The 144,179-nt window shown below is 37.9% G+C and overlaps 2 protein-coding genes and 5 long non-coding RNA genes across 15 annotated transcripts in view; 4 read left to right on the forward strand and 3 right to left on the reverse strand.

The window, feature by feature from the left end:
* Positions 1–19,853: 19,853 nt before the first annotated feature.
* On the reverse strand, positions 19,854–73,044 carry LOC124161170 (RISC-loading complex subunit tarbp2-like). 2 transcript variants are annotated; one of them, XM_046537398.1, is made up of 8 exons: positions 72,960–73,044; positions 72,697–72,880; positions 72,496–72,625; positions 63,010–63,212; positions 42,877–43,004; positions 37,238–37,402; positions 20,794–20,884; positions 19,854–20,159 (listed from the first exon to the last, which is right to left on the reverse strand). In XM_046537398.1, exons 2-8 carry the CDS (start codon positions 72,836–72,838, stop codon positions 20,008–20,010), a joined length of 1,011 nt encoding a protein of 336 aa, XP_046393354.1. In that variant the 5' UTR covers positions 72,839–72,880; positions 72,960–73,044; the 3' UTR covers positions 19,854–20,007. The 2 variants fall into 2 exon arrangements, with proteins under 2 accessions (XP_046393354.1, XP_046393355.1); XM_046537399.1 differs by lacking the exon at positions 37,238–37,402.
* On the reverse strand, positions 43,917–47,385 carry LOC124161171. The gene is made up of 3 exons (XR_006865335.1): positions 47,338–47,385; positions 44,922–45,202; positions 43,917–44,002 (listed from the first exon to the last, which is right to left on the reverse strand). It is a non-coding gene; the product is annotated as an uncharacterized LOC124161171 (long non-coding RNA).
* Positions 73,045–89,217: 16,173 nt separating the features above from the next.
* Positions 89,218–91,609, forward strand: LOC124160721. The gene is made up of 3 exons (XR_006865230.1): positions 89,218–89,258; positions 89,929–90,000; positions 91,562–91,609. It is a non-coding gene; the product is annotated as an uncharacterized LOC124160721 (long non-coding RNA).
* A 5,512-nt stretch (positions 91,610–97,121) lies between these two features.
* LOC124161172 lies at positions 97,122–101,768 on the forward strand. Of its 4 annotated transcripts, none has more exons than XR_006865336.1 (4): positions 97,122–99,313; positions 99,399–99,571; positions 100,226–100,357; positions 100,514–101,768. It is a non-coding gene; the product is annotated as an uncharacterized LOC124161172 (long non-coding RNA). The 4 variants fall into 4 exon arrangements; XR_006865337.1 differs by lacking the exon at positions 100,226–100,357 and having other exon boundaries at positions 100,514–101,186; positions 101,629–101,768; XR_006865338.1 differs by lacking the exon at positions 100,226–100,357 and having other exon boundaries at positions 100,514–100,968; positions 101,060–101,768.
* Positions 101,769–108,759: 6,991 nt separating this feature from the next.
* LOC124160359 lies at positions 108,760–109,577 on the forward strand. The gene is made up of 2 exons (XR_006865147.1): positions 108,760–108,968; positions 109,114–109,577. It is a non-coding gene; the product is annotated as an uncharacterized LOC124160359 (long non-coding RNA).
* A 5,964-nt stretch (positions 109,578–115,541) lies between these two features.
* On the forward strand, positions 115,542–135,790 carry LOC124161173. Of its 4 annotated transcripts, none has more exons than XM_046537404.1 (7): positions 115,542–115,966; positions 122,884–123,088; positions 129,290–129,412; positions 131,794–131,915; positions 132,584–132,713; positions 133,691–133,777; positions 135,418–135,790. In XM_046537404.1, exons 1-6 carry the CDS (start codon positions 115,806–115,808, stop codon positions 133,736–133,738), a joined length of 789 nt encoding a protein of 262 aa, XP_046393360.1. In that variant the 5' UTR covers positions 115,542–115,805; the 3' UTR covers positions 133,739–133,777; positions 135,418–135,790. The 4 variants fall into 4 exon arrangements, with proteins under 4 accessions (XP_046393360.1, XP_046393359.1, XP_046393358.1 ...); XM_046537403.1 differs by lacking the exon at positions 135,418–135,790 and adding an exon at positions 134,642–135,053 and having other exon boundaries at positions 115,550–115,966; positions 132,584–132,731; XM_046537402.1 differs by lacking the exon at positions 135,418–135,790 and adding an exon at positions 134,539–134,635 and having other exon boundaries at positions 115,550–115,966; positions 132,584–132,731.
* LOC124161174 overlaps positions 115,840–144,179 on the reverse strand; it is a 34,772-nt gene continuing 6,432 nt past the window's right edge. Inside the window, exons 2-3 of one of the 2 annotated variants that reach the window (XR_006865341.1) lie at positions 126,948–127,068; positions 115,840–115,941 (exon numbers count right to left, since the gene is read on the reverse strand). This is a non-coding gene — a long non-coding RNA (uncharacterized LOC124161174). The remainder of the gene's footprint in view (positions 115,942–126,947; positions 127,069–144,179) is intronic. The other variant, XR_006865340.1, reaches the window with a different exon arrangement.

Consider the following 144,179-nt stretch of genomic DNA (forward strand, 5'->3'; position numbering starts at 1 on the left):
ATGAAATGTATTTGGTGATGAAAATGTGAGTAAATCTGTTTCCTTCATTATTCCATTTTGATTTCAACCTGTGATTAGCTAACCTTTTCTCATGTTTTCAAAATTTTATGGTGTCTTGTATTCCTTATATTTCAATATGTTTTTCATTGTACTTGCAGTTTTTCTAGTGTTCAAACTACTCATTTATCGCTAGTGCTATGCTTTCGTTTGTTTAATGCTAATCATTTTGTTGGTTATGTATGTAATTTGCTATTTCAACTCTGTCCTTTCAACTGTTTAATTGTCATTAATTGAGCATTATTCATTAAGTGTTCTACGATGTTTACATTTCTTAAAACTTTAATCTCTTTCATTTTGAAGTAAGAACTTAATTTCTACTACATTGGTATAAAATATTCTTCACTTTTCTCGTTTTCTACTTTTGGAATACTTTCTTTCGTATAAGTGATTGCTATTAACTTATAAGAACCTTTCATTTTAAGACTCCTCTGCCAAGATATGTTGCATATCTTAATGGGCACTCATCATGAACAACTTCCTACGAAATAATGTCCTCCTTTCATAATTAAATAATTATCTTCCATGAAATGATATCCAAACTTGCATGCTTATTTCTAGTGAAGTATTGTTATGGTCTATGGTTTCAGGATTGGCATTGTTTTCCCTGTACCAGAGCTATTGCAAGATACATCTACCTCAAGGAAAATTGGGTCACCCTCTTTGTCTATAACTGTGGAGTGTTTACTTAAGTAATGGAATCTTTCTCCTATTACGCAAAGGCTGCTCATCTCATGTTGTCATTGATATTTGTTGCTTGTGCATCTCATGTGCTTGTAGAATGGTTAACTTTCTCAGATTTCATCTCTAGTATGTCATATTGAAATAGGGTTGTTCAAGCCTATCAGAACGGTCTAAAAAAACGAATGTATATCGCTTCTGATGTAATTTAATTTTGATTGGGATGAATGACAGATGCGTTGAAAAAGTAATGATGGAATTATTAGCAATCAAAATTCGAACAATTTTAAACGCCGCCAAAAACGGTCGGCCATCTTGAAATAGAGGTAATGACGAAACAAGCCTGTACGGCTGGCCTGTACCCTCGATCGCTCGATGCCAAGCTGAGCACTCTGCATGCCGACTGGACATTTGCCAAGGTTATTCCTTATTTTGAAATGGCCTTTGTTGTGCATGAAGCTTCCGGATGGATCAAGGCGACGTATGTAGTGTAATTGTTGACAGGAATTGAAAGTTTTGTATAGCTGCATTTGCAAGGAAACTACCTACGTGCAGTGAACTTTCATTTTGCCGCTAGTGCAAGTGAACAAAATTTGTGCCCTTAATGTACCCCTGAGTGAATTGATTGCATATAGACGATGAAGTAAAGAGTGAAGCGACAAGTGAAGTGATTTGTGAATGTAACATCTTCGACGAAATTATTTATTATTTCCATGCTGGTTCAATCAACCCTATATATTTCGATCTAAGGTATCTAACTATTGCGAAGGATATGTTTCATATTTGAGCTAGTTGTACTTAGAGGATACATCGAACGTATATTAATTTTCATTCGTTTGTTCGCCTCCAAGTTCTGTTTGATTTTATTACCTAATGCCAATTCATTTGGAGCATTCGTCAGTGTTTACATTTCACGAAATTCGTTGCGCTGTTGTTTGTTTTGGTCATATTTTGGTTACGGTAATAGCGAAAGTGAAATTCGAAGTTTTTTGATTTTACAATAACTGGTTTAGCTAGTTTAATAATTTGTTTCAGCCTATTCATTTCATTGTCTTCGTAATGTCAATGTAAAATAACATAAACTGATTCTAAGTCGTTAGTGATGAGTGGTAAGTGAGGTGTGGAGAATCCTTTCGAACTTCAAGGAGTGCAAATTCTTTTGTGTGTGCAGAGTGATTGGAAAACCGATTGTCATGTTTTATTAGTGTTACATAATTGTGTTTTATATTTGTTGTGAGCCAAGTTTTTTAATGAATCAGTTGATTTGAAATATACTGATTATACGTATCAAAAAGACAGCTCGTGAAATGTGTGAGTTGTAGTGCTATTTGTGATATGATGAGCAATAAATATGTACTAGTAAGGGTAATTTTGCTTATTATTACTCTTATTAAAGGATAAATTTGGATTTTCTTTAAACATTGGTCTAGCGGCAGACGCTGGAGATCTTTTAAAAAAAAGTGGAATAACCCTGCTGAGCCACTTCAAACACTGCAGTAGGGCATCTACAGGCTTGTGACGTCACACATCAATTCAAGATGGAAGTAGGGCTTTTTGGCGTAACGTAAAATTTGTCACTGTTTAAAGCCTTCTCTAAACATGTACAATTAAGAAAGTAGCGTAATATAACTGTCATTGCTCCTTCTGAAGCACGATCTTACAATTTCTTTAATAAAAAAAATATGGTGAACAACCCTATTGTTATTGTTGTATTTCTTTTGCCAGTTATTGTATCATCAATAAATACTAATGTCCACTGAAGTAAGTTTCCGAGATCATTATTCTTACCAACCACCAGATCGCCAGTTGACTTTGTACATTAATCTTGTATTATGGTTACTGCTTTAGTAACCTGGGGAAGTTCTTCAGGAAGATTTTCCTACATTCACTGCTTTTAAGTTTCTCGCAATAGGGAACTTGCATATATTTCAGATTTAATCAATAGCCCCAAAATTATATAAAAATATATGTTTATATACCTCGGTGAAAGTTTTTTTATTATTTTATGACGTGGTTTACGTTATTTAATGCATCAAAGTTCACGAGAATTTTCAAATGCAAGTGAGAAGCGAAAACGCCCGATGATTGGCTGGTAGAAAAGTGACGTCATAGTTCAGTACGAGGAGAGACGGCGGCACGGCCATAGTAGAGGTTGCATACTTATACATGCGACGGCGTGGTTATGATTCATTTATTGAAGTGCAGACGTATCGCAGTTGTTCATTGTGACTTCAGGGCTATTATTTGATCTATTTCTCATCCATTGAAAGCGATAGATTGCGTAAAGATGAAGGCATATGGTTATATTCTTAGGCTGATCCTAGCAAGCTTCCTGTTACTGATTCCATCACGATAACAGGGTATTTTAGTGAAACTGTAGACTTCGTCGGCTCGGAAAGTCGATGCCGAGAAATGGAAAGATAGCTGATGAGCATCTGTAATGTTTTATAGTTCATAACAAAGTGAGACTTGCGTATAATATTGGCGAAAGCGTATACTCATGTGAAATGTGTATTCTTTTGGCAGTCCGGTAGAGTCTTATGGTGAACTTATTTCCACCTCGAAGCTGTCGATGATACTTTCAACTTAAAAATACCTTGTCTGGAGGGCGACAGGAAGCTCTGAGGAGGCCAGACTATTAATTTTTCAATTTAGTAGCGATAATATAGACGAACTTCCAACACAATCTACCATCTTGTGACTAAAAACCCCGAAGCCACTTCCTATTCTGCAGAAAGAATCGGTCAATCGCACTTCGATCAATATAATAAATACAACGTCTTCAGGTGTTCATAAGTTACTTTTGAAATGAAATACTTCCTAAATTAGCATTAAAATGTGCATGTTTTCCAAACAGAGTCTTTAATACATTTTGGGAGCTTTTCTCACGATATATCTGAAACCTTCTCTAAAGGCGAGCTCATCGTCATTGCAATCGGTTGTCACTTAAAAATTCCGTATCGGAAATCCTAGAGGGATGACTTTCGACGATGACCGTGATCACCTGCACTCTCACTATCACTGGAACCCGTGGTGAAAATATCATCCCAATCCAATTTCTATTTGGTTTTAACTGGGGAAAGAGCAACATAGAACTGCACATTCTTTGGGCAACTTTGGGTTTGACTTTCCCTCAAACACACCATTTCCCCTGTGGTGCACATCAGTCCTATCTTTATACGATGGCCTGACAACCTTTAAATGGATCCTTGGTTTATCCTGACAACCAACTAAATGGAAATTGCTGATCCACACATGTCCATTCTTATCTCCATAGTTTCCAAATCAAAGGCCGCGGAACATATGTTAAAAAAAAAGTTGAGTCACAAGAGGTATATTCCTCTTGTGACTCAACTTTTTTTTGAAAAGCAAGCAACGGCGTAGAATAAAATCAAAGAATGCTGCGATTCATTTTTTGTGACCACCTCTGGATTCCATTCTTTTTCCATCTACAACTTTCTTTATTTTTCGGGGTAAACTATGGGACAAGATAATGTTTAAATATTTTCATTAATTTATAACAAAATATAAGTTCGAAAAATACCCAAAAGCCATTTTATTAATCCGCACTGATGAGTGTAAATTAATGTGGAAGATGAATGCTGTATACGTAGTAGTTTTCCTTAGGTTGAGTTGCAAAGTTCATGAAGTTGACAAAACGGCTAATTTTTCGGTGCGCGGAGTCATTTATTGCACTGACCGTGTCTACATTTTTCAATTTTTTTGTAATAAAATAAATCAGAATTTAGGATAAATTTCCTTTAAAATGACGTATAGTTCATTATTATAGCATGTAGTGAAGCCAGGATATAAATTTGCAAAGTACAGCGGCGCATCATTTTGACGCCGACAGTAGAAGAAAACGCTGTCTTCTTGGCTGGCACTCGAATGCATGAGGATCAACGTTGCTCTATATTTTCATATTTCCTCCCTTGATTTTAAACATCATGGAATTTTCTATGTCCTTCCGTAACTGAAATTGAACAAGTGCCTTAATAATTTGAGTCCATCGTAACCATCGATAAACACCTATCTCGATTTTTGTTCGGAAGTTGAGTTTTTATTCTACGGCGGCCGAATTATCGAAAAATCTCAGTTTCAAGTTATTCAGTGAATGAAATATGGAAATATTATTTATATTAAAGTTATCTTCGCTCACATAGCACACGGGTTTATCATTCCGTTTATTATACTCTTATTTTTCCGTAACGCTCATCCCGACAGACGGCATGCATCGAGGCTTTTCTTCTAATTTCCTCCGTGGGAATGCAGACGAAAATTTTTTTCTGGGGTGTTATTGCACAGAGAAATAATGCACCACTTGTAATTTTTCCTTATTTCACCCATGTTCTCCTTTAAACGCAACGTGGCTCTTCCAAACCTGCAGTTACTGGGCTTGGATCTTGGACTCGTACTGAACTATGACGTCACAGCCAAAGATTAGTGGGGGCGGTATTTTTTAGCCCGCGAAACTCGGGCGACTTTTGGGAGTCATTTTCTAGGGTATAAACTGAATTTTAAGCGGAAAAAAGTATATTGCTGTACCAAGTGTTTACTGTAGTATATCAGCATACTGTTTATAAAAAGTATGCAATTTCCCTATTGCAGTATCATTATTAGGCCTGAATAGCACGCTCTATCGTGACGCGTAAAAAAAATTGAAACACGCGCCGAGATGTGCATTCAAACTTCGCGGCAGCATTAGACCACTGGCATAGATGGCACTGGTGTATCAAAACCTATACGCATTATCCTTATGGGTATGTCGCCCCCTTGGTACGGGGGCACGGGGGCCTTCACAGTTCGGCGGTTCGGCGTTGCGCAGAGTCCTCTGGATGGCAGTTCTCTACACTACTCCCTCATAGGGTCGAGTCGTTCCATACACTTCCACTATGGGAATTGAGACGTCCGCCATTTTAGTTCTTCCGAGTCTTATGGGGGAAAGTGATATAATGCCAGTTTTTTCATAAATACGCGATTCCGGTCGCATTTTCGGTAATTATATTATATTCAGTCTTGAGGTACTAGGAACACTTTACTATCAATTTGTAAATTTTAAATCGTGAAAAATAACAAATATTCGCGCTTCAGTTAAGTTTTGATTCTTTTCACAGGATGTTTTTCTAGATATGAAACTCTCATATTTATGTCTGAAACAGGGTAAATTGTTTCCAAAAGTACAATTACTGCTCCCAGGGCTACTATATAGCGTTTTGTTCTCGTCAAAGGAATAATTTCAGATTTTGAAAAGTACAATATCAGCTGAGAGAGAATTGTTATCTTCAGATCGGAAGAGATTTCGCATGTACTATCTGAGTTAACTTCCATGAAAACAGCGCAATGGATATTATACGAGGAATTTAAGGACAAGTCTGGTCAATTCTTAGTGCCGAAAAATCGGAAATATTATCCTACCTCAAAATTAGACAAGAAAAACTAAATAAGTCACAAGCTGTCATGCAGTTTATGTACTTTTCACGAGAGTTGCAGATCATAAAAGATATCATCAAAGGAGGTATATAAAAGAAAAAAATCACATTTTTCCAAAGTCTATAATGTACACACACCACAAATGTTACATTTTAAGATTTCCAGAATGATTTAACAATTCCATTGAAACTAAGATTATTTACATAATGCAAAATAAAAAATAAATGTTAAGTGCACAAGATGTAACATTTCTATTAAAATGGATTCAAATTAGTTGGAGAGAATGATGAATAGGTGATGACAGCTGCCACACATCTTGCATTCTTCTCAATGTTGCTATGTTCCTTTACCACCAATGACATTGACTACTCGAGTATATGAACCTGTAATTAAAAATATAAATAAAATTTCGTTAACTAAACCAAAAGCATTAATTCACAAGTAATTTTAATGAACAGCATCTCAGTGATACATCAAATTCTCACAATCAACAGTCATGATAAAGTTCTATAATGTGTTAATGTTTATTAAACTTGCAATCACTTAAGTTTCTATATCATATTTCATGGTTTGAGCAATAGGAAATTAATAAATTAAATTTCAATTGGCAGACAACTTTCGGGAAATTAATTCTATTACCAAGATGGCAATCTTCCTGTCAGCATACAAAATTATAAAAAGGAATAATATGACATTAACATTCCACAACACTGTTACTCAGTGGCATAACTACGGGGGGAGGAAGGGAAAGATCCCTCCCCAAAGCCTCAGAGAAATAAAAAAATTATTTATAATTATTTTATATATTGAACTGCATCGACTAAAAGTTAAATCTTTAGTGCCAAAATGATTTCAAATGTATTTCCAGGAATGTTATTCTTCAAAAATTTTCTTGGACTGATTCGTTGTCTGATGGGGGGAGGGGGGGTGCCACCCCAGGCCATTCTATCCTTCCCAAAGCATATTCCTAGTTAATTTCATGAACATAATAACATTTCATACATACTAATTTCCTCTGCAAAAATAAGGGGGTACTTCGTAACTGGAACTTTAAAACTTGACTGAAGGATAAAAAGCAGTGGCTTCATAGTATGTGGTTTACAATATCATTGATTAAAAGATTCAACCATGTTGCAATGACCTATTGCAAAATTATTTTAACCATATGCTGAAGTAGAAAATTGAAAGTAAGAATTACAACTCTACAGCATGCTTAAAACACTCTGTTGTACTTCAACCATACAGTATAGTAGGCCCTTATAATGTATTCTACTGAAGACAAAATGATTCTTTGGTGTTCTATACAACAAATACGAGAACTAAACAAGAAACCCAAAAATTACATTTAAATATGAATTATCTTCTGCATGTTTATCGATGAAATCTTTGGAAAAGAATGACGCCAATCTTAAAATGATAAAAATTCAGCCAATCAGTGATGTATAAAAAAAGTAAAGCTTATGCTACAATTAAAGTTAAGTTCGAACTCAAAGAGAACCAATGCGTCTAATATTTATATGCCACTTTCATTATGAGGTGTTTGGCTTTTACTTTGCAGTGCACCATTTTCCTGTAGGAACTCTAATGAATTACCTTCAACAAATATATTCAAAGCTACAGACACTAACCTCAACCCTTAAGAAACAAATAAATGGCAATGTGGTACCCTATTCATACATACTGGTGAGAAAGGGTAGTTGAACGTTCAATGTCAGGGTATTTCGTGTAAAATGTAGAACTTGCCCAATCAGTAATTTTAGCATCGTGCACTAGTTCTTCCTATGTTGCTCCCTCGCCACATGACACCCTTGGAACCTGCTTGAACAGCAGCAGCAACATGCAAGTGATAATGCAAATCAAATTTATTAATTTATTCCAATGGTAAACATTACTAATCACTAGAATATAGAATCAACGCAAAAGGAAATGGCAGAAAGTCCCCCTACGGCTTAGGATAAACACCATAAATGGATTTAGGAGTACAATATCCTAGGTTTATCGCAACATATCACTAAGAAATGCATTTAAAGAAGTTTTTATTGCAACAGAAATCATGATATCTCCAAGATATCATTAAAACCGTATTATTTTCACACAATACCGCATCAGGTCTTGAATAAGTTATATCTACACATTAACAATAAGCTTCCACTCCACTCTTAATAATCACTATTTTTATAAGATTTATAAAAGCACAATTAAACGCACAGGATTAATAAAAGTAAATATAAAAGTAAAACAATAAGTTCTAGAGAAATGTACATGAATAATATAGACACTGACAATAACGCATTGAAATTGAAATGGTGTACGAAGAATAAATCAAAAACTCCTAGTTATCCATAGCCATATTTTTTTAATAACTCTCAATAATTAGGCATGAATGGTACCGTCCTCTTTGATAATCACTGAAGCCATTTCAGAAAAACCTAATTAATTATATATTTCCATATTTTACAATTAGTTACTAAGCTCGAATACGTACCACAAGTAAATATTCGGCCAAAGATGTTGAAACTTCAAGTACACAGGAGCAGACAGCAGTATAAGCACTGGGCCACGACAAAAGTTCGGTGTTGATGTATTTTTCCGTTTTAACCAGCCCTAGGAATGTAATCCTCTTCAAACAAAACTGGAATTAAAAATTCGGAATGAGTCAAGGAAAAGATCAGTCGCAATAGCGACTCGTCGAGATTTTAATTGCATCCTAAAATTAAGCATTCACACTACTTCGAAATATAATAGTCATTCTTCTCATGAACAACACACAAATAAAGCAATGAAAAGCGGAGTTTCGTCCACTAATATGTATCCGGATATGCAGATTCTAGTCAAAAACGTAATTGTCTTTATTGTTGTAAATGACCGTAAGATTACTTCATACCGGCATTGACAAAAACAAATATTTTTTTTTAATACAAAACTAGCAGCACTAATAGTTATTGTTACACTTTGGTACGTAGTAAAGAACTAAGTCAATCATCTCTGCAACCCAGACTTAATATTATATTTTTGTCACAAAATTTCACATATTCCATTGATGAATAGAAAACACACAAGCACAAAAACACTCGTCAAGAACCTGGCCGGATTATCTTAAGAATTTGTTCTTGTTGTAAAATAGATTTTTTGTGGGTATAGTTAAATGCGGAGTTATAATACAAAAGCAAACATTCTTGTAATAAACTCGATTTTAATGTGTAGTCATAAATATGCGATATAACTTACATTAGTGATAATTCTTGTTTAAAAATAGATTTTGTTGCGCTGCAGAAGTGAAAAATCTTGTAATAAACTACATTTTGGTACGCAGGTAGGAAAATGAGAAATGATGATACAAAAGTGAAAATACCATTCATAAACTCAACTTCAGTGCTCAAGTAAAAAAATGCAAAATTGTTATGCAGAAGTTAATATTCCTGTTATAAATTTGAAATATTCCAATATGACGGAAGACAAATTTGAAATAACAATTATAAATAATAAAAGCGAATTATTTCTCAAACTGGATATTAGAGTGAATGAAAAAAATGCATAATGAGAGTATAGAAGTGGAAATTTTTGCCAGGACATTTAAGTGAAAATTGTTATATTCTCAATTTCAATGCACAGAGAGAAAAATTCGAAATAATAAGTATTGACATTTAGCATTTTATTTGCTTTCGCATTCAAATGAGTTTATATCAGAAATTTTACCTTCTTTATTTGCATTCTGCATTTTTCTACTTCCGCAAATACATCGATCCCATAACAAAAGAAAATTCATTCTGTATTTTCATTTTGCATTCATCTTCCTTTGCACAAAAATCGAATTTTTAACAAGAATATTCATTTTTGTCTTATGTTTCAGCTTTATTCTTCCTATACGTACGTACAGCGTACGTATAGGAAGTACGTACGCATTACGCATACTTACGTACGCATACATTACGTATACGTACGTACGCATTACGCATACTTCTTTCTGTGCACTAAAATCAAGATTTAACAAAAAATAGATCGCTTCTGTATCATCATTTTGCATTTCCTTCGTGCGTCCTGAAATCACGTTTATAACAAGAATTTTCACTTCAGTATCAAACTTTAGTATACTTCCCTACTGCGCACAAGAATCTTGTTTCTAACAAGATTTTTCATTAATTCCTTTTAATCGTTTTGCACTTTCCAGTCCTCGAGATGATTGTAAGAATTTCCACTTTCGTATCATCATTTCGCATTGTCCTCTCGTGCACTGGAATTTTTTTTGAAAGACATGAATTTTCACTTCTCTATCAGTGTTTTCACCCCATCGCACTGAAATCACGAGATCATAAGATGAAGATTTGGTGCTATGTGGACATTCATTGTGTGAAATATTTGGTGAAAAATTTGGTGCTTTGAGGACATGTATTGTGAGTGTGAAAAATGGTATTTTGAGGGCTTTTTAAAATTTGTTTTCTACTTTGTATTTTGGGTTATGTATATTATTGTGTCTTAATGCACTACCTAAATCTATGTTACCACCCGACTTCATGGTCGACTTGTAACTAAATATTTTAATAATAATAATAATAACTATCACCTCGGATTCCAATGTGAAGACTGAATGATGATGACAATAAAGTATGAATTACTACTGTGCACACCACGTACAATAACGATGATTCATTTTTTAAATATGATTTTAATGTGAAGGAAGATTAGTGTGAAATAATGACCAAAGGTTAAAATTGCCTTTCTAAACGCGAATTTAGTGTGCCGAAAGAAATATGGGACACGACATTACAGAAGTGATAATTCTTTTTTTGAACTCGATTAACTGCCTCGGTATAAAATACAAAATGAAATTATAATACTATAATGTAATATTAGCTGACTAAATAATATAATATTAGAAGTTAATATTCCTGCTACAAATTTTATTTCATTGCAAAAGAAGAAAAATGCAAAATGACTTTACAGAAGTGAATATCCTTTTCATTGCTAAATTTCAATGCGAAGGTACATAAATGTGAAATAATAATATAGAAATGATTTTTTTGTAAACTGGATTTTAGTCGGAATCCAAAAAAATGCGAATTATTATCACAAAAATCATTATCCATTTTAAGAACTTAATTTTCCTCTCTTTAAATTTAGAAAAATGCTGGTTTCTACTCAATTTTAAAAGTGCGCAGCAGGCAGAAAAATGTTAAATAAAAAGTTATCATTTTTTTTACATTTCCTTCAATTTTTGTTGTAAACTCCATTTTAGTCCTTGGGTAGAAAAAAGCGAAGAAGCATCACAGAAGTAAATTTAATTTGGCTCGATTTTTAGGGGTAGGACGTAAAATGGGAAATGACAAAAAAGAAGTAAAAGTTATTTTTATAAATTCGATTTTAGTCATGGGCAGAAAAATGCAAAGAGACATTCCAGAAGTGAAGATTCTTGTCATAAACTCGATTTACGTGCACATGAAGGAAAATGCAATATGGAAATATTTTTTATTTAATGAACTCTATTTCTGTGCAAAAATAGAAGAAAGGATCGTGTAGACAATACCCAAGTTTTAATATCTTGAATTTAAGAAGGAGGAATAAAAATGGGGAATTAGAATAAAGAAAGGAAAATTCTTGCTATAAACTCAATTTTAGTGAGAATGAAGAAAAATGCTAAGTGAAAAGTCAGAAGCCAAAATTCTAATTATAAACTCGATTTCGTTGCTCAGGAAGAAGGTTGCTAAATGGTGATTCAGAAGTGATACAAAAGGCATTGAATTATATCTACGGTTTCGTTTGAAACTACACAAGTGTTCATTGACCTTATCTCTCCCAAAAAGATGTATTAACGTTATATAACGTATAAAGGTTCATGGGCGTACCCAGCGAGGGCCAGGAGGGGGAAGCTGCCTCCCTAGAAGCAAAAATCACAAATGTCTTTAAGGAGAATAATATTTTTTCAAGCAAACAATTTTAAAAACTAATAAAGAGCTGTTCGAGTTTCCTTAAATGGTTGGTTAGCTTGTCCCCCACCTACCCAGTTTTGATCCTGTGTATGCCTTGTATGGGTTTGGGTGAAACTTTCGACAAGGTCATTGACCTCTCTACCCCTAAAGGAGGCCCAGTGACCTCTCTACTACCAAGAAGGTCATTCACCTCATCATTCCCAAAAACGTCATCAAACCTTACAGGGTAGTGAAAAACGGCGGACAGGGTCATTGACCTCTTCACTCACAAAACAGTCATTGAACCTTATGAGTTAGACTTAAACTACAGACAATGTCATTGACTTACACCAACTTAAAAATTTCGTTGACACTAGAATTATGAAGTTGTTTCCGAAACAGAGTCCACTACAAAAAAGATCATTGAACCTTACGAATTTGAGAGTGAAGCTATGAACAGGGTCCTTGACCTCAGAACGACCCAAAAAGGCCATCAACCTTCCTGCTAGTTCACATGATCACCACCGGCAGAGCTCCTGTATTCTTTCTGTGAAAGACAAAAAATACAGTGTGCTTTAAGTAGAGGCGCGCAAAAGCCGTTCCGCTCGAGTCTTGCTCTCGGGAGTCAAACTGGTAGTCTCACTCCCGGGAGCGAACAATCCCGGATTGCGGTCTCGGGAGCGAGCGGGATATATTGAGCTCTCGTCGCTCCCGGCAATTTGGCGGATAGCACATACGCAGTGGGCTACTTGCTTTCATGCAGGGAATGCATATTTATCTCTCTCACAGTGGGTTCTTGGTCTCATTCTGGGGTGCGAATCCACCACTGGTGAACAGTAAAATAAATGCATAGCAAGTATAATTAATTATAATTGTATAATCTAGGGCAGCGGTTCCCAAAGTGGAGGTCGCGACCCCCAGGGGGGTCGCGGGCCGTTCGGAAAGGGGTCGCGAGATGTATACGAATAATAAAGTGAACTATGTTCTTAAACTTAGACAACCATTTTTAGGGGGTCGCGGCTAAAACGTATGGGCTAAAATGGGTCGCAGAAAGAAAAGTTTGGGAACCGCTGATCTAGGGTATAAGAAGAGAGATTTATTCCAGAATTTCATCCATAACATGGAGTGCTAATATTCTTTTCGCTCAGAGAATTGTAAGACGGAAATTTTCAACTGCAATTGATGTATAACATAAGTTCGTATTAGTGGAATTTATAAGAATAGTACGCGAAATAAAAGAACAATAACTTGATGTGGTTTTCATTTACCATCATTACGTTGTATTTCAATTTCTTTTTGCATTATAATTAATAAACAAAATGTCATTCACATGGTCTGGGTCAATACGTGATCGACGGTCAGTTATTACAAGGCCTGCACGAGAGAAGCATCTTTCGCTGGTTGCACTACTGGCAGGAATATTCATTATCCGCCGAGCGACCTTCGATAGCCGCGGAAAAGAATGCCGATGGATACTCCACCAATGCAAAACCTTCTGCACATATTCCGGAACGCTTCGCTCAATGTAACGCGTCACTTCGTCAGTGGTTTGTGGTATTTCAGGCCTTTGCAACCATTCTGAAAACCTCTTTTTCATAGGTGGACTATGACAAGTTTGAGATAAATCACTTTCTTCTGTGATTTCTGTCACTATAAGGATAAATGTTAAATTAAATCATCGTGCTACTACTATAAATTGCAGCCAGTAATTAAGAAAAAATCTTTATTTTTTGTAGTGATACATTACCATTTACTTCCTGGCACATTATTCGAGCGTTGTCATACACGCATTGTCGCTCTTCAGATGTTAAACGGAGGAGGTCTTTATAATTTGGATTTAAAAATAGTGCCATATAATGTCGCCTTTCCAGCTGAGACATAACTTTCTCATCGAGAAATGAGGCTGCCCCTATCTTGATTTTCTTAAGTGTCTATTGAAAGAAAAACAAAAAGTCAAATACATGTTTAGGAAACAAGAAGTATTAACATTCGCCATCCACACGGCTAGATGACTCGATCGTGTGCTTCAGTCGACATAGCGGCTAAACTTGCATTATTCATTGGAATTGAGTCTTAAATAAATAGTCGAATGAACGAAAGGGGAGAATTGAACTCCTACCTCACTTTCGTCAACAGAGACGCCACAATGGCTTCTTAGACGAAAAATCCAGGGTACTGCCAGCGGTAGCGTAGGTTCAGCCTCTCCTTCAAGATCATCTGTAGCTTCCTTAAAAGGCTTAAGAAAGGCTACCATCTCAGCTACCAGGTCGGAATTGTAATTGTTTGCGAGGTGTACTCTTTCACTGTCACGGAGCAACTGTAACCCAGACGGCACAGGAAGTTTTCGTACCTGAATACGAGGGTGGACCATCAAGATACAAAAATCGCGCTTAGGAAGTTACTAAAAAGGTTTTGTTTCTTTATTTCCTTTAATGACGAAAAAAGATGCAAGAGGACTGGCAAATTCATATGCATCGATAAAATTGTATCTCATCGATAAAACTGTATTCGGTCTGGGACTATTTTCTTTCGCGGGTGGTGCCATCGTGCCATATCATCCTAGAAAGATCACATGCCTTCACAAGCTGGCACAAGCCAGCACAAGCCGTTGGAGATCGCATCTTTTACGTCACGTCTCACCACATTTCAGGGATTTTTGTGGTTAAGTTTGTGAAAAATAGAGTGTCTGGTAATGGTGAAGTTTCCCTTATTCTTTAATTTCATTCACTGGGCTTCAGAAACGTGTTAGTGAGATATTTTTGTTAAAAATGCCTTTCGTGTGTGTATTGTCGGGATGTAATGGAAACTCCGGGACATGGTTCAAGTTTTTAGCTTTCCAAAAGATCCTGAGTTGAAGAAGAAGTGCATTTGGGCGATAAGAAGAAAACATTTCACCCCTACGAAAAACTGTGAGGTATGTACTCTTTCTCGCTGTAATTATTTGGATGTAATTTTAAGTTAGAATTGGCTTCGGGATGTTGATGCTGGACTAAGTGTTTGGCTCCGCTGTTGAGGCACAATACCCGTTTCCTGATTCACGCCAGGGGATAGTGAATTATCCACCTGCTCCCTTCTTATCTCCGTCATGCTATCATGTGCGGGTCTAGTCACTCCTCTCCACTGACTGTTTCCCTGCCACTCTCTACGATTTGCGTTCGCCCCTGCTGACCTTTGTGTGGTAGGTATTTACACACGGTGGCCTTTCCCTTGGCGGCGGCCTAACGTTTTGCCCCTCCTCTACACTCTCGTCATAATATTCCAATAGAATGACCAACTTCTCTAAATCCAAAGGCTCCGCACTTTTTAAGAGATTCCTTACCCAGGGAGGGAATTGGCGTATGAGAAAAAATTTAAGTTCCTCATCACATATTGGAGGTTCACGAGACCTGGCTGATGCAATTTTCCTCATCGCATGTTCACTCATTTTCCCATCTTTCGCACGTGAATAATATCCTGTCATTACTCTAGCTCGATATTCATACCGCGCGTTTTCACTCCAATATTTTCGCAAAAAATTCTGTTTAATTTCCTCGTACGTTTCTGGTACAGGAAATAAGGTATTTCTCCACAAACGAGCGTTTCCTTCCATCATATTTAAAAATACATATGGCCATTTAGCCAGTGGGACAGCAAGCAACTTTAAATACTCCTCTGCCTCATTCAAAAACACTCGAGGGTTCTGATCAATTTTACCTTTGAATACAGGTTTATGAAGGCCAATATTTGGTGGAGCTATTGAGGCGGCCAACACCGGTCCGGAGCCAACTTGCTCCATATGCCTCATTCTATCACTTAGCTGATTCAACCTTTGTTCATTTGTCTCATCATGCTGGGCTATCTCTTTGATTTGAGCCTTCAAACCGTTCTCCCTCGTTATGGCTTCCTGTTCCTTAATTTCTATAACTTCGCGGACAACGTCAACCTCCCGTTTAATTTCTACTTTTACACATTCTATTTTACCATTCAACATTTGTAACAGCTCTCGGTACTCCCTCCGTTTCTTTTCCTCCTTCTCCTCTTTCTCCCTCCGCCTCTTTTCCTCCTTTTCCTCTTCCTCCCTCCGTCTCTCCTCCCTTTCTGAAAACAAATATTTTTTAAATACTAAAATCGGATCGTTTGAATCCGGTGAGGCCGGTATGGAATGAAAGGTGGGAGTTGACCAAACGGTCGATTCAACTCCAACTGCGCTTTCCTCTACCGCCTCGTCCTCCTCGCTGTTCTCCATAACCTCTACTTCATCGATATCACGTCCTTCCATATATTTCAGATCCTTCTTACGAGTAACCATTGTATTAAATATCTAAATTTCCAAAAATGTGCCAAAATTTTGCCCCTATGATTACCCTCAGTCATTCGTTTCCAAAAGCTAAAGCGCCACTTACTCGAACATTTACACCACACAAAGAATAATCGGGTCCTACTGTTCGGGCGCCACTTGTGGCGTCCCACCCCCGACTCGCCCGGATACCACGATAGAACCGGGGGGAGACGTCGCACAAAAAATAAGAAAAAATACAAATCCGCGAAGATCCCTCCCGCATGGGACCTACGGGACAAAACTATGCCACTCACTTCTCGTAATTCAAATAAATAAAGAAAATATTCCCCTTCTGTGAAGATGATTGCGGGTGGGGGAGTTCCCGATTCAAACTTATGGGTGACGTTCGGGCGCTGATGCACTCGTCCAACACGCATTTACGGGAAGGAAATCAGACGGGGCGAAAGGAAGGATGAAGGATATTTTCAATGGGGTGACCCGTGGAGGAATCAGAACAAAAAACACTCTCTCAAAACACTTTCAATTAAACAAAATATAATTCACACAAATAAGGTTGCATATGACAAAAAAAGCAAAAGGAACCCTCTTATACGCTAATGAAATATGAATTGGTGAAAGCCACTTATGAAACATCGATGATAAAAAATAAAAAAACAATATAACTTGGTTTCTGGATGAAAATCAATATAGAAAATGATGATAACAAAGTAAAGTTCGGTGGTGAACACGTAAATATGATACAAATTCAATGATTTCTTGACTGGGGAGGTAAATGATAGTCCATCCCGTCGAATGTAAATTTGGGGTGCGAACGTTAATTGTACTTGGTGACTGATTTCACATTCACTTATGTAACGGGTGCGTTCCGTGACTGTTTGTCTTAACTTGGCTTGGCAGGAGACACAAGGGGGCTTTGGGGGGGGAATAGCTGCAATCTTACTTTATCGTAGTCCGAGTCTCGACCAGGTTGGATCCAACACTCTCTCTTTCCATTTACTGCACTCCTTTCTCCCTTGTTGGAGGAAGCTGCATCCGGAACGGAGATAATGCGTCCTCTTCAGCTGGTCCTTTGCTCCTTCGGATGGGGGGGGGGGGGATTCTTCTTCCAGATCAGTCTTTCTGAAAATACTTGGGCCCCTTAGTCTCCTCCTGCCGTGCGTCGCACTGATTTTGGGCATAGGCTCCGCCCGACAGTCACTTAGGAATTCTCTCGTTCTCTTTCGTGCACCACCTTTTTATCATACCTCAACTAGGGGTGGGGTAATGCACAATGAAGGGAGGGAGGAGTAATACGCCACTCATTCAGGGAAAACCCGAGCTCCCCTCCTCCCACACACACACACTCACACACAACCATACAAAAATCGGCGAAAACACATTCATCCCCTCTTACTCATCCACGCCTTCCTCCACGGGCCCTGGTTTGGGGGTGGGGGTTTTGGGAAAGGTCGTGGAACGAGCGGGTAAACTGGTAGGGAAGAAAATGCGCCGAGTGGAAATGCACTGTAATGGGGCTTGAACCATTACAGTACATATCTACAAAATCGGCGTCGCAGCGCCATCTCTGCATTAAACAATAAACTTAGGAATTCAACTTGATTTTAACATAATTACTTCAACAAGGAAGGTTCGTGTAAGTCTGCTAGAAAGCCAGCTAGTAGATTTGACGGATAGCACATACTATGTGCTATCCGCCAAATTGCCGGGAGCGACGAGAGCTCAATCCCGCTCGCTCCCGAGACCGCAATCCGGGATTGTTCGCTCCCGGGAGTGAGACTACCAGTTTGACTCCCGAGAGCGAGACTCGAGCGGGAGCGGAACGGCTTTTGCGCGCCTCTAGCTTTAAGTAGTACCCTACTATTGCTTAAGTCATCTGCTTACTGATTTTCCGTCATAATACTAGATTTAATGAACCTATTTTACAGGAGGAGACAAAAATGAGCGAAACAATGCAAAGCAGATTATTGATGACATTGAAAGTGTAATGCTGAACAGCAAAATCGATATACTATTGGGATAATTTTTTGGTAGCACTGTTTTGTGGGAAGGAAAGGACAGCTGTGCAAAACACATTTTCAAAGATTAACAAAGCTCTAATGCTGATTATGATCTGCTAATGGACGTGGAACTTCACAAGCGTCTACACCAAAACCTCTATAAGCAACCAGGAAGAAATATGCTCTCATGCATTTTCAATGGAAACACCAGAGGCCTTCATTAAACATTCCACTTTACAAGGTAGATGATGCAAACATTAGACAATGGTTAATCTAATATGTTGAAGCTTCTTTTTTAAATTATGTAATTTAGAAGCTGCATTAGACCATTAGTAAGCAAAATATTTACTTGTTTTTATGTGCTTTTGAAATAAAAACTATGCTATGGAAGAAGATATGATTCCTTAGCAGTTCATGTCGTAGAATATCCAGAGAGGATTCTGGACATGTAGGTAAGAATTCAGAACAAGACAAATGATTTTTCTTGTGGAATTTTCATACTTAACTTGCACTTGCAGGTGACCGTAAAGGATTGCCAGTGGCTAGTCTGGTGTTATTTTCTTGAATACTGAAATATTAATGCTTTCCATTTGATGTTAATTATGTACCATTCTCATTTTAGGCCCTCCTACGAGCACTAAGTTTGTCATAGCATTGACTAGGGTCAATTTATCCAACTAATCTACTGTCTACACTGACAGCTGTTCTGTTCAACTGACTACAGCTGTTCCATAATGCATAAGAACACATTTGTATTTCATGAATAGCGATCAAATGAATAGGAAATGCTGTGATTTCTTTAGATGATGCATTAGGATTCATTCCACTTCACGTTTTTTACTTCTCCAAAACTCAACAGTTACCACCTTATCCATGTTTTTTCCTTGAAAATATCTAACTTGCACATATGTGCATTCAGTCTAGACAGCAGATTTGTTGCATAAATTTACCCAGTCAATGCAATGATAAATGAAATTAGGTGGGCCTAAAATGAGAATGGCACGTAATTAGGATCAATTGTATTGCCATTAAAATAAAATTTATTTCAGGGGAAAATAACTCCACTTTTGGTGATGAAACAACAATGTCACCCTTTGCATGTGTCTATTCATTGGTAATCTCCAATACTTAATGATTAATTTTTTCCCTTTGCATTCCAAGAAATCCAAAATTAATGAATCTAAACCTCAAAGCAGATAAAGTTTTGCGGAAGGAAAGAGTTTCCGACCACAGGCTTACATGAAATAAAAATCCCAAAGAGATGAAGAGGAAGTTTCCTAGTGCATGACTTGGGTGCTGAGCACTGGACCACCATTGTCCGCATGTTTAAGTCTTTCAAAACGGTATTTTATTACAGCCGCAATTGTTTTAACTATTGGTTATATATGGAGGATGATCCCTGGACAAGGTACCATGGACTGCAAGTCCATAAAGGTTGGATTGGATTCCGAGTCCCGGTTGAGGGACAATCCTAGCTAAAGTCGTTAATAATCACTCTTTAGTGTTATATAAAACATAGATAAATTTAATTCGTCAGCAAGAGAACAAAAGATATATGTAAATGCATTTCAAGCACAGCCAGAAAAAATAAAGGCTCTCCACATGGTGGTCGACTGCACCACCGTTATTTGAAAAAGCGCAGAGCTGCTGCGCTTTATGGTCACCTCTCCTCGCAGCGCCCGATCATCATCATCAGAGCGTGAAGAAGATTGACCGACGCCATCTCTTCAGCTGCACTCTTGTCAGGACCTTCACCAAATTTCACCAACTCCGGAGTGGTACCCAGACTAGCAGCGCACAATGCATTCCCAACTGTACAAGGGAGAGCAGAATTAGGTCAACGCGTACATCAACCCACGACTTGTTCTTTCAAAAACACCATTGAACAACAACTGAGATTACCCGGCTAATTTTTGCAGTTTCTTGAGTAAGCTAAAGGTTTCTCAGGCATCAAATCAAATTTATCCTTTCAACAAAAATTCAAAGTTTCACCTTCATTCTTCACTCAACATGGAATCTTCTAAAAATAGGTTGAATATAATGTAGATTTGAAAAAAATGGAAAAATCTCGCGTTAATGAAAAAATTTAAGTTAGGAAAATAGTTTTAGCTTCTAATTAAATTGTTATCGATAAAAGCAGAAGATTCCGCAACAGTAAGAGGTTTATGATAGGATACAACCCAACTAGAGGCCACACCCCACCCAAGGGAGAAAAAAAATACCTGACCAGAAACCAAAAATTCTGCAGTGCAATTAGGAGTGGCAATTAAGAGACTTTGGTTTGAATCCAAACTGAGCCACCAGAGTTTTTCACAGCCAGCATCAGCCTTGATTGAAACCCACTTTGCCTAACTGTGTGGGAAGTCACTTTTCAGAAGCAGTGTTTGGAAATAATGTTAAAGAGCTGCTCGAGTCAGCCACACAGCATACACAAGAGTGCACTTACGATTAGATTTCATGAACATGTAATCAAGAGGAAGGTCATTCCCTTCTGCAAACTTCTCCAAAGTCTCCTTGGGTGTGTGGCTCAACGCAAACTGAAAGCAAAGACAAGCAGAGTGTTACAAGAGTGGTTTCCAAAAATAAATGCATCATTCTCTCTGCTGGCTACTTATTGACTTGCCAGCCATCTAACCAATGGAAACACTTGGACCCAAAATCACAATTCCCCAAAAGAACTCAGTACACGTAAGGAGGAAAATACAAGTTACGTCAGAGAAAAATCTTCGCATTGAAATTTAGCAATGAAAAGGATATTCACATCTGTATAGTCATTTTGCATTTTTCTTCCTTTTCTTACGTGAAGATGCCAACAAATCCTTCACTTTCACCATTTCTTCTCACTCTATCTTAATTAAAACAAGACATCAAAGTGCCAAAAGCAAGGAATTTGGATGATTGAAAACATTTTACACCATAGCAGTCATTGAGGCATCGAAGATCCTGCCAGTATCTAGCAGGTGCATTCCCTGAGATATTCAGCTGTAGTTCGTACATCCTTTCATTCAGAATTAATATCATCTCCACTATACACCATTGACTGGCTTGTCGTAATAAAGACATAAATAGAGGAAAAACATTGATTGCATTGATGAAACACTGACATTCTTTACAGTATATGGTGCTCGGGGGTAACTGGGGCATAGTTTTTCAATGTGATAGTACCATTTCATTTTCAAATATGTATTTATTGTACAGATAACTCCAGTGAATGGGTGAAAATAAACACGTAGATTTGACAATAATATGACTAGCACATCATGTGACTTGAATTTAATTACTACCATTAAACAATATTTTATATTAATATTATTTTCACATCTCAGTTGACCCCACTTACCCCACTACTTGAGGGTAACTGGATCACCCCATGGCAAATCCCATTTGAGCACTGCCACAATTATTTTGGATAACTGGATCTATCAAAGTACTTTAAATTATCAGAAAAAATATTGGTTAACACAGCTATTTTGATTATTATGAATGTAAAGGCCGTTGTATCAGAACGGTTACGGAGACCTCACGGATTTCCCTTTCAAAACACAAACACCAGAGGCGGACTCTGCCAAGTCGAACATTCTGAGTTAGTGCTTCAGAGATTTCAATCGGTGGGGTGAATTCTCAGCTGAAAAATGCGCAGTAAATTCTCGGTGAAGCTTCATTCAATTCACTGCAATATTCATGAACTCTTCCGCGCATTCTTACATTATTAGATATAAAATCAATAAACATTAATATAGTCTAAGAGTTGCATCTCGAGCATTGCCAATCAAAATGCGTAATATTATTCCCCGAATTGACCGATCGCATGGATTCAGGAAAGTATGGTATCTCAGCGCTACATTACTAAACTGAATACTTAAATTGATTCATTATGTTATACTGCGATCAGGGTTCCCACTCTACCTGAACAATGAAATTCACGGCTTTTTCCAGGTTTTCACGGTTATTTTTCACGTTTTCACGGTTTTTTTAAGGTTTTCACGGTCTCAATTTTGCTAAATTCACGGTCCGTTAATAAGCCAACAATAAGAAAATCACTGGCCGTATATCAACAGAAAATTAACGTACGCGAAAAACGCCGTGAATGTTAACGCCGCAATGAAAAGTGATATCTGTTATGACGTGATCTATCGTTTGTAAAATTCAAGGCCGACTAAAGGACCAGCCCAACCGCGCTCTTGCCCGGACGCCGAATACCCTTCGGACCTTCTTCCGTCCGGACACTCGAGGTCCTTTTTTAATTCCTCGCTGAGAGATTGTTTTTTGCGCACGTTGTTATTACTGCACAGTAACCGAATTTCCCCCACCCCAATATTTCTTATTTAACGGAAAATATTTTATTTAAATTGTTTATAGAATATAATAAATTGATTCTTTCTTATTCAGCGGAAAATATTTTATGAAAATTGTTAATAGAACATAATAAATCGAAAAACAATTTCATACACCGTATTAGCACGAATCTAAGACAAACACGATTCTAAGACTACCCTCCTTTTTTGGAACTCCACTAGGAGACAATTTTTCTTTATTAATAACGATACGATTATAAAATGAATGCGGAAAAACGATCAATGCTTAATTTTTTTGCTAGATTGCCTATGTCCCAGGAAACGCAGGATTTTGGCGAGTAATTAAGAAATTCATTAAAGGTTTCAAAACAATATTTTAGATAATAACAGGAATAGTAGTACTTTATCAAGATACATACGTCATATTGTTGATTCGACCCATGTCTCTTTCAAAATTCTGAATGTTTGCTCTCCACTCGGCATTTACACTGCTATTATGGATTTCAGTCAGATGTAAAAATTCTTATCCATCAAACACCATTTCCAGTACACGTATTCACGAGAGCAATGTGCATGTTGTGCCTAAAACAACCGCATTCGCCGGTGCAGTGACTGGTTGTGAGATGGATCACGAAGGCCAAAAATAGTCAATTACTTGAATTGTTCCTGTCTAATGAATATATTTTTAATACAATTGAGGTAGTGTGTAAAGCGTGAACAATGTTGCGTTAATCGTCAGCGGCACGCCCACCTGGATCTTCGCCTTCATATCTCTACTTGTTTTCTCCAGGTAGCTCACTCTACCCCCACCCCTACCGTCATGTGCTAGCGGACAACCCAAGGCGCTCTGCAATATTCACGCGCATCTAGCCCGGATTCTTTTCTTCATGTTCAATTATTTTCAGTCCATCTCTTAAAGTTCTCAATAGTTTCTTCGGAGGGGCCATGGTCGGAAGACGACTAAAATTAAACTAGTGAAAATGACTTTATTAAACCCACATGGAAAACACTCGGTGGTTCGAAGTCCAGCCACCCCGGAAAGTAGGGAACCACTCGTACGAGGTGAAGTTCGGAACTCACGTATCGCCAGAGCACACTGCAGAGGGCGAAGCGTGACCATATGACTGCGCCATGAAATTTTTTACCCTAAAGATGCCCATTCTTTTCTAATTAGCGTAGAGCAAGATGATCAGATGAATTCGGATTGTTAGTAGGGAGAAACAAAAATCCTGAGAAGATATCCCTTCGTCAGTAACTCTGACAAGTGAGACTACTAGTAGTAGTATAGCTCGTAAATTGATAACTGATAACAACCTGGTATCATGTTTTCGGAACAAAATGCCGAATTAACTGCCGTAAGCTCAGCTACGAGGATATCGCGTTTCGCCAAAAATCACCATCGTATTTTTCCATCTATTTCCTTGCTTAAAATACGTCATGTGTGGTCTCGTTTTTTTTTAACGTGCAAATTACTAACATTTCAATCTAATAAAAGCATAATAGCAATTACTGAATATCATTGTTAGATACCTTTTGGGCTAATAGGTGATTCATGCAGCAGTTGACCTCCATAAACTGGGAACTTTAGGCTGAAAAAGGTCAGTTGGTGAGAAGAGGGGGGAGTGCGAAACACGTTTCTATTGTTCTCGTGTAACTCGATATTTTTTTCGAAGCTAAGGTCTTCGTAATAAGATCCCTGCGCGAGATGGGACCTGTTTTTATTTTGAAGAAGAGGAAAGCGTCAGAAGGGGGGAGGCGAATGGTGAATGGAGGGGGATAAGGGTTCTTGGGAAATGCGCTAATGTTACTTTCCCACGGCACTGAGCTTCTCCCAATGGTAGTTCCATCTCTTGGAGAGGATTCCAACTACGTGCTTGTCGTTATTAGCCATAAATGACACATTGTATTTATTTCGTCTCATTTTCGTCAAACGATGGATGCGGGAAAATTCTGCGTCGGAACCGCGATCTTCAAACGATCAATGCGAGAAACGATACTTCAGGGAACGATAGATGCGGTAAAAAATTAAATTGTCTATAAGGAACTTTATTTGGGACTAGAAACGGCGAACGATCAATGCGGGAACGATAGATCGAGGTTCCACCGTATAACTTTCTTTTGAAAGCGGCAGTGTAATGACTTCTTTTCTCTGCTATTGTAATACTCTGAAACCAAAACTGAATCGATCTCTCTAATCAGAGGCAAATCATGTTCCCTTCTTACCGTTGCTCTGGGAAAAATGGAACGACTATGTAGCATAATTAATCGTAGAGGGCGTAACTTGGTGGAAATCCATAATATCACGAATACAAGGATCAAGGAAATAGCAAAGTTCTTGATCCTTGTATTCGTGAGACTATGTAGCAGTTTATATCGCGACGGCATTGAGGCTTTAACGTCACAAACAAACAGCATTACCTTAGATAGCACAAAGCGGAGGAACTGGATCCCCACCGACAGTAAATAACTCCACACAAACTTTCCGGTTGCGACGTAAAACTGGCAAGTTCCAGGTCGACGCATGCGACAATCGTGTAATGCTGTGTTGCCATAAGCGGAAATCTTATCTCGTTTTCAGGGCCGCAATGCGCGAGAATTAGTAACGTCACGCCGAAAGCTCGCTGTCACCCGGTTCAAACGCAGGGAGCGTAGTGTCCACAGCGCATGGCAGGTTGTCAAGGCTAGCGGTCTTCCAGTCATAGGATTGAGGGTGTTGAATAAACGTTCAAATTTTTCGACACAATGACCATCTAGATTTAGTTTCGAAAGTGGTCGCTGCAGCCAGTGGGAAGGCTAATTGGGTGGAAGGGGGACTAAGCAGTGACCGAGGGAGGGGAAACCAAGCCATTTGAGGAAAGTAAGCAAGCTGATGAGAAGTGGTGTCATATTTCAGGAGGGGGAGAGAAAAGGCCTGCGCTGGGGAAAGATGTTTTTTTCTTCAGGCAACATTCGTTCCCACGCTTTTCTGACCCATACGACCGCATGCGACGATGCTCGCCACAATGAATAGAAGTGCGCTAGCCACGAACGAAGATGAAAATTTCTGGGAAGGTATTATTATCAAGATTGAGATATTTTTCAGGTTTTAAGACGAAATTCACGGCTATTTCCCGGTTTTTTCACGGTAGAGGAAATTCACGGCTAATTCACGGTTTTAAGGTTTTCACGGTTGAGTGGGAACCCTGGCGATCTAAGGGCCCATAGTTTGCATTGTCTACTTGCCTTTAATCATTATATCTTCTGCCTTTTATATATTACGTACATTGACGAATCCGGTGGTTTCACTGTCACAGTTAATACATGCACGAGGGGTTTCAAGGATTACGAGCAAATAACACAAAAAAATACCAGTAAATCACTATATTCTTAGACACATCCACACGCACATACACTCAATCTTTCACGCACACAAACATACTTTCATTCTCTCATATCTCAATAAAATTATGTGAAAATATAATCATTTGAATAATTACTTCGCTGGAAACATCGAAGAGTATTTCAAATGCACGAAGCTAATAAAAAGTGAGCTTTAATTCAGCCAACTCCGTCATTAACTTGCAACAAAGTTAGTGGGGAAAAGCTTTCAATAACGCAGTATTCATTTACATTGGCACACAATATGAGAGAAAGAGAAAAATCAGCTTAATAAAATCTTTGCAAAATACAACACGGTAAATCAGTCGTCAGAAACATGTAAACAAGTACGCAATTAATATCGTGTGTCAACTTTTTCTTCACTTTTTCGCAGCGTTCATTGCTAACACTCAAAATTTCAATGCCTTCACGTGGGTGTCAACTAATTCTTTTCCGCAATAAAGATTTCTGCTCGTACTTCATTATCTTTTAATTCCACAGATGGAAATGTCCAAACTTAAGGATACAATTTCTAATGTTTGAAAGTCGGAGTTGGGGTGCGTATGCTGTGTAACAAGCTGTATCCTACAGGAGTGAGCGCAACCACTTCCATTGCTCGAACTGCAAATTTTCACGTTGATTGGTGAACTGGGATTTATAAGCGATTTTTCTACAGAAATAAATGAAAATTCCTTCGAGGAATGATAAAAAAAATGGGTCACTTTATTTTGTTTAGCACGTAAAAAACTCGATAACTATTCGATATTTTTTCTGCCATTGGGTATAAGAGCGAATATCTACTTCATCGCGCTCTTCATTCAAAAATTGATGTAATCACTTGAAATACGGTTATCACTTACGTAAGTACGGATTTACGTAAGTCGAGACATACGTAACTCGGGGGATGCCTGCAGTTAATTTAGATCATTAATTAAGCGTGTACCTAGTGGAAATACGGTTTGAGACGTAATTTTTGCCGTCATAGGTTATCGGGCGATTGACTTCCAGGCAGAGGGTCTACACTAAAGCCTTCAAGGTTTCGGTATTCATGGGGGAGAAATGGAGCGGTGGCTGAGTTGCGTATGAATAGCATAAACACATAAAAGGGTCCGCTACAGAGTCTCAAACACAATGACTTCATTCCCTCCCAGCAGTAGTAGGCACTCTGCATCTCAAGTATACAGTGCAGCAGTTGCCCAGCAGTTGTTTCGATAGAGCCATACAGTGTAAAAACCAAGAGAACAATGGCAAAAAATAGGAATGCGGATAGAAAAACCAAGAAGTTATCAAGAAAAACCATAAACCAAGAAGAGAAATTGAAAGAGGTCAATTTCTTTGAAAATTGAGAGTGTCAAAGCGATATTGCGTGGAAGTTTAAACTCACGATGCTTTATTCTGAATAAAGACAAAGTTAAACATCAGTGACCTCAGCCGTACCAACTTCAACCAAGCGGTCAACACTTACGGAAAGTTCATCGTGAATCTGTACAAAAAGACAGGGGTGGTAATCGCTCCGAGACATTTAGTGAAAGCTCCGGTTGGTTCCAGAGTTTTAAACGGCAGGTATTTTCAGTGCGGCAATATCAGGTGAATCTGAAAGTGTTGATAGTGCAGTCACCGCAACATTTTCTGATGAACTCCAAGCAGTGATTGAAATTGGTTCCTTTCCCCCTCAACTAGTGTTGACGAGACAATATTGTTTTGGGAAAGAATGCAATCTCGTTCATTCATTATCAGGGAAGGAAAACTGGGTCAGGTTTCAAGGCATTAAGACTGTTTCACATATCTGCTAATGCCGTGGAGGACTTCAAATTAAAATGATTTATCATTCACAAACTCTGCGAGCAATGAAATGGTATTCAAATTAGCACTAGCCTGTTATTTGGATGAGCGACAAAGGGGCCTGGGTGACACAATAATTGTTTTTAGGCTGAATTGAAAATTCGTCAACTGCCTACAATGCATTACGAACCCCTGAGATAGCAAATGGTAGACCACACGCACAACAGGAGGGAATTTCAAAAGCACGTGCAAATTTTTTTTTACGAGTATAAAAGTCTTTGAATGCGTGCCCACTATCTTTAAAGTAGAGATGTGCGAATAGTATCCGCGAATACTCGAATACCTCGAATATTAGAAAGTATTCGATAATCGAGGTTTCGAATAGTTATGCGAAAAGTACCGCCTCGAATACCTCGAATACTTTGAATTTCGCGTCATACACTGTCGCACGCACGTCGTTGGTAGTTGACTCGGAAAAATGTAGAGAACTAGTCATTTAGTGCTCGCAGCGCCGTTTTACGCAAGTTGACGAATTACATCAAATTCGTGGATTTTAGCGGTGAAAAGAGTTCGAAGAGGGGAACCGAAAATGGTCGGGTGAAAAAATCCGAAAATCCCCGATTCCCCCCACCAGGAGAACCTCAGTGCCGTGGGATAGCAACCTTAGAGCATTTCCCACGATCCGCTATCCCCCTCCATTCAGCACTCGCCTCACCCACTCTGACGCTTTCCTCTTCTCCGAAATCAAACAAAAGGTCCCAGCTCGCGCAGGGATCGCATTATGAAGACCCCTGCTTCGAAAAAAATATCGAGTTACGAGAACAATAAAAACGTGTTTCACGCCCTCCCTCCTTTTCTCACCTACTGACCTTTTTCTGGCTACCTGCTTCGAAGTTCCCCATTTCTGGAGGTCAACTGCTGTGCGAGTACCGTGGGATACTTACATTAGCGCATTTCCCAAGATCCGGTATCCCTCTCCATTCAGCACTAGCCCCCCCCCCCCTCTGAGGCTTTCCTCTTCTTCGAAATAAAAAAAAAAGTCACAGCTCGCGCAGGGATCATATTACGAAGACCTTAGCTTCGAAAAAATACCAAGTTACACGAGAACAATAGAAACGTGTTTCCGGCTCTCCCTTTTCTCCCCCACTGACCTTTTTTTTCCTACCAGCTTCGAAGTTCCCCATTTCTGTGGAGGTCAACCGCTGCATGAGTCATCTATTAGCACAAAAGGTGTCTAAGAATGACTTTCGTCAATTGATGTTACACCTTTATTGAATTGAAATATTAGTATTGTGCGCGTAATTTCAAAAAGAATAAGACCAAACACGACGTATTTCTGAGTTTATTTAAGCATTTTACGCAAAGAAATAAATGTCAAAATACGACGGAGACTTAGCATTCTGGCGAAACTCGATAAGAGCAGCAGAGCTTCTCGGAAGTTGATGCGGTATTTTTTTCCGAAAGCATATATCAAGTTACAATTAATGAGTGGTGCTATAAATCTTAATTGTTACAGTCCCAGACAAATTTTTTTATATTTTCTCAGAATATTTGGTTTCTCCCTGATAGCAATTCCAATTCATCTTCTTATCTCGTGAGAACTCCCAAAGATGGACTGAAAATAATTGAAGAAAATCCGGTAGAATAGAGCTTGTATTTTGCAAAATGCCTCAGATTGTCAGCTAGCACTTGGCAGCAGAAGTGGGGGTAAAGCGATGTTAGTTGAATTAATGATATGCCCAATTGTTTCCATAAAATTAAAATATTCATTAATCAGCTAAATTCCTGTTCGAATCATTTAAAGGAAATCAAAATTACTCCCCAAAATCTTGTGTTGCCTGCTGCATAGGCAACCGAGTCAAACATTCCAGCATTCATCATTTAGTATTCGAGGTATTCGAAATTCGAGGTATTCGAATATTCGAGCAATGATTTAATATTCGAATTCGATATTCGAATTCGAGAAATCTGCTATTCGACCCATCTCTACTTTAAAGACATTTTAAACTTTAAACAGTTTATATGAATAACGTTTTTTAAGGCTATTAACATGAATATATCTGGTTTAGAGGAAATTCAATACCCAACACCACTGCTACCAGGAACGCATCCTATCTTCCCTATGTTAAAACGCTCTCATATAACGCAAATTTGTATAGCGCAAAGACCCCAAGGAACGCATCCCTTGCGTTATACGAGGCATGGGTGTACATATTTCACACTTTTAGATGTTTAAATGACGATATCTATTTTTTGAGATTAAATGAAAAGTGAAAAATTTCAAGCGCACGAAAATGCGATGGTTAATTATGGCTGATGGGAAAAGCCTGTGCAACATCTAGCTGTTGCTGTGTGAGGCCACCTGGGTACGAGGCTATGACCGCTGCTACGATGCAGGCTGCTTGCTGCCAAGCATGGCGGTAGCGTAGAGTACCCTGCTAGCAAGTAGCGCTTGGTTTAAATAAGGATTATAAATTCCCTATCAAACGAAGGAAACTTTCCGACCTTACGCAGTTTTAATAGGTTATTATTAAGATGTTTCCCTGAGCTCTGTGCCTCATGCATGCATTGGTAATCTCAGATGACGTAAAACTCCTACCTACTCGTATAGCATCTAGTGATGTCATGTGGAGTGGCATCGCATGGCTGCCAATCTGGCCTTTTTCAAATGAGGTTAAAAGTGACCATTAACAGTGGTCTAAACTGGGATTTCTAAAACCAAATACAGTGGAACTTGGTTAGTACGTTCCTCCTTAGTACGTTTTCCTCCTTAGTACAGGGATTTCCCTCGGTCCCGGTACCATCCGAACAAAATACAGGTAAAAGCATTTGGTTAGTATGTTTGAAAAAATTGCGCTTTCCTGGTTAGTACGCTCAATTGCTTGCCGTGACGCAACCCGCAATTCGTTCTCTAGTATCTTCTTAAGGGTCGCAAAAGTCTAAATTCATGATTTAATTTATTATTATTAGCCATTAACATTCTTCCATTCATTCCACATCTCTTTCTTCGACCGTAATTTATCCAAATGCATTTCTGAATTCTTGTGATGTGCTGAATAATAAAATGCGGCCATTTTTCGGGAATGCCTGACTATGAAAAACTACAGCCAATACGAAGCCCCAACTTTCCCCACCCCAAGCTCCTCGCCTTCTGTTGCCTTTTGAGCGCTTGGGAGTGCCCACTTCTGCGCACAAAGTTCGTGAGTGGGCAATAGGGTAGTTTCCTTCATCAAAGAAAACAAAAGGCATTGATGGCGATTCGTTACCCACCATTAGTGTATTCATAATACACAAATTATTTGGTTTTTGAAATACCGGTTTAGACGAATGGCAAGGGTCAAATTTTATTCTCATTTGAAAAAGGCCAGATTGGCGCCCATGCGATTCCACTCCACGTGACGTCACAGGGACCTAGTTTCTACACGAGAGGATAGGAGTTATGCATCGTCAGAGGCTACCAATGCATGCATGAGTCACAGAGCTCAGGGAAACATGTCTTAATAATCACCTATTAAAACTGGCTAAGGTCGGAAAGTTTTCTTCGCTTGATAAGGTATTAATAAACCTTTTTTAAGCCATGCGCTACCAGACAGGAAGGTACTCAGCTACCCGTTAGCATCCTGCGTCCTATCAGTGCTCAGAGCCTCGATCAAGGTCACCTACCAGGCGGGAGGGGGAACCAGAAATGCGTCGTACGGACTTTTTCCCTTCATTCCTACTTACGCGTCGCGTTTTCGCGCGCTTGAAATTTTTCACTTTTCATTTGATCGCGAAAAATAGATATCGTCATTTAAAAATCTAAAAGCGTGAAATACGTACTCCAGGAGTAATAATCTTTCGATTTAGGCAATAAAAAAATAATAGGAAACCACCCTATTGTTGCTATTGCACGAGTTATCATGATGAAGAAATGAGTCTTAACGGTCTTAGACGATTCCCACATTATCTAAAGCAGTACTGCTCCATACACTCGACGTCGTGCGTATTTACTTGACTACTGTTGCGGGAGCAGACGATCCTCTGGATCTCCACGCGAAGCTCAGCTTAAAAACACTTGATTTCGGAAAGAAAGCAGACGACATTAGACAAATTTTGAAAGTAAATTTCTACTGTTTAATATAAAATTTTCTTGTAATTACGTCGCAATCTAATAATCTTGCGTGTCATCAATCGATATATCGATCGATTTTACTATCGATATGGTATCATTCCAGAAGCGAATGTCTACGGCTGTTGCCGTAATTTTAAAGTCAATATAAGTTTTCCCAATTTTTATGATGCTTAAAAAACCAGTTGACTTACTCCGGGTTGTTGTTATATTCTACGAGTATGCTGTGAGAAAGGAAATGACTTGTCTTCGCTTGTCTGAGCTTCACTCGTCCTCGTTCTGTTAATATACAGTAGAACCTCGCTTTTACGCCCCCACAATATACGTTTTCCCGCAATTTACGACATTTTCGTCAAGTCCCGATGATTTAAGTATCTCTACAATGTTAAGTCTTCCCCGCATTTACGCTAACGAAATTTCAAATGACCCGCTATTTACGCCAAAGGGAACATGGCGGATAGCGCACCGTAATCAAGAAGAAAGAGAGTTAGCGATTGGAGGTAGGGATAAACTTTTTGCAAGAAGGTTGTAAATATAGGAAAAGAAGTTGTATTTACAACCTCCTCGCCTTTTTTGGCATACCTGTCACTAGCGCCATTATCATTAATACGGCCTCTTTGAACTTCTAGAATAATTCCTTCATCATTTGTTTCTGACCACTCGCGGGATTTCCTAAGACAGGTTGTTTGCGAAGTTTTAATTTCATTCCATTTGTTGGTGGTAAGTATTGTAGGTTTTCCACTTCACTTGTAAGCATCGTAGTTACGAATATAGACGCTATGTTTATATTCGTGGTCGTTCTCGTGATGATCCACGCACTGGGTGTTCTCCTTCGCGTACATTATTACCAAGTTCTTCGATTAATTTTCATCATCATTAGTCAACAATCCTAAGATTAGTTTGACGCTTTTTGACGATAATATTGACGATTAATTTAAAAGTTGTTTTAATCGTAATCTCTTCTTCCCTGCTTCTTTTTGTGACAGCATCTATAAACGCGAATCAAATACGGAATGGCCCAGAAACGAGAGAGGAAAACTTTTTCAATAGAAGATAAAATAAGAATTTTGGGAGGAGTTGACTCGCATGTAGGTTCACGCGTTTCCCTTGCCAAAGAACTTGGGATTCCAGTGTCCACATTAAACACTGTTGTTAAAACTCGCAAAAACATAGAAACCAGTGCAGTGGAATGCGGACCCAGTGCAAAGAGGCGAAAATATGTGAAGTACTCGAAATATGATAGACTAGAAGAAATTTTAAAAGAATGGTTTCAGTGCACCAGGTCCTCTAACATACCCATCAGCGGAGTTATTCTGAAGGAAAAAGCGCAACATGTGGCAATGAGGCTGGGAATTGAAGACTTCAAGGCTTCAAACGGATGGTTAAGCAGGTTTAAGACTAGGCATAATGTTGTATACAAAACAATTTGTGGTGAGTCCAGTAGTGTTGATCCCCAAACAGTGGCACAGTGGAAGGAACATTGTTTAAGTGAGCATACAGAAGGGTATGCTCCAAAAGACATTTTCAATTTAGATGAGACAGGCCTTTTTTTCAATACACTTCCCCATAAGACTTTAGAGTTTAGAGGTGAATCTTGCCATGGTGGAAAGCATAGCAAAGCTCGTTTAACAGTATTGTTTGGCGCTAATGCTAATGGTAGTGAAAAGTTGAGGCCATTTGTCATTGGAAAATCCAAAAATCCCAGATGTTTTAAAAATATCAAGACATATCCCACAACTTATGCCGCTAATACCAAAGCTTGGATGACGTCACATTTATTTCAGGAACAAATGCAGGCTCTAGATGCCAAGATGGGTGGACAAAACCGAAAAATTGTAGTATTTTTAGACCAATGCCCAGCCCACCCAAAAAATATGAATTTGAGGAATATAAAACTGGTGTTCTTCCCACCAAATTGTACCAGCCAATTACAGCCATTAGATTTAGGGATAATCCATGTATTCAAATCCAACTACCGCAGGATTCTAGTGAGAAAAGCAATTAATCTTATAGATAGTGGGAGGGACCCTAAGAACTTCAAAGTATCTGTTTTAGATGCACTACACTACGTAGCACGAGCATGGAAAGAAGTTGATGAGGGCACAATTGCAAATTGTTTTAAAAAAGCAGGATTTAGTTTTTCAGAAGACTGCAACTTTGAACAGGACTATGAAGAATCATTAGAAGAAGGGAGAGGTGGTAATATAGCATTGGGAGCCGATGATCAGTTGTCATTATTTGGAGATGAAATAAGTTTTTCAGACTTTGTGGGAGTGGATGAGATGTTATCAACATGTAAGTCACTTACTATTGATGAAGCTATTGACGTGCATGACAGTGATGAGACAGCAAGTGAGGAGGATGATGATGATACAGAAATGCCAAAAGAAAGCACAATCAATGCTATGTCTGCTGTCAGTGCACTGAGGCAACATTTATCAACTGTTGCAGGAAATGAGAAAGAATTAGAGCTGTTGGACGTAATAGAAAAAAAGAGTAGAAATAATTTGCACTAATAAAATGACTAAGCAAACAAAGATAATGGAATATTTCCAGAAGAAGGCTAGTTAAAAGAACATATTGTAATGGTGCTTCTTTTTTCATCACTTAATTCACCCCAGAATGTTTAATAAATTCTGTGATATATATTTAATTGCTTTAAATTTTGAGAAGACTTAGGAGAGTTTAAGTTGATACATATTGTTTTTAATTAAATGTTAAATGGATTTTAAGTCAAATATTTTTGTTTAGTTTGTCCAAAGGTTAAAATATTTTTACTTTAGAAGATTCTTTTATGTTTATGGAGCTAATGGAAAATGTTTATCCGTATTTATCAGTATTTACTTATTTATCGTCCTGTGTTAAAGGATCTCTTTCAGAAGACTGATGTTTTGTATGATCTACCTCACTGAGAATTCAGTACTAATAAAGAATTTTTTGTTATCATAATTTAAGGTTTTGTACTTACTATTCATTTAGAACATGATTCATATGAAAAATAGAACATTTAACTATATATAAGGGGTTATTTTTCATTAAATTGTGCCTAACCTCGATTTTACACTTTCCCGCGATTTACACTTTTTTCCCTTGTCCCCCTCAAAAGTGTAAAAGAGGGGTTTTACTGTATATAGGATAAATCACGGGAGATAGACGCCGTAATCATGGAATCGTCTTCGGGAAATCTATGAAAAATTGCGATTTTTATTCACATGGTATAGTTTTTCAATGTAGCGCTCATTTTCTTGATTTTAAATGTGAAAAGAGTTCAGGAAGGCGATCCTATGAGAACTACCGATATTAATTGTAATTATGACGACTTTTTCAATGATTGCCATAACCCCGACAGCTATATTATATTACATTAAAATTCCACAGTAACCCAAATTCACTAAATGGCTCGAAATGAGGTAAGATGTTGCTCAAAGAACAAAAGAAGGAGAAGTACGATTGCCAACCAGATAAACTTAACATTCCCATAAATATGCAATTTATCGACCCATGCCCCAGTTACCCCGGAGCACGTTACCTTTTTAATTGCATGTAATTGTATTTCCTACAAAACCATCTCAAAAAATTCATGCTAATAGGATTTTTCTCTGGGATAGGTCGACATTTAGCATGAAAAAGAGCCAAAACATGTATTTCGGAAAAAGCAAGTAAAGTTCGCAAGACCAAGTAAACTCCACTCCATCTTGTTCTCGTGGTTTGCAAAAATTCACGCATACACAGTAGGGTGGGCCGAAAAAAGGTTTTTTTTCCTTTGTTGAAAGGTTGAATTTCTTGTTTTAAATAGCTCCACAGGTACGTAATTCGTCATTATGATTGATGATAATTTAAAATAATTCACCTTATTTTTACTTTTTGTGGGATTATTAACTACCATATGAAGACTTGCTAAAAACTTAAATTCAATCGAAATAAATATCATTTTAACTGCGATTTAGCCCCCAAAATGGAATTTTAGAAACGTATGCAAAAATGAGTTTTGTTGTGCGGGTGGTCTATACTACAATTTTGTTGTTAACTCATAGACATTGTTTGAACCGTATATTTTGTCAAATAAACTTCAAATTTCATTTTTATAAACTATAAACATGTATCCACTCTTTGATATTATCCATTATCCCATATTTTCATTAAATTCGTCTTCATAGCCGTTTTATTCTGAAATCAGCCTGATTTTTCACAAAATTTTAACCCTTTCGCGCCGGACCTTCGTTGAAGGAAATTCTTCCTCAATACGAGTCTCTTGAAAGTTTTCTTTACTCCTCTGTACGAAGCCTTTCCGCGTCGACTAAAGGCAGTGGGTACCTCCCTAACCTTTTTTGGACCCAACTCAGAGGGCACCGATCCCTTTCCTCTGCCTCTGTCCCAGACCCTAGAAGGATTAAAAGCCCCTTCCTAGCACGAGTTCGCGGTCAACTGGCTAAAATGTTAATGCAAAATATATGAAAATATTTGTTGCTCGCACCGATTTTTTTACATTCAAAATGAATTTTGTGTTTTGTTTCTGAGCGTGCAGAAATTTTAAACGAAGTTCTAACGTTGATTTAGACGGATTTAATGTAATTACTTGTAGTTCTATAACTCCGTTGAGATTAACGTTAGAATTTTGTTTGAAATTTCCATGTGGTCAGCAAAAAAAGATGAATTCATTTCTAGCATTGAATTTCAAAAGTACGCAACAAATATTTTTTTGGAAAACACACTGCAAATAACAGTAGTTGACCGCGTGGAGAGGATAGGAAAGGGTCGACCTGAGCGGCCGAAGAAGGGACTGGGCTCGCGCTAAGGCGGATCACAAGGGGCGACCGCGTCCGTGGGTCTATTGTGTCCGCCACGGTCACTTTTTTCGACCTGTGCCGCACAGGCGCGGCATTCGTTGGTTAGGGTAAGAACATTCAGGACGCACTGGTGTGGCATTCGTAGTTGAGGAAAAAAAATCCTCGCCGCACAGGTGCGGGATTCGGCGCGAAAGGGTTAAACTTTAGAGCTCGGGTGGCAGTGGTTAATATTATCCGATTTGAAAAAAAATTTGTTTGCGAGATCCTTATATCTTTTCGCAACTTTCCCGCATAGGGCAAATTTGATCAGGAAAAAAAACCTTTTTTCGGCCTACCCTAATGCACAGTCCTCATCAAGTATAGCTTACGGAGATGGAATGATTTATTGGGAGGTGTTTTTCAGGTTCTAATGCATCACTTCAAAGCATGTACAGTCCTCATCAAGAGTTTTTATTTATCACTATCCAAAACCAAACCATTAACCCAACTGCCCTGACCTGCAGAGCAACGCTCGACCGCAAAATATACCCCATCGAGCCAACTATGTACACACACACTTACACCTCTCAAAATTGACAGCTGAGGACCGTAGAGTTCTTGCAGCATCAGGTGAGACGTGCTGAGCGTTTGGCTCACATTCTTGCCAGCTGAACTCCTACCATCTTTATCCTTGATGGAGCAGTAGCCATCAATGGCAGCCTGATAATTTTTCTCCTCAAATTTCACCTGCCATAATAAAAATAAAAGTAATGATAACCAAGGAAAAGACCATCGTCCAGAAAGTCACTGAGGAATAAAACATCAGGTTCACACTCATTCCAACAGCACAACTGAATAAATAGCATAACAGAATAACATGACTTGAATAGAATAGCAAGAAAAATGTGGACAGATATGAAAGCACGTCACCCAAACTCTCCAATTGCAAGGTACATAACGTACATAAGAAACGTACATAAAACGAGGAAGAGGCAGGAGAGAATTAACATTAATCTTCACAATAACCACATTGAAAAACTTAGAAATTATGTCAGCAGACTCCCGATTATCCGGCTACGGTTTATCCGGGTTCCGGATTATCCGTACATGTTTTCACTCTCGCTCAATTCTTCTGCGATCTTTATAAAAAAATAAAACTGAACATAAAATCACCAGAATCACTCCATTATAATATGTACTAGGATACACTGCAGTCATTATTTCCCTTCGTAAAACGGAAGCAATCAGACTCAAGCTGCATTCACGGGAGCACCGTGTTCCTGTTTTCCAAGCCTCACAGAGTATGACCGCGCTCCATGATCACGGACACATGTCCCGCAGCAGTTGCAACGCGGGCAACTTGTGCGAGACGCGACTACGTGGCATGGAGCCTGACAGTGTAGTTTCCGACGTCACGCAATGGTTTTGAAGCATTTGTGCAAACCACTTTTCAGTATCCGTTATCACACAGCCACGGATGTGTGGTTTTCGAAACCAGGCCTTACATGGAGCATTAATTATACGAGTAAAAGCATATTGTCGCCGATAAAAAGACCGCGAACTGGCGAAGAAAGCTTTCAATGAGTCCGGGAAGCACTCTTAAATAACAGAATAACTGCATAAATAATAAAATATTGTTTGTTTTACGTAAATTATGAACATTGCAAGACATTTGAGAGAAAGTTTGGATAATCCGCGTTTTTCGATGATTCGTGTCGTATCTCCCCATCATTAGTCCGGATAATCGGGAGTGTATTGTACTTCTTCTATAATATGAAACAAGCACTCTCCATAAGTCCATAAAGAAATATAATGACAAATGCTCACCATTGCATGGTAAACAGCGAGTGTAAAAATAGCAGGAGAGGAGGAGAGTGGATGATGGAGGAAACAGCTGTATGGAATGTTTTCTACATCTTCCTTCATCAAAAATGTATGGACACCTTACAGTCAAATACCTGATTGAAACTGATGGTGCAATAGCAGCTATACAAGACAGGCTTATCAGCGCAAAAAATCATAGAAAATTTATAATGAAGGATATAATCGCATAACAAAATGTGAAACGCGTTATGCACACTGAAATTTTTTCAGGTACAAAAAGGTCACTCCTTCAAAATATTTTTCATTCTTTCCTACTCGTCAGCTTCATAATACGATCCTCTGAACATATGAAACCTCCCAAGATATTGCCGATGTGATCATCTTTTTTGACAATGAGTCAGTCAGTGTTTGCAGTTTTTTATACATCGATATACAAGGTGAGACTGAGCAATAGCCGTTTATCTGTAGATATTCCTTAAACTATCTTACTACTAATGCTAAAATTCAGGCAATTGGTGCATTTTTAATTGCTTATAAAGGTACCAAACGAGCCATACTAGGAAGGAATCTGAGTGAGCCCAGATGAGAGGTTGAGCTAACATGGATTGCCACAGTTATACCGTATAAGCGTGTGTAAGAGGCGCACCCCTATTTTGAGCATCAAAGCTATGAAGAAAAAAATTTTGCGGCATTTTTTTTATACTATCCCGCGGTGTTGCAGACGTATATTCGATAACTGTCGAAATTCCAGTACAGTACACCTGGAATTTCGACAGTTATCGAATTTTCCTCTTTCAATATTAATTGAAAGACGAAATTTTGATAACTGAGGCGGTAATAGCGGCATAAGAGAGAGTAGAAAGAGTTCCGATCCTCTCTTCGCATACGCCGTTGCTCTACAATGCTTGTCCTATTCACGAACAATTTTCTCACCTACTGACCTTTTTGAATATTAATTGAAAGACGAAATTTTGATAACTGAGGCGGTAATAGCGGCATAAGAGAGAGTAGAAAGAGTTCCGATCCTCTCTTCGCATACGCCGTTGCTCTACGATGCATGTCCTATTCACGAACAATTTAGTTTAAATGCTCTCGCAGGAGTACTGCAATAGAATTGCAGCCGTGAAAATTTTAAGGCAATACACGACAGGCACATAGCATGAACCTTCCCAAGAGCTTATACAACAATCGGGGCAATCTCAGCGCCGTAGGATAATAACCACGTCGTAGATTTAGTGGAGTCACATTCGGCCCCCCATCAGCCAATGCCTCTGCCGTTTTTCTTCCTTTCCGAGACCCCACAGGAAAATAGGTAAACATCAAGTTACAGGGGAACAATGGAAACGTGTTTCATCCCTACCCCATCTCACTAACTGACCTTGATCGATCTCCCAGTTTATGGAGGCCAAATGCTAGGTGAGTCATCTACTGAGCCCGAAGATATCTCGATAGCTTTCAATAATTGAATGACACTCACGAGGTTGAAAAAAAGAAAGAGATCTAACGCGATGCATATCTGACAGAATTTAAGTTTTTTAAGCTCTAATTGTTTGACACAAAGATTTATAGTTACAACAAGGCTACTAATATTCAAAATAGTCCCAACAGGACAATTTCGGAAGAAACAAGCGTAGCATAAGCGCATTCAAACAAGACGAGATGGACTGGAAACTTAAGGCAACGCAAACTGCGAATATCACATTGCTGCGCCTTCGCCCCTTTGCTTTGAATACAACGACGTCACATGCAAGATCGGACGTGTTCTTCCCGTGCTCCTTCGCTCATAGCCTCGTAGCTTGAAATACGGAGGGGAGGGAGCACGCGCGCTCCTTCCCCTCCGTATTTCGTTGCTTGCTTCGAAGACGGAGGGATCGCGCTCCTTCCCCTGGACCTCTCCTTCCGCGCTCCTCACTTATAAGCATTCCTGATTTCTTCCATCCACAATTTAGTCCAACAATGAACACACTCGTTTGAATTTTTTAAAGCGCAGGTTTTGATACCAATATAATTTTCAGTTGCAATAATCCTCATATTAGCGTCTGCAGATGATTTTTGAAAAATCATGAGCTCAGCGTAATGGTATGTCCTTCAACACTATGCATTTCTCTACGTTTGATAAGCGATTACTATGTGCAGTATAAATGCCGTGGGATGCCCACTCGTGGCAGTAAATTTTGCGAGCCCTCCGGAGGGAAAAACCCTGCGCGATCTTCCATGTTCACCTCTGGGGTACCGACGTGACGGCGCAATGCTTACAAGAAATTCAAACAGGAGCATTTTAAAAATACCTCACTAAGGGAGTAACTCCCCTACCTGCCGTTTGTTTTTGACCTAGGGTTTCAGATGACTGACTCACACTGAAAACCAAGGCCACTCAGTTCCCCTTGGACTTGCGACCGGTGAAGGGGAGGGGGGGAAGATAAGAAGTTTGTGTAAGAGGCGCACCCTCATTTTCGGCTGCAATTTCTGGGAAAAAAGGTGCGCCTCTTACACGCATTTATACGGTATTTCTTTTAATTTGACTGTACAGCAAAATATACTTCTAGTGCAACAATACACCCCCGCAATACGAAGTGGGGAATGGAAGTGAATAACCGTGAATAGCTATTGCACACAACTCAATCACACATACAGACATGATTTGGAGTGAAAGAATTAAAGAATGCCATTTCAAGCTCCCAAGTATGTTTGCAAAGGCAATGCTTAATTTCAATGTTCCCCTACTCGGGTAGTCATCCCGCCACAGGGATAGAATACATTCTCCATTTCTTTTTCATTTTTAGCAAGTGCCATAGCGAAGGAAACATTCATGAACAGGAAAGAGAGCATCATTACGTATGAGTAAAAAGAAAAGTCTAGCGAAGGGAGCACAGCACAATTCAGAGCCAAAGCATGGTCTACACTTGGGAAGGAGGAAAGGAAAAGACCTGAGGAATTTGGGTTCAGGGGAGAACTGAGACGATGATGCTGACGAAGATTGACCACAAAGTGCTGGACATGGGGGTGAGGAGAGAAAGCTTAAGATACGGAGGAGATGGAAGGGGTGGATGTAGGGAGTACTGAGTGGGGAGGGGATGTTGAAAACAGCGTTAGATTAGGGGAGAGTGTTAGACAAGCAAGAAAGGGGAAGAAAGAGATTAGGATTAATCGCTGGAATGAAATAAAGTAGGCCTCGTAGAGAAGCGGAGAGGGAAGTCGAACTTGGGATGGGACTTGCCACGCTATTCTCATATTGATCCATGTTGTACAGTAGACTCTCGTTAATATGAACATCGTTATTACAAAGTTCTTGTTATTACGAAGCAAGTCGTTGGTCCCGACGAAAAGGCCTACCCAATCTAATGTAAAATAAAAATTAATAAGAAATCTTCATTATTTTGAAAATACGAATCTGATCCGGTCCTGGCAATTACAAAATGAACTTTATTACGAAGTTCCACTAGTAGTAGGCAACGGCATTTAGGTGGAAATAGACTACGCTACTTTATCATCATTGCACTACATTTAAATTCTCCTTGTGCATTGTGCCCAAGAGCGTCAATTATGGTACTTCATTCAGTAGGAGATATGTACTTCAGTATGCACGCAACATCAGATACTAAGCTTCATTCCTGTGGAATTATGGTGACCCACTCATTAATGCTCGCAAATTGGACGTCCAGTTAGTCCTCTTCCTACGCACATTGGATTTACGAACTTTCAGAGATATGACGTTTAAAAAAATTCAAGAGTGCCCAAAATTTAAAATTTGGTGCCTATGGAGTTTGCCGATGCGACACGACATGATGTACAGGAACTCGCACTTTGGGCTGAACAAAGTATCATTTAATCTGGTTTGAAGTCAGGAACTGTTCAGCGCTTCGCCCGTTCTTTCTTCCCGCACAAAGCAAATTTTTTCGGCACCGGCTACATTGCAAGCTAGATCAGTTAGTCACAATCGTGAGTTAACGCACGATTGTGATGCAGTGTTGCATTCTGCAAGATCTCTCGATGCCTTGTATAGGTTTATCAACTTAAAGAGCAAGGTCTCGGAACGCATCTTCTTCGTATATCGAGGACTTGTGCATAATTTAATCGCGTACATTACACACTTGACTCTGAAGATTATAAGTTTAGGAGATTGAAGAGACAAGAAATTTTGACAAAGTATGTTTTTTTTTATTCGATGATTCCTAAAAGAAACATTCATACGAACTTCGTTATTACGAACCTCTGCTTTTTCAGTCCCGTGAATGTCGTAATAACGAGAGTCTTCTGTAGTCTACATAAAATGGAATAGCTAGAATACTTTACTAGATAACCGAGTATCAGATAAAAATTTAATAAATTTGAGTCATCTAAACTATTTAATTGAGTGGCACAATAGGTATGGAGACCAGTACAAAGGATGCACTAACCTTCTCAGCTTGCTTCACCGTTCTCGTCTCACTGATCAAAGGTGAGGCCATGGCCAGATGTTCCCTTATCTTGTCAATCATCAGCTTGGCAGAAATTTGTTTGGCTTGCTTTTTTGTGCGAGCCTTCCCTGGAAGCAAAATCATAATTCCATGACTTTTACACTCAAACATCATCATCATAACAAACATCCGTTCCACAAAACACCTCTGCACAGCAAATATACATCATGGCCCCAATCACCCTCTCATGAACCACACCTCTTCCCAAAAAGCATTTCTGTGCATAAAAATTAATTGGTGGCACACACAAGATTTTTCACCTGTTTAGAACAAAATACATAGCAAGATTTGGTCACTGACATTCCCAATTATGCCATCACAGAGCACAATGCCGAAGAGTAGCTAAAGAAATATGAAACGAACGATATGATACATTAATGCAAACAACCTTATTACCAAGTTTTCATTATTAGTACAGTCTGAACAAAGTATCAATTAATCCATCATGAATTTAAGAACTGTTCAGCATTTCACCCATTTTTCCTTCCCCACTGATGGCAAATTTTTTTCGGCTCCAGCCACGTCGCACGAGCAGCTAGATCAGTTTGTCACCATCATGAGTCTATGCAAAATTGTATTGCAGTGTTGCATTATGCAGGTTAACCAAACTTTTCAATGCCTTGCATAGGTTAATCCATTTATGAACAAGGTCTCGGAACAGACTTTGTGCGAAATTCAGTCGTCTAATTTTAAACACTTGGCTCTTAAGCTATTCCGCAGTGCAACTATAAGTACGGGATATTAAAGAGACGAGGAATTTTGGCACAGTATGTTTCTTTGAGATGATTCCTGAAAGAATCATAATTACAAACTCCATTATTACGCACCTATGGTTATCGGTCCCACGAACTTTGTAACAAAGAAAGTCTCCTATAATTCCTTTTTCATTCCTGTGATTTGAATGGTGTTGAAGGCCATTAAAAATGCACATATCCAGGAAAAAACATTTGAATTTTTTTCATGGAAATTTTGGAAAAATTCCTCACTTTAGCTGCTGCTTGTTGCAATGTAGCTTGATTTAACTCACTCCCAATAATTGGCCAGGACATATGAGCCAAAATATTTTCTGTACAGCAAACAATGAGTTTTTATTGCCTTAGAATTAGTAAGCTATACAGCAAACACTTCCATGCAAAAAGAAATTTTTAGTCCCAAAAAGTCTGTTTTAAAGATATACTACTGTATAAGCCTGTGTAAGAGGCACACCTTTGAGGCAAGTGATTTATGGCCTGTGGCATCTTGGAAAGGAAAAAATCAGAGGCATTGGCTGATGGAGGGCCGAGTGTGGTTCCATGAAATACGGCACTGAGATTCCCCCAATTGTCGCTCAATCTCTTGGGAAGATTCAAGCTATGTGCCTGCCGTGTTTTGCCTTAAAAATTTCCACCGCTGCAATACTCCTAAGAAGGTGTTTAAACAAAATTGTTCGTGAGTAGGACAAGCATCGTAGAGCAACGATGTATGCAAAGAGAAGATAGGAACTCTTTCTAATCCCTCTAATGGGACATTGCATTCATGAAAGCAATGATTTAAAATTTCGGATTCATATTGAATTTCCTCAACAAATTTGGATCCTAAGTATAATGTGAAGGGCATTATTAGTGGAAATTTGGATCCGAGGTATCCGATCCGACCATACCTAGTAAGCATCATAAGGTTAAGACTATAAGTGAATACCTACATATCACCGAGAGCCATACGTATCATGAAAATTAGGCTGAAAAAATGCCGCGTAAATTTTTAGTACTGAAAGAGGAAATTTTGATAACTGTCGAAAGTCCAGGCATACGTCTGCAACACAAACGATAACACAACAACGATAGGATAAAAAAATGCCGCAAATTTTTTTTTCTTCAGCTCCGACGCTCAAAATATGGGTGCGTCTCTTACATGCACTTATACAGTAACAGAATCATACTGAATAACTCAACACACTGCTGCATTTTAAGCATGCTGGAGAGCTATCAGATGTGCAAAAAATACACCTGCAGACTGCAGTTGATGACTTGACAGCTTGTCATGGCATTTTGTGCATTTGATCACAATTTTTCATTGTTTCTTGTACTCTAGGGATGCGTTCCAAATCACACATCATGTGCATCCATGTGGGCATGCATAGAGCATATTTTGAGGTTCCGGAAGCATCAACTCACATTGGCTAACATCAGAAATTCTTGATGCAGTTGATGCAAAGGCAAGAACGGGCACTGCCCATAAAATTGTGATGGTGTCTTTGGAGTTAGCATAGGATGTTTATATTGTGCTCCTAAAGTTATAGGAAAGAGTTATAGTTATTAGTTTTTGATATAATTAGTCCATCTATAATTGAAAATTTGGAATTCTATACCGATGCGTTGAAGTGAGCATGTAAGTAACTTGTTTACGCCCATTCTTAATTTCACAGGTAGCAAAGAATGCAATATACAATCTATAATTTGACTCATTGAGATGCAAGCGTGGTAGTTTTAACCAAAATTTTGCTTATATACACTAAATTGTGGAAATTTCCAACACTTAAATGTTGTATTGCAAAAATATTAGTTTACTAGGGAATGTTTAGAGGTGTGGTCAGAATTATAAATTGGCTCCAAGTTGTACGTATTAGGGAGTGGTTATAACATAATACATACAGTAAACTCTCGATTATACGAAGCAGGATTTTACGAAGTTTTCGATTATACGTAGTGATATTGCGGTCCCGGCGAAAAGCCTATGCTAAATACACGGTGCTATTCGATTATACGAAGTTTCGATTATACAAAATGTTTTGAATTTACGAACCCCGGATTGGTCCCCAGGAGCGAAAGGCATTCATTTATACGAGCTATGGCAAAATATTTGTCAACAAAACTAGTTACGCCGGCGTATGAAGCTAAAAAAATCAGCGCATCCAACTGTGGTTCATCAAAAGTGTGAAATCGTAAATGATAGTGCAACTTAGGAGAGAAAGGGTTCGCCTAAAACCTCATGGTGGAAATTTAGGGGAAGTAGGAGTTAAGTAAAATATCGCGACTGACATAATGCCCCTATTGACGTGCCTATTCGTAACCATCGCATCGACAATACTTCATAGTTTAACATGTCAGGAAGGTCGCACGGGGTATTTCGTACACTCCTAATTAACCCTTTGCACTGCTGTGAACATATCTGGTACGTTGCTACTGTTAAAGTACTTCGAAGACTACTTGACTACCTACTTTTCGCCGAAGCACTTCGAAGGGTCCCTAATCCGGGACCCTTTCCTCGACGAGCTCACCCTCGCTGGCCCCTCTCTTCTACCCTCCGAGCCTTTCTCCCCAAAAGTGACCGCTCTGACTACATTTTGAAAATCTATCAATCAATGCCATCATCAAAAAATAATTGTTTGCATCGCACTCCTGCCAATCAGGCATTCAAGTACGTCTCTGAACCGTGTTTCTGCGATGAGAAATAACGATTTTGTTAACTTTGCTAAAATGGCCAAGTTAATAAAACTGTCATTTTTCATCACAGAAACATGGTTCAAAGTCGTACTTTATTCCCTCCACTACAATCGCAAATTGCTGGAAATCGGCCAGATTCTCTTTGATAGCGCATCATGAGGATGTTCTCGAGGTTGGTAATTGATACAACTAGCCTACTAGTAATTCTACCGCTATAATATCACGGCTATGGTTGATTCGTTACGTTATACCTTCAGGAAGATGCAGCGGATAAAATTGCGGAGGAGATCAGAGGCTTAAAAGATGATTTTGAAAAATTCTTGGAAAAAGCAGGAAGAGCACAGCGCGCAACATCAAACGATTATATTTACAGCATCAAGTTATTTATATATGTATGCATTTTACACAGTGATCATGGATGTGAGCTTGATTTACAGAGATGTGTGCTTAAAGAATCCCATTGAGGTGATTGAGTATTAAGTGCAATTATTTTTTTTTCAAAGCACGTGATTTGGTAAGCCTTGATAAAAACTTGCGGTCAGAATTATAAATTGGCTCCAAATACTATTTGATACTATAAATACTGCATTGATGACACGGCAAACTCATTTTCAGTATCCTCCCAAATGCTATCTAACTATAGGCACACTCCTATCAATGATATCAAAATTAATGGGTTTCTAAAATGGTTCTCAGCTGCACTCGGGTATTTAATTTGTTTTAAGAAGCTGCATCATCAAACATTGAAGAGTACCGGTGATCACTATCTTAGTAGTGATTACTGATTTTCAATGTTTATATTGAATTTTCAAATATAATTGCTCCATGTAAAACTTTCTGATATCAGAAGGAAGTGCAAAATTCTGTCTCAAGACAGCCACTCTAAGTGTATGAACAATCTCCAATGATGCATTTCACAAAATGCTCAGTTTTGTTGTGATTTAGGTTTTCTATGGACTCGAAACAGTTCAACACGTACCTCTTTTTAAAAATGAGACTCAAAACATCCTTTTCATCTGAGAACAACAGTACATTATCGGTTGCCACAAAACATGTTGTTGCTATTTATTCCTTAACTTAGCAACTAGGTTAAAAGTACAACACCCTCCCTCCAACTACAGTAAAACCCCGTATTTGCGTTATCGGAATTTACGTTTTCCCGCAAATTGCAAGTTTTTTTCTGGGTCCCGTCATATTTCCTATCTCTCCAATGTAAATAGAACCCTGTATTTACGCCGTGTTTTTTTCGTTTTCCCGCCATGTGCATCACGACGTGCCGACTAAAAAAAAATTTTTTGCGCACTTAAACAATTAATCGCGCATATCAGCCCTTAAAAACTGTCTTTTGGCTTCCTTTCGCGCATTTTTATTTAGAAATCCAAGAGAGAGAGACGTAATGAGAACTATTTTCGGGAAGAATTTGAATGTGGCAGGACAGAACGCCACCAACGTCGGAAAGTTGAACTACGTCATCTCGTTTTCTGTCAGCGGCGAAAAGATTCACGATATGAAAGTAGGTGTTTTGAGCAATCAAGCTATGTATTAATTATAATGCAAGAACTCCTGAAGGAATGTTGACAATAATCATGTAGTCGATAATATGATACGAGAGTTTGAAAGGAAACCAGACGTGATAAACTATAAAACTTGGCCGACAACTGGGATCATTTGCGCTGACTTCATTCAACAGTTGCGTAGCAATTATAGGTTAATTAAATACTTAAAAAAAAACTTATTTAAACTTGAATTATCCCATTCAAATAGCAGTGTATCGCAAACTATTGTAACTTTCAAAAATTATGAAGTCCCATGACTGTTTGTACTATACGCATTTGATCGCCGAGGGGTAGTTCAGATACTCGTGTGTTGCCGAGTTACCCTCAATTCGAATGGGAAATAGAATTGATCCGGCTTGAAAATGGAAATTCGAGGTGAAAAACGGACATTTTTAATTGACGAGAAAATGAAAATTTTAGAGATACATAGTTGATTCCCACACCGGAACCCGCATCGATTCAAACGCTGGCGAAGCAACTCGAATGTTGAGACTGGCAATCCGATCGGATTTCCAGTCTCAACATTCAATACCGTGGTGAAAAATCGTGATGCCATTGTAAAATATGCAAACCAGTGCGGACATTTATCAAAAAAGAGAATATATGTGAAGAATTCCAGGTAAGAATAAATGGAACGAATTCTAAAAGAGTAGTTTTAGGTGCAAGATCATCAAATGTCCCTGCAAATGGTGTCATCTAAAGGCCTGTTTACATAGTACATTAACCCGTACAAGTTAATGTCTAAATTATGAACACGAAAATGCACCGTGCATTCACCCAACTTGTGCGTATGCATGAACAGAAAATAGAACCTGTTCAAATTTGGTTCATGCATTCATAGTCGGATTTAGGGGCAGGGGACGTGCCCCCCCAGATGCTTAAAAAAATAGACAAAATTTGAATACGGTTATCATAGGAGGATCTATGGGAGGGGGGGCACGTGCCCCCCCAGACACTTAAAAAATATGCAAGATTTTTAATACGGTCCGGTTATCATTGCGTTCGTTTTGTATAACGTGGTATCATTGCGCCTCCAGAACAAAATCACGGCATTGCTTGTGCCCCCCAGAAAGAAATCTTGGATCCGCCCCTGATGGTCATCATTACGTTCGCTTTGTTTTGTATATTACTCAAGGAGGCTCAATCATTTAATTCAATAAGAATAACTTTGATATAAAAATAAAGAGAATTTTGTAAAGTCATTGTTATATCTTGTTTTTAATCTCAATTAAGACAAGATCTTTTGCCTGTCAGGCCCTCTGTGCCCCTCCCAGAAAAAAATCCTGCATCTGCCCCTGCCTACATTCGTACATGTCCCGTTCCGGTCCACAAAAATCATTCATGCAAGCAGAAATTAACACGTACGTGCTAATGTATTGTGTAAACAGGCCCAAAGGCCCTTGAGAAAAGGTATTTCCCAACAAGATTGGGAATCAAAGATTCCACGGCATCTATAATGGTTGGTTGGATAGATTCAAAAATAGGTACAGTCTTGTATATAAGATGGTGAGTGGTGAAAGCAAAGATGTTAACATAGAGACAGCAACTCAGTGGAAAGAATCTGAATATATTAGAGTTCTGAAAGGTTACAGCCCAAAAGATGTTTTCAGTGCAGACAAAACAGGATTATTTTTTAATTTTTGCTGCCAGCAAAAACACTGTGCTTCAGAGGGAAACAATGTTATGGCATAATGCCTAGTGAACAATTAAAAAATTAACATTTCCAAAGCCAATATATGAATAAAAGTGAAAATTCTCTATTTCCCACTATTTGCATTTTCCCGCAATTTACACTTTTTTTCTTGGGTCCCTAGAAAAGTGTAAATAAGGGGTTTTACTGTAGTTGCTTCCATCAGCTACAAGATTCTGTTGATTAATGCAGTTCCCACGCTTGAAATTGTAAAGCCCCTTTGGTAAAACATATGCTACCATATATATTATGTTGACTTGTATTCAGCAATTATTTTTCCTACGGCAACAGTGCTTCTAACAAAATCGTGTCTAACCTCTAGGGTTTGACCTTTCCTTGATGTATCCAAAATTTGCATTTTTTACTCCAGACTTGTCATAATTTCATTAATGCACCACATCACTACCAAGTATTTTAATGCAGTTCTTTCCAACGATTCCTTGTATAACTCTGGAGACTGTAACACTATTTTTTGCTCCAGCTGCCAAACTTACATACCTACTCGCCTTCTATTGCATACATGGCTACACATCACTGCTCTTTGTTTTCCCAGGCTACTGCTCCATTAGCTAACTTAAGTTTATCCAGTGCAGGATACTCCATTCATAGTATGGCATTCCGTTAATAGTATGGCATTTTGCAATGTGGTAGGTTGCCATGATATTTTTTATTTATGTTTTTTCAAACAGTTTGTTTTGCTAATTTTTGTTGGAATTTGATATAAAGTGTATGGTGTGTTGTGTGTTTCTCCTAATTAAAACTGCTCACAATTTGGACTAAAGTGTAACGTTACGTCGTAAAATCTGGTTGATTTTTCACGTAAGTCCAGACAGGGGAAATACTCCAACCGTCGGTCACATGCTGGATCAGGGAAAAGACTCCACAAACAAGAAAAACAGCTCACAAGAAAAAGGCAGCCAAAAATAATTTACGAGTTATTACCGTACGATATCTATTCAAAGTAGAGTATTCAAAAAAATCAGAAGTATTACAGAAAACAATGATAGTAAATTCATGATCCCAAGGAAACATTACCAGCAGAAAATTGCTCTAAAAATCTCATGGCTCACAAGACATGTGACTCCCATGCAGGTCAGGAAGAAAAAGGGCTCGCCTAAGCAAGGCGAGACAGCATTTGAGGGGAGGGCTTCTTCCAGGGAGTGGAGGGGTAGCCAGGCGAATTCAACAACCGCCCACTGATGCGTCACTGCCCCTGCAGAAACGGCCGCTCCGCAAAACACCATTCCCTGGTTTTGAGACAAAGCCAGCACCCAGAATTTTCCCCTCAACATCTGGGTTGGAGACCTCAGAGGAATCGTTCATTGGAACACATGGAGGGGAAGGAGATACTGGGGTGAGGTGTTGGAGGGAGAGAGAGTTTGTGATAGGACAATGGTAAAACTTCTCACTCCAAGTGCAATACTAAGGCCTTAGCACCGATTTCCCCTTGCTTGCCAAGGAGAAGTATTTCTCCGCAGTAGTCCTATATAAGTCTTGCATTGCAGGTAGGCTGGTTCGGAGGCTGGTTCGGAGGCTGCTTCGGAGGCTGTTTCAGAGACTGTTTCCAGAGACAGGATTTTCCAGAGACAGGATTTTCCAGAGACAGGATTTTGCGAGACAGGGCACTTTGCTACAGGGACCCTTTGCGCAAAAAATCCTTTGCGCGAAAAAACCTTAGCGCGAAAAGTTCTTGGCGGGAGAAGTTCTGCGGATAAGTTCGGAGGAAGTTCGAGGAAGTTCGAGGAATTTCTGGGGGGGGGTACCAGAAATTTTGGGGGGGGGGGGACACTAAAAAATGCCACATCCTCTGTGGGAAAATGACCACAAAAATTGCTTGAACTTGGGGACCAAGACACGTCCACCAAGAACTGATTAATGCCTAGAAAACTTATCGAGGCATCACAGGTCCACTGGTTTTCACTGGATGAACCCCCACAGTTTAACCCCCATGAATTTCACAAAAACCATTATTCAGTGGTTAGAATTGAACTGAATATAAAAAGTTTATTGATTGAGACAATAGTATTCAAGAAATATCACTCAAAAATAGTTTTGACAAGAACATACATTTTTATCACTCTGTAAATAATAACCTCAGAAGTGATGTTTGGAATTCAACAGAATTCTTACGTGAGTAACATGACATAATTACAAGAGTGAGACAAGAAATAATTTCTGAATTGAAATAGAGTAGATTATTTAGTATTACATAGCAAGAAAATGAAATTAATAATCAATATGTCATAATGTGATGCTTGTTTCGGTGTACAGTGAATCAAAATTACAAATAATTATCATCAGCGACCAGAAGGAACTGGGAAGATTTTTATTGGTATAAAACCAGGATATCTTTACCAAACTCAAATGTTCCTTTTCTCATCAGAGATATTTTGTGGTTTTTTTTTTTAAAAACCAAGTAAAGCAATACAATAACCAACCACTTAGTAAATGGGCAAGATTGGGTTGGTGAAGCAGTTGGGTTCATCAGAACCCTGGGTTGTCCCATTAGTTGGGTTCAACCACCTTATCAAAAATCAACGATTGACAAAAAATGGGTTTTAACTTCTACCCAAAATTCATATTGCAACCCAAGAGAAAGTTAGGGTCGACCAACAAAATATATACCCCATATTATATAATCATTAAGTACAAGTTTATTCAAAAATACGGTTATTCACTAAATAATTATTAGTTATCAAAATACCAGCAAAATATTCAGCATAATATGTGTCTCACTTAATTAATATACATTGGCATTAGTATTTCTCCCATTTAAACCCTCCATGTTTGTAAATATTATCAGTCCATAATTAATTATCAATAAAGAATCCTCCAAAATTCAACAAGATTACGTAAATGACAATAGATTGCACTAAATTCCTCGATTTTCCAATAATTATTAACAATTTATAAGGCATATGGTATTCATGTCAGCTATTGAACAAGTACTGACTAAATTTAATCAAGATGTGTATATATATCTCTCAGTATTAATTAAACAAGTCAAAAAAGAATCATAGGCGATGCTAACAAAATGAGAACTGCATATTGCATCAACAAAAGAAATCACTCTAAATTTCACTCTTCAATTAACAATAGAAATGAGAGCTACATGCTGGTTGCGACAAGATGAAAGTTCATACTTGTCGGGCGATGAAGGTCGCAACTCAACGCCAAAGCCACACTAAAACACAGTAGGCAGTCTTAAGATCAGCTGATCAATTCAATCACTCAGCCATCGATAGAATATCGAACACTGCAAAATCACGACACTTATCACTGTCCAGAATTGTGAGAATGTCCATAAAGTCTTGGTGGAGAAAAGGTGACACAAAACACAATTGAATCTTAATAACTGGGGCCACCTCCACAGCTTATCTGGAAACGAGCCATCTCGGGGATTTCCCCCCAAGTTAATCTCCCGTCCTCTCCCTCCAAGCACCCATAATTCCTCCACCTTACCCCATCTCACAATCACAGTAGACCAACACTAAATTACATGAGTGAATTAAGCAGATGAGAATAAGCAAGTACAATACAATATTTCAGAACAATTTCAATTACAAGCATAGAAATAGACTTATTATTCATTATTCAAAACAATATTATTAGGAATCAAGACAAATTCAACACCGAAATCAAGCATCAAATAGTATTTGAGAAAGCAAACATTAGCATTCATTGAGAAAAAAAAAATAAAAAAAAAAATCAATGATATTTCTCTCCTTTTAATTAGTGGAATTAGCAATGCCACCATGATATGCCTTTAAATGAGAAACATGACAAATTTTCTCTTTCCCAGGAGAAACTTCCAGAATAACTGTTACAGGAGAGAGATACTTTTTAAGGACGAAAGGTCCTTTCCACAGAGGTTCCAGTTTTGCCATTTTCTGTTCACCTTTAGAACTGACAGGATGGTTTTTGCAGAGAACAAGATCTCCCACACAGAAAGTGATTTGGGAGTGAGATTTATTATAGGATTCTTTATACCTGTTTCTGGCCTTTTTTAAATTAGCAATAACATGATTCAGGCAGGCTTGCCTGTCATTTACTTTGAGATCATTCTCGAATAAAGATTTTGGAATGTCCCACTGATTAATTAAAGGATGCTTAAGTTCTCTGCCGAAAATTATTTTGGCAGGAGAATATCCACTGCTCTCATGAGAGGCAGTGTTCAGGGCAAAATTTAAGTCAGCCAGCATAGTGTCCCACATATGGTGAGCATTATTGCACAAAATAGCAAGTGCAGATTTTAGATTTCTATGCAATCTCTCTACCTGATTAGAACAGGGATAGTATGGAGAAACAAAAATTTGCTTAACCCCCAGTTGCAAACACATCTCCTTAACGGCATGAGATTTGAAAACTTGTGCATTATCAGAAACCAAATATTTTGGAAAACCGAATTTTGGAAACACTCTTTGAGTGAGTATTGAAACAACTGAACCAGCAGTAGCCTTACGAACTGGCTCAAGAAAACAGAATTTAGAAAAACCATCAATAAGAGAAAGTATATATTGGTGTCCACCTTTAGTCAAAGGTAAAGGACCCACAAAGTCAATATAAAGTCTTTCCCAAACCTCAGAAGGATTTTTCGATGATAGCATGCCAGGAGGTGGAGCATTTCTGGGTTTACAAGTTTGACACAGATGGCATTTTCTGACCATGTCATAAACCTCTCTTTTCATATCCTTCCACCAAAAGTGTCTGCTAATCTTATCATAAGTTTTAGCCATGCCCAAGTGAGCAGACATACTAGAGCAGTGAAAATATTGAAAAATCATAGGCCTCAAGACCGTAGGCAGAACAGCTCTTCCTCGCTTAATTTTAGAATTCCCATAACATAATAGCTGTCCCTTCAGAAAATAGTTTTTGTCGTTCAAGGAATTATTATTAATCTGATTGAAAATATCCTTTAGAACGAGATCAGTTTCTTGGTGTTTTCGAATGTCAACGAATGACAAAGGCAATTTATGTAACACACAAGAATAAGGAACAGCTGACTCCTTATGAGTGATTGATTCCACATCTAAATGACTATTTGTAGATGAGGATGGCTCAATGCGAGAAAGACAATCTGCGACAGAATTAGCTGATCCTCGAACATGATGCACAGTGAATTTATAAGAGGATAATTTAAGAACCATCCGGCCTAATTTGCCCAACTGCTTAGGATGAGAGAAAAGCCATGTCAAGGCACCATTATCAGTGTACAAGTGAAATGGTTTTACTTGTAAGTAAACACTGAATTTTTGAATTCCAAAATGAATTGCGTGACACTCCAATTCATAAGAAGAAAATTTACGTTCATGTTCCAAGAGTGCCTTACTAGCGAAAGCCACAGGGACAAAATCACCATTTACTTTGTGATTCAGAACGGCACCAACCGCCAAATTACTGGCATCGACAAATAAATGAAATTCCTCGTCAAATCGAGGGAAAGATAATACTGGTGGATTGGTGAGAGCTTTCTTCAACTGACAGAAAGCCTCATTTTCAAAAGCTGTCCATTGAAAAGGAACATTTTTACGTTTTAAGCGATTCAGTGGCATAGAAATTTCAGAATACCTTGGAATAAATTTGCAGTAAAACCCACAAAGTCCAATGAATCTGGCCACTTCCTTCACATTTCTGGGAACTGGGAATTGTTCAATTGGTCTCACTCTCTCAGGATCAACTTGCAAGGTTCCATTTGTGATGAGATGGCCCAGAAAAGTGAGTGATTCCACACCAAGCTTAACCTTGTCCTCGCACACCGTCAAACCGGCACTGCGTAGTTTGTTGAGGACAGCATTAACATGAGATACATGGTCTTCAGCAGACTTGGAATAGATACACAAGTCATCAATATATGGGTAGACACATGAATATTTCAAATCGCCCAATACTTCATTAATGAGACGAGTGAATATTTGAGGAGAATTTACAAAACCAAATGGCAATCTATTATATTGGTACACTCCGAACGGCGTCACAAAAGCAGTTAATTTCTTAGAATTCTCAGATAATGGTATTTGATGAAAGGCAGAATTGAGATCAAGAACAGTGAAATATTTTGCATCAGCAAGATATTGGAATGCATGTTCAACAGAAGGTGTTGGATAACCGTCTGATTTAACAACTTTGTTCAACTTACGGTAATCAACCACTAATCTTTCAGATCCATCCTTTTTAGGCACTAGAAAAGCTGGCGAACACCAGTTTGAATTGGAAACCTCAATCACTTTCTTATCAAGTAAAGATTGGATGTGCTTCTTCATTAAATTTGCCTTTGGAGGTGACAATGAATAAGGATGGGATCGAATCGGAGTAGAATCTAGCAGTTCAATTTCGTATGTCATAACAGATGTGACCCCCAATTCTTGAGAAATCACATCAGGAAATTTTGACAATAAGCCCTTCAACTTATCACACAACGTGATTTCAGTGGACGACAGAACATGAGATTCGGACGAGTTACTAACTGGCGCCGATTTAAACGCTTCGCAATTGTCCGTAAAAGAAAAAAGAGAATTCGGGGCAATTTCAAAACTGACGTTCGCCGGACGAATAATCATCTTTGAATTACAAATGAAATCCACACCCAGTAACACGGGAAACGGGATTTTAGCTAGATAAAACACGTGGTTCCAAGAAAACTTGCCTATTTGAACCTTGAGTGAGACAGAGGAATTAATATGAAAAGGCTGCCCCGACACAGTGATTAAATCGACGTCAACATTCTTACGAATAACCTTTCTCCGGCAACATTTCAGAGAAGCAAAGAAATCTTCATCACACAGTGAAACTGAACACCCAGTGTCAATTAAAGCCTGGCATGGCATAGAATGAAGATTAATAGATAATATTGGCAATCGAGTCGAACACTTGTCACGGACGCTCATCAAACTCACGGCAGGCTGAGTAAATCGTCGTCTTTTGCGACACTCGTTCACTTTGTGGCCAGGTTTATGACAGTAAGAACAATTAATAGGAAAAGAAACTTCCCTAGGCGCACTGGAAGAGGCAACAGAAGACGGATTCCTAGAGATACGATGGAAAGTGTTGGAATATTCAGCACAGTCCATTAAATGTTTAGAAGCCTGCGTGATAACAGAGTCCAATTCTACAAATGTGTTAGGCTGATTTGAGAACATAATTGCAGATTTTGTTAAAGGATTTAACCCTTGAATAATGAGTCGCACAATAGAAGACTCGGAATACTGCAAACCCAGCACCTGAGTGGCATTACGCACAGAACACACGAAATCGTGGGGCGTTTCGCGAGGGAACTGAAATCTCTTAACTTTCGTAGTGATCAAGCGATCAAACTCTCTGTCACTAACAATTCTAGCCCAAACTTTTTCTGTGATTTGAGACCATGCGAGATTCAAGTTTAACATAGACAACCAAAAATGACGAGAGCTGGCAGGTAGTTTAGATACTACAAGGTACAATAACGTTGACAGAGGAACCAAAGACAAAGAAACGATTTCATTAACTTTTAACATGAAATTAAACCAATTCTCACTGTTTGACACCTCAAATGGCGGAAAATCACTGAGTAATTGTTTGACAATTACTAACCCTTCAGAAACTGGCAATGTCTGAGAAGCAGACATTTCGTGAGAGACGTGAACATTACTACTTTCCTCGTGCGTTGGGCGAGGTGGAACCACCTCTAAAGAAGATTCCCGTTCATTATTAGAAACTTCACTTCCTACGGACACATTAGCCGTACCCCTGGCCTTACGATCAGTACCTCCAGGCATTTTGAAAAGTGAAGTGACGACAACGAGAAAAAGAGAGAGAAAAAGCGAGAAATAAAACTATCTCTCATTACTGGAAGAATCCAATAAGAAAAGAGGGGTGCGAGAATAACTAGCTGCTATCCAAATTATCAAGAACATTACGAGCATTACGAACATTAATGTCAAATGGCATAGGACCACGAGGAAAAGTCGGCAACACTAGTCACGTAATCCCACACGAACCAAAAAGCACTTAATGGAACATAAAATAACTCACTTTTAAGAGGAGAAACAACCAGAAACTGCAAAAAGTGGAGAAATAGTGGAGAATTGTCACCATTGTCCAGTACTCGGAGACCTCGACGAAAGGACAGGAAATCGAACCACGTTCTGCTACCAAAATGTAACGTTACGTCGTAAAATCTGGTTGATTTTTCACGTAAGTCCAGACAGGGGAAATACTCCAACCGTCGGTCACATGCTGGATCAGGGAAAAGACTCCACAAACAAGAAAAACAGCTCACAAGAAAAAGGCAGCCAAAAATAATTTACGAGTTATTACCGTACGATATCTATTCAAAGTAGAGTATTCAAAAAAATCAGAAGTATTACAGAAAACAATGATAGTAAATTCATGATCCCAAGGAAACATTACCAGCAGAAAATTGCTCTAAAAATCTCATGGCTCACAAGACATGTGACTCCCATGCAGGTCAGGAAGAAAAAGGGCTCGCCTAAGCAAGGCGAGACAGCATTTGAGGGGAGGGCTTCTTCCAGGGAGTGGAGGGGTAGCCAGGCGAATTCAACAACCGCCCACTGATGCGTCACTGCCCCTGCAGAAACGGCCGCTCCGCAAAACACCATTCCCTGGTTTTGAGACAAAGCCAGCACCCAGAATTTTCCCCTCAACATCTGGGTTGGAGACCTCAGAGGAATCGTTCATTGGAACACATGGAGGGGAAGGAGATACTGGGGTGAGGTGTTGGAGGGAGAGAGAGTTTGTGATAGGACAATGGTAAAACTTCTCACTCCAAGTGCAATACTAAGGCCTTAGCACCGATTTCCCCTTGCTTGCCAAGGAGAAGTATTTCTCCGCAGTAGTCCTATATAAGTCTTGCATTCCAGGTAGGCTGGTTCGGAGGCTGGTTCGGAGGCTGCTTCGGAGGCTGTTTCAGAGACTGTTTCCAGAGACAGGATTTTCCAGAGACAGGATTTTCCAGAGACAGGATTTTGCGAGACAGGGCACTTTGCTACAGGGACCCTTTGCGCAAAAAATCCTTTGCGCGAAAAAACCTTAGCGCGAAAAGTTCTTGGCGGGAGAAGTTCTGCGGATAAGTTCGGAGGAAGTTCGAGGAAGTTCGAGGAATTTCTGGGGGGGGGTACCAGAAATTTTGGGGGGGGGGGGGACACTAAAAAATGCCACAAAAGGACTGTAATAATACATATTTATCAGGTTATGGAAGCCCAGGAACCCTTTGGTCAACATTGGAAATTCTGAATTGGAAATTGTATCAGAAATTGAAGGCTGATGATGAATCATGACTACTCATATAGAAACTAGGTCCCTGTGACGTCACGTGAAGTGGCATCATATGGGCGCCAATCTGGCCTTTTTCAAATGAGGTTAAAATTGACAATTGCCATTCGTCAAAACTGGGATTTCTAAAACCAAATACTTTGTATATTACGAATACACTAATGGTGGGTAACGAATCGCAATCAATGCCTTTTGTTTTCTTTGACAAAGGAAACTACCCTATTTCATGATATACCGATAAAAATGTCTTTCATTGTGTAGAAACATTTTTATTGACAATAAGAGACCCATAAGCGTGCACAGTGACGTGAAACTGTCGTTAGGGAGTGCAAAATCCACCTCAACGCAACTGAAGCATTTGAGGGTGGAACACAAGTCAGTATGTGATGAGAAAGTGACAAAATTCAGGGGAAACTTATGTGAGGAATATCAAAATTAAGTCAAAGGTTTCTTTCAAAAGTTTCTGAAGATTGAACCTATTTTCATTTCCAAACGCAAGCATAACGGTTTACGTCCTGAGCGTGTAAAAATTTTATCATTTTTAAAAATGATCTGAAAGCTTATAAAAATGATTTTTTATCGGTAAAAATATTTAAATGTGTATGTAAATCTAAATAGCATTCCTTTGATTGTATGTACCCAGAAGAAACTTGAATAACTACTTCGTTTCATAGCAGACAATTGAAAATGCATTTGGATCCGAAAATATCCCGAGATCCGGGTCCTAAAAAAATCCTGGATTTCTCCAGCCTCAGAATCATGCGTGGCACATGAATGACAGTTGTTTATTTTCCTTCTTGAAAAATGATTAACCTACTTTTTCATTCATTGAGCTCCAACAATCATGAAGATGAATTCTCCTGACGTTGACATACACTCATTTTGCAGCAGTAAGAATCAGCATTTTCTTTCAAATACTGTTCTTCAGATGCCGTTTCTGCAAGTGAAAGCACTCTTTTCCAATCAAGGGTTCATATATTTTTTTGAAAATCCACGAGCGAAATAGCCAGTTGTTTCAAGTGCAGACAGTGCTAGTTTTTCCCAAATTACTCCCATTCTCCACACTTATAAGATTAGCTGCGACTACTAACACTAAATTAAACAGTTCAAATTCACAATCTGTTACTATTTACAGTAACTTGCCGTTGTGGGATAACTCCTTTCGGAGGATTTGATTATTACCAATAAGTTCATGTCCGTGGTCATGAAAATGATATGGAATTTGCGACAGGTGCTAATTGAAAAATATCGAGGTGCAAAATACTGATGTTCTAGTTTTATTGTAAAAATATTGTGCCATTTTTCTTCCATTTACAGGTAGTCTCATCCAGATTACTTTCACAACTTCTACCTTCACAATTTACAGAGGAAGAACTTTTTCAAATGTTCTGAATCTTTTTTAATAACTTTTAATCATACATGTTATGAATTTGAACGGGTTATTCTAATCACTTGTCCCTTCACACAACAATTCATCATTTCCACTGATGCCAACGTACGTTCCGAACAAAATACCGTATAAACGCGTGTAAGAGGCGCACCTTTTTTCCCAGACATTGCAGCCAAAAATGGGGGTGCGCCTCTTACACAAACTTCTTATCTTCCCCCCCTCCCCTTCCCCGGTCCCAAGTCCAAGGGGAACTGAGTGGCCTTGGTTTTTAGCATGAGTCAGTCATCCCAAACCCTGGGTCAAAAACAAGCAGCAGGTAGGGGAGTTTCTCCCATAGTGACGTATTTTTAAAATGCTCCTGTTTGAATTTCTAGTAAGCATCGCGCCGTCATGTCGGTATCCCAGAGGTGAACATTGAAAAGATCGCGCGGGGTGATTCGCTCCGGAGCGCACGCTAAATTTACTGCCACGAGTGGGCATACCGCGGCATTTATACCGCATATAGTAATCGCTTATCAAACGTAGAGAAACGCGTAGTTTTGAAGGACATACCTGGTTAATAGTCAACATCTGTCTTGCCGAGAAATTTCCATTGCGCTGAGCACCTGATTTTTCAAAAATTATCTTCAGACGCTAATATGAGGATTTTTGCAACTGAAAATTATATTGGTGTCAAAACCTGCGGTTTAAAAAATTCGAACGAGTGTGTTCATTGTTGGATTAGCGCTGAAGGAGAGGTTGAGGGGAAGGAGCGCGCACCCTCCCCTCCATATTTCAAGCTACGAGGCTACGAGCGAAGGAGCAAGGGAAGAACACGTTCGATCTTGCATGTGACGTCGTTGCCTTTAAAGCGAAGAGGCGAAGGCGCAGTAATGTGATATACGCAGTTTGCGTTGCCTGAAGTTTCCAGTCCGTCTCGTCTCGTTTGAATGCGCTTATGCTACGCTTGTTTCTTCCGAAATTGTGCTGTTAGGACTAAGTTGAATATTAGTAGCCTTGTTTTAACTATAAACCTTTGTGTCAATCAATTAGAGCTCAAAAAACTTAAATGCTGTCAAATATACGTCACGTTAGGTCTAATTCTTTTTAGAACCTCGTGCGTGTCATACAATTGCTGAAAGATATCGAGATATATTTTCGAGCTCAGTTGGTGACTCACCTAGCATTTGACCTCCAGAAACTCGGAGAATTGAACCTGGTAGACCGAAAAAGGTCAGTTGGTGAGATGGGGTAGGGATGAAATGCGTTTCCATTGACTGTAACTTGATAATTTCCTATTTTCCTGTGGAGTTCAGGAAAGGAAAAAAGTCCCCTTGCACACACACCGATTTTGGATGGCCGGTAAAAAATATCGGCCGATATTTTACCGGCGAAGCGATGCTTGCACACACGCCGGATTTTAACCGGTCAAACGATAAGTTGCTATGTTTTTGAGCCGGCGACGGCGATCCACAGTGACAATGGCCGGCAGCTAACCGGCATTTAGCCGGTGCCGGCGCGTGTTCGGTACGTGTGCAAGCTCCAATGCTCTCCCATTGTTCACTATTGGAATGTGGACGGCCGATATTTTACCGGCCGTCCAAAATCGGTCTGTGTGCAAGGGGCCTTAAATATATGAGGTGGTTATTATCCTAAGGCGCTGAGATTGCCCCGATTGTTGTCCAATCTCTTGGGAATGTTCATGCTATCTGCCTGTCGCGTTTTGCCTTAAAATTTTCCACGGCTGCAATTCTATTGCAATACTCCTGTGAGAGCTTTTAAACAAAATTGTTTATGAGTAGGACAAGCAACGTAGAGCGATGGCGTATGCGAAGAGAGGATCGGAACTTTTTCTACTCCCTCTTATGCCACTATTACCGCCGCAGTTATCAAAATTTCCTCTTTCAAACAGTACTGAAAGAGGAAATTTCGATAACTGTCGAAATTCCAGGCATACGTCTGCAACACCGCACGATAGGATAAAAAAATGCCGCAATTTTTTTCTTTATAGCTTTGATCCTCAAAATAGGGGTGCGCCTCTTACACGTGTGCGCCTCTTACACACGCTTATAAGGTAATATCATGAGTTGCAGTGTTTACAAATAGGTAACAGATTTATTCACCATTAATGTCATTCATCCAGAATGCATTCTGTCCCAAGCATTTGTAAGTTGCCGTGACTCTCTCATCATTGTCATCATCCATCAGAGAAGGATAGGAAGAGTTGCACAGAAAATAAGTCGGGAAATTTCGGGAAAACTAACGCTTTATTCTCACTTCATTAACAGACCCACGTCGACTGAATGCTGTGCCATTGTCTCCCTCTCGTCAGTGTCGTAGACATTTATTTCAATCATTTTACATCCATGCTACATGAACTCAATCACTGAATCATGAAAGAAGACATCTTGGAAAGAAAAATAACATAATGAATAAAATCAAAGGACCCAAAATAAAAAGAAAGACAAGCCATTAACAACTACTTGACTCCATTTCAACATAGTGTGCGGCAATTCGCTGCTAGTTCTTCTGAGGTATGATAGATAGCATCCAGTACGCACTAGTTTTTTTATACGTACACCATTTAGTAAAATTTTCATTGATCTTTCAAAATTTCATGAATCTTGTTTTTGCTAATTTTTTCTGTTATCCGGCCTTAAGACTCCCTGACATCCCTTATGTTCGATTCAAGTCAAGTTCATTTCAAATCCCTTGAAAATGCATCATAGATTGTCATCATGATGATGACAATAAACAATGGCTACTCACCCTGCTCCCTTAGCGTAAGCACCTGGCAGAGAATGACAAATGTTTTCGAATGCGCAGGACCAGACTCAGCCACCAGTTGGTACTCTGGTTCTTTGAGGTTCTGTTGCGCACACAGCTCTGCCAGCGCACCAACAGAATTCTCCGTCACCTGCTCAGCATACGGGGAGACAGCCACAGACGCAGCGTCATCCTTATCAAGTGCCCTGCAACACATGCACACCCATCACCACAAAGAACATATCAAAACAGTAATTCACTCCAGCTTGTGGAACTTTTCAATCACGACAGTTCAATGATACGATATGATGACTCTTCTTTCTTGCTTGACAACAAATTGCTTTCCACAACCCTTGCAGAACAATCAGACAAAACCTTCCTGCAAAACCTACCTCAAAAACTACGCATATATGGTTTAAGCGAATTAGGCTGGGAACCGCTTGAGACTTGGAGGCTGCACGCACTAGGCTTAGTTTGCTTGAACAATTGAGAATGGATATCTTTAAGAGTGACACAGAGAACATAATATTAGAGCCACACTATATTTCTAGGTCCGATAGAAGCGATAAATTAAGAGAGATGTTTTGCCGAATGGATAGATATGGGAATTCGTTTTTTCCCCGAACCATAAAGGACTTCAATAAATGCTAGTTCCATCTTCGTTAGAGCACTTCATTTTTTATGTGTATATGGCTGGTGTCCTAACACCCCCTGCCACACGTCTTTCAGGCGGCTTGCAGGGTATTATGTAGATGTAGAAGTATCCTGGGAGTAGCCACGGAGATAACTTTACAGGAGTCACTTGCAAAGCACAAATTGTACGAAAAATTCACAGAGAAAAAAATCATTTGCCTTGACCGGGATTTGAACCTGGATGCCCCAATCTCTGGTCAAATGCTTTAGCCAACTAAGCCACCGAGGCATCATCCCTCCCACTGGATATTTGCGGACACTACCGCACAAGGTGTGGACACTACCACCTTGTCCAGTTATGTCCACAAATATCCATAGGGATTAGGGATGTGTGAGTACTCGAAAATTCGACTGGCATTTGACCTGACTCGATTCGAGTGGCATTACGAATGTTGAGTCGAGTCGAGTAGTTTCGGTTACAGTGTTGTCGATGCCAGTAAGTTCAAAAATCTGCCGACAGGAAGCGCTATCATGAAGCATTATCACAATGGTGCAAATGCTTTTACTCAGGGCTGTTTCTGGCAGTTCGGCTACATATACATATAAATATTAATTAAATTCACCACATATTACCATAGGTTAATTCATTCCCATAGTGCTTATGGAACTTTTCAAGACTCTTTAATGTTCATTCATTTCCTAATACAGACGCAATTACCATCAACATTCCTCATAATCTTTCACTTTTTACATCAAGCTAAGCATTCAGGACAGAAAATTCACAAAGGGATTTGAAAATTAGAATATGTTGTCGCATATATATTATCATATTGCCAGATCCAGAGATGACCAAACTCGACTCGACTCGATACTCCTGAGTAGTTTTCAACTCGAGTCGAGATCAACAAGCACTCCTTGCACATCGCTAATAGGGACGAATGATGCCTCGGTAGCTTTACAGGCTAAAGTGCTCAAACGGAAATAGGGGGGGGATCCAGGTTTGTCTGTGGATTTCTCCCACTACACATATTTCCCACCCTTAAGGGTGCCTTCATAGCTCGGCGTTGCATACTTGGGGGCAGAGCTAACTCATCGCAGCAAGTTGGAGCCCATCACAGTTCTGCGTTGCGAAAACAAATGAAAGGCAAAATGCATTGGCTCCTAAAAATCGGCATGGGAGCATATCATCTTATGATTTCGAGCAAAACACACTATACATATGTTGTTTTGTGTATTTTTATGCAATTTCATTTCTTAAAATATTCTTCGCAACTATAAATAGCATTTGAAGTTAATATGGCGACCATAATGTCAATAATCATGCATGTAATGATGGCCCTTGCCTATGCATTATTATGATCTTTAAATTTTATTTCCCAACTTGGAATATTCGAAAAATAGCTATTTACATACACTCAGTGAACATGAGTAACTTGGAATGTTATCAGGAATATTTATTAATGATAACTGTTGTTCAAATAGATTCCCCTAGTCATGTTATCTAAATAGCTCTAACTGAGTAGATCATGGGGGCACAATTATTAGATATCAATTGGAATTTAAACGACCGTAGTCACCAACAAGGAGCTCTCAAGCTGTATTTAGCTTGTGATACAATTGACGGGTATGATTTATGCTAATCTATGCTCCTCAGTGATTGTAATATAATTTAGGGTTAACATTTATCCTATGTTTAGGAAAGATACGAAATATCTATGCTTAACACTTCAAAATAATAGTAAATAATGAAATAAACAGCATTTGTCACTCCCATTGGAGCTAATCTTGCATATTTGTATACCTAAGCTTCCCATAGACAAACACCAATTCGAAATCGCCGGCGTACTGCCGCCTTCACGCAGAGAAAATCCGACAGGTTCAGTTTTTCTGCGACGATGCAGCAAGCTGGAGACGTGACGTCATCAATTCTCAAAGACAGGCTCTGATGGGCTCGCTAGCTGCGGCGTCAACGCAACGCCGAACTGTGAAGGCACCCTAACCCTTTCACTGCCAGCCCATTTCAGGATGTGGGATGTATGAAGACTGCCAAGGCTATTTTCCGGAGTTAGCAACATTTCACATTTAAAAATTTTTCAGCTACTTAATTATATTTAATGTCTCGATGTTTTCCCAATTCTTAAGATATGTTTATGGCAGTTTCCGCTCTACCAACGGTGGCAGTAAAAGTAGAGATGTGCGAATAGTATCCGCGAATACTCGAAAACCTCGAATACTTCGAATACTCTGAATTTTGCGGCCTACACTGTCGTTGGTAGTTGACTTAGAAAATTGTAAAGAACTCAACGTTTAGTGCATGCAGTGCCGTTATAGACTAGTTGACGAACTACATCAAATTCGTAGATTAGAGCGGTGAAAAGAGTTCGACGTGGGGAGCCAAAAATGATTGGGTGAAAAAATCCAAAAATCCCCGCTTTCCCCACCAGGAGAACCTCAGTGCCATGGGATAGTAACTACGTAGCACAATTCCCAAAATCCGCTACCCCTCCATTCAATAGCCCTCGGCCACTCCTCCGATGCTTTCCTCCTCTCCAATATCAAACAAAAGGTGAAAAGGTCCCAGCTCGCGCAGGGTTCGCATCACGAAGACCATAAATGAAAAGCTTCAAAAGAAAATATCCAGTTATAAGAGAATAATAGAATCGTGTTTCACCCTTCCCTCTTTCTCCCTCCAAAAAATATGAAGTTACACGAGAACAATAGAAACGTGTTTCGCGCCCTCCCTTTTCTCACCCACTGACCTTTTTCAGCCTACCTGCTTCAAAGTTCCCAGTTTCTGGAGGTCAACTGCTGCATGAATCACCTATTAGCCCAAAAGGTGTCTAACAATGACTTTCGGCTTAGCTCATTAGCGTCTGATTGCGGCCAGCTCAGGAACTATTTGAAACTCATTCATCTTCCAAAATTTTGTCCTCATAATATTCTCATACAACCGGGCATTTTCCAACAACACAACTCTTGAGCCAGGGAAATTCAATCATGTGCCGTTCAGTAAGACAAAGTGTAATAGACCCAAGAAAGAATTTTTCCGAAGTATCCCAGCCCACATCCCACCTTGAATGGAATATACTCTCGTTGGAACATCAGTGAACACAGATGACATTTTGGACATTGAAACTGCTATAGAGCACAATCGTTCCCATGGTGTAGTGTGTTAAGTATCATGCAACAAAATAGAAGTTTTAAAACAGAAAATAACCATTGAAAATTATTGTGATGAATAAACACAAGTAAATCGGTGCTTATAGGGGCACATATATTAGTAGTAAACAATCAAAAAGTGAATAGAAAATGATGGTTAATCATCAAACGTTTTCCATAGGGCAGATTGTTAGTTTCCATAAATATGCTTTCCTGTGCCCCACATCTCATTGGAAAGAAAAACCAGAGGATCATAAAACACCAGTGCACTTCTTTCTATAGGCATGTGCGTGAGCATCACTCATGTGCATGGAATGAAATATTTAAGCAAACCATTTACATCTTACTTTGAAGAGAAGAATTCACAAGCTCATTCAGTTCTAACTAAGGGCAGGGTTGTACATTCATATAGATGAATCCAGTTTTGAGAAATTTCACTGGAAATTTTTTATATAAACGGTTGGGGGTGGGAAGCTACAACGGCAATTTGTTCCCCGTTTTGCTGCCATGGCCTCTTGACTGATTTGCTGAGAAAGAAAAGCCTGGCACCCATCTAGAGGGGGGGGGGGAAGAGGGAGAGAACAAGATGAGGCTTTTAGAAAATTGAAAAATGCCTTTAGAAAATAGAAAGCAGTTACTACAGATTAATCATTTCAGCAGAAGACTTATGGAATTTTCAAAACATTGAAAAATATTCAAAAATTTTATTTCTGGCCCGGGTTTAGGCATGACATGAGTCGTTACGTGTGGGAATGTAAAAGCTGTCAGAACATAGTGATCTGGCCGGTTTGATGGAATCACAGAAGATGATTAAACATTGGACAGTAGAGTCCATGGATATCATCAGCCCCATGCCCAGGTCTAGGCAGGGATCCCATTACATTCTGATGTTTTTAAGTATACCGGGACTAGCCACGGTGATAACTTTACGGGAGTCACCCGCAATGCACAATTGTGCGAAAAATCCACAGGGAAAAAATCATTCGCCTTGACCGGGATTCGAACCCGGATCCCTCGATTTCGGGCCGAGTGCTTTAGCCAGTTAAGCTACCGAGGCGTCATTCTTCCCTGTGGAAATTTGTGGACTATACTGGACATGGTAGCGGACATGGACTCGGTAGCTTAACTGGCTAAAGCACTCGGCCGGAAATCGAGGGATCCGGGTTCGAATCCCGGTCAAGGCGAATGATTTTTTCCCTGTGGATTTTTCGCACAATTGTGCATTGCGGGTGACTCCCGTAAAGTTATCACCGTGGCTAGTCCCGGTATACTTAAATTCGTCAAGAGAGAACACCTCTATGTGTTCAAAGTTCGGACTTTACTCTCCGGCTGCGGCGCCATGCGCACGATTTGGACTGCTCGTCGCATAATATGCTCGGCAGTCCATACCACCATGTCCAGTATAGTCCACAAATTTCCACAGGGAAGAATGACGCCTCGGTAGCTTAACTGGCTAAAGCACTCGGCCGGAAATCGAGGGATCCGGGTTCGAATCCCGGTCAAGGCGAATGATTTTTTCCCTGTGGATTTTTCGCACATTCTGATGTTTGTTGAAAATAGGGTAGTTTCCTTCATCAAAGAAATCGAAAGGTAGTGATTAGAGATGGGTCAAAAAGAACCGAACTGCCAAAACGAACTGTTCACTGAAATGAACCAGTTCGAAAATGAACCGTTCTCTAAAACACCCTGTTCACTGTTCATGTTGGCACTGCACAATTGCGGCGTACTCGGTACAGTAGGTATGATCATCAAGAGGCATTTTGAACTGCAGCTTACTCGAGCAAGTACGTTGTGGGTACAACAGATGGCGGTTACGAGGGAGGCCATCCAAGGCCGCCGAAGTGCGTCGTAGACGACCGAGCCCCTCCCCTTCTTTCTCTACTATTCCCCTCCGATAGCCACTGAACCGTTCGTTCTAACTAATATTTGAACTGATATTTAAAATATTAGTTCTTTCGAACCGTTCGAAATAACTAATATTTGAACTGATATTTAAAATATTAGTTCTTTCGAACCGTTCGAAATAACTAATATTTGAACTGATATTTAAAATATCAGTTCTTTAGAACCGTTCGAAATATTAGATCAAATATTAGTTTCCTCGGGGCGTTCAGTTGGGATATCGCGTTCATTTTGCTTTCGTATTCTGAACATTTGTGGATCTGTGGATGCATCTCCAAAAATATTGTTTAAAACGCGATTCATGAACTTAGGAAACGATTGAACACATGATTGTGAAACATTTTTTTCGGTCCCTTTACCAAGTTGATATTTTGACTTAGTTTTTGGCGCCTACGATGAAATTTTAATTTTTTAAGTGCGCTGTATTGTGCAATGTGGATGCATCTCCAAAAATGTTGTTTACAACGCGATTCATGAACTTAAGAAACAATTAAAGTCTTTGGACTTTGTTTTTTCAGGTGCATCATCTAACTAGGAGTTTAATCGTTTCTTAAGTTCATGAATCGCGTTTTAAACAATATTTTTGGAGATGAATCCACATTTCACATCACATCGCACTTAACCCTTTCGAGACCGCGGAGTTTTCGTCTTAGCTTGACTGCTGTACCGCTCCCCAAGAGACTCTTCTTTCTCGTGGTACGGAGCATTTTTGGAGGGCATTCGTTAAGAAGGGTCTCGCTGAACCTTTTTCGACCCCTCCACGGTGGGACTCCGTATTATCTCGGACTCCAAGAGTAGTTGTGCTCCCTCCTTTCCGGGTTTACGACCATACCTGCGGCATTGGTTCGCGGTCAACTTATGTATTGCTTATATGTATTTAGCAAATGGATAATTGTTGCTTGCACGTAAATTACAGGCATTGAATATAATTCCTCATTTTTATCTGAGCATTGTCAAATTTTAAACGAAGTTCTAAGGCCATTATCAAAGCATTTAACGCAGCAACAATTTCCATGTTGATGTTTATACATAACTCGAGATAAGTTAATATTTGTCGTAGAATTACGTTTAAAAATTGTAAACGCTGCTCAAAAGACAAACAATTCAATTCTTAGTTTATATTTCTTGAGAAATGAACAAATATTTATTTCGAAAATTGACTCTATAAACAATTGTATGACCGCTGTCCCTTACCGCTGAGAGAGGTTATAAAAGACGAAGGGTCCGGGTACCTGCTCCCGGATTCGGAGGGTTAATCCTAAACCCCGAAGCCTTGGGTCCCGAGACAAATGCGACCTAAACCCACGACAGTCCTGAAAGGGGGAGAGCTCGAAAACGTATATATACGGGTTTCGTTTTCTTGACCGGGAAAATCTCACACGTATATATACGCCCGTGGTCTCCCGGGTCAGGAAACGTCCACAAGTATATATACGTGTACGGTAGGGAAAAGGTTAAAAAATTTCATCGTAGGCGCCAAAAACTAAGTCTATAACTAAAAAAGAGTATACGATGACAATATAAAATGTGTACATTGTATCCACTATTTATGTTTTTCTTAGGTTGGTCGTACAGATATTTACTTTTAACTGGTTTAATCTATATTTTACCCTGCGTCGCTTAAGAGTTCTCAACTGATGATAGTGGGAAACACATATTTGGCTCCAAATTACATCAAATTACTTGTTTGTATCTGCAAACTTTGGCAAGCTTGTAATAACCTATTAATCGCACACCACACTAAGCTTTCATGTACTCTAAACGCATGATAAACAATATTTTCTACCAGATGACCCTACCTGTTCACTATGAACCGATATTTTGAACTGTTCTTTTTACTGAACAGGATCAAAGTGAACGGTTCATAAAAATGAACAGTTTAACCCACCTCTAGTAGTGATTGTGATTCGTTACCCACGATTAGTGTCTTCATAATATACAAATTATTTGGTTTTAGAAATCCCAGTTTAGACGAATGTCAATGGTCATTTTTAACCTCATTTGAAAAAGGCCAGATTGGCGCCCATGCCAATCCACTCCACGTGACGTCACAGTGGCCTAGTATCTACACGAGTAGATAGGAGTTTTACATTGTCTGAGATTACCTATGCATGCATGAGCCACAGAGCTCATGGAAACATGTCTTAACAATCAACTATTAAAACTGCCTATGGTGGGAAAGTTTCCTTTGTTTGATAAGGTATTAATAATCCTTATTAATCCAAGCGCTATCTGCTAGCAGGTTACTCTGCTACCTGCTAGCAGCCTGCATCGTAGCAGTGCTCATAGCCTTGCACCAAGGTGGCAGCCAGAATCAGAATGATGTCACATGGATTTTTCCCAGCATTCAAAATTAGATGTTGCGTTTTCGCATGCTTGAAAATTTTCACTTTTCATTTAAACGCGAAAAATAGATTAAAAAATCATAAAGCGTGAAAAACTCCTGGAGTACTTATTTCACGCTATAGTACATCTTTTAATTTAGGCAATAAAAAAAATAGGAAACCATCCTATTGCATTTGGTGGTCGATAGCAATACCAGCATTCCGTCAATAGTCAGCATGTGGCTTAATATTGTTGCACTCACGTTATTAATGAGTGTGGATGTCCGGAAGTAATGATATCTGATAATGGTGCACAGTATGTAGGCAAGGTATTGAAAAGAGTTGTTTGGCATTCCTCTGCACCACACTGCTCCTCCAGTGGCATTGGCTGGGGTATATTATCTGTGTGATGGGGATTTGCGTTTTGGTTACAGTACGGGACTTTAGGCACCGCGGAGAGAACCACAAAGGTTGCAGAAGTCGAGACAGCTAGTGAGTCAACAGCTTGAGGTGTTTCCTTTCCATTTACCTTCCTTTTTCTACCCCCTCTCCCTTCCTTAGAGATACAGGACTCGGGACACTTGAAGAGTGTAAGTCACCGAGGGAATCACAAAAAGGACAAACCTTTCATTCCCTTCACCTCCAATCAGAGTGCAGGCGGATTGATCCTCAACTCACCTTTCCTGCACTGGCACCCTTATTTGCACCTTGGTTATCAGATTCTAGTGATTTGAGCCACTCGTCATCAACCACATCCAAAGCTAAGCAGGAGAAACAGTGCCATATTACGAAGTGTTTAGAGAATTTTCAACTCGAAGCATACCTCTCCATTAATGCTTGGGAGTCTTCTAGCTTTCTGTCATAAATCTAAAAATTGCCGAAGGAATTGAATTAAAGGTAAGATCAGCAATTTATGGATTTATGGCATCAAAAACTAAAATATGAACAGAATGCTGACAGAAATTCTACACTGTTTCACATTTTCATGAAAATATGAAAAATGCTTACTCAAGGCCTAAGATATTGAGTTCCATTCGATGGCATGTTATGATACTCATAACGGAATAACCTAAAAACTATAGAAACTTTGTACAAATAGAAAATAGAGGTACAGTAGGTAAGGGGTCAATCACATAACTACATTTAGTCCAATATTACATCATCCAGTTCCTTCAGCACCTCGGTACATTGACAACACATTAAGTAATTTTTGAGCACTTTCCACGACATAAAAACCAGCAGAAATGGTAACTAACAGAGAAATCATCCGACAAAATATTACCTCCCAGTGATATTCACCCACATGGCACTTGAATTATTTGGTTAATCACGCTTGCATGAGAGAGGTCGTAATGACAAAAAAAATTAAAAATGGCTTTCTCTTGCAAGCGGAATCCCCACTAAAAGGACCGGATACCAAAGGAAAAATGATCACAATATTGAAACCAAAAGTTGGAAAAAACGCACTTACACTTTTGTGGTAACGCCACTTGTAACCAGAAGCTGCGCACGAACTAATTTATCAGAATTGGCCAATGTTTCCAAAGCCTTTACGGCAGCATTATGCTTCGCCTCTTTCTTGGAACGTCCACTTCCCGTCTCTAAAACAGAACAAGTTTTAATAGCAACGAAAAGTTTGAGTACTTCATAAGCAATGGATTATCGCCCATACCTCGGACATTTCCTGCTGTCACGACGTACTGAAAGAAAGTATCGTGTCCAGCACTATCCGTAATGAGCTCATACTGAGGAGTAAATCCCTTTCTCAGCATATACTCATTCAAAGTTGACATCGGCGTTTTGGCCGTGGCCATGATGTACCGGTTTACGCCCCAATTCTAAGGGAGTGTTTCTACCTAATACACACAAAATAAAGGGCATGAGAGTTAACCAATTCACTACAACCATAAACACGTGAGATGACTTATTACATACCTCTTAAATTATTCAGCACAATACACTTGTCACGACACACAGTTAACCACCAGCCCCGATACCGAGCGCGTTCCGAGATTCACTGTGATTCACTGGCAGTACTGCCGGTGCTGCCAAACCGTTCCGAAATCAAATGGCAGTACGGGCAAGGGGGCGACAGAACTGCGATATATCGTATAGAAAACCTCTTTCGATTCGATTTTTCCGGAGCCCCAGTGGTCCAACGGCCTACCCAACATAGAGGCGCTGGTGTAGCCTGTTTTTCTGTGCAGTAATGAACTGGGGGCTGCCATATTGAATCTCGATGTAAACAAACGTGATATTGAGGCTTATTGATAGTCATTAGTGTTAACTGTAGACTTTTTTTATTGCTTATAGTGTCCCTTACGATTTTGGAATGTGCTCGATGAAGGATACGAGTCTCAATGATCTTGGTTATTGCAAAATTGCATGGGTATGAAATGTATTTGGTGATGAAAATGTGAGTAATTCTGTTTCCTTCATTATTCCATTTTGATTTCAACCTGTGATTAGCTAACCTTTTCTCATGTTTTCAAAATTTTATGGTGTCTTGTATTCCTTATATTTCAATATGTTTTTCATTGTACTTGCAGTTTTTCTAGTGTTCAAACTACTCATTTATCGCTAGTGCTATGCTTTCGTTTGTTTAATGCTAATCATTTTGTTGGTTATGTATGTAATTTGCTATTTCAACTCTGTCCTTTCAACTGTTTAATTGTCATTATTCATTAAGTGTTCTACGATGTTTACATTTCTTAAAACTTTAATCTCTTTCATTTTGAAGTAAGAACTTAATTTCTACTACATTGGTATAAAATATTCTTCACTTTTCTCGTTTTCTACTTTTGGAATACTTTCTTTCGTATAAGTGATTGATATTAACTTATAAGAACCTTTCATTTTAAGACTCCTCTGCCAAGATATGTTGAATATCTTAATGGGTACTCATCATGAACAACTTCCTACGAAATAATGTCCTCCTTTCATAATTAAATAATTATCTTCCATGAAATGATATCCAAACTTGCATGCTTATTTCTAGTGAAGTATTGTTATGGTCTATGGTTTCAGGATTAGCATTGTTTTCCCTGTACCAGAGCTATTGCAAGATACATCTACCTCAAGGAAAATTGGGTCACCCTCTTTGTCTATAACTGTGGAGTGTTTACTTAAGTAATGGAATCTTTCTCCTATTACGCAAAGGCTGCTCATCTCATGTTGTCATTGATATTTGTTGCTTGTGCATCTCATGTGCTTGTAGAATGGTTAACTTTCTCAGATTTCATCTCTAGTATGTCATATTGAAATTGTTATTGTTGTATTTCTTTTGCCAGTTATTGTATCAATAAATACTAATGTCCACTGAAGTAAGTTTCCGAGATCATTATTCTTACCAACCACCAGATCGCCAGTTGACTTTGTACATTAATCTTGTATTATGGTTACTGCTTTAGTAACCTGGGGAAGTTCTTCAGGAAGATTTTCCTACATTCACTGCTTTTAAGTTTCTCGCAATTGCAGTATCATTATTAGGCCTGAATAGCACGAATTTTAGAGAACGGAGGTATGGTATACATTTTTCACGTACATCGGAGACACTGCTGATATTTGGAATCAAAAAACAAATGAGTAACTACAAGCGGTAAGAAAGTTTGGGTTAACATTTTTGGTGTACATCCTCATGTCGGTATTTATTGGCATTTGACATCATTTAATGACTAGAATATGTACGAAAATGATAACGTGGTTTTGTTTTGATGTCATATATCTATGGGCAATCATGTTTGAGGAATATATCAGTGTAAATATTCGATGTGAACTTGGGGTAACATTTCTGATGAACAATTTTCTCATGCAGCATTTATCCTTAATTTCATCGTTGTGGAGTAAAAATTCAATAGTGAATAATAAGTAGGTAAACATGTCGTGTTATTATGCAATTCCATTTAATGACTAGAATATGTACGAAAATGATAACGTGGTTTTGTTTTGATGTCATATATCTATGGGCAATCATATTTGAGGAATATATCAGTGTAAATATTCGATGTGAACTTGGGGTAACATTTCTGATGAACAATTTTCTCATGCAGCATTTATCCTTAATTTCATTGTTGTGGAGTAAAAATTCAATAGTGAATAATAAGTAGGTGAACATGTCGTGTCATTATGCACCTAGAACGCTTATTTGATGCAAATAAAAGCTTTTTGACCTTTTCAATTATTTCGTGAATGGAATGTGTCTCTAAATCATTAAGTCGATTTGTTTTGATGTCATCTAACTATTGGCAATCATGTTTGAGTAATGTATCAGTGTAAATATTCGATGTGTACTTGGGGTAACATTTCCGATGAACAATTTTCTTGTGCGGCATTTATCCTTATTTTCATCGTTGTGGAGTAAAAATTCAATAGTGAATAATAAATAGGTGAACATATCGTGTTATTATACAACTAGAACGCTTATTTGATGCAAATTAAAGCAATGGGAGTTATTTTGGTTTCAGAAAGTTTGGGTTAACATTTTTGGTGTACATCCTCATGTCGGTATTTATTGACATTTTACATCATTAAATGGCTAGAATGTGTCTCGTAATGATAAAGTGGCTTAGTTTTGATGTCATCTAACGATGTGTAAACATGATTGAGGAATATATCAGCGTAAATATTTGATGAGAACTTGGGGTAACATTTCTGATGAACATTTTGCTTACGAGGCATTTATCTCTATTTTCATCATTGTGGGGTAAAAATTCAATAGTGAATAATAAATACGTAAACATTTCTTGTTACATTTCAACTAGAACGCTGATTTGATGTAAATTAAAGCAATGGCAGTTATTTTGGTTTCATAAAGTTTGGGTTAACATTTTTGGTGTACATCCTCACGTCGGTATTTATTGGCATTTGACATCATTTAATGACTAGAATATGTACGAAAATGATAACGTGGTTTGGTTTTGATGTCATCTAACTATGGGCAAACATATTTGAGCAACTTCTCAGTGTAAATATTCGATGTGAACTTGGGGTAACATTTCTGATGAACAATTTTTTCATGCGGCATTTATACTTAATTTCATCGTTGTGGAGTAAAAATTCAATAGTGAATAATAAATAGGTAAACATATCGTGTTATTATACAACTAGAACGCTTATTTGATGCAAATTAAAGCAATGGGAGTTATTTTGGTTTCAGAAAGTTTAGGTTAACATTTTTGATGAACATCTTCATGCCGGTATTTTTGACCTTTTACATTATTTCGTGAATAGAATGTGTCTCTAAATCATACAGTGGTTTGTTTTTTATATTACCTAACTATGTGTAAACATGTTTGAGGAATATGTCAGTGTAAATATTTTATGTGAACTTGGGGTAATATTTCTGTTGAACCAACCTTACAAGGCAGTCATCTAGATTTTCAACATTGTAGGGAAAAAATTCAATTTTGAATAATAAGCAGGTTAACATTTCTTGTTATATCGCAAGTAGAACGCTTGTTTGATGCAAACCTAAGCACTGGGAGGTATTTTGGTTTCAGAACGTTTGGGTTAACATTTTTGGTGAACATCTTCATGTCGGTAATTATTGACTTTTTACATTATTTCGTGACTAGATTATGTCTCAAAATCATAAAGTGGTATGGTTTTTATATTATTTGACTATGTGTAAACATGTTTGAGGAATATATCAGTTTAAATATTTCATGTGAACTTGGGGTAACATCCCTGATGAACATTTTGCTCACGAGGCATTTATCTTTATTTTCATCTTTGTAATATTTATGATAATAAATCTGAACCAGTAAATAATTCTTTCTTTCTGTTTATCATTTATACTAATGCAACTGTTTTAAAAATTGTTCAGTACCTTTTCAATATTGGCTACACATTTGAGATATCAAGGACCTCATACCAATGTAAAGTATTCAGTTTGCAGATCTGTCTATGTTGACATTCAGGAAAGGGTAACTGAGCATTTTTGTTGTAATCTTTACAATGCTTTCATGTGAAACCAAGGGACTCGAATATTTATTTGCTTACGGTTGAATCAATATCTGTATCTAATTTTAGTTTGTAGTCCAACAGTACACATTGGTCCTATATTTAGTGGAACCTATGTAATATGTTTTCAGATAATTAGTATATTAAAAAAAAGGGTTTCCATTTACAAAAGGTAAGTACACTACCTTTAATGATGCTTATCTGCAATAAATTATTCTTGTACTACAAAGCAGAAAGAGAAGCTAACCGTTGCTGAAGGTCAATGACATCATGTAGTATTACTGCTGACACTGCAGTATGTGAATCAATGGAATAGAAGATTTTAAAGTCAACAGCGGAGATTGAGTGCTTTCTCAGATTTAAAGACCATTCTCCATTAATGGACTCTAGGGAAAATCCATGATAATTATCATTCACAAACAGTAATAAAGGAAGTGGTCCCAGGTGGGAGCCCTGTGGAAAAGCAGATGTTGCATAAAATTGTGATGGTTCTGCATTCTGGATTTTATTTGCTAGTCCTCTCTTTGACTTATAGCATGGGACCACATATTCCATTGGCTTTCAGTTTTGCTGCTGATAGAAAAATGATAAACTTAATTGAATGCATTTGGAAAAATCACAATACACTGTACCTGAAAATGATCAGTAGGATCTGTAGCTACTAATAGCTGAAAAAGCAAAAGGTTTGTACCTAGTAGTTGAAGTAACGCACCTAAATCCTTGCCCTTAATCAGTAATCAGGTTTTCAAACACTTTGGCAAAAACTGACTGAATAATGGTCTATAATCACTAAAGGCTGCTTTACATGGGGCATGTAATTGCGCAGGTTAGAACTGCATTAATTTTCAATACGGCATAAAATTGCGAGAATGTGAGCTTGGGATTAGAAGAGGGGCTATTTTGTCATGCATTATCGAATGCGTCCTAGGAATTCACTGCTTTACAGGACACAATTTTGACTGTGCCTTTGTACATAAGTGTGATTGTGCAGTGACTTTCCACTTTTTCATTTTTTTAATAGTGTTAACGTTTTTACACACAGGTATCACAATTGCTTTTTTGGAGGAGCTAGGAATTATGCCAGCATCTAGAGACTTGTTAAAGATAATATGGAGAGCTATTTTAAATGTTTTGTTAAATAGTGGGGACACAAATTCAACTGCATTCTTGAAGGAATAATACTACTTTTCTCATGAGTTACATGCAGTGGCATAGCCAGGAAGGTCTCTTGCCCTCTCTCCCCCAAAAGCATTAGTTTTAGCAGAAAAATATTAACCTATAAAACAAATTAATTCTATTCCACCGATACTAGGAAGCAAAACTAATATTGACTATTATTTTTGTGAAGCAAAATAGCGTAACATGTCAATTTTACAGATAAAAATGTTCACATTTTCCCCAGAGGATTCCACCACTGTACCCCCAACACCATTCTAGCTCAGGTGCGCAGCTAGGAATTAGGCAAGGGGAGGTTTTAGGCGCAACTAACACTGGGGGATCTGAGGGTATGGAATACCCACTAGCAGGGGCGGATCCAGGATTTCTTTCTGGGAGGGGCACAAGCAAGGCCGTATCCAGGATTTTGGTCAGGGGGGGGCACAAGGATACCTCGTCATACAAAACAAACGAAATGATAATGGGACCGTATTAAAAATCTAGCATATTTTTAAGGGTCTGGGGGGGGCACGTGCCCCCGTGCCCCCCCCCTGGATCCGCCTATGCCCACTAGGATAAGAGGGAGGTGCGGGGGCCCTCCCCTAGAAAATTTTTCAGATAAATGGCGAGTTTTACCACTTTCGGATGGATATTTTTATTAATCCTTACACTATTCTATTAGTAATATTAATGCAATTAAGTAAAATGGATTAAATTTAAAAATTTCTCTGAAATCTGGGGGAGGGGTTTATCCCCAAAACCCCTCCTTGCTGCGCCTGTCCTAGCTACACCCCTGGTAACATGAGGCCAAAAGAATTACCTAATGGTCTAATGATCACCTATTAACATCTCTTGATGAGGTGATTGAATTTCATGTACTCAGTCCGATCACCATTTTTTAAAGGTTAAATGGTAAATTTTATTTTGAGTGATCCAAATTTTGAGAGCAGGGAAGAATCATTTAGGATAATTACTCTTACTAAAGAAATTTACAGGAGTGAAAATGCAAACAGCATCTTAAGTACTGCATAAAAACTATTCATAGCATCATATAGCGATTTTGGTTTCATAAAATCTTATTGTCGGACCAGTAAATATAACTTGAAATAATAATTCAAACCAATAAAATCAGTTTTAAAAGTCATACAACAGTGTGATAAATACCACAGGCTTAATGGCAAATATTTTCCTCATACACTGACATCATTGATAGAATTATACCGTGTTTCCATGTGCTTTTAAGAGTTCCAGTCTTTTTCTGGGCAAACCTTTATTTGTACTGTTAGTACAGCACACTCCCGATTATCCGGCTACGGTTTATTTGGGTTGTGGATTATCCGTGCATGATTGTCACTCTTGCTCTTTTTTTTCTGCTATATATTTTTTTAAAAATACAATCGGACGCAAAATCATCGGAATTACTGCATTAATGCGAGGATACACCAGGCTTATTATTTCCGTTACAATCCCCTACGTAAAACTGAAGCGATCGCGCGCTAGCTGCATTGACGGGATCACCGTGTTCCTATTTTCCAAGCCTCGCAATGCACGACCGCGCTCCGTGATCACGGATACTCCTTTACCGACCTTGGGATACACGCCCCGCAGCAGCTGCAATCTGGGCAACTTGTGCGAGACGCAACTAACATAAATGGCGCGGTGCCTGAAAGTAATTTCCGACGTCGAGTAGTGGTTTTGAAGCATTCTTTCAAACCACTTTACTGCATCCGTGATCACACAGCCACGGATGTGTGGTTTTCGAAACCAGGCCTTATACAGAGCATTAATAATACAAGCACAACAATCTTATCGCCGCTAAAAAGATCGAGAACTGGCGAAGAAAGCTCTCATTGAGTCCGGGAAGCATTCTTAAATAACAGAATACCTGCATAAATAATATTATATTGTTTTTTACGTAAATTATGAACATTACCAGACATTTACGTAAAAGTTTAGGTTATCCGTGTTTTACGATTATTCGTGCCGTCTCTCCCCATCATTAGCCCGGATAATCGGGAGTGTACTGTATATGAAGTCATTTTCTTTTTATGCATGGGCTAATAATTCTCATGTACTGACTAAACTAGCAAGTGGTACTCATTTAAATACAATGGGTCGCAAAGATTTAAATATGGATTAATTTATTATGAAAGAGGTGGTTTACTGTTTATAGCATGTTAAAGTAGAATTGTTTCTTAAGCAATGTTTCGAGATATTAGTAATGGTCCAAGTCTGACCTAAATGGAAAGAACACCAGAGAGCTCTGCTAATGTCATATGCATAGGAAGAACTGAAGCCCTGAAATACATTTACTCTATCATGTACCTTTCCACGTGAACATGAAGCCCAAACACCTAACTTCTTGGTGTTCTACTGATCTAAATAAACAAGAACAGATACCTACCAATATAATTTCCTAGAAGCAGGAAAAATTCAGTTACAGTAGACTCTCGTTATTACGAAGTTCATCGGACCGATAGCCCGGAGGTATGTAATAACGAAGTTCGTATGAACGTTTCTCTTGGGAATCGTCGAAAAAACTGTACGTGATAAATGCGATTAAATTACGCGGAAATAAATATAAACAGGAAAAATCGTTTCAGTTTCGGCATGCGGCATGACGTTATCGAGGGTTGATATCCTCCCGAGTACAGTAAGTCCGATTTACGAACTAGATGCGTTCCAAGACCTTGTTCCTAAGTTGATAAACCTACGGTCCGGCCGCCGAGAGTTGTCCGATGACATGCAGGATAGTCTACGTCGGGGCAGCGTTGCCAGGTGAGAAAGTGAAACGCCTATAAGGGCCTCCGTGAAGAATGGAGACGGAAAGGACGACGAGCGTGAAGGACCCAGTGGAAGAACCACTTGTTTTGGGGATTCGAAGAAAGGGCATGTTTTAGTTGATCAGGCTTATTTCGCTGCTCTGTATGCATTTGACAACGTTGTATGACTAGGCATGTGTGAGGTGCGTTTGGGGGACAGCGATTGCCTGCAATCCGTGCTGGCGAAGAGTTATCCGCACCTCATATTCTGCCGTCATCGGACCGGTCGTCCTGCATGCAAGGCAACGAGGAGTACGGTTATGATGCAGAATGCAACACTGCGCTAACTCACGATTGTGACGAATTGATCTAGCTGGGCGTGCAACGCAGCCGAAAAAATCGCTCTCCGCGGCAAGGAACAACGGGCGAAACGTTGAACAGTTCCTAACTTCACACCGGAATGAATGATACTTTGTTCAGATTATGCCCAGAGTACGATTTCCTCTACGCCGCACGGCTTAGCAACGGCTAAATCAAAAGGCACCAAATTCGAAATTTTTTAATGGTGTCATCTCTGCAAGTTCGTAAATCGAATGTGCGAAGGAAGAGAACTAACTGTACATCAAATTTACGAGCTGTGAGTCTGTCACCGTGATTCCCAAGGAATGAAGTTCGTTATATGACGCTGCGCGAATGGTGAAGAAATAACCATAAATGACGCTCTCGGTCACAGTACATGAGGACAACTTAAACGTGGCGTGATAATTAAAACTAAGCGTAGTGAATATCCATCTAAATGCCATAGCTTATGCGTGGAACTTCGTAATAAAGTTCATTTTGTAACTACCAGGACCGGGACGGAGGTTCGTAATTTCGTAAAAACGAAAATTTTTAATAACGTTTCTTTTCCTATAGCTTGGATAGCTTTTCGTCGGGACCAACGATTTGCTTCGTAAAAGCGAGAACTTCGTAATAACGTTGTTCGTATTAACGAGAGTCTACTGTTACATACCACAGTTCTCCAACCACAATTGTATTCCATACAAGGAATTTATAGAAAAACTTATTTTTCTATGCATAGAAAATTTAGTAAAATGGTAAAAAAAGCTCATACTGATGACTTCCTATGATCAATTGAGTAAGTTGAAGTTAAAGTTATCAAGTAAGTGTAATAAATGGGCTATGTGCTTTAGAAATTTTCCGCATGCCAACACTAATACCAATATGTTTGTGAAAACATTTCACAACACTCTGAAAACCCATTACCTTAACTGGAAAGTTAACAGGATATTAGATGATTTTGTAACAATTATTTTCAGAATGCAAAAACAGCGTACCTGTCTCTTAAGTACAATAGGATTATTGAATAGCCACCTCTTGGATTTGCAAGCGTAAATTGTTTACACCATTACAAAGGCATCAAAATCCTTGATGAAAATGTAATGGTAGTGACTAAAGGCTAGTGTTGGAATGTCAGAGCCCAGTCTGATCCTTCGTCTTTGTACTTTGTCAAGTTGGCCAATGGTGATTGTAGCCTTCCAGAGTTGTGCTTCGTAAAATGCTGTAGGTTATCTTGTGCGGGTCTTTGTTCACACATGTATATTTGCTCATACAGTGACAAACATTCAATATGGAAGCACGTTCATAAAGTTCACTCTTTTCAAGTTCGAAATCATCATACTTCATCAGCCCCTGCCTTTGAAGTTGAAAGTACAGCAAAATTGGACCTTTGCTCATATCATTTTCCAATAATGATTAATCTAAAGAACAGTTACTCCATTCTATAGAAAAGAGTTTGAAGCAAATAAAATCATTCATCAATCAAAAAAAGTCACAGCCTCTCCTTCTCCATGTTCTTAACACTTTAAAATTACTGCTCGAGAAATTCGATGCAATTGAGCATACCACAGAACCTCCTAAACTGCAGCATGCAAGAGTACCCCCTACCTCTAATCTATAAGCAACTCAGTACAGGTTGCACCAAACCTCAAAGGATCGCAAACCCACCAAGCACTACTTCCAGAGCCCTAGCCGAGATCAACTAGAGTCCATTAAAGATTCATTAATGAATAATGAGTGTTGCTCTTTCACAGATCGAATTTCTTCGAACAGTAATCTTCTGAAAACTGTTTGCAGGAGTGGCCAATATACAGTCAATTCTGTGCATCTAAATCACTTGATTGTTTTATAAGTCATTTAGAAGTTGAGCAATTAGCCTAGTGTGTATCACCAGATTTTCAAAGAGGCTGGCTGTACGATACTGTAATCGCAGTTTTTCTAACAATTGTAAGCTCATCTATATCTACTGCTAGAATTATAGATACGGCAGTTTGTAGTTAGCAATATGAAATTAGAGAAGGTATTATCCCTTTTTCAGAAAATCACCTTCAAAGATGTAACTAAGCTAATTATTCCATTTAATCCATTGAATTCACATTGGCTTCTCCTAGTAGTTAGGCTTAATGAAAAAGAAATTGATTTTTATGACCCTTCCAGTGATAGCATTAAGCCTATGTATAAATACGGTATTGCTCAGTGGGTTATATTCCTTGGTCATAAATGTAGTGGTGAGATTGCAGACTGGAAGACATTTCACCCAAAGCATCTGTTGCAAATTGATGGCCTTAACTGTGGGGTTTACATATCAAGGTTTGCTGAGCAAGATCTGAAAGGACAACCAGTCGATCCAGTTGCCTACAGGAAGTTAATGTTCAACACAATCACTGGGAGAAGCCACTGAAAACCATGCTTGCAGGCTACCCAATTGCCAGAGGTTAAAGCAATGTTTGTGTCTTCAATAGCTGCACCTTTTCATTCTTCTTTCCTATTTCATTTTCCTGTGTGCCTTAAATATTTTGCATGACATTTTTTCAGATCTTGAGATGACTTGCATCACATGCATCTTCTACTTACTTCTTCCTACTATCTTTTCAAATTTGATAGAGCATACTTCCTAGTTCAGAATTATAGCATTTGTATCATTTTATGTGCTAGTCATATTTTATTTTTTGTATTGGAAGGTATGCCAAGATAGCATATTTTTATTTGATTATTCTAGTCATTGCCATACATAACACCTTGAGTCTTCGACAAGGTCATGACTTTTATTTAGCTTTATCTATAAGGAAGTGCTAAGGTGCTTTCTATAAAACTGTGCAATATTTTTTGTCCTGAAATTTGATGTCATGTACATTACAGCTTGCTTAGAGAGCAAATTTTTGTCCAGTCGTTTTGTAAACAGCAAGCTAAGAAATGAATACGTCAAGCTGAGTTGCATAGCCATTTCTAATCATATGCAGCATGTCTATAATCATTCAATAACAACTGGCTCTTAATATCCTTGATAAATAACATATGTACATATCTTTCTATTTTCCTAAGTCTTGAAGGCTCAGCATGTTAAGAGAATGTGCAAGGAATTTATTTATCTTCAGTTACATTATTTTTTACGTGATAGTAACACCTATATTGTAAATATGTAGATAAGCAGTTTGCATGTCCCTTTCCAAGGACTACTACCTTGTCGCGGTGGAAGGGCTTGTGTGTTCCGTGAAATCTGCACAATATTGGCAAATGATACATTTTTCTCACTGTCATGTAAATTCACACCAATAATTTACAAGGGTAGGAACCAGACTAAAGGTAGTAAAATCCAGATAAATCGGCAAAGGTGATATCAACAGCAGTCTTATCAACAATACCAAAATGGATAGCTGTTGAGTGTTACTTTCATGTACATATTTAAGGTACATACAGATTTTTTTCTGAAAATAGTCTATGTATTTTTGGAAAGTGTCTCTGAAAATAATTTTTTGAAATGAAAATTATTCTGTGAAAGTATTCTTGCCTCAATTCAATGCCAAAAGAAAAACAGCTATTTTTCTTTTTAACTAAAAATTTCTTTGTCAGCAAAAACATAAGTCAATCACCTGGCCCGAATGATTGATGGCAGTCCCCTTAAGTTAATATAACAAAAAAATTTTGCCTATTTATTATTCACTATTGAATTTTTACCCCACAATGATGAAAATAGAGATAAATGCCTCGTAAGCAAAATGTTCATCAGAAATGTTACCCCAAGTTCTCATCAAATATTTACACTGATATATTCCTCAATCATGTTTACACATCGTTAGATGACATCAAAACTAAGCCACTTTATCATTACGAGACACATTCTAGCCATTTAATGATGTAAAATGCCAATAAGTACCGACATGAGGATGTACACCAAAAATGTTAACCCAAACTTTATGAAACCAAAATAACTGCCATTGCTTTAATTTACATCAAATCAGCGTTCTAGTTGAAATGTAACAAGAAATGTTTACGTATTTATTATTCACTATTGAATTTTTACCCCACAATGATGAAAATAGAGATAAATACCTCGTAAGCAAAATGTTCATCAGAAATGTTACCCCAAGTTCTCATCAAATATTTACGCTGATATATTCCTCAATCATGTTTACACATCGTTAGATGACATCAAAACTAAGCCACTTTATCATTACGAGACACATTCTAGCCATTTAATGATGTAAAATGCCAATAAATACCGACATGAGGATGTACACCAAAAATGTTAACCCAAACTTTATGAAACCAAAATAACTCCCATTGCTTTAATTTACATCAAATCAGCGTTCTAGTTGAAATGTAACAAGAAATGTTTACATATTTATTATTCACTATTGAATTTTTACCCCACAATGATGAAAATAGAGATAAATGCCTCGTAAGCAAAATGTTCATCAGAAATGTTACCCCAAGTTCTCATCAAATATTTACACTGATATATTCCTCAATCATGTTTACACATCGTTAGATGACATCAAAACTAAGCCACTTTATCATTACGAGACACATTCTAGCCATTTAATGATGTAAAATGCCAATAAATACCGACATGAGGATGTACACCAAAAATGTTAACCCAAACTTTATGAAACCAAAATAACTGCCATTGCTTTAATTTACATCAAATCAGCGTTCTAGTTGAAATGTAACAAGAAATGTTTACGTATTTATTATTCACTATTGAATTTTTACCCCACAATGATGAAAATAGAGATAAATGCCTCGTAAGCAAAATGTTCATCAGAAATGTTACCCCAAGTTCTCATCAAATATTTACGCTGATATATTCCTCAATCATGTTTACACATCGTTAGATGACATCAAAACTAAGCCACTTTATCATTACGAGACACATTCTAGCCATTTAATGATGTAAAATGCCAATAAATACCGACATGAGGATGTACACCAAAAATGTTAACCCAAACTTTATGAAACCAAAATAACTCCCATTGCTTTAATTTACATCAAATAAGCATCCTAGTTGTATAATAACACGATCTGTTAACCTATTTATTATTCACCATTGATTTTTTTACCCCACAATGATGAAAATACATACAAATGCCTCGTAAGCAAAATGTACATCAGAAATGTTACCCCAAGTTCTCATCAAATATTTCCACTGATATATTCCTCAATCATGTTTACACATAGTTAGCTAATATCAAGAAGTAACCACTATATGATTCTGAGACAGATTCTAGTCACAATTAAATGTAAAAGGCCAATAAATACCGACATGAAGATGTACACCGAAAATGTTAACCCAATTTTTCTGAAACCAAAATAACTCCCATTGCTTTAATTTGATTCAAATAAGCATCCTAGTTGTATAATAACACGATATGTTAACCTATTTATTATTCACTATTGTTTTTTTACACCACAATGATGAAAATACATACAAATGCCTCGTAAGCAAAATGTACATCAGAAATGTTACCCCAAGTTCTCATCAAATATTTCCACTGATATATTCCTCAATCATGTTTACACATAGTTAGCTAATATCAAGAAGTAACCACTATATGATTCTGAGACAGATTCTAGTCACAATTAAATGTAAAAGGCCAATAAATACCGACATGAAGATGTACACCGAAAATGTTAACCCAATTTTTCTGAAACCAAAATAACTCCCATTGCTTTAATTTGATTCAAATAAGCATCCTAGTTGTATAATAACACGATATGTTAACCAATTTATTATTCACCATTGATTTTTTTACCCCACAAAGATGAAAATACATACAAATGCCTCGTAAGCAAAATGTACATCAAAAATGTTACCCGAAGTTCTCATCAAATATATCCACTGATATATTCCTCAATCACGTTTACACATAGTTAGCTAATATCATAAACAAACCACTATATGATTCTGAGACAGATTCTAGTCACAATTTAATGTAAAAGGCCAATAAATACCGACATGAAGATGTACACCGAAAATGTTAACCCAATTTTTCTGAAACCAAAATAACTCCCATTGCTTTAATTTGATTCAAATAAGCATCCTAGTTGTATAATAACACGATCTGTTAACCTATTTATTATTCACCATTGATTTATTTACCCCACAATGATGAAAATACATACAAATGCCTCGTAAGCAAAATGTACATCAGAAATGTTACCCCAAGTTCTCATTACATATTTACCTCGATATATTCCTCAATCATGTTTACACATGGTTAGCTAATATCATAAACAAACCACTATATGATTCTGAGACAGATTCTAGTCACAATTTAATGCAAAAGGCCAATAAATACCGACATGAAGATGTACACCGAAAATGTTAACCCAATTTTTCTGAAACCAAAATAACTCCCATTGCTTTAATTTGATTCAAATAAGCATCCTAGTTGTATAATAACACGATATGTTAACCTATTTATTATTCACTATTGATTTTTTCACCCCACAATGATGAAAATACATACAAATGCCTCGTAAGCAAAATGTACATCAGAAATGTTACCCCAAGTTCTCATCAAATATTTCCACTGATATATTCCTCAATAATGTTTACACATAGTTAGCTAACATAAAAAACAAACCACTATATGATTCTGAGACAGATTCTAGTCACAATTTAATGTAAAAGGCCAATAAATACCGTCATGAAAATGTACTCCGAAAATGTTAACCCAAACGATCTGAAACCAAAATCACTCCCGGGGCCTAATTGTACATCAAATATTAATATAATAACGGTTTCCAATTCATTTCTACTTTTCTCTGGGACTCTAGCCTTAGAACTCGCCTTTGTTTACATTTTTTAATAATATTTCGCTTTCGGCCATCTTGAATTTAGATGTACGTCCTCATGTATACCAAACCTCCATTCGGAACGATTCAAATTGAACACGCAAATACAAGAAAAATATACTACAGAAGGAAGTTATCGCAGAGTTTGTGAAATTATCATCAGAGTCCTCTGGATTGTTGATAATACACTACAAAGTTGAGTCGTCGCATCCTACCATCTTTGTTCTCTGCACTTGTTGTTTACACATAGAAAGTCAATGTGGCTGGCAGTTGCTCGGCAAGATTTTCCGTTATTTTTAGTAGAAATACGGCACAATAGGTTGTAGTTCGGCTCCTAATTGCTCCATTAGCACCAAGGACGTGTTTAAAAATTTTAGTTTCCCTCAAAATACTGAGAGAAGAGCGAAATGGCTTCAAATATGCCGAAGGGACAAGTGACACCAAACAACGTCTTCCCGCCTACGTGAGGTAAGTTTTTCTACACTTAACGGTTCCTTTAATACTATTACCTTAAATTTTTAATAGTGTTGATCCACGTATTTCAATTATTAGGTTTGAACTGTGCATAAGTAGTAATTTTTAAAAATATGCATTCCGGTTCAGATAATCCGGCGAGGTTCTTGACGAGTGTTTTTGTGCTTCTGTGTTTTCTATTCATCAATGGAATATGTGAAATTTTGTGACTAAACTATAATATTTAGTCTGGGTTGCAGAGATGATTGATGTAGTTCGTTACTACGTACCAGAAAGTGTAACAATAACTGTTAGTGCTGCTAGTTTTGTATTCAATAAAAATATTTGTTTTTGTCAATGCCGGTATGAAGTAATCTTACGGCCATTTACAACAATAAAGGCAATTATGTTTTTGACTAGAATCTGCGCATCTGGATACATATTAGTGGACGAAACTCCACTTTTCATTGCTTTATTTGTGTGTAGTTTATGAGAAGAATGACTATTATATTTCGAAGTAGTGTGAATGCTTAATTTTAGGATGCAATTAAAATCTCGACGAGTCGCTTTTGCGACTAATCTTTTCCTTGACTCATTCCGAATTTTTAATTCCAGTTTAAGTCCAGTGAAGAGGATTACATTCCTAGGGCTGGTTAAAACTGAAAAATACATTAACACCGAACTTTTGTCGTGGCCCAGTGCTTATTCTGCTGTCTGCTCCTGTGTACTTGAAGTTTCAACATCTTTGGCCGAATATTTACTTGTGGTACGTATTCGGGCTTAGTAACTAATTGTAAAATATGGAAATATATAATTAATTAGGTTTTTCTGAAATGGCTTCAGTGATTATCAAAGAGGACGGTACTATTCATGCCTAATTATTGCGAGATATTTAAAAAATATGGCTATGGAAAACTAGGAGTTTTTGATTATTTCTTCGTACATCATTTCAATTTCAATGCCTTGTTGTCAGTGTGTATATTATTCATATAAATTTTTCTAGAACTTATTGTTTTACTTATACATTTACTTTTATTTAGCCTGTGTGTTTAATTTTGCTTTTATAAATGTTTTATAAATAGTGATTGTCAAGAGTGGATTGGGAGCTTATTGGTAATTGTAGATATAACTTATTCAAGACCTGATGTGGTATTGTGTGAAAATAATATGGTTTTAATGATATTTTTGAGATATCATGATTTCTGTTGCAATAAAAACTTCTTTAAAATGCATTTCTTAGTGATACGTTGTGATAAACCTAGGATATTGTACTCCTAAATCCATTTATGGTGTTTATCCTAAGCCGTAGGGGGATTTTCTGCCATTTCCTTTTGCGTTGATTCTATATTCTAGTGATTAGTAATGTTTACCATTGGAATAAATTAATAAAATTGATTTGCATTATCACTTGCCTGTTGCTGCTGCTGTTCATGCAGGTTCCAAGAGTGTCATTTGGCAAGGGAGCAACATAGGAAGAACTAGCACACGATGCTAAAATTACTGATTGGGTAAGTTCTACATTTTACAAGAAATACCCTGGCATTGAGCGTTCAACTACCCTTTCTCACCAGCATGCATGTATGAATAGGATACCACATTGCCATTTATTTGTTTGTTAAGGGTTGAGGTTAGTGTCTGTAGCTTTGAATATATTTGTTGAAGGTAATGCATTAAATGGCGCAATGGAAAATGGTGCACTGCAAAGTAAAAGTCAAAAACCTCATAATGAAAGTGGCATGTAAATATTAGACGCATTAGTTCTCATTAGTGGATTACTTAATCCTTATTGGCAAATTACTACATTATATGTTGTACTTAAAGGAATATATATTCCATGACGGTGTTAATGGAGAATGTAAATGTTGTTCATCTTATTGATTGGAGGGTACCATGAGCATTGACTTGAACTCTTCACTGAACAGTTTTCTGGGGTTGAAATCTGTTCTTCATAATTACTAGTGGTTCTTTTGATAGGCAAGTTTGGTCTTGCTGTGCATTAATTCACTACTATTCTGAGATTCCTCTTATACAGTCAATTTTTTTCCATAACTATTGACTGCTTAATCCTGGTCTGAATGTTATTATAATGGATGTAATACTAGAGGAAACTGTATGACATATTCCATGGTGGTGTTGATGGAGATAGGTAAATGGTGTTCATCGTTATAATGAGGGTCATTAATTGGGGGGTACCTTCACCATTGACATGAATTCTTTGCTGAACAGTATTCTGGGGTTAAAATATGGGATATGTTTGAGAATGCCTATTAAATGTGAAATCTATCAACCTATTCCGCTGTTTGGAATGTTTTAAAATGTAAATATTTTTTAAAGGGGGAGAGCATAGGATGGTCGAGATTAGGCAATGGAGTAGTTTAATATGACTGTATGTATTCAATTTGATAATAATTTTAGATGATCTGATAAATGTTGAAATATTTGTGTGAAGGAGTAATGGCAATAGCGTAACTAGGAATATGCCTTGGGAAGGATAGGATGGCCTGGGGTAGCAACCACCCCCCTCCCCCTCAGACAACGAATCAGTCCAAGAAAATTTTTGAAGAATAACATTCCTGGAAATACATTTGAAATCATTTTGGCGCTAAAGATTTAACTTTTAGTCGATGCAGTTCAATATATAAAATAATTATAAATAATTTTTTTATTTCTCTGAGGCTTTGGGGAGGGATCTTTCCCTTCCTCCCCCCATAGTTATAACACTGAGTAACAGTGTTATGGAATGTTAATGTCATATCATTCCTTTTTATAATTTTGTATGCTGACAGGAAGATTGCCATCTTGGTAATAATATTAATTTCCAGAAAGTTGTCTGCCAATTGAAATTGCACGTTTATTAATTTCCTATTGCTCAAACCATGAAAGATGATATAGAAACTTAAGTGATTGTATGTTTAATAAACATCTACACATTATAGAACTTTATCAGGACTGTTGATTGTGAGAATTTGATGTATCACTAATTGTAAGATGCTGTTCATTAAAACTACTAATGAATTAATGCTTTTGGTGTAATAAAGCTCAAAATTTTATTTATATTTTTAATTGCAGGTTCAGATATTCGAGTAGTCAATGTCATTGGTGGTAAAGGAACATAGCAACATTGAGAAGAATGCAAGATGTGTGGCAGCTGTCATCACCTATTCATCATTATCTCCTACTAATTTGAATCCATTTTAATAGAAATGTTACATCTTGTGCACTTAAGATTTATTTTTTATTTTGCAATATGTGAATAATCTTAGTTTCAATGGAATTGTTAAATCATTCTGGAAATCTTAAAATGTAACATTTGTGGTGTGTGTACATTATATACTTTGGAAAAATGTGATTTTTTTCTTTTATAAACCTCCTTTGATGATATCTTTTATGATCTGCAACTCTCGTGAAAAGTACATAAACTGCATGACAGCTTGTGACTTCTGTAGTTTTTCTTGTCTAATTTTGAGGTAGGATAATATTTCCGATTTTTCGGCACTAAAAATTAACCAGACTTGTCCTCAAATTCCTCGTATAATATCCATTGCGCTGTTTTCATGGAAGTTAACTCAGATAGTACATGCGAAATCTCTTCCGATCTGAAGATAACAATTCTCTCTCAGCTGATATTGTACTTTTCAAAATCTGAAATTATTCCTTTGACGAGAACAAAACGCTATATAGTAGCCCTGGGAGCAGTAATTGTACTTTTGGAAACAATTTACCCTGTTTCAGACATAAATATGAGAGTTTCATATCTAGAAAAACATCCTGTGAAAAGAATCAAAACTTAACTGAAGCGCGAATATTTGTTATTTTTCACGATTTAAAATTTACAAATTGATAGTAAAGTGTTCCCAGTACATCAAGATTGAATATATTATAATTTATAATTACCGAAAATGCGACAGGAATCGCGTATTTATGAAAAAAACTGGCATTATATCACTTTCCCCCATAAGACTCTATAGAGACGGAAGAACTAAAATGGCGGACGTCTCAATTCCCATAGTGGAAGTGTATGGAACGACTCGACCCTATGAGGGAGTAGTGTAGAGAACTGCCATCCAGAGGACTCTGATTATCTTCACTTTCGTGCGCCAACCTCGTCGTGACGGATCAGTAAACGAGCAAACAAATGCGTTTACCTCCCACCCTCACCGCTCCCTGTGGTGACTGACTTCAGCGGGTAATTCAAACTTTTTTCCAAGCGTGCTTATGATATATTTTAAAACGCGTTTGGATGTATTTCGCATCTCACCACGAATTTCATTTGAAAATTTTCAGTCTCCTTTATGTAGTCAAATAAAATTTGGTGAGCTTGAATCTCAAGCTGTAGTTATGAAAGTTTTGGTACTTTTCAGAATAGCTGTTAAGCATTCCCTTCAGCCCATTGATTGAGAGGAAATTATTGCGTCCCGTAAGCGAGAGAAGAGATTTCTTTAGGAACAAGATGATCAAGGAAGACGTTCTTTTGATTTCTTCATTAAGTCTGATTCTTCTAAAAGGATATAAGGGATGCGATGTGGTAAGCAAAAAGACCTCCTCAATGTTTTTTAGAACATCCTATTCGTCCCTAGAGTGTATTTCAAGAGATAAAGATTGAAAATTCAAGAAAATCAGCCACACCTTACGGTACCTGCACTCATTCATGTAGTTACATCCCTCTCCTAAGAATGTGATCCTTCGCACCCAGTAATTCTGATGTGTGGACCACTCTTATTCCTTTCCATCATCCCAGGCCTCATTTTGCACCAGCCTCGATCTTCCCCTCATGCGGAGTAGCTCATCTGCCATTTATCAAGGTCCTAAAGTCTTAAGAACAAGTAGATGAGTGTCCAGCAGCACTTCTCCTGAGTCAGAACCACACCTGACTCATCCAGCTTATCTTCCTTTTAGTGCCAAACAAGGGGATCAGATAATGCCAGCATATTATAGACTTCTAAACAAAATGATGCCGCAGACGATCACCAAAATCTACTTAATTTAACATGTGCACACATTAACAACTGCAAAACCGCTTTCATGACCCTGATGACAAGTATGCCCTAGAATATTCCTTAGAACCTTCTAGTAGGTTGTTGTGGCTCAACGATCCAACTTGACGATGTAATGGCAATTGCCGAGCTCCTTCAAGCTGGTACCAAACTGCCAACTGTGATGATTTCCTGCATACATCTTTGCCTGTCCACTCTCCTCCACTCCCCTCATTTTGAGGCTTCAGTTTCGGGAAAAGTTAAAAAAATATGTTTGAATATAGTCCCCCCCTTTACTTTTACCATGGGCATTTTTGGAAAAAAAGGGGGGACTATATTCAGACATATACGGTAATGTCCCGTAACTTGGTGGTCAGTGGAGTGGGATCATCAGTAGCAGCCTTACATCTCTTCTTCAGCATCTAGATGCTGTGTTCCGCGAGTCCATTTGTGGCTGGGTGATTAGGTGTGCCTTTAACGGTCGAATCATAAAATGTCACATCAATCAGCTGATTGCCACATTGGTTCCGAAGAAACAAGTCACATTCTCACCTATGTTTCCACAGCACACAATGGGTGTGCCATCCTCAGCAGGAGCTGCAGGGGTGCCACCTGATTGTCAATTGTCGCCGATCACTGCTGGCACCTTCTCCTCCATAAGTGGTTCGACCAGCCCTGTCTCCTTCAGCCAGTAGCCTCCTCCCGCACCCTGCCAGGAACCGTATGTTGTCTTCAAATAAGCGGGGGAGACTAATATGATTAAATGTTTATGTTAAAGTTTATGTTATGGATGCTTTCATGTCTATATCATGTAAAATGCAGGGCCGGATTTACCCAAAGTTATACATGCTATAGGCACCTCTCCATTGAGCTCTCCATTGAGGAGTAATTACTAGAGCCCCCCCCCTCCCTGATTTTTATGATAAGGCATAGTCACTCACATGAGGTAAGGTTTGGAAAAAAGGAATAAACAGATATATGGCTGACAGCATAAATTTATGCTTGAATTTTTACACAGGGAAAACATAGATGACTCAATTAAATAGAGATGGGTCGAATAGCAGATTTCTCGAATTCGAATATCGAATTCGAATATTAAATCATTGCTCGAATATTCGAATACCTCGAATTTCGAATACCTCGAATACTAAATGATGAATGCTGGAATGTTTGACTCGGTTGCCTATGCAGCAGGCAACACAAGATTTTGGGGAGTAATTTTGATTTCCTTTAAATGATTCGAACAGGAATTTAGCTGATTAATGAATATTTTAATTTTATGGAAACAATTGGGCATATCATTAATTCAACTAACATCGCTTTACCCCCACTTCTGCTGCCAAGTGCTAGCTGACAATCTGAGGCATTTTGCAAAATACAAGCTCTTCTCCACCGGATTTTCTTCAATTATTTTCAGTCCATCTTTGGGAGTTCTCACGAGATAAGATGATGAATTGGAATTGCTATCAGGGAGAAACCAAATATTCTGAGAAAATATCCCTTTGTCTGGGACTGTAACAATAAAGATTTATAGCACCACTCATAAATTGTAACTTGATATATGCTATCGGAAAAAAATACCGCATCAACTTCCGAGAAGCTCTGCTGCTCATATCGAGTTTCGCCAGAATGCTAAGTCTCCGTCGTATTTTGACATTTATTTCTTTGCGTAAAATGCTTAAATAAACTCAGAAATACGTCGTGTTTGGTCTTATCCTTTTTGAAATTACGCGCACATTACTAATATTTCAATTCAATAAAGGTGTAACATCAATTGACGAAAGTCATTCTTAGACACCTTTTGTGCTAATAGATGACTCATGCAGCGGTTGACCTCCACAGAAATGGGGAACTTCGAAGCTGGTAGGAAAAAAAAGGTCAGTGGGGGAGAAAAGGGAGGGCCCGAAACACGTTTCTATTGTTCTCGTGTAACTTGGTATTTTTTCGAAGCTAAGGTCTTCGTAATATGATCCCTGCGCGAGCTGTGACCTTTTTTTATTTCGAAGAAGAGAAAAGCTTCAGAGGGGGGGCTAGTGCTGAATGGAGAGGGATACCGGATCTTGGGAAATGCGCTAATGTAAGTATCCCACGGTACTCACACAGCAGTCGACCTCCAGAAATGGGGAACTTCGAAGCAGGTAGCCAGAAAAAGGTCAGTGGGTGAGAAAAGGGGGGAGGGCGTGAAACACGTTTTTATTGTTCTCGTAACTCGATATTTTTTTCGAAGCAGGGGTCTTCGTAATGCGATCCCTGAGCGAGCTGGGACCTTTTGTTTGATTTCTGAGAAGAGGAAAGCGTCAGAGTGGGTGAGGCGAGGGCTGAATGGAGGGGGATAGCGGATCGTGGGAAATGCCCTAAGGTTGCTATCCCACGGCACTGAGGTTCTCCTGGTGGGGGGGAATCGGGGATTTTCGGATTTTTTCACCCGACCATTTTCGGTTCCCCTCTTCGAACTCTTTTCACCGCTAAAATCCACGAATTTGATGTAATTCGTCAACTTGCGTAAAACGGCGCTGCGAGCACTAAATGACCACAGTTCTCTACATTTTTCCGAGTCAACTACCAACGACGTGCGTGCGACAGTGTATGACGCGAAATTCAAAGTATTCGAGGTATTCGAGGCGGTACTTTTCGCATAACTATTCGAAACCTCGAATATCGAATACTTTCTAATATTCGAGGTATTCGAGTAGTCGCGGATACTATTCGCACATCTCTACAATTAAAGAAAAACAGCTTGGAGTTAATTCTACATGAAACAGTTAAACTTTTATGCAACTACAGTGGCGCCGACTCCATGGGGCCTGAGGGGGGCCGAGCCTCCTCAAAAATTCGTTATGGGTGTGAGGAAAAAATGTGTTAGGCTTGTCGATTTTCCCCGGAGTGTCAAGATGTCGAGATTTGAGTTATCAGGGTTCTAATGTTGATCATATGGCTCTTCCAAAATGCTTAAGAAAACTTAAAACCCACTACTTATAACATTTTCCGGAGCCGGATCCCCGGTTTGGGCCCCCCCAATACTTTTTGTAAGTCGGCATCCCTGTGCAACTAAAATCTTAATGCATACCTTTTCTAAATATAATGTCTATTCATACAACAAAAAAGAAGAGTAATTTCAAAAATGAAAACATTACGTACTGCTGTAACTAAATGAACTGCCGCCCTTAAAGGCGCCCCTTGGACTGCGATGCCCCCTAGGCACGTGCCTATTTTGCCTTACTGTAAATCCGGTCCTGTTTACATGGAGATAAGTATTGTTGTGTTGTTGATCTTCCTAAGAAACTCATTACCCACACAGCACAAAGTGAATAATATGCACATAATATTCAAATATTATGCGAATATTATGCCACCACAATGGTATAAAACGCGCATATTATGTACATAATATGTGCATATAAATGGTATAATGTCCTCATAAATTGCGGTATTATGCGCATTATATGCGGAATATATGCAGTGATGGAATGGCATAATATGCACATAATATTCAAATATTATGCGAATATTATGCCACCACAATGGTATAAAACGCGCATATTATGTACATAATATGTGCATATAAATGGTATAATGTCCTCATAAATTGCGGTATTATGTGCATAATATGCGGAATATATGCAGTGATGGAATGGCACAATATTTGCATATACCCTACAAGCACACAGGAGACTGTCTCTTGACGACAGGTAAGAGACCCCGAGGAGATGGCCGCCCTCTCCCCTTTCTCCCTTGGTTCGTCAATTTTCGAGTGTTCACCCCCACCCACTTCCGCTTCTTTCCGAGGTCAACACTTCGCCTTTCCGAAATTACATTATCTTCAAGAGGCATTATGCGGATACCGAGTGATCATGGCTGTATATTTAATTATTTTCTAATTTTATATTGGTAATTCGTCGTGGTATAACACGAATTAGACATTAATTAGTATAATTATATCGCTGACTACGCCGATACCGGAAAAGAGCCCTTCCTCCCCCTTGCAACATCCGCTTCGTCTCTTTCACTTTGTGCCATAACTCGAATCTGAGAGGTCCTGCCTTCGAAGTTACGATCACCGCACGTGTTTATCCTCATTGTTGGAGCTTGCCGGTTCTTGCAATCGCTTTTTCAACTGCGTCCATTTTCACCGCTTTGAGGTAAGTACTGATTAATTTGTATCCCTGCTAATTTTTATGGCATTATCATATTGTCTTCACGTGTCCCAAAGGACTTAGATTTTGTCATTTATTCGGTAGTGTATTCGATTCGCTTATGGTTGCCTTTTACATGTATTTTCATGTGTCACTCATTAACCTCATTAAGGATAATATTCGTTATCTAATGTACCTACCTTAGTGTTGATCCCAAATCGCCTCGTGCAAGTCGAAAATATTCACGAAGCATGGCCGTTATCCTTCCGACGCTATTATTTACTCTGTGGACTATTATTAAGTTTTGTTGAATTCCCGATAATAAGGAAAATTAATGTAAACAGCAGATTTATTTTGAGACATTAAAATTAATGAAAGTTGATATGTTTAATATTCGGCTAGCCGCCATGTTGTGTGGCTCGAGGTGCATTGTCACATTTACTGATATAGATTATAATAATGAATTGATGTCCTTTAGTCTCGCTAATACTCGAGAACCGATTTGGCTCATATTGATTTTAAAATGTTGGTGAGTGAAAGTTCAGGGAAGGTTTAAAAGGTGAGAATATTATGAGGTATATGTGGCCTTGGAATCGGCCCTGAATATTTTCCGTAAGAAGGACAGGTAAAGTTCGTTATGAACGACTGCAACCTTTTCTTTTGCATATTTAAAATAGTGATAATGGTTGCACATAGTTGGAGCATATAACATTGGAAAGAAAAATAAATTCCCATTCTTGCACTCGAATTTCGTCTTCTGCGTTATTTACCTTGAATTTGGGGAAAGTATTCGAAAAAATGCTGAAAATTTAGTGACATATAGGCTCACTATCCCCTTGATTGTTGATTTACCTCATAAAAAGCTGATTTATCATTGTGGGTAAACTTTTCTCGGGATTCCCTCCGGGTTAATGTTTTTATATCGGCCAACGTTTCAAGTACCGTCTCGGCACTCATCATCAGGGCTGAATCATAAGGGCAGCTCATTTATCACTGTTTATTCACAAATAGGGTGCGCGAAATGATTTTCACATACTTTACGTTAATTTCGTTACTATCAGTTCATTGTTGATGTTAACGTAGTCAGTTGATTTTGTAGTTTGACATAGCGCCAATATTTACTTGTAAGTGCGCGAGAAATTAAATACTTTGATCATTCATAATGCTAAGGAGATGGCGACCAAACTTAGGTCGTTCAATTCAATCAAATATGCAAATCAGATTAATCGGTTAAGACGCAGTACTCATGTGATCCTGCAATGAGTTGCATTTAACTATGATTGGGTTGTAAATTATTGTACCGATAAATCAGTGCAGTTGGGGAAATACTAATAATTTTTTAATATTGCAAGGAATTTCTCTTCTGACTTGGTATCATAAATAAATATGGAAAGTGGAACTGGTTGATTGGCATCTCAGTGGATGTTCCTGTTAATAGTGGTAGATTTTAATCTTGGTGAGTGCTTCTTGTGATTTATCAATATCCACCCTTACAGTTTATATGTGTGGACTAAGAGAAATTTTTTACATCTTCATTAGTAGGTGGTGAAGTAACAACCTGACGATTGGATCATCGTTCTTCTGATTCTGGTGGGCAACAATTACTCCAGGGTGACTCTCTTCTGCCTTGGTATCATAAATATCTATGGGAAGTGGAACTGGCTGATTGGCATCTCAGTGGATGTTCCTGTTAATAGTGGTGGTTTTTAATGTTGGTGAGTGCCTCTTGTGATTTATCAATATCCACCCTTATTGTTTATATGTTTGGAGTAATCGAATTTTTTACACCTTCATTAATAGGTGGTGAAGTAAGGACTTCACAATTGGATCATCGTTCTTCTGATTCTGGTGGGCAACAATTACTCCAGGGTGACTCTCTTCTGCCTTGGTATCATAAATATCTATGGAAAGTGGAACTGGCTGATTGGCATCTCAGTGGATGTTCCTGTTAATAGTGGTGGTTTTTAGTCTTGGTGAGTGCTTCTTGTGATTTACCAATATTCACCCTTACAGTTTATATGTATGGACTAAGAGAAATTTTTTACATCTTCATTAGTAGGTGGTGAAGGAACAACCTGACGATTGGATCATCGTTCTTCTGATTCTGGTGGGCAACAATTACTCCAGGGTGATTCTCTTCTGACTTGGTATCATAAATATCTATGGAAAGTGGAACAGGTTGATTGGCATCTCAGTGGATGTTCCTGTTAATAGTGGTGGTTTTTAGTCTTGGTGAGTTCTTTTTATTTCTTTTTATCCACCCTTATTGTTTATATGTTTGGAGTAATCGAATTTTTTACATCTTCATTTACCCCTTGGTTGGGGGCAGAAATTTCCTTATCTTTCACCTGGTGGGGAGCAAATCCAACGATTTTCGGAGATGCCGTTATTGGAAAAAAAATTTATAGTAAAGCTATTGCACAAAAATGGCAATATACTTCAAATATATTGGTATAGAACCTCTGACAAAGCAAAAAACATGCAATGATGCATAAAGAATGAATATTCATGCCTTCTCCGCATAACATTGCGACGCGACGGCACGCGCGACTATAGTCGAGCTCCCCACATGGGGAGTATAGTCCGCTTGCGACTATAGTCGCTCTCCCCAGTTAAGGGGTTAATAGGTGGTGAAGCAAGGACCTCACGATTGGATAATCGTTCTTCTGATTCTGGTGGCCAAAATTCTCTGTGAGGATGATTTTCCTCTGGTATCGTAGCTGAGAATTGGATGACTTAAACATAGGGAGTGGAAAGTGGTATTGATACAGCTTGCTTATTTTTTAATGTTGCTGTTTTTTGTGTGTTTACATGAGATGATGATTTAGAACTCCGTAGGTTCTTAGTTGTCGTTATCTTGCTTGGTTATTGTGTAGCTTAATTCTGTAGTAACAGATATTTTTCTTTATTAATAGGCAGAGTTATCGGTGTCGTAGTGATGTATCCTGTTTGGTTTCTTTTGCTGGTGGGAGACATTCACAATAAGGATTATTCTGCAGCGACAATCTGCCTATTATGCCATTTTGGGTGAAGAATCTTAGGAGGCACAGCTTTATCCGTAATCTTTGGTTTTATTTTACTCATTATCCTCTCATATATGGTTGATATTTAATTAGTTTTGGTTAATGTACTTGATGGACTCTCTCATTCCTTTTTTATTGTCATTTTTATATTTGATGCAGTTTAATGGAGTAATAGAAATTTCTTAATTTTTTTAGTAGGTGACATATAAATGGTTCATTTCCACACCCGTTTGACCACATATCTGCATTCCTCATGCAGTAGCCGTACCGTTTTGGGCATATTAATATAATAGAGGAACTATTATCGATGGATTCTTTGGCAGTTGTTCCCATACTTATGTTGTTGGGTGGTTATGTGAAACTTGCCAAGTTCTCTGCAAGTAAATTCTTCGTCAATATTTTGAGTGATTACAATTTTTTTAATTTCTTCATTTTCAGGCAATTTGTTCTTATTACCTTGTGATGGAACATGTTAATACCTTCTGATGGTGAGCATGGTTCACAGCCATAATGAATCTCCACAATGTAGTGAAGCAGGCATGATATTCTGCAGTAGAATTAGAAGGTTGTGCACTTAATCCTTGGCAGAGATGCCTGGTGTTTTTCTGTTGTTTCATTTAAGATAGGGAACAATGGAAATCCCTCGTGTATTGTTTATTCTTAAGTATGGGTTTAACATATGGCATGGTGACATTCTTGGGATATTGCTGTGAGGATGAAGATGCTATTTTCTAAAATGCATAGCTTTGTTATTGCGATTCTGCAGTTTTTAATTCAGGGAGGATTCTTTACAGATTTCCTTTTTTGTTCATTTTATCTTTAAAATCTCATCTTGTTCTTGTGTATCAAGTATGTTATTTTCATTATGTATTGGCTCTGTTAAGTGGGCATTGCATAGTATTTTAGCTGACCTGAGAGAATACGTGTTAAAGTTCCCAAAGCATTATTATTGTTTTTGTGTAGTCATAGCATTTTCTTAATGCGAGTATTCTGCTTTTTCTTTTCAGGTGTTGCTTCAGTCCCTTGATGTCCAGTGGCCTTGTGAAAAGCTGTTTCTATGTAATAGGAGTTCATCTTTGAAGTTCCTCTGACATTCAATGTGGCTTGTTCTAATACTTTTTGTAAATAAACCAATATTTGAAAATGCCTGATTTTCTTTGACATTTCCTACGTTTGTCACCGAGATTTCTGTTTGTGTGTTGTCATCGCTGTAGCAGTCCATTAACACCATGTTCGTAAGTAATATGCTTTAATGTCAATTCGCATACGCCACGGATTTATAAGTGGCCGGTTAATATGTCCTGATTTGGAATAGTGAAGTAGCGGTCGGCTGTAGCTCGCTGCTCGTAGTGCTGATAAATGACAACAGATGGCGCCACCGTCGCACAGTTGTTGTGTCCGACGTAGTTCGCGTGGTTATCGCTTGATGGCGCATGAATCGGAAATCGGAGACCGTCTCTTGAGTAGTGCGGACATTTCGTCATGGGTTCGTCATCGTATCGTCCGGCCGTCTCCTTGTTGTCTCCGGAGACGCTTACCGCTTCCGGGAGGCGGTCTCTTTGGTTTCTGTAGAGAGTCTCTAAAGCCCGTATGACACTTGCCAATTTATTGGCCAATCCATTGGATATTGGATTGTGTACCCACTGACACACGCCAATTTCTAGCCCAATCTCAGTTTCACAATATTGGGCACAATTTCTTGGCCAATCTACAATTTAGAACAGGTTCTATTTTCTCGAGGCCAATCTCCAATCAGAACTCAGTCTTGTCGACTCCTAGTGGCCAAAACTAGAAGCTCTTTGCAAAACATTTCACCTCGGAATTTTAATATCATATATAAAAACTTTACAAGCATAGCAACCCATGAAATAGCTCAAATAATTAATGTGTACTTTGAGAGAATATAAATTCACAAACATCAACTGTCTAAAGTGGGTAATTCGGAAATAACATTTCGGATATGTAATGAATAAAAACGTCGTGTTTCTCCTCGATAGCGTCTATATTTTGTTTATTTTACAATTATTAAACTATTTTTCATGATTTGAGCGCTAAAGTTTCGGGTGAAAGTCCCAATTGATGACACAATATCTGTTTATTCGATGAACATATTCCAGCCAAAACGAGCCGCTACGTTATCTTGGCTCACCTATGAGATCACCATATTGCCTATCTCTCATCATTCAAGGAACTCACCCGAATGAAATTTCGAGCAATTCGAGAATATCTTTGCAGCCCCTCGAAATAGTTATTAAATTTACAATTATTATGCCACCTCCCATTCTGTAGCTCATTGGCAATTAACCTGCGTCTTGAGATGCTCTTTTGTCATTTTGTGTTATGTGGCGTTCTCTAGTGGGGTATTAGAACACTATAACGGCCAATATTGGTGTAAATATTGGTACGTGTCATACGATGCGTAAAGCCCAATATTTTTACCAATATTGGGCCAATTTATTGGCCAATATATTGGCCAATAAATTGGCAAGTGTCATACGGGCTTAAGGATTCGGGGGAGACAGTCTCCCGTGTGCTAGCTGGGTATACGGAATATATGCATCTTTTATATTCTCCTCATATATTCCGTATATATGCAAACATTATGCCATTCCATCAGTGCATATATTCCGCATATTATGCACATAATATCGCAATTTATGAGGACATTATGCCATTTATATGCACATATTATGTACATAATATGCACAAGTTATACCATTGATGTGGCTATATACATAGGCGGATCCAGGGGGGGGGCACGGGGGCACGTGCCCCCCCCAGACCCTTAAAAATATGCTAGATTTTTAATACGGTCCCATTATCATTTCGTTCGTTTTGTCCCAGACAGCACACTGGTAACGGTATACATATACCGTAAGTATACCAGGTGTATACTGTTTCCTTGAGAAACTGTATACATGTTTTAGATTCTAAGTATACATAAACAGTATCCTGAAGCGTATACGTATACAGTATACGAAAGGTATCTGTATACCTTTCATATACTGTATACGTATGTGCTACATATGGAAACAGTATCTGAGAGGTATATGTATACCTTTCATATACTGTTTCCATATGTAATCTCAGTGGCGGATGCATATGGGAGGCACGCCCCCAACCCTTTCCTGGCCGCCCGCATAACCAAACATTGCAGGACTACAATTTTAACTTTTTTATGTCAAAAGATGGCTTTGTATTTCATGTGCGTATAATCAGTTCAAATAACACTTTCTTAAACTTTGCATCTGACTTGATTATTTTTTTAGGATAAAAGTAAAGGTTGGTCAAGATATCTTTTGCGCCCCCTCTAGAGTTTTTTTCTGTAACCGCTACTGTGTAGCCATTAGTAAATAATATGTGCCCTTTAAAGGTTACTCTGTCCGTATACTATTTCCATATGTAGCCTTCAGTATACACAGCGTCCTTTCCAATGGGCTAAAACCTTTCCGTTACTTGCGTGCTCCTATGACCCCCAAGAGCTACACTGACAGGAATAAATCTAAATTACCTCAGGAAGGGCCACTCACGCCAAATATGTGGAAGGGTAGGAGCCAGACGAATGGTAGTCCACGTGATGGTGTCACGTGAAAAACACTGTTGGAATTTAGTTGGAAAACCTTACCAGCTAACTCTTCCCTGAAAACATGGAGTGGGACCTGTTCGCAAAGGGCAGGTGCCATTCACGGCAGCGAGGTTGGCAAAGCAAATAATTACGTTTGTACATGTATCTTCATTCTTTGTAAAGGTATCGGCTCGAGCCGCTACTCTCTTCTCATTCTCCTTCTGGTTTCATTGGATAAAGACGTCGTCTCATTTAATATCTTTAAACTGATTCATCAGTGAATTTATTTTCCCCGGTTGGCTTCAGGCAGCAGGCTAGCCCTGGCAAAAATGAAGGAGGCTGATAACGGTGCTGGAGAGTTTTTTATCATTTCTGTTCGGAACACCCAAGAACGCCGTCCGCCTGGGTTATTAAGAAATGCAGATTAATTTAAAAAATCAATGAACTGCCTTAAGATGTAAAAAATCCTGCCATGAAAAGTCCCTATTTTCATAAAGAAAAATGCTCTTCGAAATGTGATTTCAATCGTGCTTTTTTATCTACTGAGGCGATGAAACAAAAAAGATATTTTTCAGTGGAATATCTTTTTTGTATCAAGTCATAACGCGATGCCAAGATTTGGACTCCCGCCCGTGATTTCGACCTATCGATAGTGGATTCCGTCGATAGTCGATTCCACCAGTAGTCGATTTCCACAGAAACATATGAAAACATAAATGCGTCCATAACCGCTTTCACAATGAAAGACCCCGCGAATAATGTTACGTTCACTGTGTTGTGTTCGTCGTTTGCGAAATTGATCCTGCCGAAGTTTATCAGCCTCTTAAGTTCTTCATTTACTTGTTTCACCTGCACCAAGGCAATCAATTACCGTTATAACTTAACTTTGTAGTGTTGTGTTTGCAGTTTGCGAAACTTGTCCAATGAAAGTTTATCAACCGCTCAAGTGCTACTTTCGCTTCCTTCATCAGAATCTGGGTAAGTAGAAGTGTTGCCATTGCCACATTTTTTATTTTAAATGACGCAAATTCTTAATATTTTCAACCTTCTCACACTTTCTGAGACTGAGGGATCCATCTTCTATTGATTGAAAAACTTTGCATTTGCGTAAACTTTAATTTATTTATGTGCTTGACGCATTTAATCACCGTAGTGTGGGAGGAATGTGAACAAACATTTCTCGACTTTACTATTTATTAAGTCATTTAAAGTTATTTACATATTTTTAATTAGCTGTTGTGCCATTAGTGTTGCTTCCTTTAAAATGTAATCATATTTGTTGGAGATCAGAAGGTATTTCACTCTTTAGGTTTAGACAAATTGGTTTTAAATTATTAAGAATTAAATTCTCAAATTAATTTAGTACTTCGATTATTCAAGGTGAATAACTTATCGTTTTTTACATATAGAACTGATGGGGAAGTTTTTCGAAATATCCTTTGTTGAATGTTGGTATTTATATAGCTTAAGGGAAAATCCCATGAATAGAGATTACTTTTTAACAAAGTGACTTACTTTAACTAGACAAATTAGATGTATCACTAATAGATTCTAATAAAGTTTATGTGATATTATTTACAGGTGTAGTAAGGAAGAATTTTCCAAATTGCCAATGATGAAGAAATACGAGGAAAAGTGAGCTTGTTCTTCATGGATTCTTGTGACCTTAAGGAAGGATAATCAGGCAAAAACATTGATATTGATCCTATTGGTCTTTATTTTCGTTTACATTGAATAAAGGCATTTCTAACGGTATTTGTTATTTATCAACACTCATCAAAATATTCAGAAAATATTTGTCTTGTTATATTTGACATCTAAATTCTTACTACTTCTTAAATTGACTTTTAACTTACTATGCTTAGTGAATTTACTCATACGATAAGATGTTTTTTTTACATTGGATGAATAGACTGATTAAATAATACTGTGAGAGGATCCGCTAAAACCTCTTGACGATAATTAAGCACAAAATGTGGTTTACCGTCCGGGCTTTGCCCCTTTATTGTGTCTAATGAATTCAATCTCTTATGTATTTCTGAGATTGTGTGGTATATTAGTAAAAATATGTGTAATATTTAGTTAAATATAATTATTTTGTTTTAACAGCACACATGTGTTTTCCATTTCCTCTGTAGACCCTGTAAGACCTGAATTTCACAGATTTTTTTTCTCTATTCAATTTATTGTCAGCAAGAAGTCTCAAACAAACTGGTAAGTGTTCCCACAGAACAATGCAAAACACACTAGCATGTTACACTATGTTTATGAACGCTCTCTGCTGCTTAGACAGGATGTTCTCAAATGTACGTAAACACTCTGAAATGCTGGAGATGTCACTCACACTAAATGACAAAATGGATGTACTAGTACTTCCACGCTTGCACTAAATACACACTGGCACCAGAACAGAGATTTAGTTTCTGTTTTTCTACTTTAATTTCAGTTTTAATACAGCAGTGCATGTCAACAACTGCATTCAGGATTTTGCTCAATCAAGAAAAATATACTCAGGGTGTTCAGTGATTGGGAATCTGGAAATATGCATGATTTTTGGTCACTCAAAATATCCATGAATTTTTGCTCCTGCTTGGAATTTAAAATCTTTTATTTCAAACTCGTTTCACATGAAATTTGTCTGTGCAAGGCCAATTTTCAGGCCTATTTTAAATACTTACATGCATGCTTCAAAATGCATTGATTGCATTTTAAATTGCACTTTATGAGTGCAAACACTGATTAGATAACTTTTTCAATTTTAACAAATTTGTTGATATTCCAAGTGTTGCATTCATAAAATAAGTGAATAATTTCTTTGAAAAATGTAAGAATTTTAACTAGGATAATACATAATTATAGAATTAATTAAAAGTATTCAGTAAATGTAGTTTTGTAAAATTCGTATACATAGCTTTTATCTCGTAAGATTGACCTGGAATTTAGTAAAATTTCCCTAGAAAACCTGGAATTCTGCAGGAATTTTTCTGCTTTCATACATATATACGTCTTGTATACTGTATATATATATGTCTTGTATACTGTATACGTATACTGTATATGCGTGGTAGGAGGACATTTGCTGCGTTATATACATTTGGTAGATGGTGGGTAGAAGGTTTTTATACGTATACAGTATACGTGTATCTTCTACTGTATACGCATGTTATACACTACGTATACGTATATTTAATGTATACAGTAGCATGTGTGCTGTCTGGGGTATGACGAAGTATCCTTGTGCCCCCCCCTGAACAAAATCCTGGATACGGGCTTGCTTGTGCCCCTCCCAGAAAGAAATCCTGGATCCGCCCCTGGCTATATATATGCACATATTATACCCATATATGCCATTTATATGCACCTTTTATGTACATATTATGCACAATTTATACCATGGATGTGGCCTAAAATATATGCGCATATTATGCCCATATATACCATTTATATGCTCCTTTTATGTACATATTATGCACGATTTATACCATTGATGTGGCTATATATATGCACATATTATACCCATATATATATGCACCTTTTATGTACATATTATGCACAATTTATACCATGGATGTGGCCTAAAAAATATATGCGCATATTATACCATTTATATGCTCCTTTTAGGCACGATTTATACCATTGATGTGGCTAAATATACGCACATATTATACCCATATATACCATTAGTATGCACCTTTAGGTACATGTTATGCACATTTTATACCATATCTACGAACCTTTTATGCATATTTTATACCGTTGATGCGTGATAACATGCAGTTGCATAATATTCGAAAATTACATGAATAAAAATTGATTTCTGGAAACGAGGAGAAATTTAATGAATCATTCATGTAGACACAGCATAGGTACATTGCACTAAAACAAGGCACAATCCTTCATCGTTGTATCACAAATATACAAATATTCAGTTAGGAGTCCTATATCATCGCAAATTTGGTTTAAATATCATGTGAATGACATCTAATGACAAACATTCGCCCTTCCGGCACAGCAGAAATTCTTTACATAAATGGAAGAGAAAAAATGGAGAAAATATATCTGTAGAGAAATCACAGGGTAGGAATTTCCCTATCTTTTCTGTTCGCAGAGAGCCCACAAGATTATTTACGGCTCTAGCGCTAATAATGCAGTGAAATTACTTGTAAATCAGATTCAAAGGGCTGACGCATATGGAGAGCTAATTAAGATTTTTGTTCCACCATTAAAGAAACAATTATAACATACTATTTAGCGTTTTAAATTCTCGAAGTGGACCATTATGCGCGAAAGGTTGTTATTGTGATGAGTACAAATGCTTCGATTTTAAGAATAACTTTATTCCCTTAGCCCTAACGATAAATTTCATTTCATGTTGACATTGGTACAACTTTATAATAATTCATCTGCACGTAATAGGCACGTTTTAGGGGACGAGATGTCCTCAATACCCAACTTTGAGATGTTTCTCGTCTGCTAACCGAAAGCCATAAAAGAAGACTATCGATTCATACAATCGATATGATTGAAATCGAAATGCTGCCATGCTGCTCGAGTAACAACATCAATAACGGGATAACGGTTAGAAACGGTTGCAATCACGAATGTTTTGAAAGTTGTCTCTATTATTCCTCGTGCTGTATGAATGAAAGCGGTTGAAAATGAAGTATCTTTTACCAACGGAGTAACGCAGTAGTCTCTGCACTGTCTCACGCCCTGAAATTAACGCAGACGAGTATGTAAACAGTGGGATCTGTATTTGAAGCATGGAAGAAGATGTTTGAAGTAAGTATCATTAATTTCTCTTATGTTTTCCATGCTGACTAGCATTTACTAATGAAATGTTGCTGGAATAACGTATTATATAACAGTATTTCTTTCCATGCTCGTTATTAATGTATGCATTGTGCAATTTCAAATTATTTTTTAGCGGAATAACTTGAGTGGAACTCGTTGGTGTTGTTATATCCTAATAGTCCGGCATTTCCATCGTCCTTTGTCGTCTATGATGTTATTGCAGTGCTAAATTTACCCATCTAACGTCAAGATAAGTACCGTATAAGTCATATTTTAATTGTTGTCACCTAGGTTTGTTTTGAATGTGAAATAAGTAGTATATCCTAAGTGTTGTGAGGATATGACGAAAATCATCATTTCGATATGAGTATACTGTTACCTATTCCTCGACATTGGAGGTGAGTTTCATTCTTTTCTCGTCATCACGTTTAACAGCCGTACCATACTTCTTTGCAGATATGCTGAAAACAGGGGAACTGTGGGCCCTAAATGGAGCTTTCTGTGGGAAAGGCCTTGGGCAAATGAACGGGCAGATGTCTAAAAATGATTTCTAAATTACGGTGTAGATGTGCCTAAATAAAGATAATTTTTTAGAGACTTGTGATTTTTTGTGTGGAAACCTCATCCCGATTAGAGTTAGCTATAAAGGTAGTAATAAGCGAGCATCGAGTATTATAGTCGCCGTTAGTTCGTTGCATGGCCTCTACGCGGCGCCCTACTCGCCGTTAGAGAAATGATTTCTCTTGTATTTAGGAAATCTTTCTCTTGGATTTCTCTAGTTTTTCTCTAACTTTTCTCCAAGATATACGTATATGGTTTCTCTTAGCGTATATGATTTCTCCGTTTTATACGGAAATTATACGTATATTTTGGTTCTATTTAAAACGTTGTGCCGGCTGGGATAATCGTTACTCATTAAATTGCGATTAGAAAGTACAAAGTATGTCACACGAATTCACAATCACAACACTCGCGATGATTCCTTCCATGACATCCGCATGGTTGAACATCTACGGTCTTTTCTTAGCGAATGTATTAAAAATGGTCCAAAATGTGATTCCAAGCCACAAAGAGGTCTTCTAATCGTATAATTATCTCTGTGTTAGTCATAGAGTTGTGGCGAGCAATCACGCAAACGATGTAAGCAAGCCGTTCTTGAAAATGCACTCCGAAACAATAAAGATAATATTGTCATTAATAATCACAAACTAAAATAATTATATGCATATATGATCAAGTACGTGATATCTTCAGGGCGAAAGTGCAGCTCACAACCTGGTTCAGTACTTAAGTGCCAAAACTTCGTCTTTCCTTGGAATAGCCTCCCTTCACTTTTCAAGCTGGGACTCTGACTGAAAAAGTACCGTCATAAGATATACATTTAGGTAATTAAAAAAATTAATTAAAGTACTGGGAATAACACTCAAAATTAGGAGCTGATAATTTCAGATTTGCTTTCTACCCTATGACAAACGACAACGACTCACGTACGTGTACTTACTTTGATTTTAAATAAAGTCCTGTTCTTCATACCATGAAGCTTATTATTCCTTATCGTATATGCGTTACCAGAATAGTACTGTGACATAAATTAGTTCCGTAAACCCATCTTTTCCTCTTTAATATTAGATTTTTCAATAGACGTTCAATTCTCCCAACTACGGCAATATGGCTACGGCAACAACTAACAACAATGAACAACAACACAACGGCCATGGACAACGGCAATATGGCTACCATGGCTATAGCTATTATGCTATTATGGCTATAGCTGCGTACCTCGCCAGACCGGAATATGCCGGTGTGTAAAATAAAAAAATAATAATAATTGTGGAGTATTCTGCGAACGATACGAAATTGTTAGTGATATATTAAAACATAAGTTTTCACATTTTTTGATACAGAGGATGTATGATCATCGATTTTTACGGATACAATCACAGTTTACGGCGGCATAATATTTAAATATAATGTGCATATTATTCGCATATTATGTGCATAATCGACGGAATATTATTTGCATATTATGCCTATCCATTTATGCAACTTTTATACTGAATAGGATTTTTGAGTTTGCTGGGTGGCCGTTAATTAATGATTCTTATAAGAATCATAATTAATGATAAAATGTTACTAACAACGAAATAATATACATACAATGTCAATATTATTAATAGTTTACGGCGGCATAATATTTAAATATAATGTGCATATTATTCGCATATTATGTGCATAATCGACGGAATATTATTTGCATATTATGCCTATCCATTTATGCAACTTTTATACTGAATAGGATTTTTGAGTTTGCTGGGTGGCTGTTGATTTATGATTCTTATATGAATCATAATTAACGATGGGATGTTACTAACAATGTAATAATATACATATTATGTCAATATTATAGTAATAGTTTACGGCGGCATAATATTTAAATATTATGTGCATATTATTCGCATAATATGTGCATAATCGACGGAATATTATTTGCATATTATACCTATCCATTTATGCAACTTTTATACGGTATAAATTTTGAGTGTGCTGTGTGGGTAGTAAGTTCTTATTGTAATTCACATAATGTTTTTTTTTTCTCAAATGTTTTGCTGACTATTCACATTTTCTTTGGGTGAAATTTCATATCAGACTGGCTGTATTGTGTTCCATTTTTTATTTGAGTGATGTCTTACTTGATTTGTTATTAAATAGGTACACATTCATACGTTTCTCATATCAGACCCTAGTGAAGAAACTTCATTCCACTTGCAAAATCATGATATCGTTGCAACTCACCACTCATAAGAATGTGTAGGGAATATAACAATGTATGTAAACAGATTTATCATGGTATAAAAATGTATTTATATCTCAGATGAGTATCATAATTAAGAATGTGTCATTGTGACTTGCAAAGTATGCATTGTTGAATTTTATTTAATATTTTCTTTGGAAGACTATGGTAATACAGTAGAACCCCGTATTTGCGTTATCGGAATTTACGTTTTCCCGCAAATTGCAAGTTTTTTTCTGGGTCCCGTCATATTTCCTATCTCTCCAATGTAAATAGAACCCTGTATTTACGCCGTGTTTTTTTCGTTTTCCCGCCATGTGCACCACGACGTGCCGACTAAAAAAAAAATTATTTGCCAACTAAAACAATTAATCGTGCATATCAGCCCATAAAAACTGTCTTTCGGCTTCCTTTCGCGCATTTTTATTTAAAAATCCAAGAGAGAGAGACGTAATGAGAATTATTTTCGGGAAGAATTTGAATGTGGCGGGACAGAACGCCACTAACGTCGAAAAGTTTAACTACGTCATCTCGTTTTCTGTCAGCGGCGAAAAGATTCATGAAACGAAAGTAGGTGTTTTGAGCAATCGAGCTATGTACTAATTATAATGCAAGAACTCCTGAAGGAATGTTGACAGTAATCATGTAGTTGATAATTTGATACGAGAGTTTGAAAGGAAACCAGACGTGATGAAACGTGATAAATGCCGTAACTATAAAACTTGACCGACAACTGGGATCATTTGCGCTGACTTCATTCAACAGTTGCGTAGCAATTATGGGTTAATTAAATACTTAAAAAACTTATTTAAACTTGAATTATCCCATTCAAGTAGCAGTGTATCGCAAACTATTGTAAATTTAAAAAATTATGAAGTCGCAAGACAGTTTGTACTACGCACTTGATCGCCGAGGAGTAGTTCAGACACTCGTGTGTTGCCAAGTTACCCTCAATTCGTACAGGAAATAGAATTTATCCGGCTTGAAAATGGGAATTCGAGGTGAAAAACGGACATTTTTAACTGACGACAAAATTAAAATTTTAGAGCTAGTCGATTCCCACACCGGAACCCGCATCGATTCAAACGCTGGCGAAGCAACTCGAATGTTGGGACTGGCAATCCGATCGGATTCCCAGTCTCAACATTCAATACCGTGGTGAAAAATCGCGATGCCATTGTAAAAATGCAAACCAGTGCGGCCATTTATCAAAAAAGAGAATATATGTGAAGAATTCCAGGTAAGAAGAAATAGAACGAATTCGAAAAGAATAGTTTTTAGGTGCAAGATCATCAAATGTCCCTGCAAATGGTGTCATCTAAAGGCCTGTTTACATAGTACATTAACCCGTACAAGTTAATGTCTAAATTATGAACACGAAAATGCACCGTGTATTCACCCAACTTGTGCGTATGCATGAACAGAAAATAGCTATTCAAACCTGTTCTAGAACCTGTTCAAATTTGGTTCATGCATTCGTAGTCGGATTTAGGGGCAGGGGACGTGCCCCCCCCCCCCCCCCAGATGCTTAAAAAAATAGACAAAATTTGCATACGGTTATCATAGGAGGCTCTATGGGGGGGGGGGGGGGCACGTGTCCCCCCAGACACTTAAAAAATATGCAAGATTTTTAATACCGTCCGGTTATCATTGCGTTCCTTTTGTATGACGTGGTATCATTGCGCCCCCCCCCCCTCTAGAACAAAATCCTGGATATGGCACTGCTAACTGTGCCCCCCAGAAAGAAATCCTGGATCCGCCTGATGGTCATCATTACGTTTGCTTTGCTTTGTGTATTACTAAAGGAGGCTTAATTCAATAAGAATAACTTTGATATAAAAATAAAGAGAATAGGGTAGTTTCCTTCATCAAAGAAAACAAAAGGCAATAACTGCGATTCGTTACCCACCATTAGTGTATTCATAATATACAAATTATTTCGTTTTATAAATTCCGGTGTAGACGAATGGCAATGGTCCATTTTTATCCTCATTTGAAAAGGGCCAGATTGGCGCCCATGCGATGCCACTCCACGTGACGTCACAGGGACCTAGTTTCTATAGGAGAAGATAGGAGTTATACGTCGTCTGAGGTTACCAATGCATGCATGAGGCGCAGAGCTCAGGGAAACATGTCTTAATAATCACTCATTAAAACTGGCTAAGGTCGGAGAGTTTTCCTCGTTTGATAAGGTATTAATAATCCTTATTTAAGCCAAGCGCTACCAGGCGGCAGGGCACTAGGCTACCCGCTGGCAGCCTGCGACGTATCAGCGCTAAGCCTCGCCTCAAGGTCACCTCACCGGGCGGAGGGGGAACCAGAAATACGACGTACGGAGAGATTTCCCATCATTCCTACTAACGCGTCGCGTTTTCGCGCGCTTGAAAATTTTCACTTTTCATTCAATCGCGAAAAATAGATATTATCATTTAAAAATCTAAAAGTGTGAAATTGTACTCCAGGAGTAATAATCTTTCGATTAAGGCAATAAAAAAATAATAGGAAACCACCCTATTGTTTAAAGTCATCGTTATATCTTGCTTTTAATCTCAATTAAACAAGATCTTTTGCCTGTCAGGCCCTCTGTGCCCTTCCCAGAAAAAAATCCTGGATCTGCCCCTGCCTACAATCGTACGTGCTAATGTATCGTGTAAACAGGCTCAAAGGCCCTTGAGAAAAAGTATATCCCCACAAGATTGGGAATCGAAGATTCCATGGCATCTATAATAATGGTTGGTTGGATAGATTCAAAAATAGGTACAGTCTTGTATATAAGATGGTGAGTGGTGAAAGCAAAGATGTTAACAAAGAGACAGCAACTCAGTGGAAAGAATATGAATATATTAGAGTTCTGGAAGGGTTACAGCCCAAAAGATGTTTTCAATGCAGACAAAACAGGATTATTTTTCAATTTTTGCTGCCAGCAAAAACACTGTGCTTCTGAGGGAAACAATGTTATGGAATAATGCTTAGTGAACAATTAAAAAATTAACATTTCCAAAGCCAGTATATGAATAAAAGTGAAAATTCTCTATTTCCCGCTATTTGCATTTTCCCGCAATTTACACTTTTTTTCTTGGGTCCCTAGAAAAGTGTAAATAAGGGGTTTTACTGTAGTTGAAAATAAGAGTGCGTTTATAACATATTTTTATGTTTTCTGGTATATCTTTTGTAAAGTATTTTTGTGATAAGTTTTTTGAAAATGTTTTCCCTCGGGTTATTGGGGAAAAGTAAAATAAATAAATAAAATGAACTTGACTGTTCATCATGGTATGCACACTTACTCCATCTGTCATGCGATTACACAATTTGTATGGCAAGTTTTTGCTATGGTATAGTTGATTGCTGTCCCTTTTTTGTATACAGTTTTGCTTGTATCACTTTTATTCTGCAGTTCAAATGTTCTTCTGTATACTCTTCATTTGAAATGATTAGGGATGTGCGAGTACTCAAAAACTCGAGTCGAGTGCTTTGAGTAGTAATTTGAATGTCAAGTCAAGTAGTTTTGGTTACAGAGCTGTCGCAGCCAATTAGTTCAGAAATCTGTCGACAGGAGGCGCGATCATGAAACTCATTTAAGAATATCGTTTTTAAAGTCAATAAGTCATTCTAATGCCTTGGCCTAGGAGTTTCAGCTTTTTTATATGTAGCAGTCAAGCACTATAGTAATCAACATGGGCACCTAATACCTTTTCGTCAGCCGCGGTGGCCTACCATATTCCGAACCGGTGGCGTATTAATATCAAATATTACATGATTTATTTACGTTTATAATCTTTATTACAATTGTAAAAATGCCTGTACTGAGGGCTCTTATTAGCAGTTTGGATGCATACATTAATTAAATTGATGACATATTACTAGGGGTGAATTTATTTCAATAATGCGTATGGAACTGTTTAAGACACATAAATTTTCATTCATCGCCTAATTGTGGCACAGTTACCATCAACGTTTCTCATTACATTTTTCTGTTTAGATGAAATGAATTCATATGTTTGATTCCATTTGACTTTTGCTGACGTAATCATGTTATGATTTCAGGGTTAGGATTTTTGGAGTGGGATGAGGATAGTGATGCAGTGAATGGTGGTCGTTGGGTGTGGAGGATTGGTGCCCATCGAGCCATAGTAGCAGCCCGTTGTGATTGGTTCCGTAGAGCTCTTCTCTCTGGAATGAAGGAAGCAATAAAGAGGTAAAGGGCTAGTTTTTTGTAATGAATTGGAAAATTTTTTAACGCTAGAATGCCCGGCTAGGTCAATGTGACCCAAAAGAGGATATTTATGTTGATTATTTTGAAAGGAAGAACAATTTGACTCATATTTCATCACTTGCTTATCAGTGGATTCATTTCAATTTGATATTAGCCAGAATGGATTTTCATCTGGAATCGGTAAACTCAGACGTAGCGATATTAAAGGTTTTCAAACAGCTTCAATGCTTTCGGCTACTAGAAAAAAGTCTACAGCTATCACACAAATGTGCCCTGCACAAATTTTAATTCAAGTATAGTAAACTAAAAATTAGGGATGAGTCGATTCCACTTTTTTTCGATTCCGATTCCAATTTCGATTCCTTCAAATCGATTCCCGATTCTCGATTCCGATTCCATCGATTCTTACTCCTTATGGCAGGTGGGATTTTGATTTATCTGTAGCATCGCTGTCATTAAACTTTAAGAATTGAATGGAATAAAATAACTAGGGATGGACAGATCCAGGATTTTTGGAGCCAGATCTTTCGAATCGGATATTTTCGATTCCAAATGCATTTTCGAATTCCTGCCATTAAACAAAGTCATTATTCAAGTTTATTGCGGGTACATACAATCAATGGAATGCTTTTTAGATTTTCATACACATTTTTATATTTTTATAAATTAAAAATTATTTTATGGGCTTTCAAGTTGACTTTTAAAAACATCTTTACATACTCAGGGTCTAAACTGTTACGCTTGGGTTTGGAAATGAAAATAGGAAAAATCTTAGGATGAACCACTGACCAGTAGCGTAGCGAGAGGACCCCCCAAAATATAAAAACACAATTACTTTCCTTCATAAAAGGAAAAAAAATATTAAAAATCATGAATTTACAAAAATGAAAAAAAAAAAAAAGAATCTCTGAAAAATGAAGTTTTTTCTATTATGAAGGGCGTTAAAATTAGTTTGAAAACCTCTCCTTTGTACCCTGTTGTTTAAAAATTTCCCCCTTGGTTTTGGACCCCCCCTTAACAAAATTCCTGGCTACCCCCCTGCTATCGACTGAATTCAAATTTTCCTCACACGCGTTTCCCCCGAATTTTACTTTCTCATCGCATACGGACTTGTGTTTCATCCGAAAATGCTTCAGTATGGTGAGGTGGATTTAGCACATCCTCGCAATTATTTACGCCATAGTGCACGCACACTGTATTCATTGGTTCTCCTGTTAATGGAAATGTTTATACACAATGAAAGACATTTTTATTGGTGCATCATTAAATTACATTGCAACTGCGCAATCAGCAACACAATTAAAAGTATTTAAAACGGTAATAACGTCACGTGCGACGAGGTGCTCAACCGCTCAGCATGAGGAAGGAGTGGGCAGCAAAAGCGTGTAAAGGAGAGGTGGAGGGGAAGGAGCAGTGGCGTAGCCAGGAATTTCAATTGGGGGGGGGGGATCCAAAACCAGGGGGGAAAATTGTTGAAAAAACCGGGCACTAAATAATGGGTTTTAAACTAATTTTAACACTTTCCCAGAAAGTCACTCTCCTAGCATTTGTAGTCTAGAAACGGAGAATTGAAGCAGATAGGCCAAAAAAGGTAAGTTGGTGAGACGAGGTAGGGATGAAACACGCTTCAATTGTTTTCGTGTGATTTGATATTTTCCTTAGAAAACAATGATTTTTGGTCCGTGTGATTTCGGATGCGAAAAAAAAACAACAGAGGCACGGGCTGATGGACGGCCGAGGGTGGTTTTCTGAAATCTACGACATAGTTACTTTTGAAATGCTGAAAATCCTGGCCACGGCTGAAATTCTACTTGCAACCTCTGCGAGAGCTTTCAAACAAAACAGTTCATGAGTAGGACAATAATCGCATGCGACGGCGCATTCGAAGAGAGAATCGGAAATCTTTCCACTCTTATGGGGCGTTACATTCACTGAAGCTATTATTTAAAATTTCCGATCCAGATCCGATGTCTTCCGCGACTTTGGATCCGATGAAGGGCAATATCTGCGGGTATTTGGATCCGAGGTATCCGATCCGACCATCCCTAAAAATAACAATAGCCGCGGTGGCTACATTCTCGTTTGGCCGCGGTGGCTAAACAATAAAGTAGCGTTCATGGCGTCGATACATACCAGAGCAGCCTGGCGGGTGCGCGGTGGCGGCCGAACGCAACCTGTCGAGTCCGCCCGGAAGCCGCGGCGGCTTATGCCAAGCAAGTATCAACTTCCTCAAGGGTTGCATTGATGAAACTGGGCTATACAAACGCGAATGTGTCTATTTTTTTATTATTGACGCAGGCGCGTGTTAGTCTAAAAAGTTACTAATATAAAAAAAACCACTCTCAGCGCGTATTTACCTATAAGAAACTTTTTTCACAGAAAAACTCGCTCTCTGCACGTTTTTATTATCATCAGACTTCAAATATCATTCGAAAGTAAAAAAATATATTTCGATCTATTATACTTTAAAATTGGTGGTCCAGATGAATTCTCCGAATGTGATTCATAATCGTAACAATTTGATTTGCCGTGACCAGCGGTTAATAAAAGAACGGAAAACGCATGCGCTGCTTCCCGATCCCGTGGTTTCCAATTTTTTTTCTCTGAGAGTTGCTCATGAACACGAGGTATTTCAGGGTTCGTCGGTTTGTCGCTCTTGCCGACATTTTAATGTTTCCGAGGCCGCTTAGGTATGTTTGTCGCAGCACCCGCGTGCGGGGCGTATCCTCCACGCGGGCAAGGCTGACACCGCGGCCGCTTAGGTGTGTGGCAGCATTTATGCCCCAAACTTATAGTCTATGCTCAAAACATTTATCTTCCTGGAATCGATGGAATCGGAATCGACTTTAGGCGATCGATTCTCGATTCCGTGCCCGAGAATCGGTGGAATCGAGAATCGACATTTGGAATCGACTCATCCCTACTAAAAATCACATTTCTCTATGATAAAATTAATAACTTCATCCTGATACAGATAATTTATTGTTAAATAATTTAATATGTGGAAGCCGTATGATGAAGCAAAGATATGTCAAGGTATAAATATTTGGTAAGTAATATGTCAAAAAATTACAAAAGTACTCAGAATAATACTTTTTCTACTTTGATGATTTGTTGGCACCACCTAAAATTATTATATGCAATTAAAGCTAGCTACATTAGAGTACATTTATTTATTCCGTTTGGTTTACCGCTGCGCAAATGTTAGGCCTGATATTATTATTTTTTATATTTTTTCTCATCACGTATACCCGCCATGCCTGGATGGATCATTTTTACCCAGACTATCAAATCCATTTGAAGCCTTTCTACTGTTCCTTTGTATTCGATGTAATGGTGTGTGTTTTATACTGATTTTTCATCAAAATGTTACAGTAATTTTTTTTAACCAGATACCATTGAAATTCATTGTACTTCCCAAACCCATCAGGGGAAAAGTGATAGGTATTCCCAAATTTGTGGAAGCTGGTGTCCGATGACTCCACAGAAATTGTCGAACAACTACAATTTTAATATTTTTCGTCCAATTAAATTTTCTACCACCCTCCTAAATACTTTCTAAGCAATATTAACAAAGAAACTGGGAAGAATTAAGTATTTTGAGTAAAATGTGCAAACCTGATCATATTGGGTCAAATTGACCCACTCGGGCATAATAGGGTGTAAGGATTGGTCGACATTCTAGTGTTAAAGGGTGTTCTGTGTTTAGATTGGCCTGAGGCAGGGGTAAGAACCCTAGTAGCACCAAAAGGATTATACATATTTAATGCATGTCTGATGATCCATGGTCCTTGATGTATACTAGAATCTTTAAAATATACAAATTGTATCCTTACAGCGTAACCAGGGATCATCAGGCATGTATAAGATATGTATAATATACAGATTTACGACGAGTTATACGCATTTAATCTACATAAAATCCATATTATGGCAGCAGATATAATACATATAATATCTAGATATTATCTGCATGGTAGAGGACATTTGCATGTATTTAATACGGATATAATATGTAAACAGTGTATACTATGATACGTATTAAATCTAGGTATAATCCTTTTGGTGCTACTGGGGAAAATGGATTGAAAATAAATTAGTGTTTTGTTATGGTACTTTGGTAATTGTTGTGTACAGTTTTCTTGTATTGAGAGTAGAAATACAGTGAAACCTCTATGTACTTAACCTCTTTACATCATAAATCTCCATACTTCATACACCCCCAATGGCCCCGTCAGATTTACATGTAAATTTATAGGCAAACCTCTTTATTTCGTTAAACCTCCACTTATCATAACAAGGAGATACCCCCGAGACAGCCTAACTACCTCCGCAAATCGTACCGAGACAACTAGAGACCATTAATGCAGCCGCGATTACGTACATAGAATGACATTTTCAGCGATAAATGTTTCACCCTTTTTTTCTTATTAATAATAATAATAATAATAAACGTTTATTATCGTAGACCTTCAAGGTCCTAAAGACTTTACATAAATAAAAATTTAGCTTTTTTTTTATATGATAAGAAGACAGTAATAAATAAATAAAAATAACAAAGACTTAGGTACAGCAGAAATATTACATAGAATAGAAAAAAATAGTATCTTCCCCATAGCAACAATAACTTCCACTCGATACATAACAAGGCATGAAACATGAAGCAGTGTTGATCTGGGGCAAAATGAATTTTTTGAAAAACATAGAGTAAGTTCACAAAGTATAAAAGAACAAGTGACTGTACCGTGGTACATAGTAGCATACAATTGGGACATCCTAAGTCTGATTACTAATTACAGGAAATATATAAATTTACACTCATACACAGGAGGAATTGACATATCGTACATATTATTAATAACAATGAGCTAAATTAAAACTAAATTTAGGATACAATGTGCTTAGGAATATTCTTCAGTTTTTAGAATTAAGTGTTTGAATAATTTAATTTTGAAACTAGTTAAAGATTGACTTGATTTAATATCTTCCGGGAGTGCATTCCAATGCCTTGATACTGTAGCTACGTAAGATTTATGATATATTTCGGTTTTGTGCTGGGGAATCTGTAGATCAATATGCTGGGAGCGCGTTAAGCGACTTATTATGTTCTTTTTAAAAGTGAAAGAGTTGAATAGGTACTGAGGACAGCTGGATTTAAAAGTTTTAAAGGCAGAAACCATAGACAAATAGAGGCGTCTTTCCTTGACTTTAAGCCATTTTAGTTTTCTGTAAGCATCTGTAATATGATCCCAACGCTTTAGATCATATATGAATCTCAGTGAAGCATTCATCGTTACCTGCAATTTATTATTTGTTTCTTCATTAATATTACTTAGCACACCACAACAGTAATCAAAATGGGGAAAAATGAGAGCATTTACGATGGATTTTCGTATGTTTGTGGGCAACAGGCGCTTTGTCTTGTATAAGTAATAAAGCGTTTTATGGCTTCTACTCTTAACATTTATGCAATGCGCATTCCAATTTAAATTGCGGTCCATAATTACCCCCAGATTTTTTACTTGCTCTTCATAGGGGAGAGGTCGATGTTTAACCATGATTTCTGGGATGTGGTTAAGATTTATCTTGAGGGAAAGGTTTCTACTGCTAAATATAATGGCTTTTGATTTATTTTCATTTAGTTTCAGACCATTAGTCTCAGCCCACGTGCTAATATGTTCACCTTTAATATGCTGTCATTTTCATATTTATCATTAGTTATGGCCATTTTGTTCCATATGAAAGCATACCTAACAGAAAATAAGAAAAAAGGCATCCAACTATTCTAATCATTTTAAGTGACTGTTGAATTAAGAGAGCTCACGTCGTTTTCTCTCGAATCATGGTAAAAATCATGCGATTGTGCTCATTTTTTTATTATTAAATAATAAGTACATGTTCACTAATGAATGCATGTTTGTTTAAACACATAAATATAATTCTTTAGAAGACAGTAGTGCCTTTCATTTCCGAAGGATATGAAAAAATTGTGCCTACCACTGAAACCTCTCTATATTGAACCTCCATACGTCAAATTGCCCAAATTTTGGTCCCCTCCATTACGATGTAAAGAGGTTTTATTGTATAGACAAAAATAGACTGAATATTAAATTAAATTTTTGTAATTCCTATTTTACTTTTACCACCACCTTGGTTTTGTCTCGGTGAAGCATTAACATGTGTTTTCATTCATTCCCCTCATTCCATTCATTCCCTCTTCAAAAATTTAAGTTTTGAGTGTATGTTCAATAGTTGAATGGTTTGATTACAGAAAATTAAAATTTTGGCGATATATTTGTCTGTATGCTTGGATTTTGTGTGCCCTAATTTCTCTTTTCTTGCCAGGATAAAGAAAAGATTCTCTTTTCCGTGAATCAACCACTGCAATTCTAATTTTATTTATATATAAAATTTAGCTTTCTAATTTTTTCTGATTATCAAAGTTGAGTGCTATTAACACGTTCCGTACGGATGGCGAGAATTCTCGTCATTTTTTTCCCGAACGTTCCGGACGGATGACGAAGATTCCCGTCTTTTAGGTGCGTCAACCTAAACAATTTGAAAGTCTACAATACGTATTTGTTAGTACGTTTTCAGTTTTTGTTTGTTATTCATAATGAAGTGATATATAATAACGTTTGATTGGGTAAAGTTATATTTTAAACATTAGCTTTTTAACCATGTTTAAACCAAAGGCATTACGCCATAATAGACTCATATTTCCGGAATCGGGGTTCCTAGGAATTTAAATACCCCAGTACGCAACTCATTTGAATCTGGAAAAATGTCAGTTACCCATGATTTTTTGGGGAAAGAGTAAAGCCAACATTTTTTTAGAGCAAATTTTGTTAATAATGACGGACAATACAGAGTCTTCTTTTTGTTTTGGATACTTGCAGGCAAATTGTTGTGCACGATACTACTCCACAGCAGCTGTTGTTATTTCTACAGTGGATATATGGTGGGCAACTAAAATTGGAATGGAATATTTATCAAGATGGAAACATGGTGCCGGATGGGAGGAAAGAGTGTGGGCAGTATCCCCATGGAGTGCTCGGGGCAGAGCAACTGTGGGCTCTTCTTGTACTGGCTGATCAGTTGGAGGTATGTACATTTTGAACAATACTTAAGCTTTTTGGATTTTCTGCAAAAGAATTCCCTTAACAAATTTTGTCGGCTTAACCCCTTTGCACTGAAATGACGAGTCTAACTCGTCATGAACTTTCAATGCCAATATGCACCAGTGGCGCAGCGAGATAGGGGGGGGGATTTTGGTGGATAAACCCCCCCCCCCCCCCCGGAGCTCGGAGAAAATTTTTTAGTTAAATCTATTTTACTTAATTCCATAAATATTACTTATAGAATAGTGTAAGGATTTATAAAATATCCCTGAGAAAGCCGTAAAACTCACTATTTATCCTAAAATTTTTTTGGGGAGGGCCTCCACACCTCCCAATTACCCTGGAGGGTATGCCATACCCCCAAACACTCCAGTATTAGTTGCGCCTAAAACCCCTCCCAGCCTTAATTCCTAGCTGCGCCCCTGGTATGCACAATGACAAGTGTAGCTCGTCATCAGATCTTCATAATTTTGGGGACAAATATTTATATTGTCCAGGGGAACGTTATAAATATTTGGAAAGTTTAAAGGCCTGTTTACACGGTACATTAACACGTACGAGTTGATGTCTAAATGTACGAACGCGAGAATGAACGCCAAAATGCACCGCGTAACCACCCAACTTGTGCGAATGAATGCACGGAAAATAGAACCATGTTCTAATTTGGTTCATGTATTTGTACATGTTCCGTTCAGGTCCACAAAAATCATTCATGCAAACAGACATTAACTCGTACGTGTTAATGTATTGTGTAAACAGAACTTAACAGTGTTAACACATCCATAATGTACATGAAGAACTCATATTTCATGAAATATGATGCATTGGAAGGAATGAAATGATTTATTAAGAGTAGTGATAGCTGTGTTCTCAATGTTCTTACAGGAAGAGAGTTCGTGAACAATTTGAAATAATAATAACTTTTTATTTCACTGTTCTTCATTGATTGCAAACTGCAAAATATCATTTCAGTACCTGCCATTCAATTAAAAAGAAAAACAAAAAATAAATAGAGGATAGGAGAATGGATATTCAGAAAATAAATTGTAGTCGAATGGGTTTATGTTGAGATATCAATGTGGTGTAGCTGCTTTTATTGAAACCATCTTCATTCAGAATATCAAAATTTCAAACAGTCCAAGTGAATGGAGTTGAAAAACAGCAGGTAATTTGGGTAAATCAGAAAGATTATAGCAAGTACAGTGAAACTTCCATGTAACCTATTCGACAAATGTGGAAATGGCGACTTCATTGGCATACATACAGGGGTGGTATGAGGGTCACGTTGTCACAGGATGACCAAAGACATTACTTAAGTTGAAGAAATAGGAAAAATAAGACTGCTACAGTGGACTCTGGTTGGGATGTTTGTTGTAGTTGCGAGGGATTCTGTCCACAGTTAGAAATAATCATGTCCGCGATATAAAAAGCCCCTTGCGTGAATGAATCTCTCACTCCCTGGTGGTTGTAAAATGCTGACCTCTTCCAGAAGAGCTGGAGTGCTGAAATTTTACACGAGGTTATAAACCAGAAATGATCTGTAGGGGTATTACAAAAAGCCCGATTTATTGTTCGTTTCCCCAGAAAAAATTCAAAATTCCAGTTTTTCCATCCACGCCTGTGGTCAACTGTCTCTAACATCTAGAGTAGTCGGAGAATCATAACCTTATCAATTATTTGGAAACAGGGATTAGTGCTAAGTTTGATGTGCTTTTTATGTAAATGCCTGGAATCCAAGGAAACAAGTCTGTTTACCTGAACTTCGACGTGTTACCCTAAAATCCTATAGGTATATGCAACCCCAACGACAAAATTATAGCAAATCTTTTCCGTTAACTCAAGATTCTGCCGCAGATTAGGAATATCGCTTCTATGCAGCCGATATACAGTGGAACCCCGATCTATCGTTCCCGCATTTATTGTTTTTGCGCATTCATCGTTTGCCGTTCCTGTTCCCAAATAAAGTTCCATAAACGCAATGTAATTTTTTCCTGCATCCATCGTTCCCCGAATTATCGTTTTCCCACATTGATCGTTTGAAGATTGCGGTCCCGTCGTATAATTTTCCCGCATCCATCATTTGACGAAAATGAAACGAAGTGTTTACAACGTGTTATTTGTGGCTAATGAAGGCAGACACCCCCAGGAGGTTGACCTACTATAGGGAGAAGCTGAGTGCCGTGGGATAGTTACATTAGCACATTTCCCAAGATCTGCTATCCCCATTTTTCCTAAAACAGGATATCAGCTTATTATCAATTTACGAGTTACACTATTAGTCTCAGTTGTAAGAGTTACTGAGGAAGGGATATCTTCTCAGGATATTTTGTTTCTCCCTACCAACAATCTGAATTCATCTACTCATCTGGCACTACGCTAATTAGAAAAGAATGTGTAAGTTGCCTTCTCTTTAGGACAAAAATTTCATGGTGCAGTCATATGTTTATGCTTCACCCTCTGCAGTATGTTCTGCATAATACGCACGCGATAGCATCACTTCCGAACTTCACATCGTACGAGTGGTTCCATACTTTCCAGGGTGGGTTGACTTCAAACTAGCAAGTGTTTTCCGTGTGGGTTTAATAAAGTAAGGTTTCATTTTTTTTAGTTTTATTTTTATCCGTCTTCGTACCATTGCTTTTCTGAAGAAACAAGTGAGTGCTTAAAAAGATGGACTGAAAATGATTGAATATGAAGAAAAGCATCCGGGATAGAAGCACGTGAATATTGGAGAATGCCTCGGGCTGTCCGCTAGCAAAAGACGGTAGGGGTTGGGGTAGAGTGAGCTACCTCTTGAAAACAAGAAGTGGGATGAAGCCGAGGCTCAGGCGGGCGTGCCGCTGACGATTAACGCAACATTGTACACAATGCCTAAATTACATGAAAAATATATTTATTAGACAGGAACATTACAAATAATTGACTTTTTTTAGCCTATATGATCCATCTCACAACCAATCACTGCGCCAGCGAAAGCGGTCGTTTTAGGCATAACATGCACATTGCTCTCGTGAATACGTGTACTGGAAATGGTGTTTCATGGATTTTTACATTAGAGAGAAATCCATAATAGCAGGGTAAATGCCAAGTGGAGAGCAAACATTTTTTAGCGAGGTGGCGTGTTCCTTTAGGATATTTGAAAGAGATATTATTCGAATCAACAATATGACTTAAGTGTCTCGATAAAGTACTAGTATTCCTGTAATTGGCTAAAACCTTGTTTGAATCCTTTAATGAATATCATAATTATGTGCCAAAATCCTGCTTTTCCTGGGACATAGGGAACCTAGCCAAACATTCCCGTATCGATCGTTTTCCCGCATTCATCGATTTTTTCGTCCATCCCCCTGAAAAACAATAGATCGAGATTCCACTGTAATGTGCTTCTTGGAAAAATATTGAATGCCCCACTAATCCCTCTCCTTCCCCTCAAAAATTTTCTAAATGCATACATTATTTCCATGCATACCTCAAATACATACCTCTCTGATTCTAGCAAAAAAAATTTCCAGCTAATGTTTAAATGGAACACTCTTCCAATGTCCTCAGGGCAATAATACTTTCAGAGCTTTCTTTCTGCACTTATATAGCCACGTAATCAATGGGACTATGGGCCAGTGTTCTCTCCTTGTTTTCTGTATTAATTTTTTAATCAAAGATTTCCATTCGCTCCTGAGGATATACAGTAAGTCCTCTGCTTACGAACTTTCAGAGATAGGAACATTCCAAAATTTGAAGTGTGCCTGAAATTTTAAATTTGGTGCCTTTGAGTTGGCCGATGCAGTGCGGTGTGACGTAGAGGAGGCATTTTGGGCATAGTCTGAACAAAGTATTAATTATACCCATATGAAGCCTGGAACTGTTGACCATTTTGCCCATTCTTATTTCCCGTGGGCAGATAAATTGTTTTGGCTCCCGCTGCATCAATGCTCATCTAGATCAGTTCGTCACTGTTGTGAGTTACTGCAAAATAATAATTATACATAATAATTTTTATTGGTCCTAAGACTTGTATGGTACAAGTATAGGACAAGTCAATTATCAAGAGAAACTGTAGCGGTCTAATAACACTGACATCCTTACTTATATTGCACACACTTATGATTTTAAAAAATGCTTGATGAAAAATGATTACACTGTTAAATAAAAACTTTTCGGCTCTGTCACTGCGTCAATTTTTGGTTGGCCCGTACATTTCGCGACTGATGCTGGTCGCTTTCTCAAGGGATTCTGATGAGGTGGGAATTTAAAATTCAAGTACATATAGAGGTATCTGTGTCAGGGTGTAGGGGAGGGGAGCGGGACGTTGGAGGAGTAGATTGTTGATAGTTTTTTCCGATTTATGGGTTGCCGAGGGTGACTTATTTTAAGGCCAGTGTCCCAGTTAAAATTATTCTTCTCCTCTTAAGTTATTTCTATGGCTTCTATGACTAGTCTCTATTTGAAACCTTTCACTTTGGCAACAATTTTTACTTCCTTAAGGTCGATTGTGTGGCCCATCGCTGTGTGTTCGGCTACTGCAGACTTTGTTGTCTGCCCCAGTTGAATTGCTCTTTTCAGAGGAGCACGAGACACCAGCCTTAAAATAAGTCACCCTCGGCAACCCATAAATCGGGAAAACTATCAACAATCTACTCCTTCAACCTCCCACTCCCCTTCCCCACACCCTGACATGGATTCCTTTATATTTGGATATAATTTCCCATCTCATCAGAATCCTTGAGAAAGCGACCAGCATCAGTTGGGAAACGTACAGGCCACCCAAAAATTGACTTGGCAACATAGCCCAAAAGTTTTTATTTAACATGACGAGTACCTGCAAAAGTTTTAACGAAGAATGATTACACTTATTTTAATGTAAATTGTAATGCTGTATTGCATTCTTCAGGATAACTACACTTTTCAATGACTTGATTACAATTTTCAACTTACGAACAAGGTCTGGGAACCCATCTTGTTTGTTGGGCCTACTGTACTGAGATTCATGATTCATGCTGTTATTGTTGTTCAGCCTGATTCCAATGGTTTCTTTATGGAGATGACCTTAATACCCACTTGGAGACCACTTAAGCCTCATCGAAGGAGATGATGCTCAGGACCGTTGGCCGTAAAATTCTTTCTTTATTAGAATCCCAAGAGTTGGTTATCACATATATTATTACAGAAAGGTCTTTTTCTGTCAATCTGTATATCAATGGCTAAGTTCGAACAACACATATCTGAAATTCGGCCGGTTTGAGACAGGTTTCTTAAACAAAGTGTAATAATATTTAAAAAAATAAAATACAAGCAGAGAACAACTCTTTATTTGGAAATGAATACTTCTTTTTTAGTTTTATGAACTTTTGGTTTTTAATTTCAGCGTGCAAGTGAAGGAAATTGATCGGTTTTTTTGGCTATCTTGAAAAGTTGCTATTTTTGAGATACGTGTTGTTAGAACTTAGCCATCGATATGCTTCTTTATTACTGCACCTACAGTGATAAATGAGGTATCATTTTAAACGTTGAATCAACGGTTTCTGACAGAAAAATATTATCTAAATCTCAAATTTCACTCTTTACCCATTAATATGACTTAAAAGTCGCGTTTTTCCCAATGTCGATTACTCGCTCGAGGTATGTCGATTCCACACATTTTTTTATTACGAAGTTCAAGAAAAGGTTTAAAAATCCGTTAAATCCATAACTAAACCAAAGAAACGTACAATAAGCAGGCAAAAGTATTGAAAATAAAATCTACAAAGTATGAAGAATGTTTAACGTTCTCTAAAAGAGGCATTGTGAGAAAGGAACTTACAAGATAATGTGTATCACGAATAAATAAAAATATCATGTTGAAAGTATTATTATCAATGGAAACTGACTACAAAAAATGAAAACAGTGCGAAATGCTCATAGTGACTGTACATGGGTGAATGGTATAAAATTGTTATGTATAAGAGTGAGAGTTTATTATGAAATTGTTTTATGAATTATGAAGAAAGTTCTTTATGATACAACTTCTTCTCTATTTAATATCTAATTACACCATTTCCCTATTATGTATTGACATACTTATTCCCTGATAGTGTGGAAGTGCTAACCTTTTGTGTGGATTGCATATTAAGCATAATTTGCCAAGAAAGTATTTAGTCTTATATTGTTGTTACGCTGCTTGTGGTTCATTGATGTTGGCATATTTTAGGTGGATGATCTCAAAAATGCCTGTGAGCACATATTATTGAGTGGAGGATGCCACCTAGCAGATCCAGAAGCAACCCTTGCATGCCTGTCCCTGGCTGATCAAGTCAATGCTAGAGCTATGAGGGTAAGTCAGAGCTATCGAGATAGTTCCTAAAGTAATTCCTTCCCCTTTTATTTTCTCTAATTGTGAGTAAATGCTTAAATGGATCCTTGGGACAGATGAAAAAATTGTCTTAACTGATTTGCTTAATTTAAGAAAAAAAAAACGCTTATGCACTTAATACTATGAGACACCCTTTTAAAATCTGTTAATTTTTCGATACCCTTCATAGTAGATGCGTAGTTTTCCACGGCGTTGTCTAGATGATGTCTCCATGCTTCTGGGTTTCACTGCGGTGATCTAGAAAATCCACGCAGTGAAACCCAGAAGCATGGAGACATCACTCTTTATAGTAGCAGGTAAATTATTGTACAGTTTCTTACACATTGAACGTGGAATTGTAGATATAAAGGCTAGGTTTCTTGATTCCACATCAATTTCTCTGTTCCTCCTGGTTTCATAGGAGTGAAAAGTGTCAGAGACAGTAATTTTTTGATTTGGAGGCGGGAAAGAGAGAAATAGGGGAAAAGGTAGAGTGTTTTGGTAAATTTCCTAGAGAAATGATCGGCAGAAAATCCAAGAAATGGTCGATTGAACAACAGATGTATGGTGCTTTATTGTAAGAGGGTGGTTTCCTATTTTTTTTTTAATTGCCTTAAGCGAAAGATTAGTACTCCTAGAGTACGTATTTCATGCTTTTAGATTTTAAATGACGATATCTATTTTTCACGATTAAGTGAAAAGTGAAAATTTCCAAGCGCGCGAAAATGCTACGGCTATATATGAATGCTGGGAAAAGCCCGTATGACGTCATTCTGGTTCCGGCTGCCACCATGTGAGGCCACCTTGGCACGAGGCTATGAGTGCCGATACGATGCAGACTGCTGGCAAGTGCTTGGCCTAAATAAGGATTATTAATATCTCATCAAACGAAAGAAACTTTCCGACCTTAGGCAATTTTAATAGGTGATTAATAAGAAATGTTTCCCTGAGCTCTGCGCCTCATGCATGCATTGGTAATCTCAGATGATGTAAAACTCCTGACTACTTGTATAGAATCTAGGTTTCTGTGATGTCACGTGGAGTGTCATTGCATGGGCGCCAATCTGGCCTTTTTCAAATGACCATTAATACCCGTCTAAAGTGGGATTTCTAAAACCAAATAATCTATACACTATAAAGCCCCTTAACGACCACTCACTCACTCATTCATTCATTCACTCACTCATACAAATGTTTGGGGTGAACGAGACGAGATACAACGAAAAGTCTTGGGAAGACCCCCTCTAAAATTGTCTGAAACCCCAGGAAAAATTAAAAAAAACACTAAATTTCCAATTATTTTTCTGTCTATTCAATTAAAATTAAGTATGGGGTTTAGTTAAAAAAATGGCCACCAAAATCCAATGGCAGTTCAGCAATCATACAAACAAACAATCATAGCAACATATGTATTTGTTTATGCATACAAGAGGAGCTAAATTGGAAAAGAAGATAAAGGAATTTAAACCCCAATTTAATTTAAGGAATGCCGGTCTCGGTGGCGGCGGGGTAACGTTCTCGCCTGCCAAACAAGAGGTCGCGGGTTCGAGTCCCGCCTGGGTAGGTTTCCCCGGTCCAGGGCATGGTCGTTTGTGTACGTTAACTTGTTACATTTGTTGAACACCCCGGTGTAAAATGGCCAATGAGAGCTATATCCGGTGGTTTGAGAATAAAATAAAATAAGTAAACAAAAGGATGATAAAGATAAGGTAGGCTATTCTCCATATGAATCCAAATTGTGATGAGTTTGATCAGAAACTGGTGTTTTAATACATACTTTTTGCAGCGTTTCCTTGCTTTATGTAGTGCTTTATCAACTAAAATCTAGTTAATTGCTGTTCATTGTATTTCGTAAAGTCGTTATGTTAAGATATTAAGTATCAACTGAGTATTGCAGTGGAATATGCTCTCAGCGTTTTTTTGTAATTGAATGGAATAACGAAGAGAGACTGTCTGACAGGTAGAAATTTATTTTATTTTTTAAGTCCCTCAGAAAAATGTTTCTATTATATAAAAAGTTATTTTCATATGGTAACGTACATACCATACACTCGGTTTACTTGAAAGTGGAAATATTACTTATATCTAATCTAGCCAACTGAAAAGTAAACGACCCTCAAGTAAAAAATGGCAGACAAAAAGTATATGACCTAACATAGTGACAATAACAGGCCTCTGGCCTTTTTAGGGGGCAAAAGCGAGTTTGTATATTATGAATACACTATTGGTGGGTAACGAATCACAATCAATGCATTTCGTTTTCTTTAATGAAGGAAACTACCCCATTGGGAATGATAAATGTTCCCATTAGTTTAAATCAGCTGAATTACAATTTACTATCTTGAAGATTTTTATTTTTTCAGAGTGCATGTCTGCAGCACATTTCTTGCAATCCAACTGATGTGGTGGAGTCTGAGCTGTTTGAAGAACTTCCCTCTAGCTTACAATCTGAAGTTTATGACAGGCTTATTTGGAGTAGACCACGGTAGGTTGAAAAAGACTCATTCGCTTAAATTTATGTACTATTCTGGCAAAATTGGAATTGTCCCTTTCTAGAAGATATATATGTACAAATGTGTGAATGAGGAGTATATGCATGGTGTTTCGAAAAGGACTTTACAACTTGGAAAATTCATATAAATTTATTTTTTTTTTAAATTACAGTACTGGTTTTAGTGCTGTTTTAAAAGGGAACATGTCAAGTTTTAACTTGTGTAGTTTAATACTGCAGAATTGCTATGCAACAAGCGCCAGCGACAGTAATGTTAAAGAGGGCCTTCACTGGACCCAAGCGTGCTAGCTGTGTTTTTGGTTTGAGGAATCAAAGTTGCTAACAACAGTTCAGTGTAATTTTTTAAGCATAAAGTACGCTAAAGATCCTCCCACTAGGTCTACAATTTATGAGTGGCATAAATGTTTTGTAGAAACGGCAACTTCAGTAAAGTCATCATCAGTTCGTTCAAGCACACTTGCAAGCAAGTAGCCAAGACCTTTTTGAAACACCGTGTAGAACTGTGGCTGCTCTGCCAATTGAGGTGTGAAAATTAATGAGAGGATAAATAATTCACATTGGCCGGCCCTCTAATCTGGATTCCTCAAATTTTATCATAAATTATCATTTAATTGTCGAACGGTTCTCTTTTTCCCATGTAGTAAATCCCAAACAATTGAATGGCTGTTATCCACACCAGAAGAGGAGGATGATGATGCTGATTGTGAAAGAAAATCGGGACTAAGCTTCACTAATCCATTGCACGAGCACACTCCTCATGGAGAATCAGCTGTGGGTACTGAACATCATGTGCGTTGGTGTTGCTCTTTTTAAATATGAATAAGGTTTTGCCTGAGAAACAGTGGTGTCATGGTGCCGGAATGTGCCAGAATGCCATTCCGGCACTGGTTGACAAACGACACAATAGTGAAATAACACTTTAATCGATTTTGTTGACCCAAAATTTATAACATACAGGTACATTAGAAACCAGAACAAAACATTTTTTAATAAATTGTAAATCATAATTTGTAATAAAAACTATACAGAATAATACTTCACTTCTAAAAAAAAGTTGAAGTGTGTTCCGGCACTGCTAATTTTGCCATGACGTCACTGCTGAGAAATAAAATCCAAGATAGAAATTTTCTAGTCTTTCTATAGTCTATTCACTTTATGTTTGCGGGTGAGCTTTCGTGAGAGCCAGGACACTCTCGGATGGCTTTGCTGATAGGGAAGGGGTATTACCGAGAGAGAGAGAGAGAGAGAGAGAGAGGAGGAGCGAACATAACGTTGCCAAATGTACATAGCCGCCTCACTTTGTCACTGAAAAGGTGTAAGTCATGGGTGGCCACAGGTATTTTGGCCCCGGCGCCGAGACATACCAACTCATTTGGAAGGCATTGGGGATAATCCTTTCGCAGAAGCCCATGACATTGTCAGCTACTGCGCTGAATGAGGCACCGTTAGTGGAAGGCATACTTAGCCACATATAAGGTGGTCGCATGAGGTTTAGCAACACTGCTCCACGAGCAGATTCACAAATTTCACTCGGCGGAGGTCGGAGAGCGACTCACTGATGCTACGCCTACTGTTTGCTGATTGGCAAAGGCAAAGTCACATGTCTAGAAACTTTCCCTCCCCTCACCCCCACTTGCTTTGGCCACACCAGCTCACCCGCAGAGATAAAATGAACAGAGTATAGTATTTAATTGCAGGGTCATAATTTCAATTTGAATTTTATCGTCTCCCTAATTTTATGTTTTCAGGCTATCGGAGAAAGCTCTAGAGGGAGAGAAGGTTCCAGTCGAGAATAAATGAATGGCAGTGCCTTGAGTGTTTCTTTGGGATAAAATGTAAGTATGTACTGAAGGGAATTGTTCATAATTTTAATTTTTGTTGTATCCTCTGATTTTGTAATGCTCTCTTTTCTAACTTGTATATATTTTTTTGCCAAATTATCTCCTGATTTTACAAGGCTACTAAGTATTCATTCTTGGATTTTGTGTGGTCCTTGCTTGGCTGAGGAAATTTTTATTGTGTTAGAATTTTTTCAGTAGGAACCAATTGGGATAGTTAAAAGAGTTTAAGATAAAACATGACAGAGAAAAAAATCTGAAAAAACTGCTTTTGCAAGTACTGAAGTTTGTGTGTTGGTCAATACATATTTCTTTTTCTTCAGCAAGTAGCATTTCGAAGGAAAGTGAGAAACTAAGAGTAATTACTAGATCAGTGGCACAGCAAGTGGGGGGTTTTGGGGGATGAAACCCCTCCCCCCCGAGAGCTCATTTTTTAGAAAAATATTTTAATGTGACAATTTTGTAACTAATATTTGGAGGACGGATGACTCAGTAACATACAACATAAGCTATTCACACAGCTGTAAAACTCATCATTTTAAACCATTTATCTTAAAAGTTTTCTGGGGGAGGGCCCCTGCAACTCTCGCTTACCTTGGTGGGTATTTCATACCCCCCCAGACCTCCCGGTATTAGTTGTGCCTTAAACCGCCCTAGTCTTAATTCCTAGCTGCACCCCTGTAGTAGATAACCCATTAATACATCAATAGTTAGGTATAATTTGATATACATTAAAAGAGTGCCCTTTTTTATTTCAGTAATTAAAATTTGAAAATTACAGTTCTCATAAAATAATGATATCGAGTGGTATGAGCTGTCTTTCAGCAGTCAATTAAAACTCCCTATTGTACTTGTGCCTAGCTGTTAATGTGGCATCTTTGTGAAAGCTCCGGTGAAAGGTGTGCTCGCTCAAATTTCCCCAGCTGAAAATTGCTTATGGGAAAGGAGTTTCCTGGATCAGGGATTGCACCATGGACTTTTAGCTTTCCAGGGCCAATAAGCAGACCAACCAAGGACTTGGAATTCCAAAGGCAATTTTTTGAGGAATTATGGTTACCAGCTTTCAATGGTATTTGTAGTCCTTTGAATATGGCATCTACAAATACAAGTTTAAATTCAGTCATATGTTTGTTCATAAGCATGAATCATGTGAGCCGCTATTAGTTTAACAAGGCATATTCCATTTTATTTAACTGCCATTAAAGGTATATTTTAATGAATTGGAAATTTCATGAAGAATACTGAATTCTCTGGTCTTAAAATAGAAAGTGAAATTGGGTTTAATACATAGGTTCATCAGTATCTCTGATTCTCTTTCCTCTAGCATTTTTGATTCTTCAATTGCTGTTCATTACAGATTCATAGAGGATCTTACTTGTCTGTTCAGTATTTACTTGTGAAATCTCTTCTAGTTCTACTTTTTTCCAATATCCATCTTTTTCCTAACCACATTTTTTCTAATAGTGTTACACATGAATTTACTGAATCATTTCTTCTATGGTTAAGGGAAATAAGCATTTTTCAAAAGTTCAACAAAAATTTCACGAATTCAAATGTATACTTATATTACCCTCAAATCTGCTAATCAAAGTGCACAAATTTGATATTATAATTCTGAGTATGATTATGTTGTTTAGGTTTTGGTGAATGCTTCTTGTATGGTTCCCCTTACACTTGCAAAACATGAATGTGCTGTTCGGACCATGGAAATCTTCAATGGAGGTGAAATGTTATTATTTACTTCTTTGACTTTCTTTTCTTGATGAACTGCTGTATTTTTAACTTTTATATAACTTTAATCTTTCTGGAAAATGAGAAACAAAAATATGATATTTTGATGTGTTGACTCCTCATAGTTCTGTGTAATATTTCTGAATCTCGTTATTACAATATGGTGTATATCTGAGGTATAAGTGTAACAGTATTTCTGAACTTCTTATATTTGTGACAACTTTTGGCATTTGATAGCCATCATTTGAAAGATTGTCTGTAATAAATCTCTGGAATGTACTTATCCTCTATATTATTTCTACTGTATAGATACCTTATTCTCAACTTATACGCAACCAAACTCTACAAATGAGGTACCAAAATGCACAGAATTTATCAGAGAACATGTGATGACATATCTTAGTTCCTAAATATTGCAATTGTTTCCTAAAATTGGTTGTTAAAAAAATAAAAAATAATCGATTCCGGCAAGATTGTCCTCATCCCAAATATACAGTTAACGCCGTCGGATCCCACCATGCCTTTTAACCCTTTCGAGACCGCCGAGTTTTCGTCTTAGCTTGACTGCTGTACCGCTCCCCAAGAGACTCTTCTTTCTCGTGGTACGGAGCATTTTTGGAGGGCATTCGTTAAGAAGGGTCTCGCTGAACCTTTTTCGACCCCTCCACGGTGGGACTCCGTATTATCTCGGACTCCAAGAGTAGTTGTGCTCCCTCCTTTCCGGGTTTACGACCATACCTGCGGCATTGGTTCGCGGTCAACTTATGTATTGCTTATATGTATTTAGCAAATGGATAATTGTTGCTTGCACGTAAATTACAGGCATTGAATATAATTCCTCATTTTTATCTGAGCATTGTCAAATTTTAAACGAAGTTCTAAGGCCATTATCAAAGCATTTAACGCAGCAACAATTTCCATGTTGATGCTTATACATAACTCGAGATATAAGTTAATATTTGTCGTAGAATTTCGTTTAAAAATTGTAAACGCTGCTCAAAAGACAAACAATTCAATTCTTAGTTTATATATCTTGAGAAATGAACAAATATTTATTTCGAAAATTGACTCTATAAACAATTGTATGACCGCTGTCCCTTACCGCTGAGAGAGGTTATAAAAGACGAAGGTTCCGGGTACCTGCTCCCGGATTTGGAGGGTTAATCCTAAACCCCGAAGCGTTGGGTCCCGAGACAAAGGCGACCTAAACCCACGACCGTCCTGAAAGGGGGAAAGCTCGAAAACGTATATATACGGGTTTCGTTTTCTTGACCGGGAAAATCTCACACGTACATACACGCCCGTGGTCTCCCGGGTCAGGAAACGTCCACACGTATATATACGTGTACGGTAGGGAAAAGGTTAATTTGACTCGCAGGCATTTTCCCATTAAGGTTTCCTATGCGATGACTAGTAACAAGGCTCATGGTCAGACTTTGCAAAGAGCTGGCTTATTCCTGCCTGACCCTGTATTCTCTCATGGTCAACTTTATGTAGCATTCTCTAGGGTAAGATCTTTTCAAAATATTTTTGTAAATATTAAGGAAAACGCAAAACAAGTATTGACAGAGGATTGTGTAATTACTTCCAATGTTGTGTTTAAAGAGTTCCTCTGACCTCAATTTGTATATGAACATTCCAATTAAATTAGTACATAAGACCCTGCCTTTTTTTTCTACATTTTAAAATTAGAAACGCGCCTATCCCTCTGTGGACCTGCATTTAAAAGAACGGGGGAAGCCCACTGGGAGCGGGTGCATCACGCTCGTAAATTTGTATTTCCATTCCATCCATTCTTCTTCCCGACATGTTTCTCTCTTTCAACACCCTGATTTCTTTTCTTCCCTTTTCTTATCTTGACCTCGTTTAATTCATGTTAAAATAGTTCTCGGAGTATAGGTCAAATGTATGTGATGCAAAAAAGTTTTACCCAACGTTTCAGTTTATTTTAAACTATCATCAGGGCTATGAAAGAAAACATGAGAACAATATAAAATACAATGATATACAATAATTTTACATAAATAAATGTTACGATTGAGTTTTTTTTACAATGAATAAGAACAGAATACACAAAAAATTTTGACATACCTTAGCTTTGTACGTATTTATTGATATTACGTTACTAAGCTATTACAAAACCTAGATACCATTAATTTTGATTAATTAAATAAAATAAATTTTACTAAGGTTTTCTATGTCTCTTTTTTTATTACAACTGTTAACCCTAGAACGACGGGCTGGGTCCAATGGACCCAGTTGGTAGTTTTGAAAGTTTATAATTATGTCAAAAATGCACGAAACTGATTTTGATGCCGTGGCTTTTCCTAAATATATGTCCTCTAAAACATAGCAAGAAATAACGAGGACGGGCTCATTACATTTTATAGTATACTACAAAGTTACATAGTGGACGGACTGGGTCCATTGGACCCAGTTGACTATTTTTAATGCTATGGGTAATTCATTTCAACTTATCAGCAATTTTCTTATTTACTTTGTATTTTTGGGAGATACAATGTTTATGGAGATATAAACAAAGTCGTAGGCGATAGTAATTACCAATTAGTGGGCATTTTTTATGGATTGGCTTGAAGCCTTTCATATACTCTTCTAATGTCACATTTAGAGTGACACAGTCAGAAACATGTATCCACATCGTTTCGTAATGGGTAGTTTTTGCAACTTTCTCTGGTTGGACGTACACACAGTGTGAATTATCTACATTCAGTCCCCTAATCTGTAAGTTTTATATGTGAGACCGTTCATATAGCGTCTGCGGTGCTTTCGTGGTGGACAGTCAGAAGTTACGCTCGCAAGCTGGCGTGGTCTCGCTGCTTACCGACATTTGCTGTTATTCCAACTATCTATTAACTGAAGACCTCGAAGAATTTGAATTCCATCATTACATTTTGATACCATGCATGGTAGGTAAAAAACTTTATGGATTATATAAAAGACTATATTCCTTCAATCTAATATACTTCTTCAGTATTTACCTCATTTATCAAATCGTTTACTCCTCAAATGGATTAGGTAGATGAAGTGGTGTATTGATTTTCAACTACTATGATATACAGCAATGTCATTATTCCTGTCTTTACAGGATGCTTGGTGGTACCAAATTTTGTGTAGTGAGGTATTGATGTGACTGAATTCATAGAGTGGCTATTGATAGACTGTGTAGTTGAGGAGCTAAGAAGTCAGAGTCGCCATTTGGATATTACAGTCAAAATAACTATCAAGATATTTTTGAGGTAATTAGAAAAAAGGATTTTTTATAATTATTGAAAAAATTAGCTGTTCTAGCAAAACTATTGAACTCTTTGAATTGCTTGATGATATCAGAAACATAATACGAGACAGTGCTTTTCCAATTTTTACCTGAATTTACAACTAAGGAGTAGCACGAACAATGTTATCTTCTATTTATATCTAAGTAAAGTTTGGAATGAAAAATTGATAAATTTCAATGTCACTTTATTCACAGGCTTGCTAATAGTGACACACATTTGGAGTGCATTCATCTAAAGATTGCAGAACGGCGTGTTCAGCATGTAAATATACAGCGCTAACAGGAGGAGGGTAGTGGTGACTCCGGTGGAGATGAAGCCTAAAATGTTGAATAAGGATGGAGAAGAACTGAACCTTGGCCGATTTTTCTTCATCTTTCTGAGAAGATGATAGAAATGCGAAAATAGGGAATTCCTATCGAGAGAAATTTTTATTTCACGCAATCTAAAAGAGGAGTGGTAAACAAAACCTCATGCCACTAAAAAGGGTAGAATGCGAAGGCGTAATATTTTGCGTCATATCCCGTGCGCCGCGCCGTGTGGAATTTTTATTCTGTCTTCTGCTTTTTTGCTAATTTTGCGTCCTAAAATCTTTGATGTTGTTAGAAAATGGACCATCACTGAAAGCTTTAGTTTTTCAAGCTTTGTAGAATGAAGAAGATGACTCTGAAATAAATAAGGTTCTGGCATTGCTAATATATATCATTTTTACAAGTCAAAAATCAAAATTTTTCACAACTTTGGAGTAAACTAGATGGGCGACCAATATGCAACAGTTTATGGGGTCAAAAGTAATACTGCGGGTTATTTGATTTGATAATGTGACAGAAATGAGGAAAAGCAGAGGCGAAGACAAGTTGCAGACTATTAGAGAGATATTTGATGGGCGGAATGAATATTTGAAATATGCAATCGTGCCAGGATCCTGCATGACAGTTGACGAACAGTTATTGATGTTCTGTGGGCGCTGTACCTTTAGAGAGTTTTTATCATCAAAACGAGGAAAGTATGGAATTAAAATTTTGGCTGCAAGTCGTAGTAGTGATTCATACAATTGGAATGTCCAAGTATACGCAGGTAGAGAATCTCATAAAAGTCGAGAGGTCAATCAAGGGGAAAGATTAGTTACACGTATGGTTGAGGGATCAATCAGCCAGAAACATAAGTAGGTAGCCCAATACTTTCCAAAGGTTTAGCGATTGTAGAGATCATGAGGTAAAATAAACGAGGGATTCCACCCGAGCTCACGCCTGTAAATGCCATACAGCCTACAGGATTTCCTAACAAAGTGGTATCTCATGAATATCATGGAATCCAAGAGAAATTCAACTATCAGAAGAATTTACATCGCGAAAAAGAAAATGTGGCACACTCCTTGACAACCATAGCAACCTAGGAAAGTAAGTGTCGTAAGTGCAACTACAAAAGGGATAAAAAGACACGAACATCCTCTTCACAATGTGCACAAATTATATGCCAAGATCATTCAAAAATGTTATGCAATCAGTGCCTGTAGTAGCATAACAGTTTTTAATAACATTAGTAAATTCATCATACTTTTGTTTAAACTTGATTGTTTCTGGCTTTACTTTGTGAAAATCCATTCTTAATAATAAAACGTTATTGTACTTTTCCACACGATTTAATTAATACGACCGGTTTCGTCGCAGAGGCGACATCATCAGGTATAGAAACCGTTATAATAACAGTTATTTTGTTCTTGTTTATCTGGTTGCTATTACGTTGGTAGGGGAGGGTTGCGTTGGGGTTGGAGCGTCACTCAGCTTCAGGGGAATCTCCAAGAGCGGGGAATAGTTTACAAAAATATTTTAATTTGCTAAAATTCCATTTTTTATATGCTTCCTTATCTCCAACTCCTCCAAGCAGTCCATCCTTCTTCCCTTTCCCTCAAGGTGGAGAATTTCCGGAACAAAATTGCTCCTGTGGTCACTCTCCCATAGATGTTTCGCAAAATGCGATTTTTCTAACTCCCCGTTTCTCAAATGCCTTCCGTGTTCCTCTGCTCTTACTCGGAACGAACGTCCAGTCTGGCCTATGTAACAGGTCTCACAGTCACTGCACTTGAGTCTGTAAATGCCACTTCTATCATTTAAGTCAATTTTATCTTTTGTATTGCATAATAACGCCCTTAAGTTAGATGTGTTATAATATGCTATTTTAAAGTCTTTAATACTTTTGTTTCGTTAAATTTGTTATATATCTAATTTATCATTGACAAAAAATCCATTTTGTAATTTGTGTTAATGTTATCCCTTTGAGTGCGGATGGCATAGCATTGATGCCCAGCGTAGGTTCCGCCAACGGGCGGGTGGCATCACATTGATGCCACGCCGACCTATGTCCTTCAATCGCTCCCTACACTCCTCCGCTCTGTTCTGTGTACTCTCATGATTTTTTCCCGCACACGCATTGGATTAGGCTACCTGGATACGCCTTTCGTTTCTGAAAAATAGTTTATATTTTTTGAGTACTTTTTTTTACATTCATGGAGTACTTTTTAATTTGTAAGATTTTTCACAATTACAAAAAAAATTAAATGCTATATTTTCTTTACTCTTCTGAATATTTGTACTAAATGTGGCCACATTTGAAGGTTATTATTCTCGTTTTAGTCCTATTAAAATTTTTGTAAACAATATTTAGTCATAATCTTACTTCCATGTCATCGACGAAATATATTTTCGTATTTCAAAATACGGTCACTATACACACGCTAAACATAGTTGAATAATCTGTTGCTGTTTTTATTATTGTTTAAACTTAATATTTACATAATGCCGTTATAACTCATTACATTCTTCCATAATATATTTGCAACTCATTTTCTGAACGATCCTTTCAATAGGGGTTTGATTATAATGGTTACGGAAAAAGAAATAGATTTTTTCAACTTTTTCTCATTTATTTCGCATGAGTTTGTTAAAGTTACTAGGTGGGAATAATTACGACCACCAATTCGTTATTCACGGGACATAATGAAGATTCTAGGAAAAATTTTAGGTATATTTTTTTCATTTTGAATGGGAAATTAGAATTGGGGAAATCGCGGGGGAAAAAATGATCGAATTTCGGGGCTCAAATAAAAGAGTCGTTTTATGTCACCGCGGAATAGACTACAAGTCACTCTGTGTCGCCCGTTATCTCTATTTTTAGAAGTATTTTTTTCCATTCTTATTAGAAATGCATGCAAGTATTCTGTTGTGTGCATATCGTGGAGAAGGTCAGCTCTCCTTTCTCAGGTTTTGCGACTCTCGCCATTAGTACAGTCTCTTCTCCGGAAATCTTTCGATTGCGTGCATTTTCACTCCTCTATAGAGATTTTATTTTTTCTAATATTACCGCATGGCCTTTTTATATTGGACATTTCAGTATTTTATATATATTTAGCCACTTGCGTGGGATATAGGAGAAACCTTTATTTTTAATTTTATTCTTATTTTCAAACCCCAAAGAACGGTTTATGCCTTTAGTGAACTAGGCTTAGAATATCTCCTCGCCATGAAACTACCTCTGGCACAATTTATTCAAGTGTACACATGGAACACTACATTTGGTCTTCTCCGCGAAGGTTTTTTTTTTTTACTTTGAAGCAATTTACACATTTTACTTCGACCAAATAGAGCTATTATAATCAGAAAAGGGAGTCAGCAAAATTTCTAAGCGCAAAGAAACAATTATTTTTGGATTATTATACGTTGTCGTTTTGTCTGGAACATACACGTTTAGATATTTCTTGTACGTCGGTTCTAAAAGTTAACGCTTACATCTCTCTCTGACTGAAATAGAGCAACCTCATCAGTCTTGTATATTTTGTAGGTGTAATGTATTCTATTGTAGTATATTTTATAGGTGTTAAGGTGAGGTTTACATTGAGGATGCAAGTATGTGGGAGCTGGAGGAAATATTCTCGTCTGAATGGCTTCAATCCATATTGCCAATGCGTCTCAACATTCAGTTCTTCAAGGATAACCGAGCATAGGAATCTTACTTCTGGGAAATGGGAGACATTTTTGGTCTGATTCACCAAATGTATTATTGTGTGAAGTATTGTTAGATGGTCATCCATTCCAGATTATTGGAAAAGGTAGGAAAATATCTTCGATTTTTCTTGCCTTAACAGCACTTTTTCCCGAGACCGATTTCAACTAATTTTCCGTTGCATGCATTTTGGCAGGAACCCTGGAATAGATGATCCGATACCGAGAGACACCTTGCATAAAATTCGACCCCTTTTGAATTCATTCACTCAAAGAATGAAAGAAATTTTCTATCCGGGTAAAGAACTCTGCTTCACGAGTTCATGTTGCTTTGGCGTCACAAACACGGCATAACATTATATATGCTTTCTGAGCCTAATGGCCTCGTGCAAGATGCTATAATTTACACTGGGGCGAAGGATCCTGATGTTGGAGGCAGGGGACATGCAAACAAAGTCGTGCGAAAATTAATCTATAGATTTCTCCTCTGTGGGCACAGTTTATACAGTCGCGTAGCTACGATTTTGAAATGGGGGGTTTTTGCCGGAGATTATGGGGCCCTTTCAGATGGTGCGGGGGCCATTTTACCCGTTTTTGGCGCCTCAACGGGGTTTGTAACCCATAACCCCCCCTCCCGTGGCTACCCTACTGAGTTTATACATGGAAAATTATAATTATCTTTTCAAATATCTATTGAGTTACTCAAAAAAGACACCACTGAAAATCTAAGGGCAAACAGAAGAAATAATCCTCCTCACGTTCTAAGAACAACTAAAAAGTGGCGAATATACCTCTGATGGTGTATGATGTGCAGAAGTTCCAGGGCTGTGTTTGAACCCTTTTTTCAAAGAATTTCACAGTTATTAGTTAATTTTTGCAGCATTTTAAAAATTTAGAAATGTGAAAATTAACATTCCAAAACTTTTATTTACCCAAAATTTGATGCATGGATAGTGGATGAAATCTGAAAAAATATTTATCTTATTTTATAATTCAATTCCGCCATCATTTCAGAAATTATTTCAAGCTTCTTAGTTGCTACGTAAAAATATGTTGACCGTGATTCCTAATTTTTGTGTAACGGGTTGCATAAAAATCCGGAGCATTTATCACATGGGTGCGGATGGCATCACTGTGATGCCATTAACAAATTGTTTAATAAATAGTCAAATGAACATAAAAATCCTTTTTTTATTGAAATTGTTTTCATATTTTCGAAAAACAAAGTGAATGCAGTGAAAAAAAATTCTCCGCCAATGTGAAACAACTCTGAGAAAATGTTACGCAATGAAAGGGTTATTGTGCTAATGAACATTCATAAAAATGGGAAAGGTGGAGTGATATTTCTGGTAGAGGGGATAATATTATTCTCCGCTG

Source organism: Ischnura elegans, chromosome 6, assembly GCF_921293095.1.
Source record: "Ischnura elegans chromosome 6, ioIscEleg1.1, whole genome shotgun sequence".
In the NCBI taxonomy this organism is placed as follows: domain Eukaryota; kingdom Metazoa; phylum Arthropoda; class Insecta; order Odonata; family Coenagrionidae; genus Ischnura; species Ischnura elegans.

What these genes read in the sequence shown, in the direction of transcription:
- LOC124161170 (XM_046537398.1), bottom strand. Translation starts at nt 72,838, where the DNA reads ATGGCCACGGCCAAAACGCCGATGTCAACTTTGAATGAGTATATGCTG. An exon ending in GACAGCAGGAAATGTCCGAG is followed by an intron (nt 72,626 to 72,696) that starts GTATGGGCGATA and finishes GTTCTGTTTTAG; the next exon opens with AGACGGGAAGTGGACGTTCC. An exon ending in AGCTGTCAATTTTGAGAGGT is followed by an intron (nt 20,885 to 37,237) that starts GTAAGTGTGTGT and finishes CTTTGCTTTCAG; the next exon opens with TTTGCGTTGAGCCACACACC.
- LOC124161173 (XM_046537403.1), top strand. Translation starts at nt 115,806, where the DNA reads ATGATTTCAGGGTTAGGATTTTTGGAGTGGGATGAGGATAGTGATGCA. An exon ending in CTTATTTGGAGTAGACCACG is followed by an intron (nt 131,916 to 132,583) that starts GTAGGTTGAAAA and finishes TTTCCCATGTAG; the next exon opens with TAAATCCCAAACAATTGAAT. An exon ending in CTGTGGGTACTGAACATCAT is followed by an intron (nt 132,732 to 133,690) that starts GTGCGTTGGTGT and finishes TTATGTTTTCAG; the next exon opens with GCTATCGGAGAAAGCTCTAG.